Consider the following 144179-nt stretch of genomic DNA (forward strand, 5'->3'; position numbering starts at 1 on the left):
GTTTGGACCAGTGGAGGACATATAGGTGAATGTTGGTGGTTGCTTTAAATGGGTAGATATACTGTTGGGCTTGGGATAGTTTACATATTGTAGTGAGCAGTTCCCTCCTATCTCTGTCCTGAGAAAGCCCCAGTCTGGGCTGGGCAAAACACATAGACATTATTGGCCATGCCCTTTTGGACTTCTGCCTCCTGATCTGATTAGCATACCAGCCGGACCTGGTCATGTCCTCCCAAGTACATGTAAATAGTGCTATCGTTCAAGACTCCAGATACAGAGGCATAAGCACCTGAGAACAGGGGATAGTGGTCCAACTATCAAACGTATTATCTGTGGCATGCAGTCATAGCATCAGGACAACAGCAGCCAAGAATGAGTGGATGAGAGCCCCCCTTCTTTCACCTATACTGAACGCAGCAGTGATACTCCTCAGCATGGCACATTTTAATGGCTAGTTTCAGATGAGCTCCACTAACCCATGGTCATACCAGCTGTGCCACCAAGCATCTTGGCTGAACTCGGGGGGAATTCAGTTTTATTTGGAACCTTGCATGCCATGTCTACTGTGACTGGTGGGGGGGGGGGGGGGCGCGCGGACTCAATCCACATTCTATTTATGCCGCCTAGCGTCAGCATTTGTGATTTATTGTCTTTATTTGCATACACCCAGCTATGTCTGTACAGACTGTTTTCATTGTATGGACTGTCCTATATCAAGCCATATATCGCCATAAGCATAGGCTATGATCACTCCTTGCATGCATGCACACAGCTGGGCTCCATCAGATTGTCACTATCACGTGGTCCCTTACACATTGTGGGTAATCAGGTCACCTCTTCTGTATATGGGTAGAGGAGTGCAGCAGTCAACAGACCTGGTACTGCACGAAGACCCAGTGGTGTAATACATGGTCAGCCCATTGTGGTATACACTGTTATTAAAGATTCTTTTCTCCCTTCGTCTTTCAGGACCGCACCTGGAGAGAGAGTGCAGCTCCACCCACTTTTCCCAGGAAACACTGCAGATTAAAGACTGATCACTTCCACCATGGCTTCAGTTCTAGTGTTTCCTCCGGCCATGGTGGAAGTGCTGCAGGGAACCAGGGGGTGCTGCACTTTCTCCAGGTGGGGAGAGTTGGAGGCATAATGGTTGTTTCTCTTTTGTATCAGACCTGGCCCAGCTTCCTCCCTTTCTTGGGGGTTGCTCCAGTGTCCGCTCTCCTTCATACCCAGGGGGAGTTAGGCTGTTGGGAGTCTCTGTCCTTCATTAGATTGGCAGAATGAGGCTAAGGTACAGCTGTGGTTTGTATCTCGCATCGTTTACACAGCCTCATGCCTTCCGGGTTCTGATGGCAAGTGCGTCATTCTGGCCAGGGGCGGGACTTCCGACGACGCGGCTTCCTGTTCCGGCCGCTGGAACGCAGGGAGAGGGGGGCGGCCTTGGCTGACATCACTTCTGGAAACGGCGAAAGACTGCGGAAATCTTATTTTTAAAGCACTCAGTGCCATTGTCTCCTCACTGATGGAGGAGGATCAATCGGTGGTAGCAGGAGCCACTCTGGTCAGCCAGGCTCAGGTAAGCGGGGGCAGTGGTCTCTGTCATTAGTATTTGGGCCATGTTGTTATGTTTTTCCCTTGTATCTGAGAGGTCAGTTTGGGAGCCTGCAGCATTCTTTTCCTATCTGCACAGTTTCAGGAATAATGCTTTTTGTTGTCTGTTTAGTGAGTTTGTGGGGGGATTCACTGGCTGAAGGGCAAATAGAATTTGAAGTCTAAGCCCTTGTACACACGGTCGGAGATTCCGACGGAATGTGTCCTATCGGACCGTTTTGTCGGATAATCCGACTGTGTGTGGTCTCCATCGGACTGTTTCCGATGGACCAAGTTTTCCAACTTGTCCATAAAATTTTCCGACAAAATGCTCCGATCGGACATACTCCGATCATGTGTAGCCTACTCCGACGGACAAAGTGCCACGCATGCTCAGATCAAATTCCTAGACCAAAGCTATTGGCTATTAGCCTGAGCGTAGTCCCATCGTAACGAAATAACGTTATCTACAATCGGATTTTCCGACAACTTTGTCCGACCGTGTGTATTCAACAGTTTCGGACAAAATCCAATGGATTTGGTTGTCAGAATGTACGACCGTGTGTACAAGGGCTTAGTCTTTTTTTCTATTTGGCAGCATGTTATCTCTTCTGGTTGGTTTTCATAATTTAAACTGAGGAATGGTTTTTTTTTTGGTGTATTTCAGAAGGTGAAAGAAAAGACCGAACATTCCTCCCCTCCTAGCAAAAGGAAATGTCCGTCATGGTGCATAAGTTTCTATCCAAAACTATTAAAAGGGAATGGAAGGACCCAGAGAGGGCTCCTTTCTTTTCCAGATCCCTCAAACGCAGGTTTCCTTTTGAAGAGGATAGCTCTCAGGTATGGAACAAAAAACCTAAACTTGACGCGGCTTTTTCTCAGGTATCAAGGAATACAGATCTAGCGTTTGAGGACATGGGTATCCTAAAGGATGCCATGGACAAGATGGCTGACTCCCTCCTAAGGAAGGCTTGGGATTCAACCTTGGCAAACTTAAAGCCAGCTATGGCATCAACAGTGGTAGCCAGAAATCTGGAATACTGGCTGGAACAGTTAAAAGCCCATATCGAGGCAGGAACTCCTCGAAACGGATCTGCTGGATACTCTGCCTGTTCTTTTTAAAAGCGGTAGGCTATATGGCAGATGCCTCAGCTGAATCCATAAAAATGTCAGCCAGATCCTCAGCCTTGATAAACTCAGCCCGTAGGGCTTTATGGGTTAAGACATAGATCAGGGATACTGCCTCAAAAACCAAACTATGCGGTCTTCCGTTTGAAGGAGATTTGGTTTTTGGCCCCGATCTAGAAGCCATACTTGACAGAACGGCCAACAAGAAGAAGGCCTTTCCTTTAAAGAAAAAGGTGGTGAACCACCGGGGTACTAAAATTTTTTGTGCTTTTCAAAAAACATTGCAAACAAAAGAGATGGGATATAAAAGGCCCTGGAGGCCTCAGAGAGGGAGGGGGTGTTATTCCGCCCCCCTACCCCAAACCCAAAGAGCCAGTGACTGTCTTCCAACTGTGGGAGCAAGGCTACAGGCCTTCTTTCCACAGTGGAAGTCTATAACAACCAGTCTGTTTATCCTAAAAACAATAAGAAGTTTACAGGCTGGAATTTGATTTTTTGTGTAACTCAGACTCCTCGAGACCTAGAAAAATCAGTAGCCATTATCTCGATTTTACAGGAATTGATTCAACAAAGGGTGATCATATATGTTCTCTCCCCCCCTCCCCCGAAGAGGTAGGACTGGGGTGTTACTCACACATTTTTCTTGTAAAGAAACCATCAGGCAAATTCAGATTGATTCTGAATTTGAGGATTTTAAACAAATCAATCAACTACAAGAAATTCAGAATGGATACAATTTTCTCAGTAAAGAGTCTCCTGACGCCAAACTGTTTTATGGCATCCATAGACCTAAGGGGTGCCTATAGCCATATCATCGCAAAAATATCTAAGGTTTGCGGTCAGGATGGGAAGTTCAGTCCTACATCTTCAGTTCAGAGCTCTTCCGTTCGGGCTGTCCTCATCCCCGAGGATATTTACAAAGATCGTAGCAGAAGCCCTAGCCCCCCCCCCCCCTCAGAGTAGAGGGAATATCGATTGTCCCATACTTAGACGACCTTCTAATATTTGCCAGTACAAAGCATCTATTAGAGAGGGACCTGGAAAGGATGAGAAGACACTTGGAAGGTCTCAGTTGGTTAATAAACAGGGAGAAATCAAACCTGATTCCATCTCAGTCAATAAAATTCCTGGGATATACCATCGACTCCATACAGGAGAGAATTTTTCTCCCTGAAGAGAAAATAGAAATGGTCCAAAGCGCAGTGAAGAGGACCCAGACAAACCTGCCAATTTCTATCAGGGCAGCTATGTCGTGTTGGGTCTTCTCACTGCATCCATTCCGGCAGTACAATGGGCACGCCTCCATGCAAGGGATCTCAAACAGGCAATATTGAGATATTGGTCCTATGGAGAGTCCCTGGAGAAGCTATTCAGGATGCCCCCTCAAGTTCAGAGGAAGCTCTGGTGGTGGAGGAGTCACTCAAACCTAGACGGGTTTGCTTTGGTGTTTCCCGGTAGACAGGAGGTTGACAACTGATGCAAGCTCCTGGGGGGACAGATGGCTCAGGGGAACTGGACAGACAAGGAGGCCAGGAGATCCTCCAATTGGAGGGAACTAAGGGCTATCCTGTTGGGACTGTGGGCCTTCAAGAAGCTGGTTCAGGGTCACCGTATCCAGGTCTTATCAGACAACGCCACAGCAGTATCTTGTATAACAAGACAGGGTGGCACAAGAAGCAGGGTGCTGCTATCTTTGGCCAGTTAGATTCTATCCTGGGCAGAAAACAACCTGAGGTCCCCAACAGCGGTACACCTAAAAGGCGACCTGAATTTAATAGTGGACTTCCTGAGCAGGGAAAAGATTCTAGAATCAGAGTAGAGTCTGAACCCCGAGGTTTTCCAAGAACTAACAGAAAAATGGGGAATTCCTCAGATAGATCTGTTCGCATCCCAGAACAACACAAAGGTGAAGGCCTTCTTTTCTTTAAACAGACAAGACCAAGTGTTCCTCCTCTTCTCGGGCTCCTGCATCCTGTCAAGTGCCCCCATAGAAAGAAATTTTCTTCTATTGGCACAGACAATGGGGCTCAGCCCTGTCCCCCCCACTCCATCATAGGATTTGATTGACAGGAGCGGGAGCAAATCTGCCCAGTGAGGAGGGGGAGAGTCGCTGCTCTTGTGCAGGATAGAGATTGGGCTCAGGTAAGTATAAGGGGGCTGGGGATATCCTCTCCCACAGAAGTTTTTTTTTTTTTACCCTTATGCACAGAATGCATTAAGGTAAAAACCTTAAAGCTTTAAAACCACTTTAAGGGGTATAATCCCAGGGTCTTTAGTAGCAAACAGACCTCATTGGTCTTTTGGGGGATGGGGTACTATAGAGCAGTGTTTCTCAACCTTTTTATAGTGGAGGCACCCTTTCCAATTCTACGCCCCATCCTAAACATAAAAAACAAAATTAATACTGACTAGTATTCCAATGTTTCTCTCCCTCACGCAGCTGGTGGGGAGGGGCAAACAAGGGAAGGGTGCTGTGCAGGTGCCCAACATCCTCCTTATCAACCAATGATGTCATTGGCTGTTAGGACACTAGCAGCTAGAAAGTTGTAATGATGTACAGTGAAACCTGTGACCATACACAAATAGGCAGGCTTCATCCTCTTGCTGACTTTTTTTTTTAGCAGTTTCTAGGCATTTTCACAAAGTATAGGTATAGTGGGCTATCAATTTTATATCTCGTATTCAATAAAATAAATAAAATTTGCGGTAAGGTAAAGCTCCAGGACTTATGTCACAAGTTAAATACACAGGATATGGACCTCTAGGTTCAACAACAAACTGTACAGGTTTGTCCAGGTATTTATTTATTTTTTGATCAATGCCTTTCTGAAATGTTTTCCTTTATCTGCTTTATAGGCTAAAGATGGAGGGCATTCAGGTAATTCTTATTGCTCCAACCTGGTAAGACTTCTGGTGGGCCTATCCATGGGCTCTTCCAGATATTCTCTAGTCAAGAACTGGTTTACCACCATTTCATGTTCATGGGAATCGGTTTAAATAGCATGGGTGATAAAGCCCAGGTTCTGAGGGACAGGAACATCCCTGAATAGTACTAAAAGTACTAGAATAATACTAAAAGCTTGGAAGTGTACTTCTCAGAGACCATTGGCCTCTCATGACTTAATTTAGACTGTTTTACAGGAAGTCTGCCATGTAGCAAATCGTGGATCTGGTGGACAGATTACTGGGAGGGGGTGGGGAAGACCTGGCTGTCGTGGTGCACATTGGCACCAATGAATAAGTCAGAGGCAGATGGAGTGTCCTAAAGAACACACAATAAAAGGACAGTATGCGACCGGTCTAAACTACATGTCATGTTCACCAATGTCAGGAGCCTGGCGGACAAGATGGGTGAACTAGAGATACTGTTGAATGAGGAGGATTTAGATTTTGTGGGAATTTCAGAGACCTGGTACAACAGCTCTCATGATTGGTTGGCAACCATTCAAAGGTATTCCCTTTACTGCAGGGATAGAGAGGGTAAAAAAGGGAGAGGGGTATGCCTATATAGCAAGAATAATGTGCAAATAAATGTGAGAGATCTCATCAATAAGGGAGCTAGGGAGGAGATGGAATCCTTATAGGTAGAGCTCCAAAAGGGATGACGCTAAGGGGAAAATACTGGGAGTATGCTATAAGCCCCCCCTAACCTGAGGGAGGAGGGGGAGACAGACTTCCTATCACAATTTGGATTAGCAGCAAGGATGGGAAGTGTTATAAAGGGGAATTTTAATTATCCAGACAGACTGGGTGGAGGGAACCACACATTTGTCTCATCTCGCCAGTTTGTAAATGCCTCACAGGACAATTTCATGTATCAGATGGTAGATGCACCAACTAGAAACAAGGCGTTACTAGATCTACTGATTAACAACAATACAGACCATGGATAATCATGTATGGGGCAATTTAGGAAACACCGATCGCAGGTCATTTGGCTTCAGTATAAATCACAAAATAGGAAACACAAGGAGAACACAAAGACACTGAATTTCAAAAGAGCCAACTTCCCTAAACTACAAACCTTGCTAGAAGGTAGAAATTTAGATAAAATCTTAGAAACAAAGAACATGGAGGGGAGGTGGGTTTGCTTTAAGAGCGTATTAAATAAGGGCATGAGCCAGTGCATCCCATTGGGAAATAAATTTAAAAGCGCAAACAAGTCCTGGATGGCTTAAAAATTTAACAATTCATATAAAAGCAAAGAAGGCCTTAAAAAAAAAGACAAGGCTGAGGGATCATCAGCATTCAGACTTTACAAAGAATGCAACAAGATACATAAGGGTGCAATTAGGGCGGCTAAGATAGAACACGAAAGACACGTAGCGGAGGAGAGCAAAAAAAAATAAAAAATCCCACGAAATTCTTTAAGTATTTAAACGGTGAAAAAGGGAGGACGGACCATATTGGCCCCATAAAGAATGAGGAAGGACATCTGGTTACAAAGGATGGGGAGATGGCGAAGGTGTTGAATTTATTCTTCTCCTCAGTCTTCACGAGAGAATTCAGAGGTTTCAGTAACCAAAACTGCAGTGTTTGTTCTCATGACACATCACAGGAAGCACCTCCGTGGGGCATCATCCCTGGGAATTACAGACCAGTTAGCCTAACATCAATAGTATGCAAGCACTTGGAGGGGATGATAAGGGACTATATACAAGATTTTAGAAATGAAAAACGGTATCATTAATCAGCATGGGTTCATGATGAATCGTTCTTGCCAAACCAACTTTCTATGAGGAGGTGAGCTGCCATCTAGATAAAGGACGGCCCATAGATATGGTGTATCTGGACTTTGCAAAACCATTTGACAGTTCCCCATAAATGTTTACTGTACAAAGTAAAGTCCATTGGCATGGACCATAAGGTAAGTACATGGATTGAAAACTGGCTGTAAGGGTGAGTGCAGAGGGTGGTGATTAATGGGGAATACCCGGAATGGTCAGGGGTGGGAAGTGGGGTCCCTTGCTGGGACCAATCATGTGTATGAACAAATTAAATGACCTGGAGAATGGGGTAAACAGCTCAATCTCTGTAATTGTGGACAACACTAAACTAAGCAGGGCAATAACTTCTCCGCAGGATGTGGAAACCTTGCAAGAAGATCTGAACAGATTAATGGGGTGGGCAACTACATGGCAAATGAGGTTTAATGTAAAATAATGCAGTTGGGTGGCAAAAATATGAATGCAATCTACTCACGAGGGGGGGAACCTAGGAAGTAAAAAGGACCTAGTAGATGATAGGCTCAGCACTAGCATACAATGCCCAGCTGCTGCTAACAAAGCAAACAGATTGGCATGCATTAAAAAGGGTTTTAACGCCAGGGATAAAGCAATAATTCTCCCACTCAACAAGACTCTGGTCTGGCTGCACCTGGAGTATGCGGTGCAGTTCTATGCACCAGTCCTCAGGAAGAATGTACTGGAAATGGAGTGGCTACAAAGAAGGGCAATATAGGGTCTGGAGGATATTAGTTTTGAGGAAAGGTTGCGAGCACTGAACATTCTCGCTGGAGAAGAGACGCTTTAGTGGGGATATGATTTCAATTTACAAATGCCATACTGGGGACACTACAATAGGGATAAAACTTTATTTTTTATTTTTTTAGGGAAGGGCATTTAATAAGACACGTGGTCACTCACTAAAATTAGAAGAAAAGAGGTTTTACCTTAAAATGCGTAGAGGGTTCTTTACTGTAATGCCGTGTACACACGTTTGGATTTTCCGATAGAAATTGTTAGATGGGAGCGTGTTGTCGGAAATTCCGACGGTAGGTAAGCTCCATCGGACATTTTCCGTTGGGATTTCCGACAAACAAAATCTGAGATCTGGATCTCAAATTTTTCCCACAGCACAATCCATTGTTGGAAATTCCGATCGTACAAATTTCCACGCATGCTCAGAATCGCCACACTGGATACTGAACTTCAATTTTCTCATCTCGTCGTATGCCACCGTGTTCTTGACGTTCGGAATTTCCGACAAGATTTGTGTGACTGTGTGTGCATGCAAGACAAGTTTGAGCCAACATCAGTCAGAAAAAAAAAATGGATTTTGTTGTCGGAATGTGCGATCGTGTGTACCTGGCTTCCACAGGCAGTGGTTTCAGCAGGGAGCATCGATAGTTTAAAAAAAAAAAAAAAAAAACATTGGATAAGTAGCTGAACAACCGCAACTTACAGGGATATACAATGTAATACTGATATATAATCACACACATAGGATCGACTTGTGTCTTTTTTTCAACGTCACCTACTATGTAGCTCCCCGTTTGTTCCCTTGTGACTCCGTGGATTCTCAATCTGGCCTTCTCTGCATTTCAGAAACTACCATTTGAACACATTAGAAACATTCCTCTTTCTACGAACGAAACAGCAATACATGATGTCTATGACCCCATACTTATTAAGCCGCTTGTAAATCTTTGATTCCTCTACACTGGGGTAAAAGTTTAATACCTACTATTTCACAGTGGCAACAAACGGTTGATGAGCTCCATCTAATGGAAGAAATAACCTGTAGAAATAAAGGGCTGACCAGGAAATATATTAAGACATGGGCAAAATGGTTTGAATTTAAAGGAAACAAAACTATATTATGAAATAATATCAGACCCCCGATGGTAAATCAGAGTATGAATTATGAATTAACCTTATAGTTTTTGTACCTCCCCAATAGTTCTATATTTACATTTGTCATAGGTCCCCCCCCCCCCCCCCCACAACCTCCCCCTTCCTTTGGAATTTTTTTTTCCTTTCTCTTTTTTTATTCTTTTGCGTGGTTCCCTCCCCCCTCCCCTCTATTTCGCTATTGGAGGGGAGAGGATGGGAACTGATAAGATAAATTGCATTGTTTCAAGGTAATGTTTGGAATTTTCTGAAATGCTGAAAAAATTAAGGATTGAGATCTTGTAACTGGAGGCCATTGGAGTACAGTAAACTCATGGTCATATTCAAGAAACCAGTTTGAGATGATTTGAGCTTTGTGGCATTATCCTACTGGAAGTACAAATCAGAAGATGGGTACACTGTATTCATAAAGGGATGGACATGTCCAGCAACCAGGGGCGGATCCAGGGGGGGGGCAACGGGTCAATTGCCCCCTCCGAGAATACCGCCAGCTAATGACAGCACGGCCGGTTCCGCGGGTCCAATCGCGGCCGGTTCCGCGGGTACCCGCGGGCCGGTTCCGTGGGTCCAATCGCGGCCGGTTCCGCGGGTCCAATCGCGGCAGGTTCCGCGGGTACCCGCGGGCCGGTTCCGCGGGTCCAATCGCGGCCGGTTCCGCGGGTCCAATCGCGGCCGGTTCCGAGGGTACCCGCGGCCGGTTCCGCGGGTCCAATCGCGGCCGGTTCCGAGGGTACCCGCGGCCGGTTCCGCGGGTCCAATCGCGGTCGGTTCCGCGGGTACCCGCGCTGTGTGGACGGGTGAGGGGGGGGGGCAGCTGGGCGGCTTAGGAGGGCTGCTGGCCAATCAGGAAGCCAGCAGGCAGGGGAGCAGGGAGATGACATCAGCTCTCACTGCCCTGCATCCCTCCAGTTCCACCCTCACTGTGTAGGAAGCTGTGTGCAGCAGAGAGATTGCATCATCTCTCTGCTGCCTATCTTCACTCTGGGACCCAACAAAAGACCACCAGTAGGTGACAATCCGCAGTGTGTGGCAGGCTACGTGGCAAGTGGCAATCCGCAATGTGTGGCAGACTACGTGGCAAGTGGCAATCCGCAATGTGTGGCAGGTGACGTGGCAAGTGACAATCCGCAATGTGTGGCAGACTACGTGGCAAGTGGCAATCCGCAATGTGTGGCAGACTACGTGGCAAGTGGCAATCCGCAATGTGTGGCAGGTGACGTGGCAAGTGACAATCCGCAATGTGTGGCAGACTACGTGGCAAGTGGCAATCCGCAATGTGTGGCAGACTACGTGGCAAGTGGCAATCCGCAATGTGTGGCAGGTGACGTGGCAATCCACAATGTGTGGCAGACTACGTGGCAATCCGCAATGTGTGGCAGGTGACGTGGCAAGTGGCAATCCACAATGTGTGGCAGACTACGTGGCAAGTGGCAATCCGCAATGTGTGGCAGGTGACGTGGCAAGTGACAATGCGCAATGTGTGGCAGGTGACGTGGCAAGTGACAATCCGCAATGTGTGGCAGGTGACGTGGCAAGTGACAATCCGCAATGTGTGGCAGGTGACGTGGCAAGTGACAATCCGCAATGTGTGGCAGGTGACGTGGCAATCCGCAATGTGTGGCAGGTGACGTGGCAAGTGACAATCCGCAATGTGTGGCAGGCTACGTGGCAAGTGGCAATCCGCAATGTGTGGCAGGCAACGTGGCAAGTGACAATCCGCAATGTGTGGCAGGTGACGTGGCAAGTGGCAATCCGCAATGTGTGGCAGGCAACGTGGCAAGTGACAATCCGCAATGTGTGGCAGGTGACGTGGCAAGTGACAATCCCCAATGTGTGGCAGGTGACGTGGCAAGTGGCAATCCGCAATGTGGGTCAGGCAACGTGGCAAGTGACAATCCGCAATGTGTGGCAGGTGACGTGGCAAGTGGCAATCCGCAATGTGTGGCAGGCTACGTGGCAATCCGCATCTGGTGGCAGGCGACGTGGCAAGTGACAATCCGCAATGTGTGGCAGGTGACGTGGCAAGTCACAATCCGCAATGGGTGGCAGGCTACGTGGCAAGTGACAATCCGCAATGTGTGGCAGGCAACGTGGCAAGTGACAATCCGCAATGTGTGGCAGGCTACGTGGCAAGTGACAATCCGCAATGTGTGGCAGGTGACGTGGCAAGTAACAATCCGCATTTGGTGACAAGTGACAATCCACATTTGGTGGCAGGCGACATGGCAAGTGACATCCTCAGGGCTCCCACTGATTCTGCAATATGGTGAGTTGAACCATTTAATTTTATATTACAATGTATTAATAGAAATAATGCGCTTCAATCATCCTGACACCATAACAACCATGGTGCCGTAATGATTGAAGCGCCAATACCAGCCATTTCCCATATAAATTGCCCCCCAAAAAACATATTTTATAGCAGTGCCCCTCCCGAGATTAGACTCTGGATCCGCCCCTGCCAGCAACAATGCTCAAGTAGGCCTTGCTGTTTAAACAGCACCACCACCAGCCTGAACCGTTGATACAAGGCAGGATGGATCCATGCTTTCATGTTCTTTATGCCAAATTTTGACCCTATTATCTGAATGGTGCAGCTGAAATCAAGATCAGACCAGACAACACGTTTTCAATATTCTATTGTCCAATTTGGTGCACATATGTGAATTGTAGGCTCAGTTTTCAGAGTGGCACCCACTGTGGTCTTCTGCTGCTGTAGCCCATATGCATCAACGTTTGATGAGTCTGTTGTACATTCAGAGATGGTATTCTGTATAATTTGGTCATAACAAGTGGTTATTGAGTTACTGTTGCCCGTCTATCATCTTGAACCTCTGCCCAATCTCCTCTGACACCAATAAGGCATTTTCGTCCACAACTACCGCTCACTGGACATTTTTGCTTTTTCAAACTATTCTCTGTAAACCCTAGAGATGGTTGTGCATGAAAAATCCCAGTAGATCAGCAGTTATTGAAATACTCAGTCCAGCCCGTCCGACACCGACAACCATACCACGTTTATAGTCACGTAAGTACCCTTTCTTCCCCATTCTGATGTTCGGCTTGAACTTCAGCATCTTCACTGCATTGATTTGCTGCCATGTGATTGGCTAATTAGAAATTTGTTTTTCCAAGCAATTGAACAGGTGTACCTATAAAAAGTGTCCGGTGAGTGTATATTAGAATTGTGAGTGTTGCCTGAGCTTTTTGCCATCAGGCTACTTTTTTTTTTTACCAGATTTGCTAGGCTGTTACGTGGTCTTCTGTTCACATGTTTAAGTTCTATCAGGTAGATGTCCAGCTCTTATTTGATGCCAGCTTCAAGCATAATGTCCTTCAAGATGTTATTTGAGCTGCAGGCAGCCCTCAGTTCTGTTTTTATTGGGTCTGTTAGCATTTGTTTTCTGTGTTGCCCAACCTTCAGTTAGACTGCTTTTGGACATTCTGAAAGTGATTGGCTTCTCTGTATCCCTCAATGGACAAGAAAGAAAATAGGATTTTGCATGCACAATAAAATCCTGTTATTGGTGTTCATTGAGGGACACAGGTCGCCACCCTTCTGTGTTATCATGCTTTTGGTACAGCTTGCTACAAAACTGAGGCGAGCTGGTGGTAGGAGCAGGTTATTCTGGGCTGGACTAGTTTGTTCATTTAGTAATATCCAATCCTCCTGTAGGCAACAGTATACTCAAAGTTGAATGACTCCTTTGTCCCTTAATGGGCTGCAAATAAAAGGTTTCTATTTAAAAAAGATCGACAGGCATTGAGGACAAACTATAACATAAGCCAGAGCTGCTTTACAGCTGGAAGCCCATTATGAGCAGTGGATACAGTCTTCTAGGACCTGTCACTTGTCTCAAAAGACTTGCAGGGGAAGGGAGGGAGGGAGAACTTCTGCTACGATCGCTGTGGAAGTGGGAGCAGGTACCTATCAAAATCTGGTACCTCCTTTCTTTTGGGAACCCCCCTCAAGATAGCAAGCACTGTATGCCGTTTCAGCAGTCTGCAAAGCTGCAGCATCAATTACCGGCCAGCCCGACCTCTTAGTCCGTGCACCTATGGGGGAGGCCACATGGGGGAGACCGAATCCAGACAAGACCCCTGCTGTAGTGTAGCCCAGGTACCTAGAGGCTTTTTCAGTTACCACAGTAACCTGGCGCTTGTCGAGCTCTGCCATGGCGATTCCCAACCTTATAAGAGCCCACTAACAGGTCATGTCTTCCATGTTTCAAAGTGCATCAGAGGAGTGTTAATACCATTTATAAAACCAAGAAAGCCGCAACAGTTTGAGAAGCAATGAAATATTACATTATGCTACAGCACAAAAGAAATCAGCTCAGAGACCAAAAGTAACCACAGCTATAGTAGAAATAAAGCATTTAATACACTAATTTATATGATAATGCATGTTGTTCTGCTTCTCATCCCTCGCTCATACTAGAAAAAGGCAAAGATGTCATGGAGAATTAAGATCTGTGTAGAGCTATTACTTTTGCAGCCGATGACTTCTTATGGTGATTTTATTCACAATCCAAAACTGTAAACAGAAAAATGACAGCATTTAGTAAGGGATACTTCTTCTTAAACAGTGTGTAAGCAATATTCTATACCAACAGTTGTGAGCACACATGCAAGACAGCCTTATAAATAATTTGCTGGCTTTAACCAGTTATGGACACGAAAAAAAAAACTACATAGGACACAAGTAGTATTGCCCTGCCCTTCTTTAGCACCCTTACCCACCTTAGCATTTGCTAACAAATTCCAGCTGTCAAAATGACAGGTGGGAGTTGCTGTGTAAATACAGAAGCTATTACAGTGCCCTCAAAGGAAAAAAAAAAAACCCTCTGACACTATAAAAACAGTTCAGAGATTGACACAAAGTTATTTTAAAATTTAGACCATATCCATCTGCAGATCAAATGGATGCATTTCAATTTGTACGTACCTAAACTACAGTACCTAAAAATCTCCATAGACGATTTAAATAAAATTAACAGTTACCAGGTTAGAGTTACAGAAGAGGTATAGTGCTAGAATTATTGATCTCGCTCGGACGATCGCGACAATACCTCACATGTGTGATCTGAAAACCATTTACATGCGGGCGCAACTTAGATGTGTTTTCTTTGCTGCGCGAGCTCGCAGGGACAAGTTTATTTAAATATTTTTTTTTTACATTGTCTCTTAAAAAAAAAAAAACTTTTGTTGTAATGTAAACATCCCTTGTGACAGTAATAGGTTGTGACGGATACTAAAAGGCACAAATTCCTCCTTTGCACTTCAAAGTATTCAGATCGCCAAAAGGCAATTCTGAATACGGATTTTGTTTTTTTAAATCGATGTCATTAGCAGCTGAGTAAGCCGGAAGTGACATTGCTTCTGTATTTACACATAGGAGACTGGAAGGAAGCCTTTAACGGCTTCCTTCCAGCCTCACTCTAGCCAGCGGAAGTGCCGGATCGTGGCTCAGGTCTCCCAGCGGAAGGGGAGGCCCGGGAAAGCAAGGAGAGGGGGGGGATGTCCCCTCCCACTCCTCCGGGATAACAGCCAAGTGGCTTTTAGCCGGATCGGCTGCCACCCCTGAAGAGCCGACCAGCGGCTCTAAAAGCTGCTGGCATCACCCCGGTATAACCCCTTAAAACAGAGGCCACATGTGTGTACGGTCGGCGCTAAGGGGTTAAAGATGATCTCTGCTTCATTTAACTTTAAAAAAATTAATTTGTACGATTTACTTCACTAATAGTTGAAGCAGTTGTGTGCGCTATATAAAGTGTATGTAGCCTCAGCTACAGCGCTGTTTTGGTAGCGGGACAAAAACTTTCCATCCCACCACCTGAACAAAATAAGCAGGCTGAGCACAGCTCAGCCATTTAGCAGAGGCATTGTATTATTATGAATGAATACAAAGCTTCCACTGATTGGCTGAAGTGGGCTGATGATGTCACAAACTGCTCCTCACCCAATATTCATTCACAGAATACAAAGCTTCTGCTAATTGGCTGAGCAGTGCTCAGCTCGACCTAGTTTTGGATCTCGGACTGGAAGTTCTCATCCCAATGCTGAAAACACAAATCTGTACACTGTATGGAGCTGAGGATACAGTTTATACAGCACTCCCACTGTTAGTGAAATAATTGGTCCAAATTAACTATTTAAAGTTAAATAAAAAAAACATGGAGATCAGCTTTAAACACGACTATGAAAAATCAACCTGATGCTCAAGAAAAAAAAAAATCACCTCTGCTGTTTTTATTTTTTGTGCTATAAACAGAAAAAAAAAACTACAATTTTGAAAAAAAAAAAAAAACATTTTTTACTTTTTGCTATAATAAATATCCCCCCCCCCCCCCAAAAAAAAAAAAACAACACGTCTTCACCAGATTAGACCAATATGTATTCTTCTACATATTTTTGGTTAAAAAAAACAAAACAAAACAAAAACAAAAACGCAATAAAAACTTATTATTGACTGGTTTGCACAAAAGTTATAGCATCTACAAAATAGGGGATATTTTTATGCCATTTTTATTATAAATGTCTTTTTTTTATTATTATTATTAGTAATCAGCGATTTTTAGCGGGACTGCAACATTGTGGCAGACAGATCGAACACTTGACTTTTTTTGGGACCAGTGACATTATTACAGTGATCAGAGCTTAAAAATAGCCACTGATCACTGTATAAATGACATTGGCAGGGAAGGGGTTAAGGGTTCCTTAGAGAGGCGTTTCTAACTTTGAGAGGGGGGTGTACTGACTGGGACTGCAGAGAGATGGCTGTTCCTAATCACTAGGAACTAACAATCTCTCTCTACTCCTCTGACAGAATGGGGATCAGTTTGTTTATATTGACAGATCCCCATTCTGACTCTCTGTGGAACGATTGCGCGTGGCCCGGAGGACATCGTGGCTCCCGGCTACAATCATAATCGGCGCACGCCTGCTATTGCCATTAAAAGGGACCACTGTACCAGTACGGCGATTCATGCAGCCGAGTCAACCTACCACAGTATGACTTTGGCAGCTGGTCGGCAATCGGTTAAAGGCCAAGTTGATATATATATTTTTTTTCTTCTAAAATCCAGCTCCCCATGTACCAATAACGTTCCTCTGTTGCACAAAAATTCAAGTTTTCTTTGATTCTGAAAACAAGGCCTTACCTCAGCCATGGCTGTATTTCTCAAATCACTTCATAAACTCCCTGGTATACAGACAGACAAGCCAGTAAGACACAGGAAGGAGTTTACTAGGTGACCTCATTAGCACACCTTCACCCATTAACTACATTTTCACAGCACCCCCGACATTCCTCTGTGCATGCATTTGCCTGGCTTCCCCACCAGCCCTTCAGAGGGGCTCAGGGTGATTTCTAAATTCTCTGGGTCCACATGCAGCTCGCCAGACACCCCTGATGTAGTGCAAGAGCCTGCCTGATTGGATTGATGGTGTGCCCTCCTATTATACAGTTTTGTTAAATCTAAAAAAGAGATTATACTATCCGATTGCACAATCAGATTCTACAGCCGTGGCAAAAGTTTTAAGAATGACACCAATATAAATTTTCGCAAAAGTCTGCTGCTTCAGTGTTTTTAGATCTTTTTGTCAGATGTTACTATGGTACACTGAAGTATACTTTTCAAGCATTTCACAAGTGTCAAAAGCTTTTATTGACAATTACATTAAGTAGAGTTAATCGTTAAAAAAAAAAATTGCGATCTCGATTCAACCCCTCTGACATCTCTACTGCAGAGTTTTCCGATTCTTTCATATAACAAGTGGAGAGACTTATCTGCTCACTCAGCTGTGAAAAGAAAACATCCCGGTGTCTTGTCGAATAGTGTCCGCCCTATACTGCGCTCGCGCAGTATGGAGGACAAATGAGACGCCGAAAGTCTCCCAAGATGAACGGCGCCTGCGCACTTAATAGTACCTTCTGCCCTGAGTCCAGGTTCAAGCCTGACCATCCAAGTGTACATAGAGTTAGAATAAAAATATGCCGAGCGAAGGTCATGCCCGAAGCGCGGCGAGCAAAGCGAGTCCGCAAAGGGCCCTGTTACAAAGTGCCGTTTTACATCATCTATGTCCACTTGTATGGTGGAGCTGGAACCTGGACTCAGAGCAGAAGGTACTATTAAATGCGCAGGCGCCGTTCATCTTCGGAGACTTTGGGCGTCTCCTTGTCCTCCGTACTGAGCAAGCGTTGCACCTGCGCAGTAAAGGGCGGACACTATACGATGGGGGGGGGGGCACGTCTCATGGCAATCTGCCAAGTTTTTAATAAAGAAACATTGTAACTAACTCTTCCTTCTTAGATCAAAGGGATACACTTCTGTGTGAAGAAAAAAATCCAGGCAGTCTGCTGAGTTTTCAACAAAAATGCAGGAAGTTTAACCACTTAACGTCTAAATCTTTTTCTGACTCTTCTTTAAGTTTAAATCAATATTTTTTGCTAGAAAATGACTTAGAACCCCCAAACATTATATATATATTTTAGCAGAGACCCTAGGGAATAAAATGGCAATTGCTGCAATATTTTATGTCGCGCTGTATTTTGGCCAGCGGTCTTTCAAACGCAATATTTGGGGGGAAAAAAATACACTACAATTAATAATAAAAAAAAATGAAATAGTAAAGTTAACCCAATTTTTTTTTTGTTTTAATCTGAAAGGTGATGTTATGCCGCGAGAATCATGAGAGAATTTATCCTCTAAGCAAACAAATTGTGATTCTCAATTTAGACAGAATCGTGCAGCTCTAACATTAAGTTTATGCAGAATAAATATCTGCAGTGTTGACCGTTCTTGTTCAAGACCTCTGCAATTCACCCTGGCATGTTGTCAATCAACTTCTGGGCCACATCCTGACTGATGGCAGCCCATTCTTGCACATAATCAATGCTTGAAATTTGTGGGGTGTTTTTTTTGTTAACCCTCCTCTTATGAATTGACCACAAGTTCTCAGTGGGACCAAGGTCTGGGGAATTTCCTGGCCATGGACCCATGATTTGTTCCCCAAGCCACTTATCACTTTTGCCTTATAGCAAGTTGCTCCATTATGCTGGAAAAGGCATTGTTTGCCACCAAACAGTTTTTTGGGAGAAGTTGCTCTCGGAGGATGTTTTTGTACCATTCTTTATTCATGGCTGTGTTCTTAGGCAAAATTGGGAGTGAGCCCACTGCCTTGGCTGAGAAGCAACCCCGCAGATGAATGGTCTTAGGATGCTTTACTGTTGGCATGACACAGGACCGATGGTAGCGCTCATTTTTATTTTTTTTCTCCGGACAAGGGTTTTTCCAGATGCTCCAAACAATTGCAAAGGGGATTCATCACAGAAAAAGGACTTTAACCCAGTCCTCAACAGTCCAATCCCTATACCTTTAGCAGAATATCTGTTTGTGCCTGATGTTTTTCCTGGAGAGAAGTGGCTTCTTTGCTGCTCTTATCACCAGACCATCCTCCAAAAGTCTTCGCCTCACTGTGTGTGCCGATGCACTCACACCTGCTTGCTGCCATTCCTGAACAAGCTCTGCACTGATGGTGCCCCGATCCCACAGCTAATTCAACTGCAGGGGACAGTCCTGGCACTTGCCGGACTTTCTTGGGAGCCCTGAAGCCTTCTTCACAAATGCAGTGGAAATGTTTTTTATGGGATTAAGTTAATTTTAATGGCAAATAGGGAGGGAGTATATACAAATTGGCATCATAATATCTGAGGCAGCACACTTTGTGAAAATTAATATTTGTGTCATTCTCAGAACTTTTGGCCATGGCTGTATAGTGTATGGCCACATTTATACACCTAAAATTACCTAGTTGCACATTCAGTGTCATTAATTGTTAATTGCAAACCAAACACAGGAGCAAACACATTTTACCACATAAAAAAAAAAACACACTCAGGTGACGAATGCAGTAAAAAAATGTGCAAAAGTGTCCCACAAGCTACTTTGCCAGGTGTAGCACAGCCCATTGAAATCATAGCTGCTCCCAGTGCGTTATTGGAAGATGGAGCCAAAAAAAAAAAACATGCACTCCCACTACTCTAGTTGTGAATGGGGCATGAAAGTGAAATTAGTTTGTTTACACAAGAACAATGAGGCTCCATTCACATCTGTGTGTTTCCAACCACACAAAATGTGTTCTATGCTATGTGTTTCAGAAATGTTGCAAATTTGTAGACAGCCGAATTTTGCATCTTTTGGACGTATCCAAAAAAAAAAAAAAAACGAAAAATAAGAAAAAACAATTTCAACTAATACGAAAGAAATTATAGTGAAAATAACAAATTCATTTGACATGATTCATTAATGAAACAAAAGGTCAACTTGGAGTAAATATTACAGTCCAATCAGATGAGGATGGATTACTGGCAAAGTGCACACCTGAGAACTGAGTGAGAAGGGTGTTGTATTGTATTTGAGCCGAGGAGAAGAGATATTGCCATTGCGTGTGTTAATGGATTCAATAAACAAACGACTTTCTTAACTACAAATCGCTACCATGAAAATATATACACACACACACACACACACACACATATTGAATTATCCAAAAATGAATGAATTTGTTATAATGAATATCAATATGCTACAGAAAAACCAAATTATCCGAAAGTGAATTAACGTAACATGACGAACATAACAGAACGAAAACTAAAAAAAAAAAAAATTTTCCATTGTGCAAAAGTCTACAAATTTGCATTGTGTTTGTGTTGTCATTACATATTAAAGGCTCCCCAAGTGATGCGGGATGGGCCATGTGATACAGTGAGCGGCTATAGCCGCCGGCTGCATCACGGGAGCGCGCCCGCAGGTGCTTCTCACCATGCGAGGGAGCAGGGGTTAGTGTTAGATGCCCTAGCAGATTTAGAGGGACTTGACTGACAAAGCTGAACTCCTTTTAAGCAGTTACAGCTAACACCTTTTAAGCAGTTACACTTTTTTTTTTTTTTTTTTTTATGTAATACATTTTTTCTTTTGGATTTAAAATTAAAGAAGAAATAAAAAAAAAATAAAAAAAAATAAAAGGGCTAGCAAAGAAGAACTGGTTAGACTTTTCTCAGCAGAGCTCAAGAAAAGAAGTCCATCCTCCTAGGGATCTGCCAGGGCTAGCAAAAAACTTGGGTTAGAAAAGGGGGGTTATCCTTTCTAATACATATACGCCATTGTAAAGTATAGAACCCTCAAGAAGTCGCAAGCAAATAGAGCTACCAGTCTTCCACTAGAGGTCACCAGAGAACTATATCATCAGTATGCTGTTAAGCTGCGTTTCACACTAGAACCTATCCCCTACAGAAGAAAAAGGTCAAAGAAATATAAGAGAGCAAACATGGCTTTCTTCTTACCACTCTTCCATAAGACCCCTTTCACACTGAGGGCATTTTTCAGGCGCTATAGCGTTAGAAATAGCACCTGCAATCCACCCCCAAACTGCTGTACCATTGTCTCCAGTGTGAAAGCCCGAGAGCGGTGCACTGGCAGGACGTCAGGAAAAGTCGTGCCAGCAGCTTCTTTGGAGCTCCTCCACCACTGCTCCCCATTGAGCATTGCGGGCGGTTTTAACCCTTTCTCGGCCGCTAGCGGGGGGGGGGGGTAAAGGCACCCCGCTAGCGGCCGAAATGCACCACAAATCCGACGGTAAAACGCCAGTAAAAATATCGGTGTTTTACCGCTGACGCTATGGGCGGTACAGTGTGAAAGCCCTCTAAAGGGCAGATTTGTGGAGTGCACAACTAATAGTTGTCCTGTGGACAGATTCTCCCAACTGAGCTGTGGATCTCTGCAGCTCCTCCAGAGTTACCATGGGCCTCTTGGCTGCTTCACTCATTAATGCTGTCCTTGCCCAGCCTGTCAGTTTAGGTGGACGGCCATGTCTTGGTAGGTTTGCAGTTGTGCCATACTCTATTTTCGGATGATGAATTGAACAGTGCTCCATGAGATGTTCAAAGCATGGGATATATATTTTTTTTTTTATAACCTAACCCTGCTTTAAACTTCTCCACAAAATTATCCCTGACCTGTCTGGTGTGTTCCTTGGCCTTCATGATGTTTGTTCACTAAGGTTCTCTAACAAACCTCCTGAGGGCTTCACAGAACAGCTGTATTTATACTGAGATTAAATTACAAACAGGTGGGCTCTATTTACCAATTAGGTGACTTCTGTGGGCAATTGGTTCCACTAGAATTAAGTTAGGGGTATCAGAGAAAAAGGGGGCTAAATACAAATGCACACCACACTTTTCACATATTTATTTAAAAAAAAAAAAATGAAAACCATTTATCATTTTTCTTCCACTTCACAATTATGTGCCACTTTGTGTTGGTTTATCCAATAAAATACATTTACATTTTTGGTTGCAACATGACAAAATGTGGAAAATTTACTTTTTCAAGGCACTGTATAATTCAGACTTTGTGCATTTGATATGAACCCCCGTTGACATGAACCCTAAAGCATGCTCTGCATTTCCACAAAGCATTCCATTTACAGCCACAATGAAAAATGTAATTCTTGTGGAAAAGAGGTCAGTTCTAGAAGATCTCAGAAGCAGAAAATAATGCAAAATGATTGCAAACTTATTAAAATACCAAATCACCACTGTAATAGCAATACAAATCATAGTTATTTTTGATAATCCAGTAAAATCTTATTTAAAAAATCTCCTTTCAGGTTGTGAGTTCTGCCTGTCTGCTGACCTTCTCTTTCCACAACATCCTGGATTCCCTGCATGCTTTGCAGTTTCTCCTCTGTGGTTTACATTTTCCAAGGACTACATATACCATGGTAACTTTCTGCATGCTAGCAGTGATTCTTATCCGACTCCACATTCTAAGGCTCCTGCTACACTTCCATAAGCATTCCAAATAAAGCCACACTGAAAAATTAAAGTGGTTCTAAAAAGGCAAAAGGTTTTTTTTTTACCTTCATGCATTCTATGCATGAAAGTAAAAAACCTTCTGTGTGCAGCAGCCACCTCAACACCTCCTAATACTTACCTGAGCATCATCTCGAACCAGCACAAGAGCCTGGACTCTACGGAGACTCTTTCTCCTCATTGGCCATGGCTCCCGCTGCTGTCAATCACAGCCAGTGAGCCAAAGAAAGAAAGAAAGAAAGAAGGGGGCGGGGCTGAGCCTCGGCTGTGTGAATGGACACGCAGAGCTGTGGCTCGGGAACGAGCCTGCTTGGGTGCCCCCATGGCAAGCTGCTTGTTTTTGGGGGCACTTGGCAAGAGGGAGGGGCCAAGAGCACCGGCGAGGGACCCAAGAAGAAGAGGATCAGGGTTGCTCTGTGCAAAACCATTACAGAACAGGTAAGTATAATACGTTTGTTAATAAAAAAAAAAGAAAAAGCCTTTATGATCACTTTCATTTCTTGTATAAGAGAAATTGGTTCTAGAAGATGATATCAGAAGCAGCAAATATGAAATGACTATAAGCTTGTCTGGCCTTACCTTCCCAATGTGCCTCCAGCCTGTGTATAGTATTTGTTGTAGTCTAGTCGCAGAAGAAGCTGAGCTAGGTCAGGATTAATCTGATGGTTTCGGACGCTGGAGAGTATTTTGAAGAGTAGGGAAGACTGGCAACTAAATCCCTACAATACACAGGAAGGTCATGTCATACATAGCATTGTCCACTAAATCCTTAAAAAAAAACACAATGTTTTGTCACACACAGATTTACTAATTCACTAGAAAAATTTACTTACTTTTACAAGGACATCCAACTGGCCTGCCCCACGTTCATCTAAGGGACCCAGGTTCTGGCTGACCAGAGAGCAGAAGCTGTGACACAATTCTAAGATTTCATTCAGGCAATGGAAAACCTGAAAAATTAATGTCACTACTCTGAATACACTGAAGTATAAATGCAATGAATGACTCCACAGGGGTACTGACATTTTGCACTTACTGGTTTTAATAAAATAAAGGATTGGGCCAAGAGGTTGCTGAGAAAGTGGTCATGGGCCAGACGAATACTCTCAAAATCCCGTGTGGCGTTTATCTGTTGTAACAGTTGAGAGAACTGGGATTCTAGCACATCAACCTAAAGGAAAGCAAGGGAAAGGTCTTGTTATCGTTGGCAAAGTTAAAGCAGACCTTCACTTAAAAATTAAAGTACTGTTACTCCGCCTCTCTCCTCCCTCCTCTACCATATGTACATTTTTTTTTTTTTTTGTGATTGGGTACCTTTTTTTCTTTTTCTATCATCACAATGAAACAGAGATGGTGATGGGTCGCACACTGCTGGTATCATCCACAAGAAACTTTATTGGAGACTGCTCAGATAGAACATGGTTCTGTCATGGTGTTTTGTCGGAGAAGTCTCCAATAAAGTTTCTTGTGGATGATACTAGGGCTGCAACTAACGATTATTTTCATAATCGATCGATTATTTTTTCGATTAATCGGGTAAAATCATACAAAAAAAAAAAACATAAAATGCCATTTTTCCATTTATTTAAATGTAATAATGAAAAAACTGAGTGTAAGGGTCCTTTCACACAGGGCGGATCAGTGCTGATCCGCCCCGTGGATATCCGCTTGCTCAGCGGGGATAGCCGGAGCAATCTCCACTGAGCAGGAAGATGACAGGTCCGTCCCTGCACACTGGCGCAGAGACGGACCTGTCACAGCACCGCTCTTCCCTATGGGAGATCGGGTGACGACCGACCGTAGTGTCCGTCGTCACCCGATCTGATCCGATGACGGATGGAAAAATAGATTTTTCCTCCGTCACACTTTTTCAGATCGGATCGGCTCGGATGTCAGCGGACATGTCAAAAAGATATTACATAACACCCCAGAATTCAGCATTGCATCAATACCAATATTCCAATGTGGCTATACAGAATAACTAATAAGACCTGACAATTTAACAAAGCTAATTAGTAAGTAACAAGGTAACTGCCAGCCAATAACATTGTATATGACCCTGCTAGCTGTACTCTGTGTATAAAGCTTGCCACAGTAAGTCCCAGTCTGTCAGCAGTTTTATCCTTATAATCATTATAATCGATTCGGGGGCATGTTAGTGGGGTGGGCAGGGCTGCTGCTGATGTTCTAACCATCTGTCCAGCTCCGCCCGCTTGAGTCCATAATTTCTCTCCGCCGCTAAAGAAATATCCTGCGCATGCGCTGTTAATAGCATTGAAGTGGCGCATGCGCGGTAAAGGGCCGCGATCAGCTGTTTCAGTGACTGAGCCGCACCGGAAGTGACGGGGTTACAATTTACAACACCGCCGCCGGGTGTGCCAAGATGGCCGCCAGCTCCGGAGCTAGGCCGAAGCCGTGGCCTTTCCTAAGGCTACGGACCACTCCGCGGATCGCATGGTGCGGACCAACTAATCGATAATGAAAATCGTTGACAACGATTTTCATTATCGATTATTATCGATAACGTTGATTAATCGTTTCAGCCCTAGATGATACCAGCGGTGTGTGTCCCTCTTCTTCCACTGGCATAGAATTATATTATTCTCATAATAATAATAATAATAATAATAATAATAGGCAGATGTCCAAAGCACCTAACCCCCCTTTACATCCCTTACATCAGATATCGAGGTCCCCACCATCAGAAGTCAAGAGTTCCCTACCATCCCATTACATTACAGTGCACCCCTTACCTTGTGCTGCTGCTGCTTGGAAGAAGCTGGGGGCGGAGCTGCAGGAGTGCCACATGAAATGGCCCAGAGGGCCACATTTGGCCCGCGGGCCTTGTATTTGACACATGGGTTCTAAAGTAAGTGCTCATTTATTAATATGCAAAAGTAATATTTCTTTAACTCCACTCACTGTTAGTCATCAACAGCATAAGTTTAAACTAGCGATACAGTATTTCCCACCTGCAGGTAGTACTGAAGATTGTCAACCAGAAAGGCCATGTGATTCCTCAGCCGCCACTTGATGGCATCTGTTTCATTAGATTCTAAATGTTTTCTCTGCATCTGAAGAGCCCAGCAGTGCTGCAGTTCTGACTGTACCCGGCGGACACTCAGCAAGTATTTGAAAACCCTGTTGTACCTACATATGGATAACATGTACATTATAAATCACACAGATTTGTATCCAATTCCCTGCAAAGGTTAAGCGTACTTCAGAATGTTGCATTTACTTTTCAGTTTAGAAGCGAGAGAGCTAGAATAATCTAACAACAATTTAGCCGTCTGACATTTTACTGAGCTTCTGTAAATTCTAGGATTTATAGGTCACGTTGTGATTCTCTTCATTGTTTTAATATGCAGATATAAAACTGTTAGAGTAGTAAAGACACTTTAAAGCAAGACGGTTTTTTGGGGTCTTAAACCTGATCATTTTATGTAGGGAGTGCTGTCATGCATTGAATATTTTACAAAGAAATCACTGCATGATCCCAGGGAAAGTTGTGATTTTAATGCTGTATATTTAAACAGACAGCAAAACATTTAAATACAATATCAGAATGTATTTTTAGGCAACTGTAATCATAATTCTATAAACACAAATGTAGATATTTATAAAGTCAATTTTAAGCCTCTTCCACACGGGCACTGAGGCCCATACACTGCAAATGGGTGTTTATGGCACTGGGGAGCCGCTAGATGCTGCATGCAGCCACATCATACAGTGATGGAAAAAAGTATTTAATCCCCTGCTGATTTTGTACGTTTGCCCACTGACAAAGAAATGATCAGTCTATCACTTTAATGGTAGGTTTATTTTAACAGTAAGAGACAGAACAACAATAATAACCAGAAAAATGCAAAAAAAAAATAATATTTGCATTTTAATGAATGAAAAAAGTATTTGATCCCCTATCAGCAAGATTTCTGGCTACAAGGTGTCTTCTATTCAGGTAACAAGCTGAGATTAGGAGTGCTCTCTTAAAGGGAGTGCTCCTTATCTCAGCTTGTTACCTGTATAAAAGACACCTGTCCACAGAAGCAATCAGATGCCAATGTCTCCACCATGGCCAAGACCAAAAGCCAAGAGAGTGACAACAGTTGGTGCGATTATTTGCAAATGGAAGAAACACAAAATAACTGTCAATCTCCCTCGGTCTGAGGCTCCATGCATGATCTCACCACGTGCAGTTTCAATGATTATGAGAACGGTCAGCCCAGAACTACACGGGAGAATCTTGTCAATGTTTTTAGGGCAGCTGGGACCATAGTCACCAAGAAAACAATTGGTAACACACTACGCCGCAAAGGACTGAAATCCTGCAGTGCATACAAGGTCTCCCTGCTCAAGAAAGCACATGTACAGGCCCATCTGAAGTTTGCTTAAGAACATCTGAATGATTCAGCTGAGAACTGGGTGAAAGTGTTGTGGTCAAATGAGGCCATAATTGAGCTCTTTGGCATCAACTCAACTCACCGTCTTTGAAGGAGGAGGAATGCTGCCTATGACCCCAAAAACACCATCCCTACCAACAAACATGGAGGTGGAAACATTATGCTTTGGGGGTGTTTGGGGGACAGGACAACTTCATCACATCAAAAGGGACGATGGATGGGGCCACGTACCATCAAACCTTGGGTGGGAACCTCCTTCCTTCAGCCAGGGCATTAAAAATGGGTCGTGCATGGGTATTCCAGCATGACAATGACCCAAAACTCACGGCCAAGGCAACAAAGGAGAAGCACATTAAAAAGGTCCTGGAGTGGCCTAGTCAGTCTTCAGACCTTAAAGCGGACCTTCAGTCATTTTTTTCAACTCTCCATCTATTAAATCTTCTGCCCTTGTTGTTCTTATAGGCCAGCATTAGACATGATCTGCAAAGAGGAGTGGGACAAAATCCCTCCTGAGATGTGCGCGAACCTGGTGGCCAACTATAAGAAACATCTGACCTCTGATTGCCAGCAAGGGTTTTACCACCAAGTACTAAGTCATGTTTTGTGAAGGGGTCAAATACTTATTTCACTCAATAAAATGCAAATCAATTTATAACTTTTTTTGAAATTTATTTTTCTATATCTTTTTGTTGTTTTTCTGTCTCCGACTGTTAATATAAACCTACCATTAAAATTATAGACTGATCATTTATTTGTCAGTGGGCAAACATACAAAATCAGTAGGGGATCAAATACTTTTTCCCTCACTGTAATCATCTATGATGATGAAGCAGTTGCACAGACACAGTTACTCGTACAAATTTGGCAGGCGTGCAAATAAAATGTCCTGAACACACACGGTCTGTTTGGTGATGCTCATGTGCATGCCTGTCAAATTAGCATGAGCGGCTGCATTATTTAGGCACTGCATCACCATAGACTTACATGGGCTGGCTGCATGCAGCATCTGTGGCTCCAGCCGCAGCCTCAGTGCTCATATGAATGAAACCTAAAAAGTTAACATTGCGAGTGCCAATATCCACACCAATTGCCCCATACTGCTGCTAACAGATTGATGTTCTTTAAAGAGGGAGTCCATCTAAAAATACAAAAAACAAATACTGCAGCTGCTGACTTAATAAACTGACACTTACCTTTCCTGGAGTCCAGCTTTGTAGGCAGCTCGGTGAGATAATCGGGAGTTGAAGTGTTGCGGCTTCACTTCCTGGTTCCCTACGTCCCTATCTCCTGGGACCTGTGTGTTTCCCAGGAGACAACGGGGGGGGTCGGGAAGGGGTATGACTCTATTCACGGAAGTGGGTACAGATATCTGCATCCCCCTCCCCCCTGAAAGGTGCCAGTTGTGGCACCGAAGGGGGGGAGATGGTTCCGATGAGTGGAAGTTCCACTTTTGGGTGGAACTCCACTTTAAGGTCCTTTGTATAATTATGTTACCTATGCAAACAGCCTTTTTAACCACTTCAATACAGGGCACTTAAACACCTTCCTGCCCAGACCAATTTTGAGCTTTCTGCGCTGTCGCACTTTGAATGACAATTGCGCGGTCATGCTACACTGTACCCAAATGAAATTTTTATCATCTTTTCCCCACAAATAGAGCTTTATTTTGATGGTATTTGATCACCTCTACGGTTTTTATTTTTTGCGCTACAAATAAAAAAATTTGAAAAAAAAAATGTTTTTTTTTGGTTCAGTTTCAAAACTTTGTAAACATTTTCTCCTTCACTGATGGGCACTAATAAGGCGGCACTGATGAGGTGGCATTGATGGGCACTGTTAGGTGGCACAAATTGGCACTGATAGCTGGCACGGATTGGCATGGATGGGCGGTACAGGTGGGCACGGATGGGCGGCACAGGTGGGCACGGATGGGCGGCACAGGTGGGCACAGATGGGCGGCACAGGTGGGCACGGATGGGCGGCACAGGTGGGCACTCATAGGCGACACAGGTGGGCACTCATAGGTGGAATTGTATTATGTTATACTGTACTAATTAATGCCAATCAGTGCCAAACAATAATGCATGCCAATCAGTGATGCTCATTGTGCGCACTGATTGGCATCCATTATGGGCACTGATTGGCATCCATTGTGGGCACTGACTGGCATCCCTGGTGGTCTAGGGAGGATTACCTTTTGCTGGGCATCCCTGGTGGTCTGGTGGCGTCCCTGGCGGTCCAGTGTGGGCATCCTCGGGGGGGCTGTGCTGATAATCGATCAGCACAGACCCCCTCTGTCAGAGGAGCAGCTGATCGGCTCTCCTCTACTCGCGTCTGACAGACGCGAGTGAGGAAAAGCCGATCACTGGCTCTTCCTATTTACACTGTGATCAGCCGTGATTGGACACGGCTGATCACGTGGTAAAGAGTCTCTGTCGGAGACTCTTTAACGAGATCCTAGTTGCAGGGTGTCAGACTGACACCCCGCAACAACGATCGCCGCGATGCACGCCCCCGGGGGCGCGCAGCGGCTTGAAATCCTGATGACGTCATATGACGTCCGATCAGCTTTATGCAACCACTTTGCAGCCGTCAATTGCCTATAGGGCGGGCGGCAAGTGGTTAAAGCAGTATTAAAAACAAGAGCAATTACGGTAGATTGCAGCTTACCATTCTTATTCTTAGATGTGATGGCTGCATTCGTTTTCTTTTTAAGGCTTGCTTTCTTCTAGTTTAACCTGGGGGATCTGGCCAGTAAGCCTGTTTTTCACATGTTCAAGCTCTCCAGCAAATCATTATCAGCTTACATGGATGAGACAAACCACTTAACACTGGCAAGGGCGCTTACAATGATCAGATTTTATTTTCTTGTGCAAAAACTTTATCCGAAAAGGAAACAAACCGCTTGCTGTAACTGATTTTAAAGTGTGAGCTGGAATTTGGCTTCAATATGTTAGTGCTCCTCCCCAGACTGACAATGCTGCTGCCTGCTGTGTCTAATGTGCTCCTTCCTCCAGAGTTGTCTCACATTAATACAGGAGGTGTGTTACTGGCCAGATCATCAAGTGAAAACAGAGGGGAAAAGCCAAAGAATAAAAAAAATGATACAGTCACCACACCTAATGATTGGTAAGCTGAAATATATATTTACATTCATGGTTTTGGGTTTAATAACACTTTAACACATAATAGACTTTATCACAAATATGTCTAAAATACAATGTAGGTAGAAAATCATGAACCGGTCCAAGCTTTGAGTAAAGTATTTTTAAAGTAGTAATGTAAGAAGCTTTGGCTTCTGAACCCTTCAAAGTTGAAGCAGAAATAGAAAGTTACATATAAAAGAATAAACAGTTAATCTTAAAGCACTGGCATGAAAAAGTTATAACGTAAATCTGCCATGGTTCTGATTACTGATGAAATGCAAGTGGTTTTTATAGTACCAGCAATTTATAGCAATCAGTCAGCAGCAAAAGTGTATGGTATTACAGAACTCAATGATTACAAGCTACTAGATGATCATACCAAAAGATCACATCATGGGAAAGACTCACTTTTCTAATATAGCCGGTGTGAAGAGAATGTGAAGAGGCCACTGCACCTTATAGAACAGTCCAAGAGCAGCCCAGCCTGAGGTGGGGGCCTCCCTTGGAGAGGTGTCCCGTGATGCAGCATCTCGTGGCTGGGACATATCTACGGACACATACAGAAAATATTGACACAAATGCAATTAGAAAATAATAAGCAAAAATAATAATACATTTTGTACTCCGCACCAAAAATTCTTTGCTTGGAGTCCATACAGGGACACGGGAAGATATTAAAGGGGTTGTAAAGGTAAGTGTTTTTTCACTGGTTTTGTCACCAGCCCCCCCCCCCCGTTTTACTTACCTGAGCCCTAGAACTTGGCCCACGGGTCTCTCTGCCCGGGGTTCTCAGCTCTTGATTGGATTGATTGATAGCAGCAAAGCCATTGGCTCCCGCTGCACGAGTGCCAGGGCCGAGTCATGCATTTGGCCTCTATGACCACCGAATGCTGGACTCGGGAACGCACCCGCAAGGTAACCCCCCGGGAGAGCGTTTCTCCCAGGGGGTTATCTGATGTTGGGAGGAGCCGCAAGAGCCACCAAGGGACCCCAGAAGAGGATGATCGGGGCCACTCTGTGCAAAACGAGCTGCACAGTGGAGGTATGATTTTTTTTAATTTATTTGTAATAAAGACATAACAACCTTTATTGTCACTTTAACCTTTGGGTAATACTGCCCCCTACAGGAAGATTGGACACTGGCAAACCAAAAAAACCTGTAGGCTAGCCCAGGCCTGACTTTTGTAGCAAAGCAATATAGAGAGCACGATCATAAACAGAGAGGAGGGACCTAGGTTCCTACTAGACTTCAAGAAAAGGATTTTATGTCTATTGCATAACCATGGTAAAAATGTTATCCGAAAGGAACCAAAGAGATTTCCCAAGTCGGAGTAGACTTTAAATCCGAGGACATGCATGACTCCAGGCTGCAGATGGGGGCACCAGCATTAGGCAAGCAGCCCTGGAGCCCTTCATCCAGCAGTGGTATAGCGAAGAGTCTTGATTGGGGGAGGACTTCCTCAATTTACGAAAAGAAGAGGAGAGTGGTAAGAGGTTAGCTGTAGCTTTCTATTCACAGAATACTGTGACTAAGTGATGCGGCCGGGTGCGTGAAGCCCCACACAGCCAGATCTTTTTTGTATTGTGGCAGCAGACACGGGGAGAAGATCCCCAGTCTGCTGTCACAGCGGGGACTTCTGGGAGGGCCTGGTTTGTGTTGGGGCGCAGGTGCAGCACTAGCATGTTACCCCCTGAATATGGATACAACATGTCTGTAAAGGTGAACTTATCCTTTAACTCTCACCTACTCAATCTGAAATAAAAAAAGAAAAAAGGCTTGGATTTTAGATATTCTTTATGAATGCGGTTACCACAGCTCTAATTTTCATCCTACAGAAAGGTAAATATATATCACCTAATTGCCACTTTACTATAGACTGACATCTTCTGCTCTGACCCCTGCTTAAAGCGAAGGTTCACACAAAAATTGAACCTCCGCTTTTCGGAACCCTCCCCCCCTCCGGTGCCACATTTGACACCTTTCAGGAGGGAGGGGGGTGCAGATACCGGTCTCAGACAGGTATTTGCACCCACTTCCGGGCATAGACTCCCACGGGAGTCTATGCCTCTTCCTGTCCTGCCGCACTGTCTGCTGGGACACACACAGGTCCCCGAGACATAAGGGACCATTCGGATTGCGCTTCACAACCCGCGCATGCACAGCAGGGAGCCGGGAAGTGAAGCCGCAAGGCTTAATTTCCTGATTCTCTTACCGAAGATGGCTGCAGCAGCATCCGAGCACCAAGGGACGGTTCGGCCTCGGGTGCCGACATCGCTGGACCCTGGGACAGGTAAGTGTCCTTATTTTAAAAGTCAGCAGCTGCAGTATTGGTAGCTGCTGACTTTTAAAAAAATTTTTGCAGGACTTCCGCTTTAAATAATAAGCTCCGCCCCAACACTTAATATCACTGGAATTCAGTGAGTAATGGGAGTTGGAAATTTAACGAGTATCTAAAGCAATAGGGCAGGGAAGGTTTAAAACCCATGCAAGTTTTTTTTTTTTTGCCATTTGTATCCCATTGAATAGATTAACATTCACTTACTTTCCTGTAAGCACAACAGAAAATGAGAGGCATCTAGCCAAAGCCAGGAGATATTTTCTCTTAAGCTGGCCATAGAGTGATTAAATCTCGGCCGGTTCAGCAGGGGCAGGCTGGTTGTTCTGAAGTCAATCAACCGATTGACTCCAGTACAGCCAGCTTGTCAGATTTTTTGCATGCGATCACTGCAGGTGGTTATAGCCGCTTACAGTGATCATTGTGTTTTGCCAGATGAACACAATAGTGCTGTGGGTGTGATGTGTTGATGGAAATCAAGCGATTTTTTTTTCTGCAACCAGTGGCTGCAGAAAAAAAAAAATAAAGATAATAAAGATATTAATATATTCAATTTAAAAATATTTCCACTCAGTACTAAAATTTCAGTGTTAGCTCGAGTTTGAAATATGTCCCAGGAGGGCTCATTTCATGCAAACAGTTATTCAGCTACATTTTTAAATGCTACCTTGTGTTTATTATTTACGGAGTAGAGAAATTAGGAGCAGCGATGACATATTCTATGGGACAATAGGGACACATGTTCCAGTGTCAAGCCATAGCTGATGTATTTTTTTTTCCTGCAGCCACTGGATTGCAGAAAAATAAATTGCTCGATTTCCAGCAACACATCACACCCACAGCACTATTGTGTTCATCTGGCAAAACACAATGATCACATGCAAAAAATCTGACATACACACATGAGAGTAAATCGCCCCCCCCCCTCTTTGCAATACAAGTGTAGGTGTGGCTGGTTATCAGCTATGCCAGCACAGAAAGAAGCGTTTTACAGAGAAAAAGAAAAAAAGGCATCCCAAGACATTTCAAAGCTAAAATCAGTCACCAATTTTAACATGCAGAAGGTTATGATATGATAAAAAAGGTGTGCAATGTCAGGGCTTCAATAGCGGCTGAGACAACATCTGACTGATAAAAGTAAGAGACAGCATTAAGCCCCATACACACATCAGATATCAGATTTTCTGCTGATTTTTTTTCCTTCAGATTTACCAAAACCATATAATATGAGGTCAAACCTTAGGAGTTTCAATTTGTATGCAATCAGGCAGGCCCTTGCACTACATGGTTTTGGGAAAGATGAAGGAAATATAATCAGCAGAAAATCTGATAGTGTGTATGGGGATTAAGTCTATTATAGAATATAAATATATAGAGCCACATACCTTTATGTTCTTTTCCATGATAATCAATGGTTAAATGGAGCAGAGGCAGAAGGTTGTCATCATCTAGTAGCACTTTATGTGCTGATAACTGGAATGCCACGTTAATATCTGAGAGGAAAAAAGGCCAGTTGTTACATATAAAAATTTGCAGCCTATCTGCCGAAATAATGGCCTCATATAAAAAGGCACTCACCATGTTCTGTCACCGCAGTTGGTGGCGTTTTCAGCATGTTCTGGGCTAGGTCTATGAATGCCTGGAATAATTCCCCTCTTCCTAGCAGGTAGAAATCTTTAATAATCTGAAATGGACAAATACAGAAGGAAGATGGGCACACAGTGACTCTCCAGATGGGCTGCCAATATAAGTGCAAGCAATGACTAGCTGGGTAGGATATTATGCTGGGAGGGCCGACTAGTGATGTTTACTTCCGCCAGGTCCGATTAGACAAGGTGACATCCAACACCGGTATCGGGCACCTTATCATGTCTAGCAATATCTTATTTTAATTTCCTGAAACAGATTCTCGTCTCATAATGGATGAGAAATAGTAAGTGATATCTCAAAGCCCAATATCCTGGAATTGAGCATTAATATTACATACATATTTATAATTTGTTTTATCACTACTCGTTCATGAAAAACAGGTTATAACGCATTCTAGACCAAAACACATTTTGATGACAGCTTACATACATACTAAACTGTGCAATACAAACAACAGAAATAAATGATAGAGAATTTACAACTAGTAAGAAAACAGCATGATGATTAATGTGGTCCTACATGTCAAGAAATCCAGTAGGTTACCACTGAGAGTGCAAAGAATGGGAAGCCTTTGTCCATGGCAACCACGCAAACAGCTGGATTTTCTTGATTTAGAGCAAAAATAAAATAAAATAAAAAGTTCCACTAGCCTAGAGTTGGAAATTTTAATGTTTTGCAATTATTTGATTTTATATATATATATATATATATATATATATATATATATATATATATATATATATATATATATATATATATATATATATGAGGCCCAAAAGAAAAAAAAAATGTTGGGTTTTGCAATATTTTATGTTATGTTTCATGTGGTTTTTTTTGTAGGCGTAGGAGACTGATAGTTAAGCCTTCCACAAACGCATGTATGTATTTTTCATGCATTCCCATTGAAGTCTATCGGGCCAAAACTGCTGCACCAAAAGAAGAAACTGCCCCATGTTACACTAATGTCAACAGGCACCATAGAGAATATCTTGACTATCGTTGTACATTGTAGAGCAATGGCAGACGCAGAAGAAATTGCACTAGTATGAATGGGACCTTAAATGACATGTTATAGGCTATAGCCCATGGGTCTTCAAACTACGGCCCTCCAGTTGTTCAGGAACTACAATTCCCATCATGCCTAGCCTGTCTGTGAATGTCAGAGTTTTACAATGCCTCATGGGATGTGTAGTTCCGCAACAGCTGGAGGGCCATAGTTTGAGGATCCCTGCTATAGCCAGTTTTGTTAAAATGTGGAGTTTTCTTTAAGCAGATTTAGAGTAACCGGATCCCATAGTGCTTGTGTTAAAATAAAATAAAACTCACCTTTAACTGGCCTATTAAATCTGATTCTTCTACCATGAGTTTCCACAAGTGCTACAACCAATAAGATATTAATGTTAAAGTTCTTCCAGTGCAGATTTCAGAAAAGGTACATGAAGCAAATACCAAATTACATAAAGATTAGAAGTACATTAGGTTGTACAAAGAACCTGTAACTCAAGACACTGAATGTGGTGTCACATTTGCTTGTTGTCTCAATTCTGCCACACAAGTTACAATGTACAAAATGGTAATTATTGAATGATGCTTCAAATCTTCAAACAAAGTTTGCAATATATACACATAATTTAGAGCTGCAAAGACCTTAAAATGGTAGAAAAACCCCAATTATAACTATTCCCCCCACTCCTACCCATCATGCCTAGTCTGTATAAAAAAAGATGCGTGTACCTACCTATTTTCAATCTGCTCCAGTCTGGGCAAGTGATCCTGCAGCTCCTAACAACAGTTGTGAATTTCGGGAGCCACGACATCCCCCATAGGCACCCATGGCCCAGTCGTTGTCTGTACACCCTCTTCTCCCCTGCAGCAGTCACTTATTCACAAGGTAGCAGGAGTTGTAGGATCATGTGACCGGATTGTAGCAGATTAAAAAAAGGGAAGGACGGGGGGCATGTCCAGAATGGCACCGGGAGCAGATGAGTTTGTCTGAGCTCCCCAGGACTGGCGCAAAAATCCTAATTTTACCAGGTGCAGACCCTAGAAAAACCAACCCTCCTGTATCCCCCCAGCCTTGGGGGCCACTCCGAGTGCAAGTGAAGAGATGGCTGGCGGTGTTCCCGGGAAAAGGCCGCAAGGCTGGACATCGCGGAAAGGGCCGAAGCTGCGGACTCGCCTAAAACTCCTGCCGAGAGCTCCACAGGATCGGCGCAGTAACTATCATTATAATAGATATAGATACTCCAGCACGAATCTCCTGTACCCTCCGGCCTCAGTACCTTCTCCGAGGTATGCAAAGGAGAAAAAAAAACAGCCCCGATCCCAGAAAAAGGCCTTGCAGACAAGGCACCAGCCACGGCCTCGTCTAAAACTTCTGCCCGAATGGAGAACCTGGCCGAGGACCCCCGATCGGCTGCCTGCTACGGCAGCCGACTTTAAAGCTGTCCTGCAGGCCATAACTACCCTGACTGCCAAGGTGGACCATATCCAAGTCAATGTGGAGTTTATTAGAAAGGACTTTGATGTCTTTCGTGCCAGAATGACTGAGGTGGAGCAAAGGGTCTCCCAGACCGAAGACATGGTATGTGATCATGGGACCGACATTCATGCACTTAAAGCTAGGGTTAAGGTGCTTGAGTCCCACACAGAAAATGCAGAGAATCACAACAGACAAAATAATTTGTGTATTCTGGAACTCCCTGAGGGGGCTGAAGGCACAGACCCCACGGGTTTTGCTGAACGCTTACTGCAACAGCTACTTCCCTCAGCATGTTCTTTTCCATTCTTTACTGTGGAAAGGGCCCATCGCATACCCGCCACCAGGGGGCCCCAGGGAGCACCACCTCAAACTTATCTTTAAACTTCTTCACTTCAGAGATAAAGATATAGTAATGAAGGAAGCTAGGGCTAAAGGTGAACTCCGCTTCGAAAATGCCAAGCTTCTAATCTTCCCGGACTATTCACTGGAAACCCAGAAACAGCGAAAATCCTTTGATGCTGTAAGAGCAAGGCTTTGCTCCATCCATACCAAGTACAGCATGATGTTCCCGGCCAGACTGAGGGTAGAAAACGGTGAATCAGTCTGGTTCTTCACGTCCCCAGAGGATGCCTCCGGTTGGATTGATACACTCCTGCACAGATAAGCAATTCATCTGACTGCCTGCTAAAGTGGGCCGATTCCACCTGCTATCTTTTTCAACGTGCCTTCTTTCCACGCACTGGCCTGGGTCTTCCTTCCAAGTCCTGCTACTTCCCATGTCCTACTGTGTTCCCCCACTTCAGGACCCTGGAGACCAGGAGGCTAAGCATCAAACTATCCCCTGAGGCTCACTACTGGAGGTCTCCCTCCAGGACTGTATCCTGCTTCTTCCCTCCTTCTCCCCTCTCTCCATCCTGTGACCCAGGCCCTCTGAGTCTGACAGCACATGCTCTGTTGCTAGTATCCCTACTGTAGGGAAATTAGCTAATAAGTGCCATGGCCACTTGTGGCCTTAAAGACGTGCCTCTCTAACACACTGGCCTGAATATAGCTCCTTGACCCTGGGGATCCCTCATGTGCCACTGAATAGCCACCCTCAGAGATGACAGGGGTCCCAAGAAACATTGATCCTCAAGCTTCCCTTTGGCTAGTTGGGCACCTCGAAGGGAGATCTATGTGAAGGTTGATCCCTGCCATATCCTCCCCCCACCCTTCGCCCCCCATCTTCTCTCCATTGGCCATGGCCGGAAAAAGATGAATAACTCTGCTACGTTAACATTCAAGCTTGTACCCTGGCATTTGCTGAGAGACTGCACCCACATTTTCTGATCCGGTCTCCAGCAAGAGACTAGATGTAACATCTAAATTGCTGAACTCTTGATGCCGCTCCACACACGTGTCCCCATTACAGGCATGTTTGCCTTGGTTCTTGGAGGTCTATGGCTTGAAAATGTAACATTAGATGCATATGGCCGATTGTACTATTGTTTCATGGAACACTAGGGGTTTGAACTCCTCTGTGAAGAGGTCACTAGTGTTTCAGTTTCTCAAAACCTACCATCCCCAAATTTGTATACTACGGTAGACTCACTTGACAGGCAGTAAACTCTTATGCCTTAGACGGCCCTGGGTGAGACATCAGTATCACTCCACATACACCAATTACTCTAAAGGGGTCAGCATACTTGTTCACAAATCTCTACTGTTTAGACTGTTGGCGCTAGAACTAGACCCGGAGGGATGCTTTGTTATACTCCATGCCATAGTGGATAGACTGGAGCTGGTGGGAATGTACCTCCCCCGCCGGCCTCCACGAGACTACTTAATCAGCTTATCTCTAAAATTGCCGCCTATGCTACAGATAATGTGGTGATGCTGGGGGAGTTCAACCTGGCCCCGAACCCTGGGATGGACAGACTCTCACCCGAAGCGGGCGCATCTTCAGAGATGCTCCCCTGGGCAGAAGCCTCCAACCTGACTGATGTGTGGAGGTGGCATCACCCCTCTCAGCGGGCCTACACATGCCACTCATACACACAAAACCCTCTCACGTAAAGACCTTGCCTACACAGGGGGGGGGGGAGGTCTGTCCTGCCCAGGGTTAGTGACATCTCTATTCTCCCCCGTGGCATATCCGACCACGCTCTGCTTGCTTTAAAGCTGTGCGAGTCCAATGCGCCGGGGGGGTCTACGCCGAATTCGGGATGCCCGCCGAAATACTACCACAGTTCAAATTAGTGCTCCAAAAAGCCATGAAAGGGAACTCATTGCCCCCGACAATGGCTGAGGCAGTTATTGTGGTCATTCTTATACCTGGTAAGCCCCCTGAACAGTGTTCGTCATACTGCCCAATATCCCTCCTTAATGTAGACGCCAAGCTGTTGGCGAAGGTATTGGCCGGTCCATTGAACACTGTGATTATGGCACTGGCGCATGCGGACCAGTCTGGATTTATGCCAGGCAGGGGGACCGACAAACATTCGATGACTCCTTACACATCTCTCTAGGGCAAGCGGGGACAGTCCGGAGGTAGTTGCCTCCTTAGACGCCGAAAAGGCTATTGACCTCTGGGCCGTCCTACGCAAATTTCAGTTTGGCCCCCATTTTATCAGATGCTATACCATAAGTCTACGGCCCATATATGTACAAACAACTCCCTGTGCCCACAGTTTCCCCTGTCCAGGGATACTAGACAGGGTTGTCCACTCTCCTCTGGATTGTTTGCGCTCCCTCAGTAAAAGGAATCCAAGTCGGTGTAATATCAGATAAAATATCCTTGTATGCCAACGATACCCTCCTCTTCCTCAGGGACGTCTCCTCTCTCCCATCAGCACGTCAAATAATGGATAAATGCGGCTCTTTTTCGGGCATCAAGGTTAACTGGGGGAAATTACTCCTTTTCTCGCGTCGGGCCACAACCCACCAACAGGCACTCCCCTAAACTGGACACCTGAATTTAAATACTTGGAAGAGCTGAACCTCCAACCACTACTTAAAAACAGAAATGTATAACCTGGAGGACCCTCCCCCTGTCGCCGGTGGGTAGGATAATTTAGTTAAGATGGTATATCTCCTCAAATTCCTCTACCTTTTTCTAAACACCCCTAGACCCCTAAACATCCCATTACCCAGGGAGACCTGTCCCTACCAGACTTTCAGCTCTACTTCTGGGTGGCTGTCCTGGTGACGGTCAGATGGTGGCTCTCCCAACCATAGGACAACCCAGCAGTGATCCTAGAAGCAGTTATAATGGGCTCGTACTCCTCCCTTAGCAACGTGGTATTTAGAGGGACGAAATCTCACCCTGGCATCACGGTATGGAATAGAACTAGGTCCTGCTTTAGCGCCCCCAAGACATTTTCTCCCCACATCCCTCTCTGGGGCAATCCCAACCTACCACATATGAATACTGTTCCAGATTCCCAGATCTGGGCAAGAAATGGAATAGTAACATTGAAGTATATCGTTGCGGGAGAAAAACTGAGAACCTTCTCTGATCTCAAAAGTGCCTACTCACTACCAGGGTGCATGCTGTTTTGGTATTACCAGCTCCGACTCGCTTACAGGAAACAGTTCCCAGTGCACCTCACACTGAAATCAACCTCTGTGGAGGGACTACTTACTGCCAAGATTGTGGATAAACCCCTATCCTCCCTATACTTCCATTTGTCCATAGCTCCTTTGAAGAAACTTGAAAAAACCCTGGACAAATGGAAATCCGACATCCCAGATATGTCAGAGGAGGATTGAGAGACATGTGTACCCTCCTTTGTCACTAATATGATCTCGGCCAGAGACCAATTTATGCAGGTCAAGTTCGTTCATAGAGCCTGCTAAACTCCGAAGCGGTTAATCATGAATCCTAGCACCCCAGTGGCCTGTTCTAAATGTGATCTGAGATCCGCCTCCTCCTTTCATATGGTCTGGTCCTGCCCCGCCTCAGGGACTATTGGTCGGAGATAGCCGACACCCTTGACCAGATTACCTCCCTGGAGCTGGGAACTGACCCCAAAATGATGCTGCTAAATGTTTTCAACCCTAGGGTAAAGGGCAATATACTAAACTGTTCCTGAATTACGCTACATTTTATGCCCATAGAGAGATATTCCTCCAAGGACGCTATACCCCCCAGGGTGTCTTCATGGCATCTAACACTGAACTCGGTGCTGCCACTGTGTAAGCTCACCTATGCCAACTGAAAATGCCCTGACAAATTTGACAGGGTATGGTCGGAATGGATAGATGCTTGGGGCACAGAAGTGGCGGATGATAGCTGAAATATTACTGCTGTACCTGCCCTACAATAATGCACTATTGCTATGATCTCCTGAATGTGTATTTACTGTTTAGGCTTTGTGAACTTAAAGTAGACGAGGTCCCTCCTTCGCACCCCCCCCCCTCTTTTCGCCTCCCCTCCCCCCCCCTTATCATCCACGTATCCTGCCTCTCCTCCCCCAGGACCTCCTCAAGTAATATTGCTGAAACTTACTACCTCCCATATCCTAAGGAGATGTAATATAACAGTTTTAAATATTTTTCTCCTGTTTAACCACTTGCTTACTGGGCACTTAAACCCCCCTCCTGCCCAGACCAATTTTTAGCTTTCAGCGCTGATGCACTTTGAATGACAATTGCGCGGTCATACAACACTGTACCCAAATTAAATTTTTATCATTTTTTTCCCACAAATAGAGCTTTCTTTTGGTGGTATTTAATTACAGTTGGGAGTTTTATTTTTTGCTCAAACAAAAAAATGCAAAATAAAACAAAAATAAAAAAAATCATGTTTAATAGTTTGTTATAAAATTTTGCAAACAGGTCATTTTTCTCCTTCATTGAAATGCGCTGATGAGGCGGCACTGGTGGGCACCGATAGGCACGGTTAAGGTGGCACCGATAGGCACAGATAAGGCGGTAACTGATAGGCACAGATAATGCAGCACTGATGGGCACAGATAAGGCGGCACTGATGGGCAAAGATGGGCACAGATAAGATGGCACAGATGGGTGGCATGGATAGGTACCACTGATAGATGGGACTGATGGGCACTGATAGGTAGCACTGCTGGGCACTGATGGGCGGCACTGCTAGGCACTGGTAGATGACGCTGATGGGCACGGATATGTGGCATATGAGGTGCAGCACTGTTGTTGAGGCAGATTGTGGGCACTGATGGGTGGCACTGTGGGCACTGATGGGTGGCACTGTGGGCACTGATGGGTGGCACTGTGGGCACTGATGGGTGGCACTGTGGGCACTGATGGGTGGCACTATGGGCACTGATGGGTGGCACTATGGGCACTGATGGGTGGCACTATGGGCACTGATGGGTGGCACATTTACTATATGTTGCACTGGCAGGGGGCAGGTGGGCACTGATGGCTTGGCCGTGATCGGGAAGTCCCTCTCACGGCCGCCGGTGATCAGCTTTTTTTTTCTCCTCACGCTGTCAGCGCGAGGAGGAAAATAGCCGATTACCAGCTCTGTTGTGATCACACGATCAGCTGTCATTGGCTGACAGCTGATCACGTGGTAAGGGGTCGGGATCGACCCCTAGCTTCCATCCGTGATCAGGCGTGTCTCATAGACTCGGTGATCACAGAGCGCGCCGCGTGCGCCCCTCCGGGGGCTCGCAGGCCACTCGTGCACGAGACGACGTCAATAGACGTTGTCCCGGCAAAGGAGGTCCGCGCTGTAGCCGTCATTCGGCTATAGCGCGGATCCCTAGTGGTTAAATGTGCAAACCAACCGTCTTGTGAACAAATGTGTATATGCATTGTATATACTGTAAAAATCAAATAAACCTTTTTCTTGTGAAAAAAAAATAGGCAAGTACACACATTATTTGTTTCGCAAAGATAGGTAAGAAGCGGGGGGAGGAAACATTTTTAAAAACAGTTATAGTTGTTTAATGTAGAATTTAAAGTATTTTATAGACAGATGTGAATCATACAAAATGGTTGAAGGCCTACTACACACAATATACATAATTCTCTTTATTATGATCCCATTTTGCTAACGGATATTAACTTCTTAAGCCCCTTTCACACTTGTGCGACTTGGGACTGCAAAGTCGCACAACACGTCGTACCCCATAATTTACAATGAGTACCATTCATATCTGTGTGACTTCAAGTCGCAGCGACTTCAAGGTAGTCCCTGCACTACTTTGTTCTGACAGGCGACTTGAGGTCCATAGAACTCAATAATACAAGTCGCATCAAAAAATTGCGGCAAAAGCGAATGACTTTCAAGTCGCACAAGTGTGAAAGCCTTACAATGAAACCAAATTCTTCTGTGTAACCAAATATTGTCATACAAGCAAATGACATTTTTTTACAATACCTCTGCAACTGTGCTTCTGATCCTGTCGAGAACAGACTCAAAATCCACCAAGTTAAACAAAGGTTGTTGTTTTAACCTGTGTAACTCTGCAGCAAATATATCTTCCTGGTTTTTCAGTATGGAGCCTAGAAGAAGGAAAGAGAAAGAAAGAAAGAAAGAAAGAAAGAAAAATAAAGATTGTTTGGCAATGTTTGGCTTTACGTTATTATATAAAGTACCACAAGTGATGATCAACCAGAAATTCACTAACCATTATTGTCCCATTTTTTTGTTCATACACCGCAATGGGGAAACCAAAGTCCATACAAGTCCATACACCTGCAGTTGGTTTTGCACATTACTTTCAGCCCTCACAATTACTAATAAATGATAACATCACTTTTAAACAAAAGAAAAAAATATATATCCAGAGCACTGGCATCTTTTAGCCATGGATTCCATTTATTAGTGATAAAAATACATTAAATCTACTTACAAAAATCTTGTAAAAACATGCATTATATTCACTCTCTCAACAGCAACATTAGCCTTAAGGCCAGTTCACACCACAATTTCTGTTTTCTCATGAATTCCGGGGCTTTTGCGTCTTCAGAACACATCATCTCAATTCAGAACATGCGAGTTCCACTGCATTTTGCTGCATTCCAAATGCGTTCCATACAGAAAAAAATAGCATGTTCTACTTTTGTTGACTGCACTGAAACGGACAGCACCGGTGTAAGCTAGGGCCATTGGAATACATGGAAAACGCTGTGCATTCCTTTTTCATGCAAATTAAACACACACTGGACTGCATCTGGTGTGAACCAGCACTCAGGATGTACCCTCACAACAGCCTTTGAAGCTAAAAGTAATCCAAAATACACGAGTAAGCAGGTACTCAGCATTAATCTTCAGTATCAGCCTCTTACATGTTTCAAAAGGGACGTGCCCTCTTTATCAGAACCTATGGCACTTAGAACTTTTGTGTACAAACCTTAAGAATGACAAACTAACCTGTAGGATACCTGCGTGCCATCATAGAAAATCAAACAACATATTGGGTAACTGTGGAAAAGTGTTGGCTTCTAAAACTGCTGTGAGAGTACTTTGAGTCTAATGTTGCTGTTAAAGTGTATGCAAACTAATAATGAACGTCTCTTATTCCTTTTGATGTGTTAAAGGGGACCCTTCCTGGTCTCTAGAGGTCATAAGAGCAAGACTACGCATGCTCAGAGACAAAATACATACAAAACTATTCAACACATTACGTCACTTCTGACATTGTATTCTATCGTACGAAAAGTTTCGTACTTTGAGCAACGTCTTCACTTTCGACATCAGACTAGGATGCCACAAAAAACGGACGAACGGTCGTCCGAAAATATAAGTGTGTGTACGAGTGTTTACTATGTTATGTCAAAGAGGCAGTTTTAGCCCTCCTAGTTCTTATCTTGGACAAAAGAAAGATTAGACTTTATGCTGTAGATCAGTGGTTCCCAACCCTGTCCTCAAGTACTCCCAACAGGCCACGTTTGTAGGTTTTTCTTTATTTTGCACAGGTGCTTTCAATCAGAGTCAATGGCTTGTTATTTTGGACAGAGAAATGCCCAAAACTTGGCCTGTAGAGGGTACTTGAGGACAGGGTTGAGAACCACCGCTGTAGAGAACTAAGAGTGGAAAAGGATGGGTGTTTAGCAAAAGAAAACTGGAAAGGGCTGAAAACACAGTCCACAAAAATGCTGCGTTTTTATTAGATCAACTGCTATTGTTCTGTACTGCATACGATTATTTCCTTGACATACATGTTAAAAGACTGGACATAATGGGGGTTTACAAGATTTTCGTGACTAGTTTTCATGAACATTTATCTGTAATAAATGTAATCCACAACCACACTCTACCAATATTTATCCATGCACAAAAGGTGTTAAAAGATTTTAACTTCACTGGTTTTTACCTGTTGGTTGTGTTGTTATAGGCCAATCACAAAAATCTGTTTCCAAATACATGTTGCTAATGGAAGTGTACTTAAACGCAATACAACTCTAGGCACACCAGAGTGATGGTGTCCTTTCATACAAGCTCAGCCTCTTGCATTACGCAAATATTTTAGGAGATACTAATGTTAGAATGTGTTATGGAAAGAAACCTGATGTACACTTTATATTAAATCAATTATTAAGGACGACCAAAACAAGTGAAAGAGATGGTTTTCATATTTACTGAACTAAATGGATTCTTTTGACTACCATTAAGGTTCCCGACTCCCCCTTTTCCCTATATCTAGGAGGTAGCCAGAAGAGAGAAACAAAAGGACAAAATGATCACATTTTGTTTTGTGTCTTTACCCTGATCTCCTGGGTCCTAGCCCATAAAACAATTATGGTAAATAAAACTCTGGTGCTAGCAACTTTGGTTCAAATTGAAGGGGAGGTTTCATTTTTAGGCAAAATATCACAGCTAGATTTATCTCACTGCTGTTCCTGTACCAGACACTGTTCTGGTTCATTATACTCCAAAAATGTATTTCTATACCCATAGATGATAAAGATGCTACAGTAGAAGTATCTAAATATCATAGTAATCAAATGTAATATGCAGCATATAGCATAAAATGTCAGTCTGAATAAATGGGCTATAGATTGGAGCATACCTGTTCTAGTCATAGTTACATTCCGGTTTTCAAACATCTGAACTGATTCTCCCACAAACAGTATTTTCTCAGCAACCCTCACAGGGATGTAAGATGGCAGCATTTCAACCCTCAGTGAAAACTGCTTAAGAGTAGGTGCCAACATGTTCTCCTCTTCAATCAGACGCTGTTAGAAGACAAACAGGCAAATCCTCATAATCAAGGCCTAATAGATGCATTGTTGCGCATAAAGCTCATTCATATCTAACCAGGGTATATTTGTGTGTGTGTGTGTGTGTTATTATATATATATATATATATATATATATATATATATATATATATACATACATACATACACACACACACACACAGGTGCATCCCAAACAAATTAGAATATCATCAAAAAGTGGTTGTAAAGGCAGAAGGTTTTTTTTATCTGAATGCATTTTATGCATTAAAATCAAAAGCCTTCTGTGTGTAGCAGCCCCCCTCAGCCCTCCTAATACTTACCCGAGCCCCATCTCTGGCCAGCGATGTCCACGAGTGCCTTGGCCATCCAGGATTGGCTGAGACACAGCAGAAGCACAACTGGCTCCCACTGCTGTCACTCAAACTCAGTTAGTCAATGAGGAGAGAAAGAGGGTGGGGCCGCACTACAGCTCAATGCCTGAATGCATACTTCAAGCAGCTTGCTGTGGGGGCACTCAACAGGAGGGAGGGATCAAGAGCTCCAGCCAGGGACCCGAGAAGAGGAGAATTGGAAAAGAGGGGGCGCACCAGCCTTGCGCATTATCCTTTGGATAGGTATTAAAAGTAATAAAAGAAAACTACCGTATATACTAGAGTATAGGTCGATCTGAATATAAGGCGAGGCACCTAATTTACCACAAAAAAACTGGGAAAACTTATTGACTCGTGTATAAGCCGAAGATGAGACATGCAGCAGCTACTGTTACAGCTTAAAAGAGTGGAAAAGAGGGTCAACAATGCCCATCTGCAGCTGCGTACCTCCCTGTGCAGCCTACCTGTGTCCTTCTGCAGCCTACCTGTGTCCTTCTGCAGCCTACCTGTGTCCTTCTGCAGCCTACCTGTGTCCTTCTGCAGCCTACCTGTGTCCTCCTGCAGCCTCTGTGTCCTTCTGCAGCCTCTGTGTCCTTCTGCAGTTCCGTGTGCCATTTTGCACCGATCAGCATGTATCAGCATGTCATAAAAACATGCCAGGATTCAAAAGCCGCAATTCTCCTCCTCGTCTGTGACAGACGGCGGCCATTCCACTGTTCAAAGCCACGCCTCCCTGTCTGTGATAGGCGGAACACTCAATTTCCCAGCAGTCAGTGTTCCGCCTATCACGACATCCTCTCATCCTTGTCCGTAGTATGAGGATGAGCGGATGTCCGTGATAGGCGGAACACTGACTGCTGGGAAATTGAGTGTTCCGCCTATCACAGACAGGGAGGCGCGGCTTTTGAACAGTGGAATGGCCGCCGTCTGTCTGCATGACACGCTGATCAGGTAGGCAGATGGCGGTGACGAGTATAAGCCAAGGGGGGCACTTTCAGCCTAAAAAAAGGGGCTGAAAATCTCAGCTTATACTCGAGTATATAAGGGTACTCACAAACAATTGTAAAATTCTTGCAAAACGAATAGGGCTGTTACTGATTAAAATTTTCCTGTTCGATTAATCGTTTTTTTTTAATCGATTAATCGACTAATTTCGATTAATTATAATGCACATACAGTTTTTACAATTTTTTTTATTAGACTTTAAGAAAAAGGTAGAAAGTTAGTTTAACTTTAACTGTAATGTCCACATTTCCCCCATACTCCCCCCATGCTGTATTGTCCACATCTCCCCCCCATGCTGTATTGTCCACATCTCCCCCCCATAAAGTACTGCCCACTTCTCCCCCCATAAAGTACTGCCCACATCTCCCCCCATAAAGTACTGCCCACTTTGTACTGCCCACTTCTCCCCCCATAAAGTACTGCCCACATCTCCTCACATCTCCCCCAAACCTTAATATTCATGATTGTCTGCTCTGTCTGGAATAGACAGCAGGCAGACCCGTCCATCCTCAGAGTAGACACAAGCAGGCAGGCGATGATGACGTCAGCGCGCGCGTCTAGGCCGCCGTCGGGTGGACCAAGATGGCTGCGGCTCCGGAGCTAGGCCGAAGCCGCGACCTTTCCTATGGGCGAGACCGCGGAGCTGACTCCGTGGATCGTCCTCGATCAAAATTATTTTGATCGATCAAAGAAATTAACGATTAATCTAACAATTAATCGTTAATTTCCGCAGCCCTAAAAATGAATAGTCATCAAATAGCAGCATTCGGTCAGAGATGAACAAATACTCTCCAAAGGTCACAGAGGAAATCACAGGGATCACTGCCAGCTGACGTGTTTCGAAGGGAAAGTACCTTCTTCCTCAGAGCTCAGCAGTCTGAGCTTCCTCTGATGAAGAAGGGACTTTCCCTTCGAAACACGTCAGCTGGCAGTGATTTCCTCTGTGACCTTTGAAGAGTTTTTGTTCATCTCTGACTAAATGCTGTTATTTGATGACTATTCATTTTGCAAGAATTCTACAACTGTGAGTAGTTTTCTTTCATTACTTTTAATAAACACATATCCAAAGGATAATGCACAAGGCTGGTGCGCCCCCTCGTTTCTTTTTATATCTTTGACTATTAGGATTCCCCCATCCTTGAGGACAGCAAGGCTTGTGGCATTATATAGTTTGTCTGGTAATCCACTTGTGCGCAGAAGCGTTTCTTCTCTGCTATCAAGAGGAAAATTGGGGCTGCCCTGTGCAAACCACTACACAGAGCAGGTAAGTATAACATGTTTGTTATATTTATAGGAAAAAAAAAATGACTTTACAAATCACTAACTTAGTTCATCAATTCAATTAAAAAAGTGAAACTCATATAGAGTCATTACACACAGAGTGATATATTTCAAGCATTTTTTTTTATTTATGTATTTTTTTAAATTTTGATGATTATTGCTTACAGCCAATGAAAACCCAAAATTCTGTATCTCAGGAAATTAGAATATTGTAATAAAGGTCAATATTATGGACTCATGGTGTCACACTCTGATCAGCTAATTCAGAACACCTGTAAAAGGTTTCCAGAGCCTTTAATCAGGGGTCTCAAACTGGTGGCCCTCCAGCTGTTGTGAAACTACAAGTCCCATCATGCCTCTGCCTGTGGGAGTCATGCTTGTAACTGTCAGCCTTGCAATGCCTCACGGGACTTGTAGTTTTGCAACAGCCGAAGGGCTGTCAGTTTGAGACGCCTGCATGGTCTCTCAGTCTGGTTCAGTAGGGTACACAATCATGGGGAAGACTGCTGACTTGACGGTTGTCCAGAAGATAGTCATCGACACCCTCCACAAGGAGAGCAAGTCAAAAAAGGTCATTGCTAAAGAAGCTGGCTGTTCACAGAGTGCTGTACCCAAGCATATTAATGGAAAGTTGAACGGAAGAAAAAAAGTGGTAGAAAAAGGTGCACAAGCAACAGGGATAACCACAGCCTTGAGAGGGATTGTGAAGCAAAGGCCAGTCAAGAATTTGGGGGAGATTCACTAGGAGAGGACTACGGCTGGTGTCAGTGCTTCAAGAGCCACCACAGAGACGTATCCAGGACATGGGCTGGAGTGGAGAGGCACGCTAGTAAATAAACCCCACAGAGTGATATCTGAAGGCAAATAGACTGTGCACTCTGCAAGTGCAGAGCTTAGTAAATGAGGTAAAGTTTCAAGTTCCAAAAAAAAAAAACCCAGGCACGTGCAAGGAAAATAAAAAGAAATATGGAATTTTTGCTTGCACGTGATTGAATGATGGAAGTCAGCAAAACGTCTTATTTACTAAGCTCTGAAGCAACTGCTCTTACAGAGGGCAGCTGCCTATTTCTAGTTTATCTATTTGTCTGTAGTAAATCAACCACTGTGTGTAATGAATCTATATAATATATGAGTTTCACTTTTTAAATTGAATTACTGAAATAAACGTAACTTTTAACCACTTTCAGACCGGACCAATTTGCTGGTCAAAGACCAGACCACTTTTTGCGATTCGGCACTGCGCGGTCGTGCGACGTGGCTCCCAAACAAAATTGACGTCCTTTTTTTCCCACAAATAGAGCTTTTTTTTGGTGGTATTTGATCACCCCTGTGGTTTTTATTTTTTGCGCTATAAACAAAAATAGAGCGACAATTTTGAAAAAAAACGCATTATTTTTTACTTTTTGTTATAATAAATATCCCCCAAAAATATATAAAAAAAAATTTTTTTCCCTCAGTTTAGGCCGATACGTATTCTTCTACATATTTTTGGTAAAAAAGATCGCAATAAGCGATTATTGATTGGTTTGCGCAAAAGTTATAGCGTTTACAAAATAGGGATAGTTTTATAGCATTTTTATTAATAATTTTTTATTATTATTTTTTTTTACTAGTAATGGCGGCGATCGGCGATTTTTATTGTGACTGCGACATTGTGGGGGACCCATCTGACATTTTTGACACATTTTTGGGACCATTGTCATTTATACAGTAATTTAGTAATTTAGTAATTTATACAGTAATCACTGCTATATAAATGCAGTGATTCCTGTGTAAATGACACTGGCAGTGAAAGGGTTAACCAGTGGGTGGCAGTGTAGGGGTTAAGTGTTCCTAGGGGAGTGTTACTAACTGTGGGGGGGTTGGGCTTTCATTTAGTGTACACTGATCTCTGCTCCAATCACATGGAGCAGAGATCAGCGTCACTAGTTGCTAGGCAGAATAGACAAATGTTGTTTACACAGCATTTGCTCTATTCGGCCGCTCCGTGAGACGATCGCGGGGATGCCCGCGGCGATCGAGTCCGCGGGTCCCGCGACCGAACTCACGGGGGTCCCGACCAGCGCGGGAGCGCGCCGCCGGCGGCGCGCTCCCGATGGCAGGGCTGCATCGAATATTGGACGTACCTGTACGCCAATATGCCTGCCCGTGCCATTCTGTCGACGTACATCGTCGTGCGCTGGTCGGGAAGTGGTTAATGATGATATTTTTTGAGATGCACCTGTATACACTTTTTTTGAAAATTATTTATAAAACCATGTAATACAAAAAGCAAACCATATACAAAAACAGCACACACACACACATAATACACTCACATATTCACACACAGGATGTAGAATTTAAAAACATGAGGATTTTTGGGGGGGCAAATGAAGCAAATCACATTAAAAAATAAAAAAAAAATAAATAAAAAACTTGGGAGTCCAGCAGGGCTGTGGACATTCAAGTTTTTACAAATTCTTAACAAGCAGTAAATGAGCTTTAAAGCGTACGTTCAGCTTTTCAGAAAAAACACAAAAAAGGTCAACCAACATCCTATAACCCCCCCCCCCCCCCACCCTCTTCTGACCCTTGTTTCTTGAAAGTTTCCAGGACAGATCATAGTGATTCTGATTGGTCAGCGCAAGCACAGAGCGTCGGGAGCGGGGACCGCTACACCAACTGCATGGGCACTGACAGCTCATTACCCACATAGGTAAAGTACAGTGGGGATGGTGTACGGTGTTTTTTTTCTGAAAAGGTAAACAAACCGTTTAAAGAAACCCTCACTGACTTCTGTAACTGTAGGCACTGTGCAACAATCTATTGTGCCATTCTCTCTGAGGTTGAGCTTGCACATCCAAAACTCCTGCTATATTTTAATTAGACATTAGAAAACTGGTGGTCTGCTGGGAAGAGCAATCAGATGAAACTGCACTACTAAGAGAACAATCTGGATGACTTCAGTGCTACTGTAACTGTGGAAAAACAAATTGCTCCACGGTGCCCGATTTACTCCTTGTTAGGAATACGTACAGTTGTGCTCAAAAGTTTTCTTCTCCTTGGTGACTTGGTAATATATAGTATGTACCATTTTTAAAGAAAACATGAGTGAGCAGCCAAAACGCATTTTTTTTTTTATTTCTTATGGGATTCATCTTCAACTGTAGGTCATAACAGAATGGCACAATCATTAAACAAAACCTGGCAAGAAGTAGACCAATGAAATGACCCGTTAAAATGTTTGCAAACCCCAAGTTCTTAATCCTGTTTATTGCCCCCTTTAGAATCCATGACAGAGTGCAGTCTTTCGTAATATTTGTCTATGAGGCCCCGAGTTCTTGCAGGTGGTATAGCTGCCCATTCGTCTTGGCAAAATCCAGGTCATGCAGTCTGTTCGTCTTGCATGAACCGCACATTTGAGATCTTCCCAGAGTGGCTTGATGATATTAGGGTCAGGAGACCGATTGCCACTCCAGAACCTTCAACTTTTTCTGCTTTAACCACAGGAGGGTCAATATGGCCTTGTGCTTAGGGTCATGTTCAGGCTGGAATGTCCAAGCGCATCAAATTGTCTGCCAGTATCTTCTGATAACATGTTGCATTCATCCTGCCATGAATTTTCACAAGATTCCCCATACCGTTAGAGCTCACACACCTCCAAAGCATCAGTGAGCCACCACCATGCTTCAAAGTGGGGATTGGTGTTCTTGTGGCTATGGGCCTTGTTCACACCTCTCTAAACATAGCGCTTATGGTTGTCACCATGAAGCTATATTTTGGGCTCCTCACTCCAGATGACAGTGTGCCAGCAGCTGTGAGGAGTGTCAAGGTGTTGTCTGGCTTTTTTGTGGCATTGGCACAGTAAAGGCTTCTTTTCTGGCAACTTGACAATGCAGCTCATTTTTGTTCAAGTATCATCGTATTGTGCTGCTTGAAACAACCACACTTTTTCCAGAGCAGCCTGTATATCTCCTGAGGTTACATGTGGGTTTTTCTTTGTATCCCAAACAATTCCTCTTGCAGTTTTGGCTGCTATCTTTCTTGGTCTACCTGATCTTGGTTTGGTATCAAGAGGTCTCTGAATTTTCCACATCTTAATAAGTTATTGAACAGTACCGACTGACATATTCAAGGCTTTGGATATCTTTTATATCCTTTTCTATCACCTTGTTTCGCATGTCTTGACAGTTTTCTGCTCCCTGCTCAGTGAATCCACATGAGAATTAACAAACTCATTGACTCATACATAGACACAATTTTTAATTTAAAAAGCCACAGATGTAGGAAATTAACCTTTGATTGCCATTTTAATCTGTGTGTGTCCCCTTGTGTGTCTGTACCAAGGGCAACCATTCCAAGGTATGGAAGCTTTTGATCCATTTGGTTGATTTCTGTTATCATTATGATTTGAAAAAGCCAAACAACTGTGATAATAAATGGCTTCAAATGATAACCATCCTTAAAGCGGACCTTCAGTCATTTTTTTAAATCTTTCCATCCATTAAACCTTCTGCCCTTGTTGTTTTAACTTTGGATAGTAAAAAAAATTTTTTCTGACAGTAAATACCTTATACAGCCCACTTCCTGTTTCTTGTCTGGTAAAAAGCCTAGGCTTATGACATCATGCACAGATCTCTGTAACTCTGGAGAGAGTTTGCCAGGAAGGGAGGGGGGATGAGTCATAAGAGGGCCAATGAGAGCTGCAGAGTTGGGCGGTGCGGGTCTGTAAATCCAGGAACAGGCAGCTGCCCATAGTTAAAATGGCTGCAGCCAGACTCAGTGGAGGGAGATTTCTGCAGAAAATTTGGCAATATTTTATATATCACAGGATATATAAAATATGCAAAGCAGTTAGAGGGAAACCTCAAAATGACAAAAAAAATTATTACAAATTACGTGAGCAGACTGCAGTTCCTCTTTAAATAAAAAAAGACAGTTTTTTGGAATGATCAGTCATATTTTCAATAACAATGCCAACATTTCTCGATTTCTGCCAGAGTATGCAAACTTTTGAGCCCAACTGTAAATATGTACCCTGGCCACAGGTTTACTTTAAAGTCTATTAGGAGGTGTCAATACAAAATAAAATTTACCATTTATAAGATGCCATTTACATTCAAAAGAACGTGTACAAAATATACGTTTAGAATGAAATATCTCACCAAGTCTTGCAGCTCTCGCAGCTGTTTCCCAGTAAGGCCCCCGATACCCAAGTCGTCATCTTCTTCATCAGGCTGGGTAGAAGCATTGCCAGAAGCGGACCCTTGTCTCACAAAAAACTCTTCATACTGGTCTAATAAAAGCCCATGAAGCATCCAGGCAGACAACTGTTTGTACATAACCCCATGACACACTGCCAGGATCCTAGGTAGATATAAGATACATAAACAACATCTACATACAAAAAAACTAATGGAACCAAAATATCTTATCACTATTTAAGGCTCATTATACTCTGGTAATTGCAGTTCTGTGTGCTTTCCTGTGCTTATTGTTTTCAGCTTTATAGAACGCTGTGGGGACCCCAGGTCCTGCAATGTGCTGTACGCTCTGAAAACCTAATGTTCTCAAATGCAAAAAGTTGTGTATGCAATCTTGTAGATCTTAATCACAAAAACTCAGTGCATGCTAGAATTCGTTTTCCCCAAGACTATCAGTAAAGCCTTCTCTACTCCAGAAACATGCGCTTTGAAGTGATATAGCTGCACGTGGTTTTGCAGTAACCATTTATTGAAAAAAAATCACTTTGGCTGTATCCCATTTATGGCTAATTTTACCAAAGTACACAAATAGGGATGGGCTCAGGCATGTTGGGATCGTAGTCCCATCTCACCTGAGCAATCCCACCTGGAAGCCCTCACAGCACACCATCAATCATAGACAGTGAGGCATTTCCTGGCCCGCAGCTGAACATAAACACGCTGCCTATGATTGGCAGTGTGCAGTGAGGGCTTCCTGGCGGGATTGCTCAAGTGGGTTGGGACTACGATCCGAACACACCCGAGACCATCCCTATACAAAGACAGACTTTTATTTACATGAACCCATACACAGGAATGTTAGGCTGCTCAGAAGTATCACATTTGCGTGGTTTACGCGGTTTGAGAAGGTTTTGGCACCAATCGTTGAGCAATCATCCAGCTCAGGTGTGGGCGCCTTCTCCCCCTGCCGCGGACTCAAGCACGTGACGTTGGCGGCATATATCTACCTCCCAGTTTGAGCGGGCAGTTTATACGGCCAGTCTCCTCTGCTGACCCTGCATACTAGCGGTTTGCCAGCCGGTAATTCATGGCTTACAGCAATCGGGTAAGTGTTCATGGTATTAGGTGTACCTTGGTAGTTATTTTTTCATTTTGTTTCACTGCACAATCTCTGTTGAATTTTTATTTATTTTTTCATCATTAGTTCAATGCTTGCACATATCTAGGCTACTGTCATCCACTATTTATATACAGGTCGGTCCACTATAAACATCCACGAAACGCGGCAAGCTATTTTTGATGCTACAGCCATATCACTTACACCTCAATGATGTCACCAACATTACTTTAGTACCATTATACGTATATATACCATGTGATTACAGATTCAGGCATGTCTCCCTTGGCACCATTACTGTTCTATGTATATTAACACTCTGACTATTATTTATTACGATAGTGTCTTCATTTGTATATATGTCTCTATCCATTATGCCTATACTTTGTGCTAAATATATGTATGTATATAATATATATATATATATATATATATATATATATATATATATATGAAATAATTTTTCTACTATACTCGCTACGAATAAAAGTATTTTTTACTCTTATCTCCACATTTCAACTGTTTCATCAAAAGTCCCAATTTCCTTTCAAATGTAGAGGTATTGGGGAATGGTTGGATGTAAATGTACAAAATGGCCACCCTCAACCTAAAGACTGCAGACTATTCCATAAGCTTTTATTTTAATATGAGCAAGGAGGAAGCAAGTTGTTACATCTCTGGTCATGAGGGGGACGACGACAATCAGCAATCAGAAAAAGTCTTTGACAAAAAAAAAAAAAAAAAAAACAGATCAGACCACTTGCGTCTCATTCATATTCTGACTGCATCATGTATCAGTGCACTGTTAGCTTTAGGTACAGTTTTGAAGTTAGGTTTGTGGATTGTAAAAATAGTTTTCCCAGTCTTATATTATATGGGTAAATCTGTTAAAGATCAAAGTGGATGGGATGGTCACAAGTACATGAACTTAATCTCCAACCCCTTTATGCTTGTACAAGAATAAAGTTGCATCGTTGCCACACTGTACAACACAAGAAAAACACAAGGCTGTCCACAGAAGCTGGACTAAGCTTCCTTCTGCAGTTTGGAATATCAAAGCACACTTCAAGCGGCTCATGCAGGGTCAAGTACTCAGTAACGGGCACATTTGGCTGTCAAAAGCATTTATTGCTATTAGGCATGTACAGATACCATTTTTTTTTTAACACCGAGTATGAGTACAGATTTTTTATTTTTTTTAAGTACTCGCTGATACCAATTTCCGATACCTATCGTCAATATACACTTATTGGGATTTTTTGTACCAAAGACATGTAGCAGAAAACATTTTTGCCTAAAAACCCAGTGGTGATCAAATACCACCAAAAGAAAGCTCTATTTGTGCAAAAAAAAAAAAAAAAAAAAATGGCCATGGATGTGAGCAAACTTCAGCAGGCACTGCTTCAATGAAGCTCTGCAGATGACAGCCCCTATCTGTCAGGGATAATCAAAGGCTGGCATCAGGTCTGATCTGCTGCTTCAGAAAGCCCCTAGAAGAAGTGTGTTGTGATTACACAACCTGTGATTGTTCCATGCCTCTTGCCCCTGTGCACCCAGCTCAGCACTTATCTATGGGAAAGTTTATGTGCGCAGAGCCTGCAGGACTCGCACAGCTGCAAGGAAAGACAGCAATGGAAGTTTCTCCTGAAGAGTGTGGGGCAGAGAGGAGTGCATGGTCTCCTGTCCTAATCCCTGGTAATACAGTGTCGGCTCAGGGCACTGCAGGCAGTTGGGCAAGAAGGACATGCACGAAGAACAATGACCCCCACCGCCGGGCACCAACCCACATATGTAGCCAGCTCCCTCTGCAGCAGGGCTGTGCAACACCCGCATATACTTTCCATTCACCACACCAGACTGTAACCCCCGGAGCCTATGGGACTCAGGTTCTGAAATCTCTTGGGCACCTCCCACAGGGTCTTATTCAGTTCCTAACAGTAGAATTCTGGGGGCATGTTGGAGGACATTGCTGCAGCAAACCCTGGCTCTCACGAACACTCGGACAGCTGAAAGGTCATTAGTTAAGGACGCAACGGTCACGCTCCTTAACAACCAACAACTGCCGGCATTATTTTCTTTACATTTCAGTTGTTTGCAGGGAAATCCAGCTGGCAGCTGAAAGTACCGAGTCAAAAGGTATCGGTTTCGGGCATTGGAGCATTTGCACGAGTACCGATAACCGTGAAAATGCTTGGTATTGGTGCAACCCTAATTGCTATACACGGAGGCCATCCAACATTTCTGAAATCCTCTAAGTGAGAAAAACTGACTATTTCATTTATTTAATGAAACTAAGTGCTCCATTCTTGCTCAGCACATGCACTTGTCGACCAGGGAGAAAACCATAGCAGTTTACAGAGGCACTGCAATACAGGAGAGAGGTCTCTCCACAGATTCTCAGTCAAACATCTGCCTGAGAATCCTAAGGCTTCATGAAGGTATCTAATACAAACAAAGGAAGGATTTCTTACTTTTCCAGTGCACTCCGAACAGGCGGCAGACCCCCACAACTGTGCTTGTAGACGGTTTCCAACAACTGACATCCATGAATCTGCAACAAAGAATGGAATACAAATTCTGCTATGAAGCGTACCAGATATGCAGTTGTATAGCTAATGTTAATTCACCTTATGGAACATGTTACACATTCCACTTGTATTTAGGGTGGAACATGTAACATGTTTCCACAGCTGCAGCATTTCCCCCATCTCCGCCCGTCCGGCCATGTCATTCATTCACAGTCCTCTAGAAATGGGGAGCTACAAGTCTTGATAGCCTTGTAATTTCAATGAACTACCATGGTGCTGTTGAACACTCTGGTAGTTCATTCCTTCTGTCAGTGTCTGTCTGCCCGTATGCGGTATGAGCAGACAGATACACTGAGAAGTCTGCAGGAGTCCTGCATGGCACCCGCAATCTGCTGATCATGGATGCACTGCAATCCGGGCTCAAAGTAAAAAAAAAAAAAAAACTGCACATTTTTTCACCAGCAAAAAGATGTCCAATCATTTTATTTTATTTTTTTTAAAAGGTGAACTTATCCTTTAACCTTCATTCTATAATAATTTCCCTTGGTTTATCTCATATAACCTTCACTAGACTACATGACTTGTTTACTAACACTGTGAAATGTCGTTCTTACTCCTGTCCATACAGGAATACACACTTCAGATAGTTGTTATTAAAGGTCAACATGACATGACATTTCATTTAGTGGTCCATTTCCAAAATGACTTGACATAAAATGATTTAATACAATGGAAACATATCAAAGGGTAGAGATGGCATTCCAAGGAAGAGACGTCTATAAAGTCATAAAAATGGATTCAATGCTGTAAACAGTAATATAATACACCGTCCTTGTAGGAAACCACCAGTGGTCCCTGGAATGCAAATAGAGAATGTTGCATCGTCACCCCTAGCTCTGGAGTGTCAGGGTCTATTATTGGATCACTCTGGCTTGGGAAATATGATGTCAGATGAAGGCCCCATGAACACTGGGTGTTTGCCCGTCTCTCCTAAACGCCTTTCTCCTAGCAGGAGAAAAGCATTGTCAAAAATGCACTGCGTTTTTGTAAACACAAATGGGTGTGTTGAGTACTTGGGAATATATTCATTTCATTGGGCAGAATAATAATTTATTGCACTAAATGCAAAAACCTTATGGAATAAGTGAACAAATATTAACAGCGCTAGTGGAGTGATCAAACATATACAATCACAATGTAAAGAGCACAAGTGCAATAGTGATAAAATAATTAACAAAAGTTTTTCGATAACGGTAAAAGTTTGACAACCAAATGGCAAGGAAACCTCAGATATCAATCATCAGAGATACGCTTCCCTCCTGTGACCCCACTCATCAGATATCATCAACCCTCAGCTTTGCAGTCCGGGGGTCAAAAAAGTCAGGATGTCCTTGATGATGCCCTGGAGGAGGGGCAAAACGCATCAATGCATTTTCGGTTCACGTACCAGTGACGCAACTTCCGCCGTTCGTGGAACACACGCCGCCAATGCGAACCCGGAAATACACTAAATACACTGATGCCTGTTTCATCTGTCCCGTGAGTGGCGTTTGTCAATGCGCAGTGTTTTATGCCGGCAGCACTTCGCCATGCTATTTTTTCTTTTTCTACACATGTGATCCTCTGTGGTCCGTATGGGAATTGTCTGTGGTAGTCTTACCATTCTTCTATTCCAATCATCTGAAAAGCCTCTCCAAGTTCTGGTATAATCCATCATAACCCGATCAAGCTTTTTTGACCCCCGGACTGCAAAGAGGAGGGTCCATGATTTCTGGCAAATGGGGTCTCAGGAGGGGAGCGTATCTCTGATGATTGATATCTGAGTTTTCCTTAAACTTTTACAGTTATCGACAAACTTTTGTTAATTATTTTATCACTATTGCACTTGTGCACTTTACATTGTGATTGTATATATTTAATCACTCCACTAGCGCTGTTAATATGTGTTCACTTAGTCCTTGAGAACAGGTTTTCTTTAAATGATAAGTTTACCTTTTCCAGAAAATAGCCTAAATTAAGGGGTCCCTGTAGATTTTAGAAATTAGGAGTTTTCAGCCAGGCAGAAAAGGGGGGCAAATGGCATACAGGTATGACAATACAAATAATTTACATTTTACAGAGCTAGACAGTTTTTTAATACCCACTTGACTGCATAGACTATTTTCTGATAAAAGCTGAACTTAGCCATAAGAAGGTTAGCTCACCCTTACCAAAACACTGCCTATGCAGATAAGGGGCACATGTAGATAAAAACAAACTATGCAGCTCTGACTAAAGTTGAATAAATGCCCTTGCTATAGGTGTAGGCCATTTTTGTACCTCCTGAAGCCTGACTAGAATACTCCCAGGACATTGCAAAGTAAAGCCTAGTCATAACTGCTCACTTCCTCCATCACAGGAGTGAGCTCTCAAATGCTGAGCTCAGAGCTACTGCATCAGGGAAGAGAAAGAAAATTCAAGAAAGTTTGAATCAAAGAAAAAGCTCACTCCTGGGACAGTGAAGGTGAGCAGTAATGACTAGGCCTCACTTAGCAAAATCCTGGAAGTACTCCAGTCAGGCTTTGGGAGGCATGTAAATGGCCCACACCAATATAGCAAGGGCATTTTAGTTAGAGCTGCACGGTTTGTAATGTTTTTATATACAAAAACACCCCTTACCTGCAGAGGAAGTTTTTTTTTATTGTTTTTTTTTAAGTGAAATAACCCTTTAAGGATATATTGTAGACATTGCAAAGAATTAAGATTAAGAATTATTTTGCTGCAATGACAGAGATGAGGTAAGGAACGCATGCAGGGTAATTTAATCACATAAGCCCACAAAGCAAGAAAACCTAGTGGGTGGTTCAACCCATTAACATTTATCCACAATCAATATTGACAGTGGGCCAGACTTTTAACTGTCAAATTCATACGAGCCATCACGCTAAAAACACTGCATGCTTATCTCAACTTTACTCCCTCTTGCTCAATATCTCCTCTCCTGACCTCCCACCGTTTACGGTGGCCTGGGAGACAGAATTACAACACTATCTCCCTTATTGACTGGCAAAAATGTTTTATCCTGACACACAAATTATCCCTAGCCACTAAGACCTAGGAAAAGGGATTTAAACTGGTAACAAGATGGTACAGATGCCCATCGACTATAAACCATTTCAACTCGGCAGTATCAGATACCTGCTGGCGGTGTCTTAGCTCCCGAGGAACCATGCTCCACATCTGGTGGGAATGCCCTCCAGTGCAGGGGTATTGGCAACAGATCTTCTAACTATACTGCAAACTGATGGCGACCTCTATTCACCCTTCACCTGAGGTGGATTTCTTATCTATACTCCCTGGTACGTTCAAATCCATCAAAAAAGATGTATTACGTCACTTTCTGGCGGTGGCCAGCGTAGTGATTCCCCGTCATTGGAGATCGGCAACCATGCCTTCCCTGGGGGATTGGGCTACTGAAGTGGACCGCATAAGGGACATGGAACATCTGTTGGCAGAGGAATATGGTAAAGACTAACAGTTTTCCCTCACCTAGAATTCATGGTCCATGTTCCGATACTCCTCTGAGTTTATCTCCTGGGCTGAACATGGCCTGGATGACGTCGCTCTGGGAACATGATGGAGTGATCCTTGCCCCCTATCTTTCTGCCCCTGCTCCCTTTTCTTCTCTCTATATTTAAATACACCCTTGGGAATCCTTCAAGCCAAGGTACCATGGCTTTGACTTATCTATTGTTACTGATTCGATGTATGACCCCCTACGTCATATTTTTCATTCAGATTTTTATATAATCTCTTCTGATGCACTACGTAAGGGGCATCTATGATCCCTTTAACTGAAATGAGGATGAAGGTTACTTTAACTTATATTTTTTGCTACAAGGATTGCTATCACAAAAGGTCTCCTGGTGGGCTTTATATAGATGCTTTCAATCCTTTTATTTGTAACCTAGGTATGTTTTGTTCTGACGCACACGTGGCCTATTGTTGGTGTATCTTATCACTGTTTGTAATGTTTAAGATAATATCTGTTTTTCTTTATTTCTCTATTGAATAAAATAAGCTTGAATTAAAACACTGCATGCTTCTAGACCAGTGGTTCTCAACCTGTCTAGTGCCGTGACCCCTTGATAAAATTTCCCAAGTTGTGGGGACCCCTAACAGTAACATTTTCATAGCGTGGGTTGTCAGCACCCAAGCCAAGACAAGTAATTTGTGCCCCTAATGGACATTTAGCGCTCCCTGAGTCCCTTATACTCGTACAGTATTAAAACACCTTATGGTACATTTTAGGATGTACCACTTTCTTTGTTATCCTTTCTTCCCCTTTTATCTCTCTCTATCCTATTTTTTGTTTTGTTTCCCCCCCCCCTCCCCTCTCTCTCTCTAGCCATCCTTCTTGTTCTCTATCTTATTCTTTCTCTCCCCTTTTTATTTGTTCCTCCCTCTCTTTTCCTCTCCCTTCCATGTATTCTCAATTTTTTTTACTTTTCTTACTCCTTGGTGGGGGGGGAGGTGGGGGGAAATGGGATGAGTGGCAGTGCTGGCGGGTAGTTGGGATGAGTGGCAGTGCTGGGGGGGGGGGGGGGGGGGAGTCAGTAGCAGTGCTGGGGGGAGTTCTGATCCAGGTTGAGAACCAATGTTCTAGATAGAGGTTTGTCTGAAATGGATGTGTTTGTAACTCAGTATATGCAAATTCAACCAGGTACTGCATGTCTATCTGTTATAGTCAGGCTAGTTTTGATGTATTAGAAGGAATACTGTAACAAAACAGAATTCACGTCAGATTTAATTGACCTTTATAAATGTGCTCTGCCTGTGGGCTCACCTACTTAGTCCCTAAATTCTTCAGTGAAATTGAATATCCTTATCCTGTATGGTTACAAGATGCACTAATAGGAAGTACAATTGTACAAACCTTCTGACTCTTAATTTGCTCCACAACAATCATTACTGATGGGAAGAGGAGGTGAAACTGAAAAATAAAATGAGCATATCAATTTATAGTTTTGCAATGTAGAATTAAAAGCAAACATTTTTTGGAGGATTATAATCCCTGCCATGTGTCCCATTGGGGACTTTTCCCTTCACTCCCTGCCCCACAGCCAAAACAGTGAAGTGAGAAGAAATGCCTTTAAAGTGAGGGAATCTGCGGTTGTCACCAGAACTTGTGTCCTCACTGGAAGATTTCCCCTCTATTCCTGTTTTGGTGAAAACTAAAAATTGGTGTATTCTCACTTTCAGTGAGAATGATGAACAGGACAAACAGAGAAAGTAAACCTCCTTCTACACTGTATCCAAAAAAAATAAAAAATAAAAGCCTTCAAACAAAACCTGTATAGAGATAAATATGTAGGATGCCATTATTGAAAATGCTAGATGGCATCATTATCCAATGTTTTCTGCCATGGAAAAGAGAGCAAGCTAATTGATCCAAACCAGTGATTAAGAAAGTAGTGAAATCATACCAAGCATAACAACCAGAATTTTCTTGAGGTCAACAATGGCAGTCTTCAGATTTCTCTCTAGAAGTTTCCTTTAACAATACAACAGGGTTTAAAGTGACCTGTCATAGCCTAAAACGTTTCGGTATGGTTGACCTGCAGGCACCAAGTAACTGTTTTAGTCTTAAAATTTATCTTTGTGGAAACCTCACAATTTCAGGTTCAGATTGTATATGGGGCTTCAACCTTTGTTCAGGTCTGCATGAAGCCCCACCCCCTCCAAAACTTAGCTCCGCCAGCTACATTATTGTACACAAATAAAACAAAAGAAATAATGATACCAGTTACTACTAATCACCCACCTGATCCAGGGAGTAGTTAATATGAGAAATGGAAAGGTGTGGGTCAGCCAAGAACTGCATTTAAATGAAACAAAATAAAAACAATTAGATATAAAAAAATAAATAAAAAAAAGGTTCACTTTTCTGACTCTCGGACTGTATACTAGTTCCAGAGCAGTGACATCACTTGGCATAAAGCAAAATTTTTCTTGGAGTTCACTGAGGCATACATGAATTTGCTTACTGTAGGGTATACTGTTGCCTACAGTGGCAGTTTTGGCAAAGAATATCCTGGGAAAGTAGTTATTCCACCTCCTGACAATCCAGGGAAGCACAGGGGCATCAGGCAAAGACCTCCACCTGCCACACAGGATCTAAGGCACTCCTACATGCATAAACCTCTCCTCCATGTCTAGAGTCTACCAGTTAAAAGTACGGGTGCAACAGATCAAAAAACTCAAGGATCGGATCGTTCCTCAGATCATAGTCACGGATCGGATAATTTTTCAGATCAGCAAATAATAATTGAATTTGCAAAAACGGGTGGAAATTCCACCACCATATAGTCCCCACAGTAATATCCACAATCTCCCCCACTGTAATATACATCTCCCCCACTGCAATATTCACGTCATCTCACGTCATCTCCCCCACTGTAATATTGGGTAATATACTGAGCATGGCTGGGTATCGCCGAGTATGGCTGGGTATTACCGAGTATTGCTGGGTATTGGCTGGGTATGGCAGAATATTTGCTGGGTATGGAAGAGTATTGGTGCGGTATGGCAGAGTATTGGCACGGTATTGGCAGAGTATTGGCACGGTATTGGCAGAGTATTGGCACGGTATTGGCAGAGTATTGGAGGGATGGCTGTGACTGCAATTGTCACAGAGCAGCGCTGTGGGCACTATAGATCCAGCCCACGGCGCTGCTGCCATCCGTTCTCTCCCCACCACTGTACAGATCTGTACACAGAGGGGAGAGAGGAACTGGTGCCATCATGACGCCGGTTTGTTTACAAGTGATCGCTCTGTCATTTGACGGAGCGATCACATTGTAAACGGCTGACGGGTGCACCAAGATAGCCGCCACTTTGGAGCTAGGCTGAAGCCTTTCCTAAGGCCGAGACTGTGGAGCGCTCCGCCGATCGTGGCGTGTGCCTATCCGAGCGGGGTGACCCGTTCGGATCACGGATCGGTGACGATCCGTTGCACCCCTAATTAAAAGGAATTGATTGTCAAGGTATTGTCCTCGACACAGCATTCACACCTAAGAAGAGCGTCTTTGGTTGCTTTTATTCGTCACTTGCGCGTTTTTGGGTTTTGCTGTTTTTTGTATTAGCCAATAGAGAAAACTATTATCTGTTCCATCATTTGTTGCTAGATATTTTAGCTTTTTCATTAGCTTTTATTTCTCCTATTATTATGTTTCTTTGTTAGAGTAAGGGGTTTTAGTTCAGTTTATTTATTATTCTACTACTACTACATGAATAAAAATAAATTCAATAAATTAATACTAAGTATCAAAAAAATAATTAACCCCTACCCTTTAAAAAAAAAAAACAACAACTAAACACTCCAACACTAAATAAATATTATTAATAATGTAATAGTAATAATTGTACTTTTTTGTTCGAGTTTGGGTGCTTATTTTATTAGTAGTAGTATTTTTAATAACAATAAAATATTTTTTTAAGGTGAGGGGTTAATTATTCATTACAACATATTCATTTATTTTATGATTTTTAGCTATTTCTGTATTTCTTTTTACATTTACAGTATTTATTCATATATTATTACTATTTTATTTTTAACTTTTTTTCTTTCGAGTAGAAACATGCATAAAAAAGCTGGACAAAACACTTGAATGCGCACAAAACCACTCGAATGGCGCGTTCATTCGTTTCTATGAAAATAAAAATGCGCCAAAAAGCGTGCAAATCTGCCTGATTCAAGCTACAAAACTTTTTTGAGCTTCAGGCGACTTGGAGTGCCGATGTGAACCATCTCCATAGAGAATAGATTTTTTTCCCCTCCAGCGTTTTGGAGCTTCAACGTACAAAACGCAGAGGTGTGAATGGGGCCTAAGGGTATTTGTGCAAGTGAGGCTGAGGCTCACAAAATCATATGGCTCAGGAACCAATTCTACCTGCCCTGTCGCAGGAAGGACTGCTCTCTTTTTCATTGGTGAAGGCACAGGAGGACCAGCGGAGGATTGTATCTAATGGAGTCTGAACCAGGAGACCTTCCTAAGGCAGGATCTCATGATATGAAAGGAACCACCTGTTCTGGAAGGCCAGAAGGTGGCCCCAACAATAATAGTTCTCCAATAAGCGAATCCCCTCAAATACAGGATTAGGAATCAATCTCTACCATTTAGAGCGGCTAAAAGGATTACACCAGGTGCTACCTAGTCCATAGAGACAGACACAGTAGACTGCTCAAGAACTACAACCATAACAATAAAGAGGACTGAAACAGAGAAAAAATAAATTGGATAGAGATAGACAACCTTGAGAAGAGGGCCCCCAACACTCCCAAAGGGGAGCAAAAAAGTTAACTCCATGTCTGATGGGGGACTTGAAGGTACGCAGACTCTGAACACCTACGCAGTGAGGAGCTAAGCTAGGTAACTTCGCCCAGAGATAGACTGTTTCCAACACTGAAACCTGGTGAAGCCAGATGCTGACTACAAGGATCCACAAAGCTGCTGACTATCTTCAAGAGAAGTTGTTTGAGAATCACAAAATTAGGCTGCCAGAAAAAAAACACTAGGCCAAACACAGGCTTCCCATACATCATTAAGTGCTCAACATGTCCCAAAGAAAAGGGATTTCCCTGAGGGAAAGAATGGTAGGCTGGATGAGGTACAGCTCCAGACTGAATACATAGGCTGAAACAAGGAAATCCAAGATGACCGAGTAGGATGCATTATTCATTGCAGCTGCTCAGGGAAGATAAGAGAAAGAAGCTGAAGGGAGCACCAGAGGCAAAATGAATGTGTGAAAGACGAGCTACCCTGTGACCCGCCAGCCCCCACTTGGAGTGCACCTTCATGCAAAAAGCTTTTCAGAGCGCTTACCCGGCCTCTGACTTCAAACATTTTGGATTATCCAAGAATCCTGGCCTGGGGCCACCTACTGCAGAAGTAGGTCAAGGACAAGGACCAAGTCAACCACTCCCGTGACCTCAAATTGTGAAGCAGTATGCTCTGTCCTATGGAATCCTTTATGATTGCAGCAAGTGTAGGCCCAAATAGACCTCCACGTCAGAATAAGATTCTCTTTGGATATGAAAACAGCATTCCAGCACCTTAAGAGAGCAAGAGTTTAGATGCTCGTAACAAGCCATCACAACTAAAGTGTAATGCTCCAGACATCTGTCAGTCACTCAGAGTTTTTCATTCCCCCAGTAAAAATCGACAATAGTGGGAAATCGGAAAGGCCACCAGTGGTGTAAATAGTGAGTTAAGCTCCCAATGCTCAACCCAATTGGCAATGGCACCACTCTGGATCTGGAAATTATGGCTAGTTTTTATCAGAACACGATTGTCTGAAAAACATCACAAGCAGAACCCAATGCCCGAAGGTCACAATCCAGGCTAGAACCACAACATTCAGCTCAGAAGGGTCCATGTACAGTGGGGAAAATTATTATTTGATCCCCTGCAGATTTTGTAAGTTTGCCCCCTTACAAAGAAATGAAGAGTCTATTTTTTATTTTATCAAAGGTGTCATTTAAATGATAGAGACAGAATATCAACCAAAAATCCAGAAAAAACACGATACAAAATGTTATAAATTGTGTTGTAGTTCAGCGAGTAAAATAAGTATTTGATCCCCAAGCAAAACATAATTTAGTGCTTGGTGGAGAAACCTTTGTCGGCAAGCACAGAGGTAAGGTGTTTTTATTGTAGCTTGCTACCAGATTTGCACACATCTCAGGAGGGGTTTTGGCCCACTCTTATTTACAGAGCTTCTCTAAATCCTTAAGGTTTCTTGGCTGTCACTTTACAAGTTGAAGTTACATTTTCTATAGGATTAAGGTCTGGAGACTGGCTAGGCCATTCCCTGACCTTAATGTGCTTCTTCTTCAGCCACTCCTTTGCTACATTGGAAGTATGTATTGGGTCATTTTCATGCTGGAAGACGCATCTACGACCCATCTTCATTGTTCTGGCTGAGGGAAGAAGGTTCTCATCCAAGATTTTATAATACATGGCCCTGTCATTTGGACCCTCAATGCAGTAAAGTTGACCTGTACCTTTACCAGAGGAACCGCACCAAATAATAAATGTTTCTACCTCTGTGCTTGACTGTAGGGATGGTGTTTTTAGGGTCATAGTCAGCATTTTATTTTCTCCAAACACGGAGAATCGAGTTAATGCCAAAGAGCTCAACTTTGGTCTCATCTGACCACAACACTTTCTCTCAGTCCTTCTCTGAATCATTTAGATGTTCATTGGCAAACTTCAGATGGGCCTGTACATGTGCCTTCTTGAGGAGGGGGACCTTGCGGGTGCTGCAGGATTTCAATCCGTGGTGGCGTATTGCGTTACCAATGGTTTGTTTGGTGACTGTGGTCCCAACTGCCTTCACATCATTAACAAACTCCTCCTGTGTAGTTCTGGGCTGAGCCCTCACTTTTCTCATGATCAGCTTTACCGCTTGAGGCGAAATCTTGCATGGAGCTCCAGACCGAGGGCGACTGATGGTTATTTTTTATTTCTTCAGTTGTCTCCTTCTCATCAAGCTTCTTGCTGATGATCTTATAGACCATTCCAGCCTTGTGCAGGTCTATAATCTTGTCCCTGACATCCTTTGACAGCTCTTTGGTCTTGTCCATGATGGTGAGCTTTGAATGGAAGAAAGACACATAACGAGTTGTCGTTAGGAGCAACTTCTTACATTGACAGGACTAATCTGTGTACCACACATGAGCACATACTGTAGCCAGTCTGTGGGAGTCAGAATTATTGTTGATTGGTAGGGGATCAAATACTTATTTTATCACTGAACTGAAACTCAATTTATAACATTTGTATCGTGTTTTTCCTGTATTTTTGGTTGATATTCTGTGTCTATCATTTAAAACAGTGGTCATCAACCCTGTCCTCAAGGCTCACTAACAGGCCATGTTTTATGTATTACCTTGGGAAGATGCAGACTAGATTACTGCAATCACTGATCAGCAATTGATATCAGCTGTGATGTATTTCAATTATCTTGCAAACCTGGCCTGTTAGTGGGCCCTGAGGACAGGGTTGATGAACACTGATTTAAAATACACCTATGATACAAATTATAGACCCTTAATTTGTTAGTGGGCAAACTTACAAAATCTGCAGGGGATGAAATAATTAATTTTCCCCACTGTATAAAGCCAAGCGGAGGAAAGGCTGATCTGGATAGTGGCTACGTAGAGACCAGCTCAAGCAGCAATGTAGTGAGGAATACTTAGGTCAATGGAAGAAAACCACAAACAAAATCGTAGAAAAAAAAAAGATGATCAAAAATTGGTTACACAGTTATGTTTACCAGTGTCCAATCGTCCTGTAGGCAACAGTATAACCTGACAGTATCTGAATTGCTGTGTCCCTCAATGGATAAGAAAGAAGTTTCACAATTCTCTATTTTTATATACCTCTTGCTCCAAGTCTAACAAAGCTTGTCTGTATGGCTGCAGGATTGAGTCCAGACCCCTACAGAAGGCCCGTAAGTAAATTCCATGCAGACCAATCTGCCCCTGCTGAGAAGGGTGGTGATCCTGAAATATAAAAATAAAATAAAACATTAAAAGTAGATAACTGAAAGACGTTTAGTTTGTTAAAATACTGTGCATTAAAAACAAGGGAGAGGGTGTGACAAAGCAGGGAAACAATCAGGCCAGAGGGACAGAGCATTGTCAACCTATAAAAGGAAATACCTGAACAAGCATTTTCATGGCAGGATTACCAGGTATTTTTTTTTTTATATGTAAACTGCAGATTTAAAAATGTTAAATATGACTTACATGTTATTAACATGTTAAATTGCAATAACATGTTAAAAAATCTGATTATAAATTAGGACACAAACTTATTTTAAAAGGGACTAAGCTTCAGAAATTTTTTAGAACAGGAGGTCAAATCTGAAGCACAGAGTGATATTTTCCTACATATGAACTCCTACCCACTAATACTATAGAATTAAACTACTGAGTGGTAGAGCTGTACGATTCTGGTAAAAATGAGAATCACGATTCTTTTGCTTAGAATGAAGATCACAATTCTCTCACGATTCTCAAAAAACAGTTTTATTTGAAAACTTTACAGGCAGGGTATCGCTGAGTATTGGCAGGCGGGGTGTGGCTAGAGTATTGGCAGGCGGGGTGTGGCTAGAGTATTGGCAGGCGGGGTGTGGCTAGAGTATTGGCAGGCGGGGTGTGGCTAGAGTATTGGCAGGCGGGGTGTGGCTAGAGTATTGGCAGGCGGGGTGTGGCTAGAGTATTGGCAGGCGGGGTGTGGCTAGAGTATTGGCAGGCGGGGTGTGGCTAGAGTATTGGCAGGCGGGGTGTGGCTAGAGTATTGGCAGGCGGGGTGTGGCTAGAGTATTGGCAGGCGGGGTGTGGCTAGAGTATTGGCAGGCGGGGTGTGGCTAGAGTATTGGCAGGCGGGGTGTGGCTAGAGTGTGGCTAGAGTGTGGCTAGAGTGTGGCTAGAGTATTGCTGGTTACTGCAGGGTATGGAGGGATGGCTGCTTCCATCTCTGGATCTCTCCCCTCCACTGTATACATTAGTACAGAGGGGGAGAGAGGAACCAGCGTGTGGCTAGGGTATTGGCAGGGTATTGCTGGTTACTGCAGGGTATGGAGGGATGGCTGCTTCCATCTCTGGATCTCTCCCCTCCACTGTACACATTAGTACAGAGGGGGAGAGAGGAACCTGCATCATGACATGATGCCGGTTTGTTTACAAGTGATCGCTCTGTCGGAGCAATCACAGTGTAAACAGCCTGGGTGTAGAAAGATGGCCGCCGCTTCGGAGCTAGGCCGAAGCCGCTGCCTTTCCTAAGGCCGAGACCGCGGAGCGCTCCGCGGATCGCGGCATGTGCCGATCCGAGCGGGGTGACCCGTTTGGATCACGGATCGGTGACAATCCGTTGCACCCCTACTACTGTGTATAGCAGCGCGCACTCACACTGCTGTTTCCCGCCCACTGTAGCCGCCCACAACCAGGCAGCGGCATGCCACATCGCACTCTCCAATGACTGAAGTCAGTTCTGGTGGCTGACGTCAGTTCCAATATCCGCCATTTGCGTTCCACGCTGGTTATGCGGAACCGGCGGCACTAAAAGAAAATCGCGGGTCACCCAGAACTTAGATCGCGTGGGGGGTGAATCGCGATCATTTTTGCGATTAATTGCGCACCTCTACTGAGTGTCACTTTGATTTCTAACTTATTAGCACTTTAGAGAAAAGCTAACAAATAAAGTTGTGGACATTCTTGAATATATCTGTGAATATTATTAGGAGCTCGAACACAATCATTTTCATTAACCCTTTAAAATCAGATTTAAAAGGAGAAGCAGGGTCAAAGCTCTTTTGACCCTACCACACCTGTATTTCACAGAAATGCACTTGGTTCTGCACTCCTGTGACCCGTATTCAGCCGACACTGGGCTAAAGTCTTCTGATGTCATGAGTTCAGACTGTGGAGAGATCCTGACTTTAATGTCGGGACCAACCCAGTTGCCTAACCAGCAGCTGACTCAGCCGCTCAGCAAGCCGTGCAAAGTCTGAGCCAGTCATTGCCATCCCCTCCACAGCCCAGCGAAGACGGACAAACGAGCAATCAGAGGTCTTTGAGGCAGTGTGGGACTAGTGCTGCATCCACCTAAGTGAGTATGTCTGTTTATTTTAAAACCCCATACTTCTCTTAAAGAGGAAGTAAACCCTTACAAACCACTTTGACCTACAGGTAAGCCTAGATTAAGGCTTACCTGTAGGTCCAAGAAATATCTCCTAAACCTATATGGTTTAGGAGATATTTGCCCGAAAACGGGCACCGCTGTCTACGGCGCATGCGCACTAAACGCGGCTGGAGAATGGAGCTGCCGCATTTGTCGAACGGAGAATGGAGCTGCCGCATTTGTCGACTCCCGTGCGCATGCGCAGGAGTGACGTCATCGCGGCTTTGCCGAATGACAGCGGCGGAGCTGCGAGACGCCACTCCCGTGCGCATGCGCGGGAGTGACGTCATCGCGGCTTCGCCGCTGTCATTCGGCGGAGCTGCGAGACGCCACAAGCAAGATGGATGCGGCGGACTACAGGGGACAGCGGCGACTTCGCTGGCTCCCGTGTCAGGTAAGTGACACATAATGGGCTACTATGCGATGCATAGTAGTCCATTATGCTTTACCTTTGCAGGGAAAAAAAGAGGAAGTAAACTCATCAGGGTTTACTTCCTCTTTAAAACAACTCCAGTAAAACTCCTTTTCTAGTTCTGGATAGAATGGGAAAGGGACAGAACCTCTGTCAGTATTTTCATTGGACAGACATGTTTAGAGCGCCATCCTACATATGTCCATAAATGGCTGAAAACATATGGGAGTGCATGGCAAACTGTAGTGCCATTCAAGGGCGCAAAGGCACATAAGCCGGCACTGAAAATACAATATAGTTATGGCTCATAACAAACCAACATTTGGACACACAGGACATTATTGTCTTGATAAAGACAACCTGTATATCCTCAAAACATCAGTTTGCTATGTGCTGGAAGTAAAAAAAAAAAAAAAAACTGCATTTAGAATGCTGCCCTCCTTACTCCTCTTCATTGGGAAGACTTCCCATTGCTTACGGTTTAGGTCTATATAGTTTAGGTCTAGAATACCATGCAGGAAACCTGTACTACAAGAACATGCAGAGTGTGCTGACTTCTTTTAAGAATGTCAGTTGCCCGGATCACCTGCTGATTCTAAAAACAACCAGATAACTCATTTTCAAAAGCCCAGCAATGGCAGCCCACATCTTTTTCACTGTACAAGTCTACTTCAAAGCTGTTTTAAATCTGCCTATTTGCCTTCCCTAGTTCCTCTTTTACCAACATGCTAAAAAAAAAAAAATACTAAATAAAACCTTCCTTTTTACCTTATTTTAGACCCCGTAACACAACCACTGGGTCTCTTTACTTCCCTATTCAATTCAGGCAGATTATGGCAAGTGGGAGGTGGTGACAGGGTCCTGTATATAGCTTCCTGAAAACAGGAAGGTATGGTAATGCCCACATGCGATGCTGAGCCTCAGTAACCGAAATAACTGAACTCCAATGAATGAAAGGGGCGGGACAGGGACAGTGAGGCTGGGGAGGAAAGAGCTAGATGGCTATCCTTTTTAGCCAGGAAATGTGGCTAGCTCTATCCTACTTTCTGCAGCTTCCAATGCACACTGTGAGAAGAAATTTCAGTACAGAGAGGATCCTGTACAACTGTGCAAGAGGGAAGGTAAGGCTGGAGTCAGCTTACTTCAGATGTCCTTCCTGAGGGTACCTAGTTTTGTCAGGTACCTGCTCCCACTTCAACTGGAATTACATAGGTGATTCCACCAAAGTTTCAACCCCCCCCGCCTGCAACCTCCCGGGACACATCACAGGGGACTGTAGGACCATTCACACATCGCAGCTCCCATATGCACAGTGGGGTGACTCTGCATAGAGTCACAGCTGGCCTCCCACTGTAAACATGCTGGTGCCGGGGACCCGAAGACCGGTAAAGAAATAGCCAGATGAGGGCGGTGCTGGATCCCTGGATAGGCGAGTGTTACTAAACCCAGGAGCCTGCATCCACTAAATCTGTTCTCCCACAGTACACAGAACATGGAAATGCAATTAGTTTAATAAATATAAACTGCCAAATAACTTTTCTCATCGGCAGTATATAGCAGTCTTATGACTTAACCAAACACTATCAGTTAGAGCTGCACGATTATTCGTTAAAAAAACACGATCTCGATTCACCCCCTCTGATGATCTCTCCCTCTGAGAGTAGATTCTTTCATATAAACAAGTGGAGAGATTATCTGCTCACTCAGCTGTCAAAAGAAAGCATCCTGGGCAATCTGCCAAGTGTAGAACATGAAACATTGTAACTAAGCTTACTTCTTTGATCAAAGGGAAAGAATTTCTTGTGTAAACAAATAATCTGGGCAGTCTGCCAAGCTTTCAACCAGTGTAAATGCAGGAAGTTTATCCACTTAAAGTCTAAATCTTTTTCTGGCACTTCTTTCTTAAAGTGGTTGTAAACCCTTACAACCAACTTTGACCTACAGGTAAGCCTAGATTAAAGCTTACCTGTAGGTCCAAGAAATATTTCCTAAACCTACATGGTTTAGGAGATATTTGCCGAAAGACAGGCATCGCTGTCTACGGCGCATGCGCCGTAGACAGCGGCGCGCAGGCACACTGAGTGCGCCGCTGTCAACGGCGATATGCCGCGAGTGGCGGCTCCCATGCGCATGCGCTGGAGTGACGTCATCGCCGAATGACAGCGGCGGAGCAGCGAGACCCACCGAGAAGATGGATGCGCCGGACTACAGGGGACAGCGGTGACTTCGCTGGCTCCTGTGTCAGGTAAGTGACACATAATGGGCTACTATGCGATGCATAGTAGTCCATTATGCTTTACCTTTGCAGGGAATGAAAGAGGAAGTAAACCCATCAGGGTTTACTTCCTCTTTAAGTTAAAATCAATATTTTTTGCTAGAAAATTACTTGGAACCCCCAAACATTAATATATATATATATATATATATATATATATATATATATATATATATATATATATATATATATATATATATATATATATATATATATATATATATATAAATAAATAATCAGAGACCCTAGGGAATAAAATGGCAATTGCTGCAATATTTTATGTCACACTGTATTTGCCCAGCAGTCTTTCAAATGCAATTTTTGGGGAAAACATACACTTCAATAACATAAAATAAAATAAAAAAAACTAAAAAGTAAAGTTAGCACAATGTGAAATTTGTTTTAATGTGAAACATGTTACGCCGTGAGAATCATCATGAGTGAATCGTGATCGATCTTCTAAGCAAAAAAAAAAATTGCGATTCTCATTTTAGCCAGAATCGTGCAGCTCTACTATCAGTGTCTGGTTAAAGCTTGTAGGAGGAGATTTCATTCTACTCTGACTGTCCTATAATGCTGCACAGTGTCTGGACAGTGGCGATCACATGCGCACCACCCCAAAAAAAAAAACTCTCTTGCAATACACACCAAACTGAGCATGTGCAGAGTGACTCCAAAGGCTCAGTCTTATCAAGAGACGGATTTGTGACATTGGAAGAACAGGGGGATCAAACAGCCTTTTTACACAATGCGGAGGATTAACCCCTTAGGTTCCACAGTGAGTATAACAAGCATGTTTTATTGCATATACAGACCGATTTTACTGTTGTGCGTTTAGTAACACTTTAAGTCAGCAGTTACAGGATTTGTAGTTGATGACAATTTTCGCAAAAATAACTTAAGAACCACTTTAAAGATAAACAATGTCTCATTCAATAAGGCAGTACAAAGAGCAATGGTTACAGAAAACAGATCAGTTAAAAAAGGATTTATCAATGATCACTATAGGCAATTCCACTTTGTACAACTTCACTAAACAAGCTTGCCAGTATACCTTACACAATACTTTATCATAATAATTTTCCTTTGGGATTAATAAAGTATTCGCAATCTAACTACCTCTACTTTAGTTTTCTAAAAGTATGCAGTTCATGATCTTATTACCGGGTGCTGAACATGCCCTGTGTACTGTTCAATGAACTCCGTGAAACGGATGTAATCGGTTCCCAGCTTGCACAGACGGTTCAATACACTGGTTTCACTGGGATGGAGAAAGGGAAGATCTTGTGATACCTAAAAAAAAAAACAAAAAAAACCCCACAATACTGTAAATAACGTGTGACACCCAAGCTAAATGCACTAAAGAACTCAATGTGAATAATGCAGCTACTTTCTGTAGCCTCCCTGGTGGTATTCCCGAGTCTGGCTCGGGGTAAGATTTAAATACCATAAGCGGTATTCCCGAGCCAGACTCGGGACCGCAACACTGGATCCATGGATGGGGTTACTTACCTTGTCCCCTGGATCCAGCGATGTCTCCCCGCACTGTGACCTGCGAGCCGTCCTCCGCTCGATCTGTCACATCACCAAGCTCTGTTCCCTGCGAGCGTCGCAACGCATGGGGACGGAGTTCGGCGCCAAATTCAAAAAGTAAAAAACACAGTATAGATACAGTATACTGTAATCTTACAGATTACAGTACTGTATCAAATAATTACACATCCCCTTTGTCCCTAGTGGTCCGACCAGTGTCCTGCATACAGTTTTATATTATAAATACTGTTCTTTATGCCTGGAAACTGGAGATTGTCCATAGCAACCAAAAAAATGTCAGTTTACATCAAAAGTGCTTATAGACCAGCTAGAAAACAGCGATAATAAATTAGAACCACTCGCAGAATTGAGCGATAGTGATTTGTGGGGAAATTCATCAAACACTAAAAGTAATGACAATGACAATTCTGCGACTCAGCATATTTCAGTGTTTTGATTTGATTACATTATTGAATAATTATTATTTGTTATAATTATTTATAGTTATTTATTTTAATATATATTACAATGTGGGAGTGCAGTGCTTCCCCCTGCAGGAGCGATGTGGGGAATTCTGAAATTGGAACGCTTTAGTGTCTCACCGACACTTCCCTGCACTGCTCTGGGGAGGGAGTCGAGCGCCGGCAAAGGAGGCTTTGTGTGCCGCATGCGGCACCAGTGCTTCCTCTTCCCTAAGCCTAGCTTCATAAGCATGTGCACTGAAATGCTTGGCTCTTTGGCAAGTGCTGAGGGCGCCATCAATTCCTTATGGCATCCCCACGCAAATCCGCATGGTGTTGCAGCACCATGTGGTTCTGTGGGGCTCCTTTTAAAAAAGGGTTGGGGACTTTTTCCCGTTTTGTTTCTCACAGGTACAGCAGCCTATTCAAAGGAAACGTGCATCCATATACAGTATATTAACAAAAGTATTGGGACGCCTGCCTTTACACGCACATGAACTTTAATGGTATCCCAGTCTTAGTCCGTAGGGTTCAATATTGAGTTGGCCCACCCTTTGCAGCTTTAACAGCTTCAACTCTTCTGGGAAGGCTGTCCACAAGGTTTAGGAGTGTGTCTATGGGAATGTTTGACTATTCTTTCAGAAAAACACTTGTGAGGTCAGGCACTGATGTTGGACGAGAAGGCCTGGCTCACAGTCTCCGTTCTAATCCATCCCAAAGGTGTTCTATTGAGTTGAGGTCAGAACTTTGTGTAGGCCAGTCAAGTTCCTCCACCCCAAACTCGCTCATCCATGTCTTTATGGACCTTGGTTTGTGCACTGGTCCAAATCATTTGGTGGAGGGAGGATTATGGTATGGGCTTGGCCCCTTAGTTCCAGTGAAGGGAAGTGTCAGCATAACAAGACATTTTGTACAATTTCCTGCTCCCAACTTTGTGGGAACAGTTTGGGGATGACCTCTTCCTGTTTCAACATGACTGCTCACCAGTGCACAAAGCAAGGTCCATAAAGACATGGATGAGCGAGTTTGGGGCGGAGGAACTTGACTGGTCTGCACCTGGCCTCAACCTAATAGAACACCTTGCCCTGATAATTGATACAAAAAGGGTACGCCACTTGCCCCATCTATAGCTGGCTATCACGGTAAGAAGCATTGGAAGGCTAACAACAGTTATAAACCAGGCCAAGGATAAATCCAAGCTTAAGTTACCAACCAGCCCGCAGACAACCAAGTAAACCTGTCTAACAGTATGCGTTAAAAGCAGGGGTTTTGCAAATGTGTGCAGAATAAACAACTGCTTTTAACGCATACTGTTAGACTCCTTTCACACCACGCCGCCAATAGCGTCAGCGGTAAAACTGCCGCCATTTTTAGCGGCATTTTACCGTCAGATTTGCTGCGCATTTCGGCCGCTAGCGGGGCACTTTTACCCCCCGCTAGCGGCCAAGAAAGGGTTAAAACCGCCGGCAATACGCCGCAATAGTGGCATTTTGCCAGCGGTATTACAGAGCTTCCCAATTGATTTCAATGGGGAGCAGCAGTGGAGGAGCGGTAAACACACTGCTCCTTCACCGCTCCAGAGAAGCTGCTGGCAGGACTTTTCCTGACGTCCCGCCAGCGCACCGCTGCAGTGTCTACAGACAATGGTGCAGCTGTTTTAGCGTGGATTGCAGACGCTATTTCTAACGCTATTGCGCCTGCAAAACGCCCTTGGTGTTAGACAGGTTTACTTGGTTGTCTGCGGGCTGGTTGGTAAGTTAAGCTTGGATTTATCCTTGGCCTTGTTTATAACAGCCCAGCTAATTGCCCTGGAAGAGCTGCTCTCTCAGTATAATCAGTGGAGCTCCGCCCCACTCAGAAGAGCTGACAGCGGCCGACTGTCATAGCATAATGTGTGCTGTAACCCGGCCCATGGATAGGAGGGGGAACAGGGAGTACTCCCATACCAGATCCAGCCTCCTTTGGGTCAGTAGGTGCCTATGGATTGTGTCAGTGCAGCGTCATTCTGGAGAAGTATGACAGGCCATACATTACACATTTTTTCGTTTAGTAGGTTGAAAAAAAAAAAAGTGCAGATTCCCCCATCCATAAGCTTAAAGTGGATGGGGCAAACCACTCTCGTTGTGCAATTGTGTTCTCACAGCAGAGGGCCTCCCTGGCATGAGAACACAATGATCAGTGCTGCCAGCTATAGCCGGAAGCACAGATCATTCAAGAAAAACCTGACTGCTTGTTCAGAAGTTGATCAGCCCTGTCAGGTAGGCTATATGGGGCCCCCTTATAGCCTACCTGACTATATGGTGACTCTGGCTGTATCAAGCCACTCTCCTTGTTACCCACTTATTGTTTTTCCTGGTTGATCAATGCCACAAAGAAAATGTTCAGCAGTGGAAAGGTATAGATCCAGGAAAAAATGATAACAGATAATAAATGTAAAACTAGGTTCATACCCACAGATGCGAGCGAGCGAGCATGTGCGTTTTGTGTAGAGCAGCCTATTCATTTCAATGGGCTGCCCTACTCGCAAGAAATGTGGAAAAGAGGTCCCTGACCCTTTTCCAAAAATACACAACGCTGCAGCACCATGTGGTTTGGCATGCACATTAGCGGATATATGGGGGTGCCATTAAAGTAGAACAGGCAAAAAAATTTTCCCCATTTTGGATAGAGTAAGGGGGGGTGGGGGTGATAATCCCTGTCATTTTTGTGTCCCATTGCAGAGATTTACCTTCACTTCCTGTCCCATAGCCAAAACAGGAAGTGAGAGGAAATTCCTGCAAATTAAGGGAATCTCTTGGGCATCTCAGGTCACCAGAACTAGTATCCCCGTTGAAAGATTTTCTCTCTATTACTTTTCAGGGGACAACCCAACATTTGGGATTTTCTTTTACTTTCAATAATAATGGTAAACAAGATAAATAGACAGGGTGAATCTCCCGAACGGGGGTGGAGGTAGCAATAAAACCCTGACAAGGCTTCTAATTCCTCCCCTCTCCATCCAGTTATACTTTAACTATTAGCCTAGGCTCACACTTGTGTGTTCCCGACTCGCAGGCAAAATGTGCATCTCTCTAGCAGATGTGGGGGGCGTGCCAGTTACAGGAGCAGGGCTCTCTGTGCCAATGGACGCAGCAGTGGGACTCGGGGGGGGGGGGGGAAACACCTGCACGGGCGCCCCCAGGGAAAGCGGCTTTTCCTTGTGGGCACCTCCTCATATTCACATGTGCGGAATAGCAAGGCCATTTTTATAAAATGGTTCCAGGACTTCTTTATTCACATCTCTCTATTTTCAGACTGGGGCGTTGGCGGTAAAGCGCCCCTATATTTAGTGGCGCTTTACCGTAGTTTTAGCAGCGCTAATCAGCCACTAGCGCACAGAAATGGGTTAAAAGCGCCCGCAGATCAGCGATTTGCCGGCGGGTTTGCAGCGCTGCCCGGTTGTTTTCAATGGGAAGGGGCGCTTTAGGAGCTGTGAATACACCCCACTCCTATAGCGCTGCAAAGATGCGCCTTGCAGGACTTTTTTGACCGTCCTGCAAGCGCACCGCTCCCTCTGGCTTTCACACTGGAGACACAGGAGAGGAGCTTTACAGGCGCTATTTTTAGCAATGTAGCGCCTGTAAAGCGACTCAGTGTGAAAGGAGCCTCACAGGTCCAGCAGCCAACTCAAAGTGCTGAATCCCTGATGAACGCAAACGCAGCGCACATATGTGAACCTGGCTTCCATGACACCGCTGCCTCTCTGATAAAATGCAGTGCGTTTGTGTTTATATTGGGGAAGCCATAGTGGGAACCATTGATAATAGTAGTGGGGCACCATTGATTATAGTAGTGGGAACCATTGATTATAATAATGGGGCACCATTGATTATAGTAATGGGGCACCATTGATTATAGTAGTGGGGCACCACTGATTATAGTAGTGGGGCACCATTGTTTATAGTAGTGGGGCACCATTGATTATAGTAGTGGGGCACCATTGATTATAGTAGTGGGGGGCCATTGATTATAGTAGTTGGGAACCATTGATTATAGTAATGGGGAACCATTGATTATAGTAGTGGGGCACCATTGATTATAGTAGTGGGGAACCATTGATGATAGTAGTGGGGAACCATTGATGATAGTAGTGGGGGACCATTGATGATAGTAGTGGGGGACCATTGATGATAGTAGTGGGGAACCATTGATGATAGTAGTGGGGAACCATTGATGATAGTAGTGGGGAACCATTGATGATAGTAGTGGGGAACCATTGATGATAGTAGTGGGGAACCATTGATGATAGTAGTGGGGAACCATTGATGATAGTAGTGGGAAACCATTGATGATAGTAGTGGGAACCATTGATTATAGTAAAGGGAACCATTGCTTATAGTAGTTGGGAACTATTGATTATATTAAAGGGAACCATTGATTATAGTAGTGGGAACCAATGATTATAGTAGTGGGAACCAATGATTATAGTAGTGGGAACCAATGATTATAGTAGTGGGAACCAATGATTATAGTAGTGGGAACCAATGATTATAGTAGTGGGAACCAATGATTATAGTAGTGGGAACCAATGATTATAGTAGTGGGAACCAATGATTATAGTAGTGGGAACCAATGATTATAGTAGTGGGAACCATTGATTATAGTAGTGGGAACCATTGATTATAGTAGTGGGAACCATTGATTATAGTAAAGGGAACCATTGCTTATAGTAGCTGGGAACTATTGATTATATTAAAGGGAACCATTGATTATAGTAGTAGGAACCATTGATTATAGTAGTGGGAACCAATGATTATAGTAGTGGGAACCATTGATTATAGTAGTGGGAACCATTGATTATAGTAAAGGGAACCATTGCTTATAGTAGTTGGGAACTATTGATTATATTAAAGGGAACCATTGATTATAGTAGAGGAGCCCAGCTGATTATAGTAGAGGAGCGCAGCTGACTATCAGGGGACACATGCTCAGGAAGGGCCCCATAGTATAGTGAGGAGATGGGTGACAACCTGCAGGCCGCTCCTCTTGTTCCAGGTGAAGATACTCCCCGGGTATCCGCTCAGGGCCAGCAGCAGCTCGTGTATCATGGTCAGGCCCCGGCCGGCTCCCCGGTCTCACCGTACTGTTTACATCCGACTAGACCGCCACTGCTACCCGCCACACAGAATGAACGGGGAGCGGACTACACCTCCCGAAATGCACCGCGCCGCCGCCCCCATTGGTATGACTGTGCCTGGACTGGACTCCATCTCCCGGCATGCTTTGGGTGTGGGGACAGCGGGCTGTGTATACATTGTGTAGAGAGGCTGGGCTTCTGTCAAAGTGCATTGCTGTGCAGAGACAGGGCGCTTTCTAAATGTGTTATTATCCAGTCCTGTCCCCTGCTCTGTGTAGCTCTAACCACTTACCTACCTGACACTCTTGCTCAGGCCAGTTTTCAGCGCTATCACATTTTAGAATGACTATTGCACGGACATTTTTTCACACAAATAGTTTTCTTTTGGTGGTATTAATTCAATGCTGCGTTTTTTGTTTTTTGCTAAAGGACAAAAGACCGAAAAATTTGAAAAAATAAAAAAAACGTTTTGATAGTTTGTTATAACATTTTGAAAACAGGTTATTTTTCTCCTTCGCTGAGTGGCACAGATGAGGCTGCACTGATGGACACTGGCACTGATGAGGCTGCACTGATGGACACTGATAAGGTGGCACTGATAAGGTGATATTGATGGGCACTGATGAGGCTGCACTGATGGACACTGATAAGGCGGCACTGACTGGCACTGATAAGGTGGAATTGATGGGCACCGATGAGGCTGCACTGATGAGGCGGCAGTGATTGGCACCGATAAGGTGGTATTGATGGGCCCTGATGAGGTTGCGCTGATGGACCCTGATGAGGTGGCGCTGATGGACACTGATAAGATGGCATTGATGGGCACTGATGAGGCTGCACTGATGGACACTGATAAGGCGGCACTGATGAGGCTGCACTGATTGGCCACACTGATAGGTGACACTGATGAGGCACTGATTTGCAACACTGGTGGGCACTGATTGACAGCACTGGTGGGCATGCACTGATAATCAGGACACTGATAAATGGGCAGAATTTTAAACGTTTATCTAGCTAAATAGGCCCTCCAGGAAGAAGAGCAGATAAAGATTTGTTTTGCAGATTTGTTTGGCCTAAAAATTCCACCCCCATCTTTGCAACACTGGCCATCATTGATAACATCCACGCCCTTCATGTTAAATTCCACCCCTCACCTACATGAACACAATCTGACTGAAAAATGTCTTCAGCCGGCTATTGTGTGCAGGCACCGTCTCGCCGACACAACAGCTGATCGTAATATCAGCTGTTGTGCTATTACGTATGGCGCGTGCTCAGTTCATCCAGGCACTATTCGATAGTGAGCACTTCTTAACAGAACACCGGCCCCGGATCGAGGGTGTGAAAATTTGTCCTGTGGCCCTCAGGTAATTTGAGTTTGAGACCCCTGATCTAGACAAACCAGACTGAATACCTGCTCTAAGCTTGCCTGATATGCAACCCAGACTGGATGATCTAGGCATTGCAGCCATCTTAAGATTGGGGAGTCTTGTAACTGTACAAACAATAAAAAACAAAGGGTGCAAATTCCTAGTACATTGTCAGCGCTTTATTGAAAGGTGAAAGGTATAAAATATACTCATAAAACCATTGTAAATAACTGTGTTGTACATCCCAGGAACCAAAAGCAACGCCATCTATGGAACACTAGGGATGAGCTTGATGTTCGAGTCGAACGTATGTTTGACTCAAACATCGGCTGTTCGCACTTTCGGCAAATACTGAACGTTATGGGCCGTTCGCGCCAAATTCGTGTGGCACTCACGGCCCACAATGCACTGCACCATCGCAGTGCATTGCTGGCTCATGATTGACCAAGCATGCACTGTGACCCATCACAGCGCTGGCAGCGAAGAGAGCCATAATTGGCCACAGGCAGGATGCCTGTGGCCAATTATAGCTCAGGGGGTTTAGTACACGCCCCACACTATATAAGGCCGCCATTGCGGCGCCCTTGTGTAGTGTGTTCCAGCGTGCAGGGAAAGAGGGATAGTCAGGGACAGTTTTTTCTTTTTTCAGGCATCTGCAGGAGTTAGTGGGTGTTGTGTGCCTCCAGCGCAGTATACACCTGTATCTACCCTTTATTGCTGTTGTTCTCAAATACAGCCATCTGCAGGAGTTAGTGGGTGTTGTGTGCCTCCAGCGCAGTATACACCTGTATCTACCCTTTATTGCTGTTGCTCTCAAATACAGCCATCTACAGGAGTTAGTGGCCGTTGTGTGTCTCCAGCGCAGTATACACCTGTATCTACCCTTTATTGCTGTAGGTTTCTAATACTGCCATCTGCAGGAGTTAGTGGGTGTTGTGTGCCTCCAGCGCAGTATACACCTGTATCTACCCTTTATTGCTGTTGTTCTCTAATACAGGCATCTGCAGGAGTTAGTGGGTGTTGTGTGCCTCCAGCACAGCACAGTATACACTTGTATCTACCCTTTATTGCTGGTGTTCTATAATAAAGGCATCTGCAGGAGTTAGTGGGTGTTGTGCGCCTCCAGCACAGCACAGTATACACCTGTATCTGCCCTTTATTGTTGGTGTTCTATAATAAAGGCATCTGCAGGAGTTAGTGGGTGTTGTGTGCCTCCAGCACAGCAGAGTATAACCTGTATCTACCCTTTATTGCTGTTGTTCTCTAATACAGCCATCTGCAGGAGTTAGTGGGTGTTGTGTGCCTCCAGCACAGTATATACCTGTACAGAGATGGCCTTGCGGTTGGTGGCGAACTTTGCTCGTTCGCGATTCGCCAAATCGGCGGACTTATGGCGCTGTTCGCGGCGGACATATTCGTTTACATTTTGAAGAATTTTGAACCATGACACATTCATCATGGGCTACAGGACAGCCAATTGAGACATTTCAGCACATGGACATACCCCCTACCTTATAAATAGACTTGATGGTGGCCATTTTACATTCTGTCTTTTGTCAGTGTAGGGAAAGGACGCTGTTTGGAGCAGGGACAGTCAGTGTATAATCACTAGCTATTACTATTAGGTCCACAAAAGTCCTTTTAAGGACTGGTATAGATGTACAGTATATAGGGTTGTAATACACTTATAATATACTTTCTTTCAAATATAGAAAGCATATTATAGTGCACTGCAGTGCTGACCGATTCTGCAGCTGTCTTTTCTCAGTGTAGGGATAGAGTTTCCTGTTTGGAGCAGTGACAGTCTGTAATTCCCTAGCTAGCTACTATTAGGTCCACAAACGTCCTTTTAAGGACTGGTATAGGTGTACAGTATATAGGGTTGTAATACACTTATAATATACTTTCTTTCAAATATAGAAAGCATATTATAGTGCACTGCAGTGCTGACTGATTCTGCAGCTGTCTTTTCTCAGTGTAGGGATAGAGTTTCCTGTTTGGAGCAGGGACAGTCTGTAATTCACTAGCTAGCTACTATTAGGTCCACAAACGTCCTTTTAAAGACTGGTATAGGTGTACTATTTGGTGTGCAGTCTATAGGGGTGTAATACACATATAAAATACTTTCAAATATAGAAAGCATAGTATAGTGCATTTCTACTGTGCAGCATTGTGACTGCTGAGCGGTTCTGCAGCGATACTACAAAAAGTGACAAACGCAATTAGAAAAAAGTATTATAGCTGGTGTGATAGACCAGTGGCCCCCCTAAACGACAGATTGAAACAGGGTGTTATATACCTTCTTCCACAAATACTGCACTTCTCTAGAGACTTTTGTCACAGCGTCATTTAAAAAATGACAGGCAGAGGAAGAGGCAGGCCCTTCCGCAGGGGTGGTAGGGGTAGGGCAGGAGCAACAGGCTTGAGTCAAAGTGGGAAATTGCAGAAGGTGCGTTCAATTACGTCAAAGGATGCACCAGACTTGGTTGAGTGGCTCACTCAGCCTTACTCTTCTACATCCTCCTCATCCTCTCGATCTGCACCCTCTTCACTCTCTGCTGTGTGCACCCACAAAGACACTACCACCAAACCCTCCTGTTTAAAGAGGTTGAGCGGTGTCATATTTTTGGGTCCCGCAGCGAGTTGCTGGTGTCAGTGCTGGTGTCAGTGCTCTCTATCTCGGTGCTGGTGTCAGTGCTCTCTATCTCGGTGCTGGTGTCAGTGCTCTCTATCACGGTGCTGGTGTCAGTGCTCTCTATCTCGGTGCTGGTGTCAGTGCTCTCTATCTCGGTGCTAGTGTCAGTGCTCTCTATCACGGTGCTGGTGTCAGTGCTCTCTATTTTGGTGCTGGTGTCAGTGCTCTCTATCTCGGTGCTGGTGTCAGTGCTCTCTATCACGGTGCTGGTGTCAGTGCTCTCTATTTTGGTGCTGGTGTCAGTGCTCTCTATCTCGGTGCTGGTGTCAGTGCTCTCTATCACGGTGCTGGTGTCAGTGCTCTCTATCTCGGTGCTGGTGTCAGTGCTCTCTATCTCGGTGCTGGTGCCAGTGCTCTCTATCACGGTGCTGGTGTCAGTGCTCTCTATGTCGGTGCTGGTGTCAGTGTTCTATCTCAGTGCTGGTGTCAGTGAGGGAGATAGCAGCCGTGTTCCACCAGCTGCAGCATACTGCCAGGTTTGCTCCAGTGATGAAGAGGGAGGGGATGATGAGGTCACTGACTCCACGTGGGTGCCTGATAGGAGAGGGGAGGAGGAGGCACATCTCCAGTGAAGCAGGATGCCCTCCGGGGGCCAGCTTAGGGGCAGCACACCAACTGAATCACACCGCAGAGCTCCGCCTGTGCAGGGCGCTGCCTCTGCGCATTATTCCAAAAGTTCTTCAGGGTGGGCCTTTTTTGAGACTAGTGCATCAGATCGCACCGCTGCTATTTGCAACATATGTCTCAAGCTTATCTCGCGTGGCCAAAACATCAGCCGCTTGGGCACCACATGCTTGACCAGACATATGTTGACCTGCCATGGCAGCTCGTTGGCAAGCGTACCTTAAAGACCCACACCAAAGAACAAAGCGGACCCCTCCTTGGTCCTCATCAGCTGGGATCTCCAACCCCACTAGACCTTCAGTCCTCTCTGAAACCTGCACTGAGAGGAATGAAGGTGTAGAATTAGGTGTGTCACAGACAAGTACTTGCGGGCACTCTGCTAGCAGTACACCCACGTCCAATTGTAGCAGGCAAATTTCCCTGCCCCAGCTGCTGGACCATCAAAAGAAGTTCACTCCCAGCCATCCACATGCCCCGCGGTTGAATGCTAGCTTGGCTAAATTGCTAGCACTTCAACTGCTGCCTTTTCAGACTCGGCCCCCTTCTGTGAGTTTGTGCAATGTGCGGTTCCTCAGTGGCAGATCCCCAAACGCTCTCTACCGGCATGTGGAAGGCAAGGTTCTTGCCTTGCTGGACAGGGCAGTCAGCGGTAAGGTGCATATTACCGCTGACTCATGGTCCAGCAGGCATGGACAGGGACGTTACCTATCTTTCACGGCCCATTGGGTCACTCTTCTGGCAGCTGGGAAGGATGCAGGACAAGGTGCAGTAGTGTTGGAGGTTGTTCTGCCACCACGCCTCCAAAATGCTACTACTGGTTGTGACACACCCCCTCCTCTTCTTCTTCCTCCATGGCCTCTTCCACTGCTCTGTCCTCGGAACCAGCGGTGCTCCGTAGGTGTTCAAGGGGCTACACAAGTATGCAGGCAAGAAGAAGCCATGCCGTGCTTGCGCTGGTTTGTTTGGGGGACGGGAGCCACACTGGGGCAGATATTTTGTCAGCAGGGGCAGGCCGAGAGGTGGTTGACGCCACGCCAGCTTAAGCCAAGAATGGTGGTTTGCGACAATGGCACCAACCTCCTCTCTGCCCTCCGACTGGGACAACTGACCCATGTGCCCTGTATGGCTCACGTCCTTAACTTGGTGGTGCAACGGTTCTTGGGCAGGTACCTGGGCTTACAGGATGTCCTGAAGCAGGCCAGGAAAGTCTGTGTGCATTTCCGCCGATCATTTAATGCCAGTGCTTAGCTGGCTGAGCTCCAAAAGGAGTTGAACCTGCCCAAGCACCGCCTTATATGTGACATGCCCACCAGGTGGAACTCAACGTTGGCCATGCTGCAGCGGCTACACACGCAGCAGAGGGCCATCAATGAGTACCTGTACGACTACGGCACCAGGACAGGGTCAGGGGAGCTCGGTTTTTTCTCACCACGCCAGTGGGGCATGATCAGGGATGCATGCACTGTCCTGTCACCGTTTGAGGAGGCCACAAGGAGGGTGAGCAGTGACAGTGCATGCATCAGTGACACTATACCTCTTGTCCACCTGTTGGAGTATACGCTGCATGGAATAATGGACAGGGCACTTGAGGCAGAACAGAGGCAGGAAGAGGAGGACTTCCTTGCCTCTCAAGGCCCCCTTTATTCAGACAGTGCTCCTGCTGTCCCACCCATCACACAGGAAGAGGACGAGGAGGAGGATTGTGTCAGCATGGAGGTGGAGCCTGGCACTCAGCATCAGCAGCAGCAGTCTTTTAGGGATGATTTACAGTCCCAAGAAACCCGTGAACTTCTACGTGGCTGGGAGGAGGTGGCTGCGGATCATGTTGTCCTTAGTGACCCAGAGGACTCCGGACCAAATGCCTCAGCTAACCTACACTGCATGGCCTCCATGATCCTGCAAAGCCTGTGGAAGGATCCTCGTATTCTTTGGATCAAGGAGAGGGACCATTACTGTCTGGCCACTATCCTTGATCCACAGTACAAGGGTAAGGTTGCGGACCTTATCTTGCCATCGCAGAAGGAGCAGAGGATGAGACATCTCCGGGAGGCCTTCCAGAAACGCAACGCGTTCCCAGAGACTAGGAGGTTACAAACTCCTGGTCCTGAACAACGTGTTGCTGAGGCTTCAGTCAGTCACAGAAGGAGCGGTGGAGCAGGTGGCCATCTGACCAATGCCTTCAGACAATTTTTTAGTCTGCAGCCCCAAGGTATGATCGGTTCCAGCAACCATCACCAGCGTCTGATTTACATGGTGCAGGAATACCTAGGGGCAAGATCAGACTTGGACACCTTTCCCACCGAAAATCCTCTGGCTTACTGGGTCTTGAGGATGGATCACTGGCCAGAGATTGCACAGTATGCAATTGAGCTACTGGCCTGTCCTGCATCCAGCATTCTTTCGGAACGAACCTTCAGTGCTGCTGGTGGCTTTGTAAGCGATCACAGAGTGTGCCTGTACACCAACTCGGTTGATTGACTGACCTTCATAAAGATGAATCAGTCTTGGATCACAACCAGCTACCAAGCCTTCCTTCAAGACTGCCTATGCTGATGCTGAGTGACTGTCCTGTTATGTTGACTGACTATCCTCTTCCTCCTCAATGATCCCTCTGATATCTTGGAAGAACGTTTTTGGTTCTGGGTGATGCCACCAGCCCAATTTTTCAGCCCCTGTTTAATAGGGGCATGTAATTACAATTTTTGATGCATTGCTTTGCAGCAGGGCTCATTCCTGCACTCTAAATACAGTATATGGGAGAGGTTGCAGTGTCATGGCACCAGCACCAGTGCCTAAGGCACAATTTTTCAGCCCCTGTTTAACAGGGGCGTGTAATTACAATTTTTGATGCAATGCTTTGCAGCAGTGATCATTCCTGCACTCAAACTAGAGTATATGGGAGAGGTTGCAGTGTTGTGGCACCAGTGCCTAAGGCCCAATTTTTCAGCCTCTGTTTAACAGGGGCATGTAATACAATGTTTGATGCAATGCTTTGCAGCAGGGCTCATTCCTGCACTCCAACTAGAGTATATGGTAGAGGTTGCAGTGTATAGGCCCAATTTTTCAGCCCCTGTTTAACAGGGGCATGTAATACAATTTTTGATGCAATGCTTTGCAGCAGGGCTCATTCCTGCACTCCAATTAGAGTATATGGGAGAGGTTGCAGTGTCGTGGCACCAGTGCCTAAGGCACAATTTTTCAGCCCCTGTTTAACAGGGGCATGTAATACAATTTTTGATGCAATGCTTTGCAGCAGGACTCATTACTGCACTCCAATTAGAGTATCTGGGAGAGGTTGCAGTGTCGTGGCACCAGCAAGTAGTGCCTAATAGAGATGGCCTTGCGGTTCGCGGCTGACTTTGCTCGTTCGCGATTCGCCAAACCGGCGGACTTCTGGCGCTGTTCGCGGCAGACATATTAGTTTACATTGTGAAGAACTTTGTACCATGACACATCCATCATGGGCTACAGGACGGCCAATTGAGACATTTCAGCACATGGACATACCCCCTACCTTTTAAATAGACCTGATCTGGTGGCCATTTTACATTCTGTCTTTTGTCAGGGAAAGGACGCTGTGTGGAGCAGGGACAGTCAGTCTGTAATCACTAGCTATTACTATTAGGTCCACAAAAGTCCTTTTAAGGACTGGTATAGGTGTACAGTATATAGGGTTGTAATACACTTATAATATACTTTCTTTCAAATATAGAAAGCATATTATAGTGCACTGCAGTGCTGGTGACCGATTCTGCAGCTGTCGTTTCTCAGTGTAGGGACAGTTTGGTGTTTGGAGCAGGGACAGTCTGCAATTCACTAGCTACTAGCTAGCTACTATTAGGTCCACAAAGGTCCTTTTAAGGACTGGTATAGGTGTACAGTATATAGGGTTATAATACACGTATAAAATACTTTCTTTCAAATATAGAAAGCATATTATAGTGCACTGCAGTGCTGCTGACCGATTCTGCAGCTGTCGTTTCTCAGTGTAGGGACAGTTTGGTGTTTGGAGCAGGGACAGTCTGCAATTCACTAGGTACTAGCTAGCTACTATTAGGTCCACAAAGGTCCTTTAAAGGACTGGTATAGGTGTACAGTATATAGGGTTGTAATACACATATAATATACTTTCTTTCAAATATAGAAAGCATATTATAGTGCACTGCAGTGCTGCTGACCGATTCTGCAGCTGTCGTTTCTCAGTGTAGGGACAGTTTGGTGTTTGGAGCAGGGACAGTCTGCAATACACTAGCTACTGGCTAGCTACCATTAGGTCCACAAAGGTCCTTTTAAGAACTGGTATAGGTGTACAGTATATAGGGTTGTAATACACGTATAATATACTTTCTTTCAAATATAGAAAGCATATTATAGTGCACTGCAGTGCTGCTGACCGATTCTGCTGCTGACCGGGATGCTGGTATCAGTGCTCTCTATCTCGGTGCTGGTGTCAGTGCTCTCTATCACGGTGCTGGTGTCAGTGTACTCTATCACTGTGCTGGTGTCAGTGCTCTCTATCATGGTGCTGGTGTCAGTGCTTTCTATCTCAGTGCTGGTGTCAGTGCTCAGTCTCTATCACGGTGCTGGTGTCAGTGTTCTATCTCAGTGCTGGTGTCAGTGAGGGAGATAGCAGCAGAGAAGCCAATCAGCAGGCAGTGCCAGCACCATGGCTGAGGATCAGCACTGGACTGGCATCTCCGGACCACCGCAGTGGAGCCCTGCATAGGTGGGGGTAAGGGCCGGGCAGAGGGAGGGGTCAGGGTCTCAAGCACAGGTTGGCACACTGGGACACTGGCAAAGGACTGTGTTGCCCTGACTGTGGCACTGATCATCTCCTGCACCCCCTTCATAGCCTGGCCTGACCTTGCCTCTCCTCCATGGCCTTCATGTGCTCCTGAATTGGCAAAATTTCACAGATAAAAAAAGAATGCTTGTCGTTGTCGATCCCAGATTCACTTAATACTTCTGGTATGTCAGTGTCCATGTTGTGGGACTATGTGTGCACAGTTAGTAAGTATTTTGTGGCTGAAAATATGACCTGGAGGTTTTTAAGGTTCGCCTGCCATTCAAGTGAATGGGGTCTGCCGCGAACATTTGGGCACGTTCGCAGATCGCGCTTGCGAAACATTCCGTCGTAAGTTCGCCCATCACTACTGCCTAAGGCCCAATTTTTCAACCCCTGTTTAACAGGGGCATGCAATTACAATTCTTGATATAATATTTCACAGCAGGGCCCATTCCTGCGCCCACTCAGAGTAACTGTCTGATTTATAGTGTTGTGGCACCACAACCACCAAAGGCCCATTTTTTTCTATCACTGTTCAACAATGGCATGTAATTACAATTCTTGATATAATCATTCACAGCAGGGCGCTCCAGCGCCCACCAAGAGTCACTTTGAGGGCTTACAGTGTTGTGGCAACACCAACACCTTAGGCCCCCATTTCTGCAGAGCATATAGGGCAGGCCCCTACTTTCAAACATCCAACTTACAAATGTCTCCTACTTGCAAACGGAAGGAGACAACAGGAAGTGAGATGAAAAAAGACGGACGCCAAAAACAAAATTATACAGGGGTGATAACCCTTCCCTATGTTTTCCAAAAAGCTTAAAAATAGATTTTTTGACTGGAGCTACACTTTCAAAATGTACCAAATTACAAACAGATTCTACGTAACACAACAAACCTACACAGTCCCTGTCTTGTTTGCACCGCCTGTATACTGCTGTTCTGAGTATACAGGGCATGGGGGCCCCATGCCTTTCCTTTTTTTAATTTGGGTACGGGGTTCCCCTTAATATCTGTACAAGACCCAAAGGGGCTGGTAATGGGCAGGGGGGCTACCCATGCCATTTTTCTCAATGATTTTCATCCATATTGTTGGAATCAGATATTACATTAAAACCGCAAGCAGTTTTAAATTATTTTTTTCCGTTAAATGTCATTTTGTGCAGGGACTGTTCTAAACACGGGAAACACGTGGCACTTCACAGGCATACTATAGCCACTTAAGGACCGCCTCATGTAAATATACGTCGTTTTGTTGGAGAGGGATATCTCGGTAATGGCAGCAGCTGCTGCCACAACCAAGGTATCCCTCTTTACGGGAGGCGGTCCTGTGTACGATAACGGTGGTCTCCGCGGCGCGAGATCACCGTTATCGGCGGCGGGAGAGTGGCTGGAGGGGGGGTGGCAACTCTCCCGCCGCCGATAACGCCGATAAAGCACCTTCCGCCGCTTACCGGAGCTATCGGTAGCGGCGGAGGCGATCGGGTCCTTTCTTCTGCTGGGTATGGAGACGAGTGAGGCTAAGATGGCCCCCACTCGTCTTTATACCATAGGAGGGCGGATGCGACGTCAAAACGTCACTTCCGCCCATATCTCTTAAAGAGGAAGTAAAGGCACTTAAAAAAAAAATGCAACCTGCAAGGCAAAGGCATAATGAGCTAGTATGCATAGCATACTTACTAGCAATACTACTACATACATAGCAATAACTTTCTTACCTGAGAACGAAGCCCTAGAAGCGGTCCTCCGTTTGCCATGTATCCCGGAGTGACTTCCGGGTCTCGCTGCTCTGGCGCTGTGATTCGCCGGAGCTGCAATGACGTCACTCCTGCGCATGCGCATGGGAGCCGACATGAGCGGCATATCGCCGCGATCTGCGGCCTGCCCAGTGCACCTGCGCGCCGCTGTCTACGGCGCATGCGGCTGTCTTTTTGTAAATATCTCCTAAACTGTATAGGTTTAGGAGATATTTCTTGGACCTAGATTAAGGCTTACCTGTAGGTCAAAGTGGTTTGTAAGGGTTTACAACCACTTTAAAGGTATATTTTTTTCAATGTGATTTTTTAAAATGACATTTTTTTTTTTAATTTTTTATTGCATTTAAGTCCAAATATGAGATCTTTTTGACCCCAGATCTCATATTTAAGAGGACCTGTCATGCTTTTTTCTATTACAAGGGATGTTTACATTCCTTGTAATAGGAATAAAAGTGATCCTTTTTTTTTTTTTTTAAAGTGTAAAAATAAAAAAGTAAAATAAATAAGAAAAAAAAATAATTTTTAACTCCCTCCCCGTCCGACGAGCTCATGCACAGAAGCAAATGCATACGTAAGTACCGCCCGCATATGAAAACGGCGGTCAAACCACGCATGTGAGGTATCACCACGATCGGTATCACCACGATCGGTAGAGCGAGAGCAATAATTGTAGCCCTAGACCTCCTCTGTACTGCAAAACATGCAACCTGTAGAATTTTTTTTTTCTTTCTTTTCCCTTATGGAGATTTTTGAGGGTAAAAGTTTGACGCCATTCCACGAGCGGGCGCAATTTTGAAGCACGACATGTTGGGTATCAATTTACTCTAATTTTACTGTTGTCTTATTTTTTTATTCAAAAAAGTAAATTTTTTCCAAAAAAAGTGCGCTTGTAAGACCGCTGCGCAAATACGGTGTGAAAAAAAGTATTGCAATGACCGCCATTTTATTCTCTAGGGTGTTCGAAAAAAAGCAAAATATAATGTTTGGGAGTTCTAAGTAATTTTCTAGCAAAAAAAAATGTTTTAAACATGTAAACGCCAAATCTGAAAAAGAGGCCTGGTCCTTAAGTGGATAGACACCCCCCGACACGATATTTAAATGAATATTTCACTTTTTTTTTTTCACGTTAATCGTCATTAAAATCAGTGCTCCCGAAAAAACGGTAGTTTTTAAAAACAAATTTGGCATTGACCCATGTGCCCTGTGGCAGGAGCCAGGTCCCCAAACTCTTTTTAGGACAATATCTTGCATATTAGCCATTAAAATTAGCACTTTTTATTTCGAACGTTTGAGTCCCATAGACATCAATGGGGTTCTAAAGTTCACACAAATTTTCGGTCTGCTCGAAAGTTCTGGTGCGAACCGAACCGGGGGGTGTTCGGCTCATCCCTATTGTACAATAGGAGACTGTAGAAGAAATTAGTTCAAAAAAGAGTTAGAAAAGAGTTCATTGCAACCTTCGTTAGAAACTGTTACAAAATTGTTGCCACAGGAGACAGCATTCCTACTCATACAGACGTGGTGTCTAACTGGATACCTTTCCCTGCATGGCTGTCTGCCTATAGAAGTCTCTGAGTCTGCCAATTAACATTGCATCTACTTAAGGGTGTCCTGGCCCCAACCCTCTCTCCCACAGTTCTGTTTAACCACATGCCGCCCAGCTGCACCAGTTATACTGTGCTAACATTGCTCGGCTGTGCGAATCACCGTCATGGTATATCAGTACCATAGACCGGCACTAGGGGGCGCTTGTGCGCCACCGGAGGCACGCGCCCCCCCCTGCTCACCCACGGAGCCGATGCGAGTACCCGGCGGTCGCGATCGCTGATGGGCTCCCGCGATCACTTGGGGCACACGGAGAACCAGGATCTGTGTGTGTAAACACACAGTTTTTGGTTCTCTGAGGGGAGAACAGACAGATCGTCTGTGCATACAGAGTATGAACAGCGATCTGTCATGTCTCCTGCACAGTCCCATCTCCTTTTAGGTAGAACACACAATAGGACACACTTAACCCCTTCACTGCTCCCTAGTGGTTAACCCCTTTACTGCCAGTGACATTTTTACAGTAATCAATGCAATTTTATAGCACTGATCGCTTTAAAAATGACAGTTTTCCCAAAAATGGGTCAAAATTGTCCGTGCTGCCATAATGGTGCAGTCCCGATAAAAATCACAGATCACCGCCATTACTAGTAATAAAAAAAAAAAATTATAATAAAAAAGCCATAAAACTATCCCCTATTTTGTAGATGCTATAACTTTTGTGCAAACCAATCAATATACACTTATTGCAATTTTTTTTAACAAAAATATGTAGAATACATATCGGCCTAAACTGAGGAAAAATATATTTTTTTATATATTTTTGGGGGATATTTATTATAGCAAAAAGTAAAAAAAATATTGTTTTTTTTTTCAAAATTGTTGCTTTTTGGTTTATAGCACAAAAGATAAAAACTGCAGAGGTGATCAAATACCACCAAAAGAAAGCTCTATTTGTGGGGAAAAAAATACGTCATTTTTGTTTGGGAGCCACATCGCATGACTACGTAATTGTCAGTTAAAGCAACGCAGTGCTGAATTGCAAAAAGTGCTCTGGTCTTTGGGCAGCCAAATGGTTCGGGGCTGAAGTGGTTAAGAGACAATAAATCTCTTGTGTCTGGCGCTCATCAATCCACCTTGCATTACACCAACCATGCCTTGTAACCCACTCTACTAGACATGTGCAAATAGTTTAGTTTCAAATTAGTTTTTTAATGAATTCTGACAAATTCGTTAATTCCAAAATCTCAGAATTTCCAAATTTTTAAAATTTTGAAATTTTGAATTTCCAAATTTCCGAATCTCCAAAAATTCGAAATTTCCAAAATTTTAAATTCCGAAAATGGGAAATTGGAACATTGGGAAATTCGGAAATTCGGAAATTCGAAATTCGAAAATTCTAAATTAGGAAATTCGAAATTTCGGAAATTTAAAATTCTAAAATTTAGAAATGTGAAAATCTGAAAATAAGTATGAAAATCTGAAATTTCAAAAGAATGAAAATCCAGAGATTCGGAAACCCGAAAATCTAAAATTATAACTAACTAATAATAACTATTAAATTATAGGTATTGGAATTTCCTTTCAAACTTGGCTGTTAGTGAACATAACGAGTACAAATTTATCAGAAGTTCCGAAGTCACGAATGCTGTATCTAAACGAATGGAACATAACAATCGAATAATAATAAATAACAAAAAAAAAACTTTTTATTATTATTATTTATTATTAATTAGTTCCATTTCATTTGTTTAGATTCGGCATTCGTTATTTTGGATAGTTTGTAACTTCAGATAAATGTATTTGTTCCGTTCACAAACAGACAAATTTGAAAGGAAATTCCAATACCTATAATTTAATAATTAGTTATTATTAGTTAGTTATTATTTCGAATTTTAAAAATTTTCTTTCTTTTTTCAAATTTCCAAAAAAAGCAAAAAAAAAAACAAATGAAAGGAAAATGAACACATTTTTTGTCAGTGAATATGTCTGCATTCTACACAGAAGGATATCAGCTGTCCCTAAGGCTGGGTTCACACTGCTGCGGGTGGGAGATCCGGATGTGATTCGCACCGCACTGCAGTGCAAATCACATCCGATCTCTGTAGCGATGCGAGTTCAGCCATACAGATAGTATGGCTGAATTCGCATCACACCCGCCGCAAACTCGCACAGGACCCTTTTTTTGGTCCGCAGCAGAATCGGATCGCATGGGTGTTCACACCATGCGATCTGATTCCTGTCCGAGTTTGCAGATCGCACTGCGATATGCGGACTGGTCTGGGGGTGTCATTAAGATTTCATTGACACTCCCAGCAGTCCGCATAGGGCAGTGTGAACTGCCGGCGGGAGGCATGCGATGCGGGAAAACGCCGCGGATTCGCGGCGTTCCCGCATCGCTATGGTGTGAACCTAGCCTAAGTCTGGAGGTCACTCGAGGCTCGGAACTTTGCTACACTTGCATGGTAATGCGAAACCCATTTAGAGCACACATAAGCCCAACAACACAGGTCCTAACAGTGAAAGTTAAAGAAACAATAGGCACAGATCAGAATTATAGGTTCCACGTTACCAGGAACAGAGAGCATGGGCACACAGGCAAAATGCTGAGGTACTGAGAGAGTCTTAAGAAAGACCTAAATATCCTTCCAACAGACAGTATCGTGGGGGGTAAACGATTTTTCACAAGCAACTTGTTAGGGCAATGGCTGGTGTTAACGCTTCAATCACCACGGCACCATGCTTGATATGGTGTCAGGGTGATTGAAGAGCATTATTTTTATTATTACATTGTAGTAATAAATGAAATAGTTCAACTACATATAATGCAGAATCAGTGGGAGTCCTGAGCATGTCACTTGCCACAACACTTGCCAAGATGCAGCTTGTGACTTGCCACGTAGCCTGCCACCAGATGCGGAATGTGACTTGCCACGCTGCCTGCCACCAAATATGGATTGTCACTTGCCACCAGATGTGGATTGTTACTTGCCACATTGCCTGCCACAAGATGTGGATTGTCTCTTGCCACGTTGTCTGATACCAGATGTGGCTTGTCCCTTGCCACATCACCTGCCACATTGCCTGCCACCAGATGTGGAATGTCACTTGCCTTGCTGCCTGCCACCAGATGTGGATTTCACTTGCCACGCTGCCTGCCACAAGATGTGGATTGTCTCTTGCCACACTGCCTGATACCAGATGTGGATTGCTACTTTCCACGTTGCCTGTCACCAGATGTGGAATGTCACTTGCCACGTCTCCTGCCACATTGCCTATCACCAGATGCGGAATGCCACAAATAACAAATTGTAAAGAAATAATTTTTAAAAATTGTGAAAAAAAATCATTATAAAAAATTGTAATAATTAATAATAATAAAAAAAAAAAAAAGGCTCATTCACACGGGGGTTTCTGATCCATACAGTGTGAATGAGAAATCTGTGTTACTGCAGCTGTCTGTTTCTCTATGAGAATGCAGCAGCTTTATGAACACAGCAACAGGTCCCAATTTCATAACTGTGTAGGTGTGTGAGAGTAGCCCTGTATATACACGTGCCTGGGAAATTAAGACCTGGGGCTGTGTCGTACAGCTGCTGCATTCCCATAGTGTAACATAGCCTGCCTGCACACAGCTCCAGCTACAGCTACATACCACTTTTACCTACAGATAAGCTTATGATAAGGCTTACCTGTAGGTTCTGGAAATATCTCCTAAACCTGCATGGTTTAGGAGATATTTGCCATATATGCTTGCGCCAACGTCATCGCGCATTCGCACTGAAGAAAGGGCATGATTGTGCCGTTTCTACAGGGCCCATGCTGTGACCGTCAGCTCCTGCGCACATGCACAGGAGTGACATCCCGCTACTCTGGCCAGCCACAGAGCCAGAGCCCATGGCTCCAGAAGAAAAAGGGGGTGAACATGGACATTGCGGGCTTCGTTTGCAGGTAAGTGGCACATTATGGGCTAGTATGCGATGCATACTAGCCCATTATGCTTTTACTTTGCAGGGAACAAAAGAGAAAGTAAAACCCATCTCTGATCGCTGTGTAAATGTCAATGGTTCCAAATTAGTGTCAAAAGTGTCCAATCTGTCCGCCGCAATGTCGCTGTCCTGATAAAAATCGCAGATAGCCACCATTACTACTACAAAAAAAAATAACAATAAAAATGTCATAAAACTATCCCCTATTTTGTAGACGCTATAACTTTTGCGCAAACCAATCAATACCAAATACCAAAAATATGTAGAAGTACATATCCGCCTAAACTGAGGGAAAAAAAAGTTTTTTTTGGGGGGGGGGATATTTATTATAGCAAAAACGACAAAATATTGTGTTTTTTTCAAAATAAAAAACTTTTTTTGTTTATAGCGCAAAAAATAAGAACCGCAGAGATGATCAAATACCACCAAAAGAAAGCTCTATTTGTGGGGAAAATGGATGGAGGAGAAGACACGCTTCTGCTGCTGCCCGCCACCCGCCACCCGCTACTGCCTAGATTGGGTAAGTGCCACACCGTCTGACAAACAGCACGCGGGGGGGGGGGTGCTGCTTGCTGTTCGAGGGGGTGCTTGTTTTCCGCCCCACCACCCCCCCAAAAAACCACCAGCCTGCCAGTAAGTCTGTTGTTTTTCTAAAGCATGTGCTCTTTTGCAATTGCAAGGATGAGACAAACCATTTAACTGGCATAGGTGCTTGAAATAATCAGCTTTTATTTATTTAGGTAAAACCTTTATTCCAAAAGGAAACAAAAAACTGTTTGATATAACTGTTTATAAATTATTAGCTGGATTTTAGCTACAATTTGTTATTGTATTTAAATCTACTAGTACTTCTAAAGCTCCCCTCCACCCAGACTGACAATGCTGTTGTCCAAAGGTGCCCTCTGTGCTCCTTCATCCAGAGGGGTGTCTCACTAATACCGGAGGTGTGTTACTGGCCAGATCCCCAGGTAAAAACAGAGGGCGGAAAAGCCTAAAAAAAGAAAAGTAATGCAGCCACCACATCTAATGATCAGTAAGCTGCAATATGTTACAATTTTGGTTTTGGGTTTAATATCACTTTAAGATTATTATACTTTTCTCATCAAATAAATTAGGATAAATTTAACAGACTCATTGCTGCACTAAGGATGAATGTTGTCAACTTTACAAGGATATTTTGTAGCTGAAAACAATTTCTGGTGATGTTTTAGGGCTTATGTATGAAACGTGTGTTAATAGGAATATTTATTTTTCCTTTATTTCTGTTGCCCTCAACAAACAACTGGCTTCCAAGGACAATTATTGCAGTAAAGGGTGGAAAGGAAAGCATGATTATTATCAGTTACTCTGGGACACAGTATTTTTCTTGCTAGCACACTTACATAATCTTCTGGTGACCTTATCAACAAGCTTAGATTCTGCAAACGCTGGTTGCTGATGTAATGAGTCCGTGGCTAGAACGAAGTCGCTCGCGTATTTGAATGTGGGCTCACGCTAAAGCTGTAAATTGCATATTGCACATTGTATAAAACATGATTCATAGCTGAGTAGACGGTTAGGTATAGGCTTGTATCTGTGAGTGGGTGGTATGTTGTTTTCTGTGCGTTTATAAACAAAAGAACATCCTTTGATCAATAGACGTCTACGTATAACGCCAACTGTGAACGTACACTTCGCCATAAACCCGAGGGAATAAGAACTTCATATTTTGTATGAGAATTAATAGCTAAGAATGGTGATGGAATAAATATATCAAACCATCTCATGCCACACGCAGAAGAGGTTGCACAATGTGAACTTGTTTAAAATAACCTGTTATCAGCAGTGAGATGCTGGCCTGCAGAGTCACCCAGTTATTCTGATACCTGGGGTGCTCTATTATGCTAACACTGGCTTTAGTTGTGTAGCATGTAGCATGTGGTAGCACTGGGCCAATTGTCAAGCGCCAACGATGGGCTGAAGTGGAGGAAATAACATGCTACTGCATACCTGAAAGTGTCAGGCCTTTTCTTTGGGCTTTTCCATTGACTCAATGGGGGTTATTTACTAAAGGAAAATCCACTTTGCACTGCAAGTGCACTTGATAGTAAAGTCGCTGTAGATCCGAGGGGGACATGCAAGGAAAATAAAAAAAACAGCAGTTTAGCTTACACATGATTGGATGATAAAATCAGCAGAGCTTCCACTCATTTCAGATCTACCCCTTAGATTTAGAGCGACTGCACTTCCAAGTGCACTTGCAGTGCAAAGTGGATTTGCCTTTTCGTAAATAATCCCCATTGTGCTCCTGGTGGAGGAGCCATTAACCACTTGCTTACTGGGCACTTAAACCCCCCTCATGCCCAGACCAATTTTCAGCTTTCAGCGCTGATGCACTTTGAATGACAATTGCGCGGGCATACAACACTGTACCCAAATGAAATTTTTATCATTTTTTTTCCACAAATAGAGTTTTCTTTTGGTGGTATTTAATTACAGCTCGGAGTTTTATTTTTTGCTAAACAAACAAAAAAAGATGCAAAAAAAAAAAAAATCATGTTTAATAGTTTGTTATAAAATTTTGCAAACGGGTCATTTTTCTCCTTCATTGAAGTGCGCTGATGAGGCGGCACTGGTAGGCTGCACTGGTGGGCACTGATAGGTTGCATTGGTGGGCACTGATAGGCTGCATTGGTGGGCACTGATAGGCTGCACTGGTGGGCACTGATAGGCATAGTTAAGGCGGCACTAATAGGCACAGATAAGGCGGCACCGATGGGCACAGATAAGGCGGCACTGATGGGCAAAGATGGGCACAGATAAGATGGCACGGATGGGTGGCACAGATGGGTGGCACGGATGGGTGGCACTAAGGGGCACTGATAGGTACCACTGATAGATGGGACTGATGGGCTCTGATAGGTGGCACTGCTGGGCACTGATGGGTGGCACTGCTGGGCACTGATGGGCACTGGTAGATGACACTGATGGGCACAGATATGTGGCACTGGGGTGCAGCACCTTTGTTGAGGCAGATTGTGGGCACTGCTGGGTGGCACTGTGGGCACTGCTGGGTGGCACTGCTGGGTGGCACTGTGGGCACTGCTGGGTGGCAATATGGGCACTGCTGGGTGGCACTGACAGGGGAGGACACATTTTTTATTCATGTGGCACTGGCAGGGGGCAGGTGGGCACTGGCAGGGCTGGTCATGATCGGAACTGATTGGGTCGAAGGTTATCTATTCAAAAAATCAAAAAACCAAAAAATTACATATAAACTACAAAATGTAAATGAAAGAAAGAAGTAAAATAAAATATTTTTGGACATATTCGAAATAATAAATATACATAAGTACCAGGCATTTTATCCTTCCAAAATATATATATATTCCTTTACATTTATTTCTGTATACACCAATATTTTATATATTTTTATATATAATTCTACATTTTTATATATAATTTTAGAGATCATTTTTATATCAAGAAGTTCTAATCACACAAATTGAACTCCCATTTCCTAACCTTTGTTTTATTTTATTCCATTTTATTTTATTCCATTTTTGATTCCATTTTACATGTTAAACTGTTTTTCTTGCCAAAATAGGTTCCTCCTTGTTAAAACTATGAATCACAATACAGATTTTATGATTTTTTTTTCCCCTAAATAATAAATTAAAAAATTTAAAACCAAAGACTAATAAGTATTCCAATCTATCGTTTATTGTAGGTATAGCTTAATGGTCAAAATTCATTTAACCATCAACATTTTTCCTAGATTCAAATTGCCTCAACATACGTTTTTATATTTTATTTTTTATTATATTTATTTCATTATTAATTTCTCATAGTTATTTGTATCTGTATTTATATTTGCACATATGGTTCTCTGTAAAACCTCCAGTGGGTTAAAGTATAGTCCCAGCAGCAAGAACATAATAACCGTCGCGCAGAATTAAATTATGAGGGCATTCCCTCACAAAAAATGGCGGCGATTGACCACGCATGCGCGATAGGTGCATTATGCTCTATATAGAGCGAAGGGTGTATGAAGATGGCCGCTCCAGATGACGTCTGAATGACGAAACGCGTAGGGCGTGGCCAAGCGACGTACACCTTTAGCATAGACGGCGAGGAAGCCGAACGGGACGCTCGCAAGCTGCTTTAAAGCTACAGCAATAATTTAACAAACCGCTACCATTCTTACCTATATTTGTAAGTAGTTTTAATCTTTTTTAAATAAATCTGTTTCTCATACGTTATCACACTATGGATGGTCCTCTTTTTTAAACATACACATCGTGGCACACTTCACCCATGGGAAAACGAGGGATCCCCAGCATTACACCAGAAGCAAGCCAGAGAGCGACACAATAGCTAATATTGTAAAGGCTGATCCACCCCGGACGGGGTCTTTTTTCCGGTGAGAGTACAACTTAGAAGTGACCACAGTGCATGGAGAACAAAATTTGAATTCATCACTCCCTCTCCCCCACTCACGGGACAATCTTGTTACCCATCAGAGACTATCTATATATATATTTTTTTTATTTTTTTCTATTTTTTATCTATTTTTTCATTTTTTCATTTTTCACGTTTTCACTTGATGTAGCAGCATTGTGTTATTTATCACCTATTTAATGTGTTATCATACTTTTTGCATGAAATTTGTACAAACTTCACAGTCACCTTAATTCACTGGCTGTTTGAAGATAGCACAGCCTGCCTCATTTCATGTTTACACCTAACTGTTACTAAATACTAGCACATGTAGTTGCACCAGCACTTTATTTATAAGAGTAATTGTCACAATCTTTTTGGATTAACAGTTTTCACTATCTTTCACTTGATAGCCAGCACGCTGGAAATTATTTATTGTTTTAATATATGTAATTTTTATCTCACTAGTTTCCATACTAATTGCCAGTATGTTGTACATTTTATATAATTGAGCTGGATTAACACTTTTTCACCTTAGGGTTTTTATTAATTATTATTATTTATAATTTTTTTCTATTTAATAGCCAGCACGCTGGAAATTATATATAATAAGTTTATATTGGTTTCATTGGTACAGCTAACCTCATTTTCACCAACTAATTGCCAGTATGTTGAACATTTCATACAAATGAGCCCCTAGCGACACATTCTTTGGCAGAAAAAGGTATAGCGCCAGATCTATTCATTGTACCCCCCCCTTTTAGGAGTATAATACATCTAGGGCTGCAACTAACGATTATTTTTATAATTGATTACTTGGCCGATTATTGTTTCCATTAATCGGTTCATAACCTTAATAAAAAAAAAGTGGGTCAAATTGATGTTCAACCACATCGACAGGAAAATTTGGAAATAATAGAAAACTTCTTAATCAAAGTAATTTTCAGTGTTTTTGGTTTTCGTTCAGAAATTACATTAATTTTAAAAACAGAATGTTTATAACAAGTGAAAATTTCAAACAAAATTCTTTCATTCAGCGAACGTACAAAGATTTTTCATCTGAATATTCTCATCTGAAAACTGATCTGTGTGGTCAGCATGAGGCTCGGTACACATCTATGCAGTTTGTTTTTGATGTGTTTCTGCAGTGCTTTTTGCTGTGCGTTTTGATTTTTGCGCACGCGATTTTACTGCAATTTGCATTTTTGCATTCTCTTTGGGCAGATTAAAAAACACAAATTGCTGCAAAAACACATGCTTTTCTGCAGCTTCTCCATTGAAGTATATTGAACCAATATAGCACCATTTTGTGTTAAAAGTCCCTGACCCTTTCAGATATGAACGTGTCCCATAGGAAACCATGTAAATGAACTGTACTGCATTTCTGCAAAAAGCACCAATAAACATATAGATGTCAACCAGGTCTAAGATGTTTAGTAACATAATGGGGTTAAAAAAACAAAAATTAGCCCTTTATAGTAGAAAAAAAGCAGATAATCACTACTGTAAGGGGTTAATTTTTTTACTGTAGAACTGTGAAAGTAATATTTACAGTAGCGATTATTTGCTTTCTTTGTACTATAAAGGGCTATTTTTTTTTAACCCCATTATGTTACTGGCCAATTAATCGATTATGAAAATGGTAATCGATTAATTTCATAATCGATTAGTTGTCGATTAATCGATTAGTTGTCGATTAATCGATTAGTTGTTTCAGCCCTAAATACATCCTTAAAGTGTATATATAATATCATACCTTACATTACATAGTGCCCAATAGCCAAAAAGGAGTTGGTACCCTTTTGCCCCTGTGCCCACTTGGGAGTGACATATGGCTTGCTCTAGGTGCAGCATGCACAACGACAGCATATAATATCTAACTAATAGGACATAGTTTCATCCTGAGGGAGTGGACAAAGTCTGTGAAACACATTGAGAGATGGCAAGCCATTCCCCCATCAACCATTCTATTGGGCAATATGTACTCTGATGCTGTATTTACAATTTAAGGATGTGTTATACTCCTAGTTGTGTATAATAGTGTCGGGCATTCCGAGTGGAACATGAATGTATTTATATGCCTATAAATATTTGCTATTGATTTGTAATTCTTTTTTCTTAGGACTGATGATACAGCACTTTTATATGTTGATATTATTAAAAATGATGTGTAGCAAGGTCCCAGGCCTTCTTCGGTCTAATGAGAACCTCCAGGGCCAAAGATAGCTGACATCCTTCCGTATATGGTGGGTTGCATGGCATAGTGGGTGTAATGCAAGATAGATTGATTCGGCACCAGACAATTCTTGAATGCAAATGTGATTTTATTTCTCTTAACAGAACTTTGGGAGAGAGGGTTAGGGCCAGGACACCCTTAGGTAGTTGCAAGATTAATTGGCAGACTCTGAGACTTCAACAGGAGGACAGCCATGCAGGGAAAGACATCCAGCGAGACGCCACATCTGCATGTGCAGGAATACTGTCTCCTATGGCAACAGTCTTTAACAGTTTCTAACGAAAGTTGTAACAGATCCTTCATTTCCACTACAATCACTTCTTGTAGTTCTTCAGCCCGCTGAGCTCCCAGTCTCTCACTAGACTAGATGATTCACCGCCACTAAATCCCTTGAGCGCCTCCAATCTTCACTGTAGCATCTTCCTCAAGCGTCACCCCAGCTTCTCTGCTGGGTCCCTAGCTTGGCACTCAAGATAATTATCAAGCTTCACCCCACTGGTCCGCTCGGTCCCTGGCTTGACACAAAAGGCTGCTCTGGTCACCTCTACTGGCTGGGTCCCTGGCTTGATACCCGCTGAAATTTCCTGATTCTTTATTGTCCCCGGTTGGTGAAAATACTGCTCCTGTACTTGCTTCAGTTACTCACTGTGGTCCCTGGTAATAAGGTAGGTTGTCCCTTAGTGGCAACAGCTTCCCCTCTACCTCTGACCACATCAGGTTCTCCGGCCGGCAGATCCATCACTTCTGGTTGGACTGCAAGCCGCAGTCCCAACCTGCACTGCTCTCCTGCTTCTGGATAGGCACTCAGACAACCTAGCAGCCAGATGTCACCGGGATAGGCCCAAACTCCAGCCTATCAGCCCGGACAATACAACACACGTCCACCCAGACAGCCGTCCAGATGGCACACAACACTGATCACCTGGCTCCATCCAAATAAATAGGTTCTTCCAGCAGGCCAAGGGATTTAATATAACCTCTGCCCATTGGCTGGGATACCCCATATACCCATAATCTGACCTTGCATTGCCCTTCTCATATCTAATGCCACCAGGTACCCGGCCACCTAGCGGCAAACGAGAGAAGTGCAGCAATTACAGACTTAAGCCTTGTACACATGATCGGAACAAAACCGTGGAATTTTGTCCGAAGTGTGTTGGCTCAAATTTGTCTTGCATGCACACGGTCACACAAATGTTGGCCAACAATTACGAACGTAGTGATGTACTAGAAGTACAGCGTGGTTTTTCAGCTCTTTAGAGCCACCCTGCGCCAACCTTTGTTCTTAAAAACTATGGGATAATGATGTTGTGGTAACTTGCACAAATAAAAAAAAAAAATAACAAAAAAAACATTATAATATTATTGTTTATCACTAGAAAAAAAACTACTACTGTATATGCAAAACCTTTTTTTCCCATTTTGGATTTGGAGTAAGGGAGGGTTATAACCCCCTCCGTGTTTTTTTTGTCAACTGTGTCCTATTTGGGAAATTTACCTTCACTTCCTGTCCCATAGCCAAAAAATTAAGTGAGAGGAAATCCCTGCAAATTAGGCAAATTCATTGTGGACCCCCAAGTCACCAGAACTACTGTTCCCATTGAAAGATTCCCCCTCTATTTCTGTTATGGTGTCCACCCAAAATTTAGGATTATGTTTTACTTTCTCTTTTGATGATAATGGTAAACAGGATAAATAGACAGGGTGAATCTCCCTAATGGGGATACAGACAGCAAAATAAAATGGTATTGTAATCACTCTCCACTCTGTCCAAAACTTAAAAAACAAGTTTTGCCTTTAGCTATACTTTAAATTCATGTCTCCATATGGTACCTGTAAACCGGGGGCACTGAATTTAAATTCACTGAGGTCTGGTCATTAAAATATTCATCCAGCAGAGGCATGAGTCTCATGTTTGTACTATGACTCGGATTCTCCACAGGGCTGGTGCAAGGATTTTTGACACCCCAGGTGAAACCTCATTTTGGCCGCCCCCTCCCATTGGCCCCGCCCCTGACTCCACCCACTTTCCCTGCCCATGTATACAGTGGTGGTGGGGTGGAGATTTTTGCCTGCAGGCCCACACCTGCACCTCTGGACCTGGCCTGAGACAAATGGTGGCGAGACCAGCTCGCTTCCTCACACCAGCCGTGGTCCACAGGTGTATAGACAGGCTAGGGTAGTATATGGACAGGCTAGGGTAGTATATAGACTGTTCTTTCTGCCTAGAAACTTGAGATTGTCTATGGCAACCAAAAAGTGTCAAAAGTAGTGTTAGACCAGCTAAAAAACAGCGATAGTAAATTAGAACACTTGCAGAATTGAGCGATAGTCATTTGAGAAATTAATTTTATTATTATTATATGAATTTTTTCTATATTTATTTATTATATTATTATTATTATTATTATTATTATTATTATTATTATTATGATTTTGTGTTTCAAACGTTATCATACCCGGGATGTCGACTAGACTTTTGTTTGGACAGATTTAAGTGTGTTTTTACTAAGAATTACAGTATAGGCCTACAATATAAAATGGCAAATTTCTATGCAAAACAATGTACCACTTTGAGATTCAAAAATCTGACATAATCATACTGCCAGGGAGGCTACAGTGGTTGTAACCCTAAAAAAACAAAACAAAAAAACATTGATCCTGATCTTTTAGAGCTGGATACACAGTATAGTGTTTATGCCGTGTAATTTGTTCCTTTGTTCTAAAAAAAATCTGGTTGATCCGGCCTGTTCCTGTGTCCCCTCTTGGTCTTCTGACCATGATAAGCATGGCTGCTGATCCTTATATACCATGGTCAGGTTACGTGCCTCTGTCATCCTGCTTCTCCTCCTCTCTTCTCCTCCCTCCCTGCCTGTAAGCTCAGGAGCCTGTGTGTGATCCATTTCCTCTCCAACCATCCTGCCACTATAGCTGTAACATTGCTACTGAGAAATCCTGTAATCCCCTCTCTTACAGGTGGATATAATGTGCAGTATCTGTGTTTTTAAAAAATTATTCAGCAAAATATCTTATTTACTGTGCCGCTCTAACATGACCTCCCGCTTCTCTCCTCTGCCCCTCCCGCTGTAGTGCTTGGATTGGGGAAGGAGAGTGCCGGCAGGTCACGTGAGCACCCAGCGGCACTGTAAATAAGATATTTTGGGCCGTAATAAAAAAAAAACACATAGATACGGCACATTATATCATCCTGTAAGAGAGGGGATTACAGAATTTCTCAATACTGACTTTACAACCACTTTAAAGAGGAAGTAAACCCTGATGGGTTTACTTCCTCTTTCATTCCCTGCAAAGGCAAAGCATAATGGACTACTATGCATCGCATAGTAGCCCATTATGTGTCACTTACCTGACACAGGAGCCAGCGAAGTCACCGCTGTCCCCTGTAGTCCGGCGCATCCATCTTCTCAGTGGGGTCTCGCAGCTCTGCCGCTGTCATTCGGCGAAGCCACGATGACGTCACTCCCGCGCATGCACACGGGAGCCAACACGCGCGGCATCTTCGTCGTTGACGATGCCGCGCTCAGTGCGTCTGCGCACCGCTGTCTACGGCGCATGCGCCGTAGACAGCGGTGCCTGTCCTCGGGCAAATATCTCCTAAACCGTGTAGGTTTAGGAGATATTTCTTGGACCTACAGGCAAGCCTTAATCTAGGCTTACCTGTAGGTCAAAGTGTGTTGTAAGGGTTTACAACCACTTTAAGTAAAACAATTACTGTATATTTCATGGAGAACACTGATAAGACACAATTCACTAGTATGCCGGAGGTCAGTGTATGTTATAACTAAAACAAGATGCTTTTGTTTTTGTTGGACTGTCTAAAAAAAAAAAAAGGAAATGGCTGTCAGACGAGTTACATGATGTCTGAGACCATTTTAATAAATGTGTTTCTGATATTCATCAATACCTTCTGCACTCAATTTTGATATTGCCATGCAGCCAAACAGTAGTGACTCATTTGTACTCATACAAGAGATGGAAACAATAAACGCAAGCTTGCTTGCATGCCAGGGTGTGATTTATGAGAGGACTCACATAGTGTACATGTTTTTAATCTCACACATGCAATTAGCTAAATGGGAACTTAAAGAGGAACTGCCGTCTGCTCACAGAATTTGTAATAAAAGCCTCTTTGCCATTCTGAAGCTTCTGCCTGTTCACTTCCTGGATTTACACAGAGACACACCTCCAGCTCTGCAGCTCTCATTGGCCCTCTTATGACTCATCCCCCCTCCCTTCTTGGTAAACACTCCCAAGAGTGAGAGAGAGAGCTGTGCATGATGTCACAAGCCTAGGCCTTTTACCAAGAAACAGGAAGTGGGCTGTATAAGGTATTTACTGGCAGAAAAAATGTTTTACTATCCAAAGCTAAAACAAGGGCAGAGGATTTAATAGATGGAAAGTTGAAAAAATGACTGAAGGTCCACTTTAAAGTGGTCGTAAAGGCTCATGCATGAAGGTAAAAAAACATTCTTTGTGCACCAGCACCCTCCAGCCCCCCTAATACTTACCTGAGCCTTCGCTCTCCGGGGACTCTCCCTCTTCATTGGCTAAGGCAGCAGCGGGAGCCATTGTTTGGATACTCTCCCTGTCACAATTTACAATGAGTGCTTTCTCCACCCACACAGCTGCATCATTCATTCACAGAGTTCTTCGGATGAACGAACTACGACTACCACCTTCCCCTGTGGCAGATGGCTTGTAGTTCTCAATGAACTGCAAGGGTGCTGGTGAGCGCTGTGGTAGTTCATTGATCTTCTTGCTCTCCAGTAACTGTCTGCCCATATGGGAGGTATGGGCAGTCAGCTATACTGAGGTTCTGCAGGAGCCTGGCATTGTGCCTGTAATCTGCTGATCACGGGTGTAATGCCCTACAGGCTGCATAAAAAATAAAAATAAATGCAGGCTTTTTAACCTGAAAAATGTGTGCTTTTATTATTTTGAATTAAAAGATGAACTTAGCCATTAAAATAAACATCTGAAATTTCTCTTTCTCCGGCTTGGAAACGCAAATTCAGTTGACCAATAAAAAAACAATTTCTTTAACACAACATCCTCTCATTAAAGGTCTCATTTTTTAGCAGTCTAGCTACACATGTAGATAATGTAATTCATTTTATCACTATGTGTTGAAGTAAAATCTTGTCTTAAGTTATAATTACAAATACTACACACATGAAATACCGCCACCTAGTGTGTCAACACTGCGCCAGCACCCAACCTCCCCCCCAGCTGCCACTTAAATAAATATCAATCAAATAATTGGAAGGTGAATATAACCTCACACCTACACCGTGTTCAATCACTATCACCTTGTGGCGCTAAAGTGGGTAAGATCACTCTCTCCGTAGTACCTACAAAACTATATAATGGAGGTGTACAGAGTAGGCTATCCCACCCTTATTAACTACACCTCAAAATAGAGGGTGTAAGAAAAAAATCAACAAATCAGGTGTATATATGCAGTATCAAGTGACCTGATTTGACTTTTTGAGGTGTAGTTAATAAGGGTGGGATAGCCTACTCTGTACACCTCCATTATATAGTTTTGTAGGTACTACGGAGAGAGTGATCTTACCCACTTTAGCGCCACAAGGTGATAGTGATTGAACACGGTGTAGGTGTGAGGTTATATTCACCTTCCAATTATTTAAGTTATAATTAATTATGTATATGTTGACAGCATGTTTGTTACATGTGCAGGCTTTCCTTCTCCTCTGAAACACAATGAGTTTTTTTGTTGTTCCTCTTCACATTGCAAGTCTATGTGGTTAATCTACTAAAGGCAAATAGGCTGTTCACTTTCCAAGCAAATTTTTCCTTAGACAGGTCAAACACTGTACAAATCTGAACCGGCCGAAATTCAAACCATTAATGGGCAGGCTAAATGAACCAAGTTGATTGATCGATCAACTTGGATACAACCAGTTTGCTGGATTCTCTCACAATTATCGCTAGCAGCTGCTATAGCCATTAGCAACAATCACTGTCTTCTTCCATCTGGAGTAGTCACTATAGCCGCTAGCAATAATCACTATTTTCTCTCAGACAGGAGCAGCTGCTATAGCCACTAGCAATAATCAGTCTTCTCCCAGTGGGAGCGGCTGATATAGCCCCTAGCAATAATCATTGTTTCTCCCCGGTGGGAGCGACTGCTATAGCCACTAGCAATAATCACTGTTTCCTTCCGGCGGAAGCAGCTGCTATTGCCTCTAGCAATAATCACTATCTTCTCTCGGCAAGAGCAGCTGCTATAGCCACTAGCAATAATCACTGTCTTCTCCCAGACAGGAGCAGCTGCTATAGCCACTAGCAATAATCACTGTCTTCTCCCAGACAGGAGCAGCTGCTATAGCCACTAGCAATAATCACTGTCTTCTCCCAGACAGGAGCAGCTGCTATAGTCACTAGCAATAATCACTGTCTTCTCCTGGTGGGAGCTGCTGCTATAGCCCCTAGCAATAATCACAGTCTTCTCCTGGCGAGAGCAGCTGCTATCGCCCTGTCAGGAACCATGAATCAGACTGAGACAGAAGTACAGTTAAATCACACTTGTTTATTAATAATAATAATAATAATAATAAAAAAAAGTAAACAGAGTAAACATAGTCAAAACATAGCCAGAGTTCAGGAACCCGAATTGATAGTCAGACAAGCCAAAACATCAGGGAGCCAGTGATGAGCGTAGTAGAACAGCAAGCAGGATCTGGAGCCAGAACGAATGTCAGCCAAGCAAGTCTTTAACAAGAACACAGGAGAGCGTCTCTAGAGATTTGACCAAGGTGAAGGCAGAGATCATCTGAATTGGACGGCTTAAGTAGACAGTACTGATGATCAGGATATCATCAACAGCTGAGTCACTGTTGAGAGATAGGGGCTGGCAATTAGCCGACAGCTGAGCAGCCAGCTTTGAGAAGGAAGGGCTGAGCCCAGCACTGACAAGCCCCTAGCAATAATCAGTCTTCTCCTGGCAGGAGCGGCTGCTATAGCTGCTAGCAATAATCACTGTCTTCTCCTGCAACATGTATGGCCAGCCTTAGTTTAGTGAATGAGATGAAGCTCTGATGACTCCCATGAATTTATCATGTGCAAGCAAAAAATATTTTTTTTCATATATATCTTCTGGGCAGAGGAATAGAAGATTTCAAGGAATATAGCAAAGCAGATTTTAAAAAATCTGTAAAACTTTTACCTTTTAATCATTCAATCATGTACAAGGAAAAGTCCTTTTTTTTCTTCTTTTTTTTTTTTTTTAAGCTGAATCTAAATACAACAGGCATGTGTATTCTTCCTGAAGTCTAAAGGCCCGTACACACGATCAGACTTTTTGACAACAAATATGCAAATTAGCTGTTTTGGAGCAACATCTGACTGTGTGTATGCTCCATCGGACAAACTTTTTCGTTTTTCATAAGACTTTTGTTGGCTAGGCGAACGGACAAACTTTCTGGCAACAAAAGTCTGATGGAGCAAAGTCTGATCGTGTGTACAGAAAACCATAGGACTTTTTTACAAAGTACAAACACGCATGCTGAGAACCAATGCAAAAGATCAGACAACAATACAGAAGTTGACCAAAGGTGGCGTAAAAGAGCAGAAAAACCACATGATTTGGTGAAAGTTGGTTGAAAAAGTCCTGCCGTGTGTATGCAATACGACGCCCTTTGTACAAAAATCCACAGGAAACTTTGTACAAAGTCCGATCGTGTGTATGAGGCTTTAGTGTGTTTTGTGTATTTACTCTAGATCTGTACAGTTTTCCAGTGTGAAACTTCCCCTCTGTACAGGAACTTCCTGTAATAAAGACCACCCACTGCCGCTCTCTCTCCTTGTGCAGGGTGACTGGTCTTGTCTCCGCCCTCTCCTGTAGTTTTCTGCAGGAGAATGTAATGGATGGGGCTTGCTTGATCCCTCCCACAGCTCTGATCCTCACACAGGCTATGCACAGGAGTTCAACTTTCAAAGGAGTTCAAACTTTTCCATAGACCATTCCCTTTAGAGAAGAAGAAAAGGCATTTATTAAATAGGTGCACAAATAATAATAATTATGTTGAATGATACATAAATGGGAAAAAAAGATCTTGCAATCAAATTCTTAGAAAATGTGATTAAAATAAGAAATTGTTATATATGAGCAGAGTGAATTTGATTTAAATCAAGTCGATCGAAATCATGATTTAAATCACTAGTAAAAAGGCTTGATTTAAATCAACTCGATTAAAATCATAATTTTTAAAGAGCAGCTGTCATCCCGCAGCGGCTCCTTCTCTGACCCGCTGTTGACTCACCGACAGTTCCATTCACATTAATGGGACGGCTGGTGATACGTCAGGGATACAACAAGGTGAGGGACGTGGCGGCAGCGGGTGATTGGAATGCCCGCTAACAGGCGCTGCCATGATGGATCTGAGATGACAGGTGCTCTTTACATGTAAGGACTCATTCATGCTGGTAGTTAGAATCTTTAATAATTGCAAACAAAATGAAGGTTTCCTATTAGGCCGCGTACACACGGGCGGATTGTCTGCCCAACTAAGTTCGTCAGACAATCCGACAGACAGTCCGTTCAACTTTTGAATGAACGGACTTGACCACACACGATGAACAGACAGTCCGCTGAAAGCTTGCGTGATGACGTGTACAGCACGTACGACGGGACTAGAAATACGACGTCCAATACACTGCAATGCAACCTTCGGCGTGTAAATCCTTTCTGAGCATGCACCATACTTAGTCCGTCCAACCGCTGAAGCCCACACACGAGCGGATTGTCCGCTGAAACACGGTTCAGCGGACTAAGTTGGGCAGACAATCCGCCCGTGTGTACGCGGCCTTAGAATAATAAGTTGCCAGGCTAATAAAATAGCGATATCAGAACCGATATTTAAATTGAAAAAAATTATATTTTTTTAATAAAATGTTCTCTGTTATCATTAAGATGATAACCAGGCCTAGCCTAATGACCAGGCTATTTTTTGTGATATTGCACTGCATTACTTTAACTGACAATTGCACAATTGTGCAATGCTGTACCCAAATAAAATGTATGTCCTTTTTTTCCTCACAAATAGAGCTTTCTTTTTGGTGGTCTTTGATCATCGCTGCAGTTTTTATTTTTTGCGCTATAAACAAAACAAGAGCGACATTTTTGAAAATATATATATATATATATATATATATATATTTTTTTTTTTTTTACTTTCTGTTATAAAACACATGGAATAAAAAAATGTAAAAAATCTAATTTCTTCATCAATTTAAGCCAGTATGTATTCTGCTACTTATTTTTGGTAAAAAAATCCCAATAAGTTTATATTCATTGTTTTGCGCGAAAGTTATTGCGTCTACAAACTTTGAGATATTTTTATGGCATATTTATTTATTTATTTTTTACTAGTAATGACATCGATCAGCCATTTTTAGAGGGACTGCGACATTGCGGCGGATGAATCAGTCACCTAACTGACACTTTTGACACTTTTTTGGGAACCAATGACATTATTACAGTGATCAGTGCTAAAACTATGCACCCTTTCTGTACTAATGATGCTGGCAGGGAAGGAATTCAGGGGTGATCAAAGGGTTAAGTGTGTCCCTATGAGGTGCTTGCTAACTGTATGGGGGATTGTCTGACTGGATAAAGACAGAGATCGGTGTTCCTGCTTAGCAGGAACACAAGAGCTCCATCTTCTTCCCTGTCAGAACGTCGTTCTGCCTCTCTGGGGAGCGATCGTAGATGGTTGGCCGGACTCGCTGAATGGCTCCTCCTCTGTTCATTCAGCGTGTGCAGTATCTATTGCATGAAATTATGTACAGGTACGTAGTTTCACGCAAATAGAGCCGACCTGCTGCAGTACATCTGTGGTAGGCGGTTGGCAAGTGGTTAAGGTAAAAAAACGTTTTACGTTTAGAACCACTTTAAATATGTTTTTAATCCTTATGCTGCTAACATTAGTAAATACATGGGACGGTATATTATATTAACTTTTTTCAAACTCTTTTTTTTTTTTTTTTTATTTCTTCAGTTTCCAAAATGATGTCGTACATTCCAGAAGTCTTCATGGGCATTTTATTTCATTCTTTTATCTGGAGGAGGGGAGCAGAGGCTTTATCAGTTAAGCACACCCTCCTGTCTGTATGGCTGGCCTAAAGGCAGATGGATTCCAGGAAGTTAATGCTACATAAATCATCTGCCCTTACTCAAGATGGCCATGGTTAGAAATGCAAGTGGGTGTTTTTCATATTGATTTCACATCAAAATAAAGCATGGAGACATCGATGCATGGGCATGGGCGTCCGCAGAACTTTTTACGGGGTGGGGGGGCATAATTTTATGAAAACCCATGCCTATGGCTCTAATCAGGTGCTTAAAAAACACCCCCCGCTGCTGTAATTCAAGAGATGTATTACAATACAAAAAGATGTACATTGCATTCTCTAGGCTATATAAATTATACGGGCATGGACTGGTCTGGTTCGCCTGGCCTGCGTAGTAACTTCAAATACAAAGTGAAGAAGACATGAATTATCTCATTCACATAATACACTAAAGTAAAGAGACATATCTTTCCAGCAAATTAGCAATAAATAAATCAAAATGCTCTTCCTCCTGGGAGTCCTGGCTGCTCCTAACTGCTGTTACCTGTGGTTCCTCGTGGTTCTTATGTTGCCTAGGCCCAGGGGGGCAGCATATCACTGGGCGGCTCACACTTGAGTGGGTGGTGGCAGTGTCGGCCCGGACCTACATAGTGGAAAACTGCCAGCATATCACTTGGCGGCTCACACTTGAGTGGTCGGATCCATCTACACAACATGAGACACACTACACAGGCAGCCAATCAATGAGGAAGAGTGCGGAAAGGCTGAGCTGCGGAGCGGAGGACCCTGGACCATGTCAGTGTCAGGACAGAGCAGAGAAAGCAGCCAACAAAGTAGCAGACTTAGGAAAAAAAGTCAGCAGCGGCCGTGATTGCGGCCACGGCAGACATCTCAACACAACACACAGACACAGTGCAACTGCACTGATGATTCCAGGGGGGGTTAATTGCCCCCCCTTGCCCCTATTTGTGGACGCCCATGTTGATGGGTGAGCTTGCTGTGAATATTAATTAAAAAGTAATTAAATTGTGTTTTCAGTTTGTAGTACTCAGATTACAGTTCTGCTTTCAAGGGGTTGTAAACCCTCAAGGTTTTTCACCTTAATGCATTTTAATACATCAAGGTGAAAAACCTTCTATCACTCAGAAGCCCCCCCGACCACCCGTTATACTTACCTAGGCCCTGTGTTTCCCACTACAGTGCAATGAGAAAGTCAGCTTTGGCCGGTGTCTTGTGTCCTGATTGGATAGATTGATCGCATCACAGCCATTGGCTCCCACTGCTGTCAATCAAATTCAAGGATCCGGGGGCGGGGCCGAGTCCTACTTTCTGTGTCAATAGATGCAGAAGCAGGACTCGGGATCGCACCCACACAGGTGTCCCGAAGGAGAGTGCTTCTCCGATGGGGCACTCGAGAAGAACAGGAGCCAGGAGCACCGCTGAGGGAACCCAGAAGAGGAGGATCGGGGCCACTTACCTCCGCAAAACCAACTGTACAGCGGAGGTAAGTATGATATGTTTGTTTTGTTTTTTTAAACTCTGTACCTTTACAACCCCTTTGAAATTGTGGCTTTACCATGCAATCATGTACACACACCAGCTTGCAAATCATTGCATGATATAATAGGACCAGAAAATCTAAGACATCTTTTAGAGCTTATTTCCATTTATGTGCATGCAGTAACACAGGTGTTATGGATTTTATCCTACACTACCATTCATCCCTGTGAAGCCTCTATAATGTAGAGAAATATATTGCAGGTGCAAATGCAGTGATTTAGAACAGATCCAGACTGAGAGTGCTCTAGAACGTTCAAACAATCATACTGTTTGAGGTGTTCTTACATTTCCTGCAGTTATGCAATAATGCATGTGAATCGGTACTTATAGTATATTATTACACAAGTCACTTTTGTATTGAAAGCTGAAGTTTAGCTACATTTTATTTCTCTACAGCTTTAGTCAGTGGCGTCACTAGGGTTGGTGTCACCTGGTGCGGTAAAACATGGTGTCACCCCCCTTATTTTCGGGTGTGCAGCCCAGCGTTGGAGCACGTTGGTGTGCGTTGCGGTGGTCATAAAGGTCTGCAGGCAGTAATAGGGCAGATTAGGCACTTCCTAATGGTCCTTCCGGCTGGACATTCACTCACTCTGGGTTGCCCAGGGGGGTGACTCTGGTCAGCAGTCTAGCACGTCTCTGTACCCTGGCAGTGGCTCGGTCTATCTCTTTCTGGTGGTACGGAACAGCATTGTGGGTCTCTCTCTGGTGGCACTGGGTAGCATGGCTCTATTTCTGGTGGCTCTGGGCACTGTGTCTCTCTCTCTGGTGGTGTTGGGCAGTGTGGATCTCTGGTGGCACTGGGAAGCGTGGCTCTCTTTGGTGGCACTGAGCAGAAGCGTTGCTCTTTCTCTGGTGCCACTGGGCAGCATGGCTCTTTCTGGTGATGCTGAACAGCAGTGTGGCTCTATATCTGGTGGTGCTGGGCAGCGTGGCTCTCTGGTGGCCCTGGGCAGCAGTCTGGCTCTCAATCTGGTTGCCCTGGGCAGTATGGCTCTTTCTGGTGATGCTGGGCAGCAGCATGGCTCTCTCTGGTGGTGCTGGGCAGTGTGTCTGTCTCTGGGGGCCCTGGGAAGCAGCGTGGCTCTCTCTTGTGGCCCTGGGCAGTTTGGTTCTCTATCTGGTGGTGCTTGACAGCAGTGTGGCTCTCTTTCTGGTGGCACTGGACAGGGTTGCTCTCTCTGGTAGTGCTGGGCAGCAGCATTGCTCTCTCTCTGGTGGTGCTTAGCAGTGTGACTCTCTGTTGATTGGCAGTTGGTCTCTCTCTCTGGCGGCACTGGGTAGTGGGTCTCTCTCTCTTTCTGGCAGCGCATGGCAGCGTGGCTCTCTGGGGGCATTGGGCAGCAGCATGTCTCTCTCTCTCTCTAGTGGGACTAGGCAGCATGGCTCTTTCTGGTGGTGCTGAACAGCAGTGTGGCTCTCTCTCTGTGGCCCTGGGCAACAGCGGGGCTCTCAATCTGGTGGTGATGGTCAGTGTGGCTCTCTCTCTGGTGGCACTGGGCAGCGGGTCTCTCTCTCTCTTGTGGCGCTGTGCAGAGTGGCTCTCTGGTGGTGATGGGCAGCATGGCTTTTTCTGGTGATGCTGAACAGCAGTGAGGCTCTCTCTCTAGTGGCATTGGGCAGCGTGGCTCTCTCTGGGGGCACTGGGCAGCAGTGTGGCTCTCTCTCCAGTGGGACTAGACTTGTAGCTCTTTCTGGTGGCACTGAACAGTAGTGTGGCTCTCTCTCTCTGTGGCCCTGGGAAGCAGCGTGGCTCTCAATCTAGTGGCCCTGGGTAGTTTGGCTCTCGCTGGTAGCGCTGGACAGCAGCGTGGCACTCTTTCTGGTGGCGCTGGGCAGTGTGGCTCTTTTTGGTGGCCCTAGGCAGCAGTGTGGCTATCTCTCTGGTGGCACTTGACAGAAGCGTGGCTCTCTCTCTGGTGTCACTGGGCAGCATTGCTCTTTCTGGTGGCATTGGGCAGTGGGGTGCTCTCTCTCTGGTGGCGCTGTGCAGTGTGGCTTTTGGGTGGCCCTGGACAGCAGCGTGGCTCTCTCTCTGGTGGCGCTTGACAGCGGCGTGGCTCTCTGGTGGCACTGGGCAGCATTGCTTTCTTTCTGGTGGCATTTGGCAGTGTGGCTCTCTCTCTGGTGGCATTGGGCAGTGTGTCTCTCTCTCTAGTGGCTCTTTACAGCGTGGCTCTCTGGTGGCCCTTGGCAGCAGTGTGGCTCTCTCTCTGGTGGCACTTGACAGCAGCATGGCTCTCTCTCTGGTGGGACTGGGCAGCATTGCTCTCTTTATGCTGGCTTTGGGCAGTGTGGGTCTCTCTCTCTCTCTCTGGTGGCATTGGGCAGTGTGGCTCTCTTTCTGGTGGTGATGGGCAGCGTGGCTCTCTCTCTGGTGGCACTGGGCAGCGGGTCTCTCTTTCTGGTGGTGATGGGGCAGCATGGCTCTCTAGTGGTGATGGGCAGCACGGCTTTCTTTCTGGTGGTGATGGGCAGTGTGGCTCTCTGGTGGACCTGGGAAGCAGCGTGGCTCTCAATCTGGTGGCCCTGGGCACTGTGGCTCTTTATGGTGGCGCTGGGCAGCAGCGTGGCTTTTTGGTGGTACTGGGCAGTGTGGCACTCTCTGGTGGCCCTGGGCAGTGTGGCTCTCTCTCTGGTGGCGCTTGACAGCAGTGTGGCTCTCTCCCTGGTGGCACTGGATAGCGTGGCTCTCTCTGGTGGTGCTGGGCAGCAGTGTAGCTGTCTGGTGGCGCTGGACAAAAGCATAGCTCTCTCTAGTGGCACTGGGCAGCAGCATGGCATTCTCTCTCTGGTGCTGGGCAGTGTGGCTTTCTTTCTGGTGGTGATGGGCAGCATGGCTCTCTCTCTGGTGGCACTGGGCAGCGGGTCTCTCTCTCTCTGGTGGCGCTGGGCAGCGTTGCTCTCTGGTGGTGATGGACAGCATGGCTTTTTCTGGTGGCTCTGAACAGCAGTGAGGATCTAGCTCTGGTGGTGCTGGGCAGTGTGGCTCTCTCTCTGTGGTCCTGGGCAGCAGCAGGCCTCTCAATCTGGTGGCCCTGGGCAGTGTGGCTCCCTCTGGTAGCACTGGACAGCAGCATTGCATTCTCTCTGGTGGAGCTGGGCAGTGTGGGTCTCTCTGGTTGCCCTGGGTAGCAGTGTGGCTTTCTGGTGGTGCTGTACAGCGTGGCTCTCTCTGGTGGCCATGGGCAGCAGTGTGGCTCTCTCTCTGGTGGCACTAGGCAGCATTGCTCTCTTTCTGGTGGCACTGGGCAGTATGTCTCTCTCTCTCTGATGCTCGGCAGTGTGGCTCTTTCTGGTGGTGATGGGCAGCGTGGCTCTCTCTCTGGTGGCACTGGGCAGCGGGTCTTTCTCTGGTGGTGCTGGGCAGTGTGGCACTCTGGTGGTGATGGGCAGCATGGCTCTCTGGTGGTGATGGGCAGTGTGGCTCTCTCTCTGGTGGCGCTGGGCAGTGTGGCTCTCTCTCTGGTGGCGCTGGGCAGTGTGGCTCTCTCTCTGGTGGTGATGGGCAGTGTGGCTCTCTTTATGGTGGTGATGGGCAGTGTGGCTCTCTTTATGGTGGTGATGGGCAGCGTGGCTATCTTTCAGGTGGTGATGGGCAGCGTGGCTATCTTTCAGGTGGTGGTGGGCAGCGTAGCTCTCTCTCTGGCTTCCACCCAACACAGTCCTCTCAAAGCACTCACTCCCTCCCTCAGCTTTTTCCTGGGTTTCAGTCAGTCTCTCTCTCTCCCTCCATGCTGGGAGCTGTAGCCTGCTCCCTGTGGACAATACTAGGGCCGCCAATCTTCTGGGATTACATGTTCCATGATACTCCCCTAGTTTCTTTTGATTGCCCATCCGCTGTGGCCAATGGGGAGGAAAAAGGGTGGGGGGAGGAACCTAATGAGAGCTGTTCTCTCTTCTCCTGCACTGTTGACAGGAGAAAGGGCAGGGGGTGAGCGAGGGAAACAATCTGACAGCACGCAGCTTGCCTCTCCCTTGTGAAAGCACCGCTGAGTTCTCTTTTCCCCCCGAGTGACTGAGCAGGGGAAAAGAGCCCGCAGTCACCCTTCATTGATGGGGGGCTCGACAGCACCTTGATGGTGTCAGCCCACGGGCAGGTGGCACCCAGGTGTGGAATGCAACCCCCACACCCCCATAGCGACGCCAGTGGCTTTAGTTAATTGACTTACCTGTAATGAAGAATGTCCCACAATGATTAGGCTGCTGGATTTACCATGAATTTCAGCCTCTGTAAGCCCTTGTACACACGGTCGGATAAGCCGACAACAAAATCCGTCAGATTTTGTCCAACGGATTTTGTCCGAAACTGGTGTTGCATACACACGGTCGGACAAAGTTGTCGGAAAATCCGATTGTTCGTAACATGATGACGTTATTTTGTTACGACAGGACTACGTTCAGACTAGTAGCCAAAAGCTTTGGTCTAGGAATTTGACCTGAGCATGCGTGGCACTTTGTCCGAACGGAATTCTCTACAAACGATCGGACAAAGTCCGATCGGATCATGTTGTCGGAAAATTTTATAGCCCAGCTCTAAAACTTTGTCGGTCAGATATTCTGACGGAAACAGTCCGATGTAGCCCACACATGGTCGGATTATCCGACAACACATGGTCTGATCGGATATTTTCTGACGGAATGTCCGACCATGTGTAAAAGGGCTATCAGGACCCACAGAACTGGTGCATGGAAGCAGATATCAGAAAAATCTGATTTTTTTTTATTGAACTCAGATTATTTATTTTAGTTTTATTTAAAAAAAAATGCTTTTGGAGTAAAAATCTATCTAAAGATAGTTTTCTATTTAAGATACATAAACCTATTATTTTTTTCAGCATGAAATGGAGCTTAGTTATGTGGCATTAGGCTGTATATTCTGCAATATTTAAATTTTTTGTAAAATCATTCAATGAATCCAAGTTCTGCAAATGGAGATAACATGCACTGCATTGACGCATTCCCATAATTTCACAGAAACCATGAGATAAAGTAAAGTTTAGGAATATTCATTTATCCCATTGTTTTGCAAATCAATGTACACCACAAACTGTATGATTGAATCGGTTCTGGTATCGCTGTTTTACTAACCTTACAGCTTATTATTCTAAATAGGAAACCTTCATTTTGTTTGCAAATATTAAAGATTCTAACAACCAGCAAGAATAAGTCCTTACTTTTAAAGAGTACCTGTCATTTCAGATCCATCATGGCAGCACCTGTTAGCGGGCACCCAATCACCTGCTGCCCCCACACCCCTCACCTTGTTGTGTCACTGCCGCATCACCAGCCGTCCCATTAAAGTGAATGGGACTGTCGGTGAGTCAGAGGAGGACAGTTGCTCTTTAAAAATTATGATTTAAATTGAGTTGATTTAAATCAAGCCTTTTTACTAGTGATTTAAATCATGATTTAGATTGACTTGATTTAAATCAAATTCACCCTGCTCACATATAACAATTTCTTATTTTAATCACATTTTCTTAGAATTTGATTTAAATTGAGTTGATTTAAATCAAGCCATTTTGCTAGTGATTTAAATCAAATCCACCCTGATTCTCCTCATCAGAATACACTGATCACCATTTGCACCCATTGACTGCAAGCACTGCTTGAATTCTGGTTTTCCAGCTACACTGTTCAGCAGACTTCAGTCATTAGACAGGCTTCTGATGAACAGAGAGCGGTACCCATGTACCATGTGATCTGGACTTTATGTAGATTGTTGCAAGGCTATAATTATTTGATCCACAAAAATGAAAGAGACAATTAAAGGGTATCTAAACTCAAGAGCAAAAATTGAATGTATTGCCTTTAACCTTTCCTTATATATCGTGTCTGGTTTTGTTTAATTTCACCTGGTGATCAACACATCTGTTATATTGTATCTAGAAGCAGTCACCCTAGTAAGGAAAAGTGTTAGGACCATAGGCGTGCACACATGATGTGCCATGGTGCACCCTAATCACCCCGTGTGGCAAAGTTTCAAAGTTTACCTCTGTTTAGACCCCTGATATTTCACCAAAGCCCCCCCCCCCCCCCAACAGAACTCCTAAAAAAATAGTAAAAAAAAAATAAAAAAATGTAAAAAACTAAAATTGTAAAAAATAATAAAAAATAAAATAGTAATAAAAGAACTACTGACACCATCCACTGTTCTACTGACACCAATCTCTGCCCTTCTGACACCATCCACTGCTCTACTGACACCATCGGTATATATACTGACACCGTCCACAGCTCTGCTGACACCATCGGTATATATACTGACATCGTCCACTGTTCTACTGACACCAATCTCTGCCCTTCTGACACCGTCCACTGCTCTACTGACACCATCAATATATATACACACAAATGTGTTTGAGCTTTGGGGTGCACAGCCTAATGCAATAGGCTGTGCACACCTATGGCTAGGACTATATAACACCTCCCCCTCTCTATAACATTCTTTCCTTGCTTTCACTTGTTTAAAATCAATAAATCAAATATTAGACTTTGGAGAAGAATAAAGTTGTCTCATATGATAATTCAGAGTGCATTTGCTCATAACACCTAGGGCAGTAGCAGTTCTGAATGACGTCGGGTATAAACACTCTGTATCTAATCCATTTCTGACGCACAATCTGACTTTCAGCAGTTGTCGTTTCATGAAATTTTTCATGCACAGTGGTTCTTGAAGACGGTTTATGAAAAAACACTTTACAAAAGAGAGCATGTCTTTATTTGCACACAGAAAGGCTAGCAGAACATTACATTATACATAACAGATGCTGTACATCATTTTACCAGTGTAAAAATCATTGTCACCAAGTCCTTTTTCCCAGATCTTGTGCTGGTGCTCAGCCCTGTCGCTTCTGCAGTTCATCTTTGGGTTTTTAGATTTGCCTTATAAACACTTTAGTAGGAAGAAGTTGCAGACAGCACCTCTAGGACAGTTACATAGTTTTCCGATCCTGGATGCCTTCCTTACTGCACACTGCTCCCCTACATCACACTGGAAAATAAAGTCACTCAAGATATAACTACAGATGCATACATTCATTGTTACTGTGCAGATTAAATATTATGCTTATTTGTCATCTAACACATCTGTCACAGCGTTACTTGTAACATCTCTTGTCATGTATGTTTGTATACAGTATGAATATATACAGAAACGTCTAGTGGTGACTACCTGTTAAGTCACCAGCATGGTGGATAATGCAGAGGAATAAAAAATCCTAGCTGGCTATCGTCGTGCATACAAATAGCAATTAGACACATTGCTAAATCTATTAAATATGTTTGGAGATCCAGCTGACTAAATAAATATATACAAAAAACACAGCAAAAAATGACTTCTGCTTGGGGTGGCATATTTAAAAAATATATAGAGTTCTGGGTCATTTTTATTGCAAAATAAGTGTATCTGAAATGTTATACAGCAGTGTGGTCTTTGCAGCCATGCTGATGATCTGAACTGGAGTTCTGTCCAGATAGGGACACTCTCTATTCTTTGATGATATAATTCCAGAGATTGTTGATTCAGGGAATATCTGATAGACTTGGGGGATCAGGAAGGAATCCCCCCACCACTCCCCTAAATTGGGCCATGCTTTCTAGGATTTTTTTTAAATTGCTTGAACTAAATGAAATTTTTATTTTATTTTAGCCTAACTATGTAACTATATGTAAATACAAGTAAATGGAGAAATGGGAAACATAAAGTGCCTAACCTGTAATATATCACTACATCCTAATTTTCATTAAAACAATATTAAACTTTCTATTGTATGCACCAAGTATAGCATATTCCCTTGCTTGCGATCTATCAAGTGACAATCTATGGGGGGATTTACTAAAACTGGACACTCAGAATTTGGTGTAGCTGTGCATAGTAGCCAGTCAACCTCTAACTTCAGCTTGTTCAATTAATCCTTGACAATAAAACCTGCAAGCTGATTGGTTTCCATGCAGAGCTGCACCAGATTCTGAGTGTTCCAGTTTTAGTAAATCCCCTCCTATGTAACAAGTAGTGAAGGTCTTTTTGCTGTTTACAGAGCTATGCAGTACAGGCATTGCATAAGCTTTGGTAATAAAACCTGGAAGCTCATTGGTTTCTATGCAGAAGTGAGCCTGCACTTTCCAGCTTTAGTAAATAAACCCCATTGTGTACTTAAAAGTGGGGTATGCCTTTATATGGAAGTCAGCATACAAAGATAGCATGTCTATCAATAGTTTAATTGACAACAGGCAATACATTTCTGTACATATCAGTGGCTAATATATTACTTTAAAGCAGCAGACAAACACAAAGGTTATATTTTAGCTTACTTACCACTGGTACTTGTCCGAATTTCTTTTCCCAGGCAGGCACTCGTTTACTTTGTAACTTCTCCAGGACTTCCTGCAGAGCCCCCAGCTACAAAATATATACATTAACTTACATTGTTTCCTTGTCTAAACCACACAAGAACTAAGCACTATATAAAGAGAGATACAGGTGGCTGCCTGGTTATACTGGAACTACAAGTCCCAGAAAAGTGGAGCCACAGATTGCAAACTGTTGCAGTAAACAAAACAAAAACAAAAAACAACAAAAAAATGCAAGCTTTGGCAAACCAGCTGTTGTATAAGTCCTGCCTTGACCTTGTCTGGTTGTTCTGGAACTACAAGTCCCAGAAAAGTGGAACCACAAATTGCAAATCATCACAGTAAAAAAAAAAAACAAACAAAAAAAAAAAGAAAACACAACAATAATTTGCAAGCAGTAAATTTGCCACCTAGCTCCAGCTATTGTAAAAATCCTTTGCAAATTGTGCCCTTGTTTTTTTTTTTAACTGGAACTACAAATCCCATATAAATGGAGCCACAGATTGCAAACCATTGCAGTTAAAAAAATCCTTTGCAAATTGTATCCACCCAGCTATTGAAAATGTCCCTCCTTGACCTCATCTGCTCATGTGGTTGCTTTGGAGCTACAAGTCACAGAAAAGTGGAGCAACAGATTGCAAACCATTGCAGTAAAATAAATAATAATAATAAAAATAAATCATTTGTGAGCTGTGTCCACCCAGCTGTTGAAAAAGTCCCTTCTAGACCTTGTCTGGTTGTTCTGGAACTACAAGTCTCAGAAAGAGGAGCCACTGATTGCAAACTGCTGCAGTAAAGAAAAACATAATCATTTGCAGCTGTGTCCACCCAGCTGTTGTAAAAGTTCCTCCTTGACCCTGTCTGGTTCTTCTGGAACAACAAGTCCCAGAAAAGTGGAGCCACAGATTGCAAACCATCACAATAAAAAAATAATTTGCAAGCTGTGGCTACCCAGCTGATGTAGAAGTTTCAACCTGCCCAGGTCTGGTTGTTCTGAAACTATAAATCCCAGAAAAGTGGACCCACAGATTGCAAACCATTGCAGTAAACAAAATGTAAAAATAAAACATTGAAAGCTGTGTCCACAAGAACAATAGAACAATGTTGTTCTCGTACTACAACACCCAGAAAAGTGGAGCCACAGATAGCTTCCATTTTTTTTTTTTTTACTGTAATGGTTTGCAGTGTCCACCCAGCTGTTGTAAAAGTCCCTCATTGACCTTGTCTGGTTGTTCTGTTACTACAAATCCCAGAAAAGTGGAGCCACATATTGCAAACTATTACAGAGTAAACAAAAGATGGAAGCTGTGTCCACCCAGCTGTTGTAAAATTCCATCCTTGACCTTTTCTGGTTATTCTGGTACTACAACTCCCAGAAAAGTGGAGCCACAGATTGCAAACCATTACAGTTAAAAAAAAATGGAAGCTGTGTCCACCCAGCTGTTGTAAAAGTCCCTCCTTGATCTTGTCTGGTTGTTCTGGAACTACAAGTCCCAGAAAAGTGGAACCACAAATTGCAAATCATCACAGTAAAAAAAAAAATGGAAGCTGTGTCCACCCAGCTGTTGTAAAAGTCCCCCCTTGACCTTGTCTGGTTGTTCTGGAACTACAAGTCCCAGAAAAGTGGAACCACAAATTGCAAATCATCACAGTAAAAAAAAAACAAAAAAAAAGAAAACACAACAATAATTTGCAAGCTGTGGCCACCTAGCTCCAGCTATTGTGAAAATTTTAACCTGCCCTTGTTTTTTTTTTAACTGGAACTACAACTCCCATAAAAGTGGAGCCGCAGATTACAAACCATTGCAGTAAAATAATCATTTTCACTCTTTGCCCACTCACCTCAGCTGTTGAAAAAGTCCCAACTTGATCTAATCTGGATGTTCTGATACTACAAGCCCCAGAAAAGCGGAGTCACATCCCCCCCCCCCCCCCAAACTTTTGTAGAAGTCCCACCTTGTTAGACCCCCATAACTAAAGAGCACAAGTTGCGATAGAACCATGCTCTCCATGGATTGAAATTACTCACCAGCTCTTTCTCACTGGAAGGAATGGCGTCTTTTGGGTAGAAGTCTCGGAGTGCCCTGGTCTCCAGGTCTGAGCTGTCATCTTGGGCACAGACATTGCTAATGATAAGGAGCAGCAGGCAGCTCCCTAGAGTGAGTGCGCGCAGCCTGGAGCTGTCCATGGTGCTGAGCCCCGACAATAGCCCGACAATAGCAAACGAGCGCAAACACAGGAAAGCAGCGGTCGTGGGGGACAGCTATGTTGTAGAACAGTTAAAGCTCTCTATCTCTTCCACTGGGATGTATGTTATTTTATTTGATGAGATCCTCCCATCATGACGCCAGTAAGAAGCGTGGGGGATGAAGCAGAAATCAGACAGATCCTTGTACTGGTGATGGTGAAGGCTTTTGTTCAAGCAATCAATCAACATCCCCAGGCAATGCTGCCATGGCACAGAGGGCATGGAAGACTTATGTTTCCTCTCTGCAACTTCAAAGCAATTTAATTTTACTGTGAGAACTTTGTCAGACCGCATTTCCATCAGTTCTGCTCAGACTCTTAGGAAGCCTGCATCTTCTAAATCCACATTTAAATAGAGTTCCCAAGGCAAGTGGAAGCGTGAATACACATAGATCATGATTATTACATGCATCTAGAAGTCATTGCTTTGCCATATTAAATATCACGATGCAAACAACATAAATAACAAATGATTGCCCTTCAGCTGCAGGAGTTTGTGTAGCAGAAAAAAATAACCTTATCCTATCAGAAGATTTATTTATTACCAGTGTCATGTCATATGTCTTTTATTATCTTCAGGCTGTCTGCTGTGGAATTACAGGTTACAGCATGCCCTGTCACTACTTATTTCACATCCATAATAGATCTGGTAGTTCTATCATGACTGGTAAGGTGCATTTGGGTTGCTTTATTTCTTCATTTAGAACAAAAAAAAAAAAAGGCAGCGCTAAAAGTGAAAAAATCACCTACTTGTGAAAACGGTGAAAAAAAATTTGCACAGTGGCATAGCATAAGCCAAGCATAATAAAAATAACACAAATGCAATATGTATAGATAAACAATACAGAAATCCACATGAACAATGTGTAAAGATCCCCACAATATATGTGGCTGAATAATAAAGAGATCCACGTGAACCGTACTACATAGATCAAACAAATAATGTGAAAAACAAAAAACAAAAAATTATCCTATGACACGTAAGAAAATAATCGTCCCCTTAAGCAACAAATAGTTCCTCTTCAGTAAGGAGTGATCCAAATTGACAGGAATGCCCAACTTCCAGTAAATGTAAAATGGAACACTGAAGGTACCATCATAGCGACACCCTTCCAAAGCTCCTCATGCAGGTAATACAGCGTACTGGATAAACAGAGATAAATAATGGATACTCTTACCCGAACGTGTGGACCCACACACCTTATTGGTGAGTCAGTCAGGCGACAGCAATCCTCTCAAAGGGATGGTGTGAACCTCCACTCCGTCAAGCCGTCTTCCGTACTCTGTATAAACGGGGTGTCCAATGTAGGATATCCTCAGCTTAAGCTCCAACGTAGGAAGTACTCACATCATAGTAGGAGTATCAAAAATAAGAAAGGGGAAAAGAAACAAGCAAAAGGCCTTCTCATAGAGTAGATAAAATCCAGTAAAAAAATGTGTTTATTAAAAAGTATATAAAATTAAAAACACAAATAAGTGAAGAGGGGTACAAAAAAGAAAAACAACAACATCGTCTGGATGCGTGGAAAATCTCGACAGCAGGCTAAGTACCCGACATGTTTCGCAATAACTTGCTTCAACTGGAATGACTTTCCGAACGAGCGGACCTGCCCACACATGACCGCACATTTCGGGTGGGCTAGGTCTAGGCTAGGAAATGAACAGACTTGCCCACACACAGAGTAAAGTCCGTTCATTTTGAACGTGGCTCCAGGTAGACGGGACTAGCGAATAATTTATTAGACAGCTCTGGTGGTCTTCTTCCGTCTTGGGGGGTCTTGTCGTCGGACTCCTTCACTATCTTCTGCTCTTTTGCTAGCTCTTTTACTAGCGGAGGAGCCCGGTTTTGTTCTTCGTCATCACCGCCGTCCGGGGGTCTTCTTCCGACTTCGGGGTCTTGTCCTGCTCTTTGGGGGTCTTGTCCCGCTCTTTGGTTCTTCTTGCCGGGCCTCCGCTATCTTCTTATAGCTCTTTTACTAGTGTCGGCCTGGTCTTCTGTCGCCACCGCCTTCTTCTCTTTTTCTCTTCTTCCTTGCGATGTTGACACAACGCTCTCTCTGGCTGCAATGGCAGGGACGCGTTGTGCGGTGACTGATATAGGGACAAGGGGTGGGGTCACCGGGTGATGTCACATGGTGACCCCGCCCCTTAGGATATCACAGTCCCAGCATCCTCCGGGATGCTGGGACTCCGTGGTTAAAGAAAATTGACTGTTCACTTTGCAGGGAAATTTTCCCATAGCTTACTGACTGTGGTGAAAATGTAATTTGTAAAGAATACCCAATCATGTGCCAGGAAATAGAATGAAAGCAGCATTTTTGCTTACACATGATTGGATGATGGAAGTTAGCAGAGATTTACTTCATTAATCAAACTAATGCCGCGTACACAAGATCAGACTATCCGGCTAACCACCGGAAAGTCCGCCAGACTTTCCGAACGAGCGGACCTGCCCACACACAACCGGACTTTTCCAGGTAGCCGGGACTAGCAAAGAAAGTCAATGTCGCTGCCTTCAGCGGCGAGATTGACACGTCGCTGGCCCCATCACCTGGTATGGACTTAAAGGGGAAGCCCTACGCTGAAAAAACGGCATGGGGGTCCCCCCCAAGGTCCATATAAGACCCTTATCCGAGCACTCAATCCGGCCGGTCAGGAAAGGGAGTGGAGATGAGCGAGCGCCCCCCCCCGAGCCATACCAGGCAGCGTGCCCTCAACATGGGGGGTTCTTTGGGGAAGGGGGGCCCTGCGGCCCCCCCACCCCAAAGCACCTTGTCCCCATGTTGATGAGGACAAGGGCCTCTTCCTGACAACCCTGGCCGTTGGGTCTGCGGGCGGGGGGCTTATCGGAATCCGGGAGCCCCCTTTAATAAGGGGACCCCCAGATACCGGCCCCCCCACCCTATGTGAATGAGTATGGGGTACAATGTACCCCTACCCATTCACTTGGTGAAAAAAAATGTAAATAAAACACAGCACAAGGTTTTAAAATTATTTATTGCACAGCTCAGGGGGTCTTCTTCCGTCTTGGGGGGTCTTCTCGACAGAATCCTCCACTATCTTCTGCTAGTTCTTTTACTAGCAGAGGAGCCCGTCTTTCTTCTTTGTCGCTGCCACCGTCTGGCGGTTCTTCTTCCGACTTTGGGGGTCTTGTCCCCCTCTTTGGTTCTTCTTGCCGGGCCTTCCAGCTCTTTTACTAGCGGTGGCCCGGTCTTCTGTTGCCGTCACCGCCGCCTTCTCTTTTCTTCTTCTCTTCTTCTTCCTCTTCTTCCACATTGCTGGCCCGTCACATGCTATAGACTTAAAGGGGAAGCCCTACGCCAAAAAAACGGCGTGGGGGTCCCCCCCAAGGTCCATATAAGTCCCTTATCCGAGCATGCAACCCGGCCGGTCAGGAAAGGGGGTGGGGACGAGCGAGCGCCCCCCCCCCACCGGAGTCGTACCAGACCACATGCCCTCAACATGGGGGGGTACTTTGGGGAATGATGTAAATGTAAAAATGTAAATAAAACACAACACAAGGTTTTAAAATAATTTATTGCACAGCTCCGGGGGTCTTCTTCCGACTTCGGGGGTCTTGTCCCCCTCTTCGGCTCTTCTTGTCCCCCTCTTCGGTTCTTCCCTTGCAAAGTGCAACATTTCTTAAAAAGTAAACAGCCTTTGCTTTGAGTAAATTAACCCATCTATTGTATCCACTAGAGCAGGGCTCAAAATTTCAAGTCTTGAGCTACTAGCCAGGTCTTAAGAGTTGCTCGCCACCAGTTTCCCCACCCAACCCCTACCCCACCCCGCCCCTAGTTCCGCTCCTAAACATGGCCTTGTAAATGATCTCATGAAATGACAATATTAAATGTTTTATGCAGAATTGTTACAAAAATAAATATTAACAACAACAACTTTAACAATATTAACATAAAGCATATCAGTGCCCATCAGTGCAGCCTACCAGTGCCCATCGTTGCCTCATCAGTGGCCATCAGTGCAGACTCATCAGTGGCCATCCGTGCAGCATATCAGTTTCCATCAGTGCAGCATCTCAGTTCTGCCTTATCGGTGCAGCCCCATTAGTGCAGCTTATCAGTGCCACCTCATCAGTGGCCATCAGTGTAGCCTCATCAGTGCCCATCAGTGCAGCCTACTAGTGCTCATCAGTGCAGCATATCAGTTCTGCCTAATCAGTGCAGCCTCATCAGTGCAGCTTATCAGTGCCCATCATTGCTGCCCCATCAGTGGCCATCAGTGCAGCCATTCAGTGCAGCATATCAGCGCAGCCCCATCAGTGCAGCTTATCAGTGCCCCCTCATCAGTGGCCATCAGTGCCACCTCATCAGTGCCCATCAGTGCAGCCCCATCAGTGGCCATCAGTGCCTCCTCATCAGTAGCCATCAGGGCCAACTCATCAGTGTAGCCTATCAGTGCCCATCAGTGCAGCATATCAGTGCCCATCATTGCAGCAAATCAGTTCTGCCTTATCAGTGCAACTCACCAGTGCCACATCATCACTGGCCATCAGAGCAGCCTCATCATTGGCCATCAGTGAAGCCTATCAGTGCCCATCAGTGCAGCCTATTAGTGCCCATTAGTACTGCCTCATTGGTGGCCATCAGTGCTGCCTCATCAGTGGCCCATCTGTGCAGCATATCGGTGCTGCCTTATCAGTGCAGCCTCGCCAGTGCTCATCATTGTTGCCTCATCAGTCTCCATCAGTGCTGCCTCATCAATGGCCAGGACTGCCGCCTCATCAGTGGCCATCAGTGCAGCATATCAGTGCAGCATATAAGTGCCCATCAGTGCAGCATATGTCCAAGCTGTGTGGCCAGCTCTCCTCCTGACAGCTTCCTGGATGATCGCTTCTGGCAGAAGCAGTGCAACCTTTTATTTTTTATTTTTTTATTTTACAGTGCATCAGATGTCCAGTCTGCCCCTGCTCCACACTCGCCCTCAACTAAATTCAACTTGCCAAATGTGAGCAGGCAATTGAAAATTTTGAGGGCTGCACTAGAGTATGATATAAGCAAGTAATTGGTTGGCATTTTGCAGAGTAAAACACTGACTGGCTAGAGAGGAATCAATGTGAGGAAGTTGGCCAGCTTAAAAATATATTTTGATGTATGTGAACCAAAAATCCCTTTTTTTTAAATGTTTGCATAAACGTTTATGTAGCAGTGCGCAAAAAGTTCATTTAGAATTTTCTGATTAAAGGCATAGTATTTTTACAGGGACAGTTATAATTGTAAAGTTTGTTCCTTAGTAAATTTATCCCAGGAAATGTCTTTGGTTTCCAAAACTAAATGTAGCAAAGTCCCGGGCCTCTTTAGGTCTAATAGTTACCTCCAGAGTTAGGGACAGCTGACATCTTTCAGTGTAGAGTGGGTTACAAGGCAAGGTGGGTGTAATGCAAGATAATTAGGTTGGCGCCAGACACTTTTAGAATGCAAAAAGAGATTTATTATCTGTTAAACAGAACTGTGGGAGGGTTAGGGCCAGGAAACCCTTAAGTAGATACAAAGATAATTAGCAGACTCCGACATTTATATAGAAAGACAGCTATACAGGTGAAGGCCTCCAGCTGGACACCACTTCTGTATAGGTAGGATCGCTGTCTATGGCAACAATCTTGTAGCTGTTACTAACGGTAAAGGTGTTCAACTATCTGCAACACAAACAGTTCTCTTTACCCCACTCACTCACTGTGGGTCTTCACATAACGAGCTCCCATTCTCTCTCACTAGACTTTACTAGCCACTGGATCCCCTGAGCTCTTTCACTGTAGCACTCAGTATCTTCCTCAAGCGTCACCCCCACTTCAGTACTGCGTCCCTGGCTTGGCACTCACAGATACTCTTTAAGCTTCACCCCTGCTGACACGTTAGGTCTCTGGCTTGGCACTCCACAAGCATCACCTCTACTGTCCTGCTGGGTCCCTAACTTGGCACCTGCTGAAGTTTTCCTACTTCTTCACCGTCCCAGGCTGGTGATAAGTCTGCTCTGGTACTGGCCTCAGCTTACTCACAGTGATCTCCTGTAGTAAGGTGGATGGTCCCTTAATGGCGACAACTTCCCTTCTACCTCCAACCACAACTGGCTGGCGGAACTGTTACTGTTGGTTGAACTACAAGCCTGCAGTCCCAACTCTATGTTGCTTCTCCTGCATCTGTATAGGCCGCCATACAGACTAGCAACCAGATGTCTCAGAGACAGGCCTTAGCTTTCTAGCCTAGGAGCCCGGGGCAATACAACACACATACACCCAGACAGCCGCCCAGGTGGCACAGAACCCCTAACACCTGACTCCACCCAAATAAATAGGTTCTCCCAGCAGGCCAGGGGACCACCAGGCGGCTAGCATATTTAGGAGAAATCAGTCATAGCAGTCACTATATTTCTCTTAATAAAGCTTCCTTAACACCCCTGGCGGTATTCCCGAGTCTGGCTCGGGGTGGAGATTTTATACCAAAAGCGGTAACCCCGAGCCAGACTCGGGACCGCATCGCTGAATGCAGGGAGAGTTTACTTACCTTCTCCCCTGGATCCAGCGATGTCCCCCCGCTGTACGAGCGAGCCGTGCTCTGCTCAATCTATCATGGAGCCGATCTCCGTTCCCTGTGAGCGTTGCGACGCACGGAGACAGAGAGCGGCGCCAAATTCAAAAAGTAAAACACACAGTATACATACAGCATAATGTAATCTTACAGATTACATTGCTGTATGTAATTATTTCACATCCCCTTTGTCCCTAGTGTTCTGTCCAGTGTCCTGCATGCAGTTTTATAATATAAAAACTGTTCTTTATGCCTGGAAACTGGAGATTGTCCATAACAACCAAAACTGTCCCTTTACATCAAAAATGGGGTTAGACCAGCTAGAAAACAGCAATAATTAATTGGAATCACTCGCAGAATTGAGGGATAATGATTTGTGGGGAGATCCGTCATCAAATACTGAAAAGTAATGACAGTGACAATTCTGCAACTGAGCATATTTCAGTGTTTTTGATTTGATTACATTATTGAATAATTTTTATTATTGTTATATTATTATTTGGTATAATTATTTATAGTTATTTATTATATTATAATTTATGATTTTATTTTTCAAACTTTATCATACCCGGGATGTCTGCTAGACTCTGGTTTGGACAGATTTAAGTGACTTATTCCTAAGAATTACAGGACTACAATATAAAACACCAAATTTCCATGCAAAATAATTGTACCGCTTTCAGCACCTAAAATCTGAAATAATCATACCGCCAGGGAGGTTAAAGTCTTATTCTTTTTTTCTTTTCTTTTTGTACTTTACAGCAGCACTTAAAAAAACAGATCACCAACAGGATCTCTCTAGATTTGTTGTTCCAAACTAAAGAACAAGCTGTTTTAAAAACTATTTCACTTTTTTTGTTCTTTAACATATGGAATATTGCAAAAAAATAAAAATAAAAATCATATGGATTTATAGCCAGTATATAGAACATTGTAGCCAGTATTTATAGTATTTTCATATGTTTACCTGTCTATTCTAAGCTGCTTTGTTTAGACAGCATGTTATTTACAGAGTTGGATATCTCAAGGATAAATTTGCTTTTTGAATTTACACAAATAAGTAAATGAGTCAGCAAACTGACTCCCCTTCTTTTCTGTTTAGAGGGGCAACCAAAGATTCAATCAGAGAGTGATGGAAGGCAAACATGTTCTGCTTTGTTCTGTCTTTATCTTTAGAAAACCTATATAATGCTCTGCAGATCCTGTTTAATTGTTTTGTAATATAAACATTTTGTATAAATAGTAAGATAAATATATATAATATCAATTCACATTTTAAGTCCTCTATATTTTAAAGTCCCCCATACAAGAATAACAGAGCACTATAGATAAGTACTGATTCCAACATTTTTAAATGGTTGCCTTGACTTAAAATCAAATCTGTTATAAATGTGGACACAGGTAAAGTTACATTTTGAACAACATTAGGTTTAAGATCAATGTACAATGTAAAATCACAAAAAAAACAATAGCCAATTCGATTTCAGTACTTTGTAGTCACATTAGTTATAAATCATTGCTGAATGTTTATCATTACTCTGCAAATTGTACCCTATTAAAATGCCTGTTAGTGTATTTTGCTTGTTTGCTTCATAAATATATTTTATATTATCTGATTAAGGACTTTTTTTTTTATAACACTTACATAACAGAGAGAGGGGTAGCAGAACACATTTTTTACTCATAATTAAAATATAAAATGCAAACTGAAAATTCCCTTACAAACTGAACAGCCTATTTGCCAGTCATGTGCAAATTAGATTTATTTTCCACTCCACATAATTGGGTATTTTTTGCAAAGTGAATTTTACCCAATTCACTAAGCTCTGGGGCATATTCACTTGCAAAGTACAACATTCCCTGCAAAGTCAACAGTCTATTTACCCTTAGTGAATAAACATCATCAAATACATGCCAGGTCCATCCAGTGCTGTGTGTTTGTATGTATGTATATCCATGTATAGTATATATGTATGTATGTATTCCCATGAATTTCCATACCCATTCCCATATTATCACTGTGGAAGCCATTTTAAATGTTTTTGAACCTATCAACACTCTCAGCTGACACCATTACTTGGGGAAGGGAGTTCCATATTTTTACCATTCTAACAGTAAAAAATCCCCTATGCTATATATAAGGGGTCTCCAAACTTTCAAAAGAAAGGACCAGTTTAATTTGGGGGGACCAGACTGTGTCCAGTGGGAGTAAACTTTGGTATTAGGGGGAGAAATAGTTGGTGGCAGTTGGAGGAATAGTGCCCCATTTCTGTTGTCAGTGGAAGGAATTACGCCACGTTGGTGTCAATGGCAGGAACAATGCAACATTGTTCATGTCAGTGGCATTAATGATGCCGTAAGTGCCGGAAAAGGGCAAGCAAAGGGCCGCAGTTTGGGGACCACTGCAATATATGATTTAAACTTCCATTTGTCCAATCTCAAATTGTAGCTGTGTTTCTTCAGAGATCCTAAGGTCACCATACATTACATTCTGGCTGTGCAATCTTTGTATAATTGATATTAGATGTACCAGAACTATGTAATATATGTAAAATATGGTGCCCCAGGAGGATGTCAGATTGTGACAAAACATGTCGGTGGAGCAACGTGCTGACGTAACCGCAAACGCAATTCCCGGAAAGGACGGGCTGCTATTCGGAGTTGGCCGGCTTTTACTATATGCATGTTAGAAAGTTCATGATGTAAGTGCATTCTTTTTATTTGGAATAAACGTGTAAAGGATTTTATGCTATGGCAAGTGTTATCTTTTCTTGGGGCTCTCCTATGAACAAGTCCTTTAAAAGTGACGGATTTCCTATTTCCATCTTTAAGTCTTCCTGGATGGATAAAGGCCCTGGCTGGGTTTATGTGCCACAAGTGAGATTGACCTTCCATAATAGGAGGTCAATATGAGTTGGTAAGCAAGCATTTTGTAAGGCGGAGGCTTATGCTGAAGATCACGCATTTTCTAGTGTCGGATGGTGCACTCATTGTTTGATAGACTTTTTTGTTACTTTTTGTCACAATTTCATCTTTTTTTTTCGTCTTGTTTTATTTATTCATTCAATTTTATGATAAGCACAACATTATTAGGGAATAATATAAGGACATACTTAAACTATCAATTAATCTGTATCCAATCAGGTATGCCCCTGTACAACATAGTTAACATAGTTATTTAAAGATCTAAAGGAACTTGTACAGAAAAATTGTACCATGTGTGGTGAACTTTAGAGTAAACAGTTTATTACGGTTATTATAGTCATTCTTTGGTTATCAAATCCCCTGTTAAGTGCCTCTTCCACAGAGTTAATAGGTTTAGTATTTGAAATAGTTCCTCTCAACTGAGTTCCTCCAACCCAAATATCAATTTTGTTGCCCTTCGTAAACTCTTTCCAGTCAAGGCCATCCTTCGTGTTCATTGGTGACCAAAACTGTCCTGCAAATTTAAAATGAGGTCAAACCAATTTTTTGTAAACAGGTAGAATTGTTGACGTATCTCTTAAATATATAACCTTTTTAATGCATGACAGTACTTTTCTAGCTTTGTTAGCTGCTGCTTGGCATTGCATGTTTTCTTGTCTGTGATCTACAAGTTCAACTAAACCTTTTTCCACTAAATCACTGATTCCTCCAGGTGTGCCCCTCCTAATGAGCATATTGCATGCTTATTTTAGGAACCAATTTACACATCTTTTAATTTTTTAATATTGAACTTCTTCTGCCATGTAGCTGCCCTGCACTCATTTTATCTTCCTGTAATGATGCTAATTCCTATGCCAAATTCATTTCCTAGCATAATTTGGTACCATCAGCAAACATCAAAATTGACCTCCCAATTCCAACTTCAGTATAATTTCTAAACAAGATGAACAGCATTGGCCTTAAGACAGAACCCTAAGAACCCCACTTACAACCTTGGACCAATTAGAGAATTTGGGGGCCAATTCACTAAGAGTTAAATATTGGCAAATAAAATATGGTAAAATTACTCTTGCGTTAAAACAGTTTTGAAAGTGCAATTAACTAAGAATTGTGCGGTAAATAACTTTTTAAAATTTTGATAATGCGTTAATTACTGCATTACTTAATTTATCGCATTGAGTTGGTTTCTAAAGAGCGGGCCAGGAAGCAGGCCGCCGTGTCCTTAACAAGAGATGACTCATCAGCTGTCAGCAGGATCCCTGGTGACAGCTGAATGTAAAGAGAACATGCCAATTAAACATTATAAAAAAAAAACTAAAAAACAGCATGTTTCAACAGAGTCCCCCCCAAAATCCATACCAGACCTTTATCCAAGCATGCAGCCCAGCAGGTCAGGAAAGGGAGGGGAGGAGCGAGCGCCCCCCCCAACCATACCAGGCCACATGCCCTCAACATGGAGGGGGCAAGGGACTCTTCCCGACAACCCTGGGCTGTGGTTGTGGGGGTCTGCAGGCGAGGGACTCATTGAAATCTGGAAGCCCACTTTAACAAGGGGGCCCACAGATCCTGCCCCCCTATGTAAATGAGTATATGGCACATTGTATCCCTACTTACTCACCAAAAAAGTAGAAAAATAAATAAAAACACACACACAGTTTTTGACAATTCCTTTATTAAAAATAAAAATGTCCCCCGAAGCAGATCCAACATCAATCACGACGCCCGCCACACCTCCGGACCCCAAAAAATAATGACTGCCTTGTCCTCCGTTAAATAGCTAAGGAGAAGAGTCACCCGATACCATCACCGGGTGAGCCCAGCCCCATACAGCGCCACCGCACCAGCATGCTCCTGGCCAGTAACGTCACAAGAGGACAGGGAACCTTCTGACAGCTAACGAGTCATCCGTTATAAACGATGCGGCGGCCGGCTTCCCAGCCCACTTCTTTCTCTCACTTCTCCAGCTATTCGGGGGGTGACCACCACACTGTTTCTGACAAATAATGCATACTATACTACCAGCAAAACCCTGGTGATAAATATTGAATTTTTTTTACTCTCTGTTCTGTTTGTGAATTGGACTTAAGAGCTTATTGCATGGTATTTTGGGGATATTTAGCGACACACTTTCCATTTTGCAGCAAATGCCGCATAATTGTTATTTTTTTAGCAGGTAGTGAGAGCTGATGTAATCTATCTGCTCCCCGCCACACCTGCAACACTGAGGCTGACAGGACACTGACTGTGAGGGCAGAAGAGTGCTGATGCGGGGGGTGGAGAGAGATGATGTCATCTCTGCTCGCCCTCTCGCTTCTTCCATCCACCGCTCCCATATGCCAGCCGCTCAGCTGTCTCATGCTGCCCGCCTGGCTCTTTCATGCCCCCCTGCCCAGGTGTCTCATGCTGGCCGTCCACACCCAAGGCCTGGCTGCAGAAAGGGATTGACGACCCCTGCTATACACCATCTGTGTACAGAACGCCTTTATTTTACAGAGAATTACAGCGCTGCAGGTTGAAAAGGAAAGGTAATTTTTAATAACATTCAATTACAATATGACTTGTGTGTGTTTTAATGTGCTATTATTTTCCCCACGAAATTGGAGTTACTCGTTAACAAATAATAATGGTTAACAGGTGAGACTTTTTCCATAAACCCATTGTGGACATTTTGATATCCAATCTCTCTTTTCCAGATTGTGTCAGAGATTAGGGTGCTTCTCTCATGAGATATTCAGCATCCTCTGTACATTACATGTCTGCCTACCTTTTTTTAATGATGATTTGTTTTGTATAATAAATGTACATTTTTTAATCTAAACTGTGTAAGTCCATACTGCACCATGAAAGTCCAAATTGCCTCTCAATTTGCCAATTTTTCTAACAGGTGAGATGGGATGAACATCCTTTCCTATCAGCGGATAGAAAAAAAAGCAGGACAGAACTCAAGAACAAAAACAAGCAAGCAATAAACGGTGAATTCAATTGGAACAAGCTTCACTGGAGACACCAATTTGCAGCATACCTTAACTTAGGACTGTCTGATCCACTTCTATTAGGTCTCACCCTTTGATGGTCTACATGGCCCAAATTCTATGTACACAACAGGGAGATATACTTTCGGATTGGCCTCCCTCTCGAATGACCCCGGTCATTGGCCACCCAAATTTCTTGCCAGGAAATTTAGATGGATCATTTCAGCCTCTCATCCAGGAAAAGAAGACTCGCCTAGATGGCTTCCTTAAATCTTCAGGATATAAGTCACTGGTGGATCTCCGAAATATGGCAGACCCTCCTTTGCCATATTATGGCGCATTTCAATTAGGACATTTTCTGTTGAGCCTAGAAAAAATGTTGTCCTCACTTCCACTTCTGATAAGTTTTGAAAAATGGTGTTATCTCTGCCTCCCCAATTAGACATGGCCTATCCCTTTTTTAGAAATTGCTGGCTTATTCACCAGAAGGATGAGATCCTGCTTATATTACAAAATGGGAGGCTGACCTGGGCATCAGCTTTATTAGGGGAACAGAAGGATGAGATTTTCTGATTTACGCATACTGCTTCACTCTCTAGCGCCATCCAGGAAACTGATTTTTAAAATTCTTACAAGCTGGTACAGAGTTTCCTCATCCAGTTCTGCAACTTTTTTTGGTCAAAAGTGTATGACTTGGTGTTTAAATTAAATGATGTCAAGTTGGGGGACAACCCTTAGGCATATCTTCTCCACTTGGTCCCCCTTTCATCCAAAGGCTACAAAACTCCTTAAACTCATGCCCAATGCAACCAAGGACTGCATCCCTCTCCACTGGAGGCAATCAATTCCTCCACCAAAAAGTGTTGTGGCCGTGCAATATTAGGGCTATTTACAGGATGGAGGATTTCATTACCTCCTAGCAGCACAAAGAGGAGCAGTCTAGTAAAATGTGGTTCTACTGCCTTGACAATACTTACTCTTCCAGTTACCTAGTGGACCTTGCCTCTTTATAGGAGATTTAATATTTCTGATGTGAGCTTGGCGTGAATGTATTTCTTCTTTTAAATCTGGTGGAGGACCTTAAGGGGTCTTTCTTTTCCCTCATTCCCTTTTGTCCCAGTCCACTCTTCCTCCCACCATCCCTGTGGTGGAATTGAAGGGGTGAGAGGTAACTTATAACTTTTTTTTCCTCCCCTCCCAATACCTCTGCAGTATCTCATTCTGTCTCTCAGGGTTGAGATCGGCTACATATCATGTTATCCATGTCAACTCTCTCTCTCTGACTATAATGAACACACTCCCTTCTATGCTTTGCTTTATTCCCAAGAGGTTTCTTTTGGTTTTTCTTGCTGTTTTCTCCTTTTATTCTTGACAGGCCTGGTCAACTGCCAATCACCAGGCTCTGCCTGGTGATGTTCCTTTGTGATCTTTTGTATATTACGAAACCATTAAAGTATAACTAAAGGCAAAACTTTTTTTGTTTTGAAAAGAGTGGAGAGTGGTTAGAACACCCGTCAGTTTTTATTGCTGTCTGTGCCGCCATTAGGGAGATTCACCCTCTCTATTTGCCATTAACCTCTTTATCGCTTATTTACCATTATCATTTTTTTTATCAAAACATTTTTTTATTGTTAGCTTGCTCTGTTAGTACAAACATTGACTGCTCCTGTGGTAGTAACTCATCGAGAATCATAGGTGACGAGAGAGAGAAGAGGGAGGTGGAGAGGAGAAGGAGATAGAGGGGGAAAAAGAAGAGAAACACGTTAACCTTAAGGTTTATGTTGTAGAGCACTAGATTCCACACTATCCGCTGGCTGACAGAGTGTTTACTACTGATGTTCCACATCCGGTTCTGAGTGCTAATTGTTGGTTAAGAATGACATTGTAATATCTGTAATGTCACCTGTAATTGCTCACTTCTTATGTATTACTGGTTTCATTTGTCATTTGTGTTGCCTTTACTTATTTGATACACTGTCCATCACTAACTGCAGTGGGGCAAGACTGTGGTCATTCAGCCAAGGCTGCCAGATAATGCCAAACTTTTGCACAGCATTCCTGTGATGATAGGCCAGTTGTTCCCTAAGGAGAAGGGAGTTGACATACGTGATCCATTGTTTCCCATTGGGGATCGTAGATGCCATCCAGTATTGGGTTATGAGCTTTCTAGCCAGATATAACAGTCTGGTGATCATGAATACATTCCTTTTAGGTACATCTCTACATCAATTGCCCCTAGTAGGCACACTAAGGTAGTCAAAGTTACAGGTATTTGGACTAGATTAGAGATATAGTGAGATACCTCAGCCCAGTACCGGTGGAGTTTTGGGCATCTCCAAATCATATGTATGAAATCGCCCTGATGCACTTTTCATTATTTACCATTATCATTGAAAGTTAAAGAAAAAGAAAATCACAAATTTTGCATTGTCCCCAGAAAAGTAATAGAGGGGAAATCTTCCAATATGGACACGAGTTCTTCTGTTGACATGGGGTCCCCAAGAAATTCCCTTAATTTTCCAGGATTTTCTCTCACTTCCCTTTTGACTATGGGAGAGGAAGTGAAGGGAAATATCCTCAATGCGACACAGATAGCGAAAAAAAAAAAACCTGAGACAGGTTATAACTATAGGTCGACTGATATATTGGCTGAAATTTGGCATTTTTTTATTAATCGGCATCAGCCGATTGTGCTGATAAAAAAGGCAGATTAGCGTGACTTGCAAAAGACTTCTGTAATAGAAGTCAATGCAAGTTGCCTGAAGTCAGTCTGCTAAGAAAAGATCAAAGAGATACAATGTTTCTTCTTCTTCAATGAACTGAGCCCTATGTAGAGCTCTCAGTTTAACAATTTAAAGACTAAATCATTTCTGACACTTGTTGCTTACAAGTAAAAATCCTATATTTTCTGCTAGAAAACCACTTAGAACCCCAAAAATTATTATATATTTTTTAGCAGAGACCCTAGAGAATAAAATAGTGGTTGTTGCAATATTTTATGTCACACAGTATTTGCGCAGCGGTCTTTCAAATGCAATTTTTTTGGAAAAAATACACTAATGATTTAAAAAAAAAAAAAAAAAACAGTAAAGTTAGCCCATTTTTTTTGTTCAAAAGTTTTGAGTACCTGTTTTTGTGTATTTAATATTTAATATATAGTTTTTTAAAAAATTATACATACAAGTGAACTGATTGGAGGTTTGTTTTGTTTAATAAATGTTTAAATGTAAGACATTTTCTGTATCACTTGTTACTTAAGGCTGCTTTCACACTGGAGCGGGCAGGCGTTGATGGTAGTTTTAGCGGCGCTTTACCAAAATTTTTACCATAATTTTTACCATAATTTTAGCGGCGCTATTTGGCTGCTAGCGGGGCACTTATAACCCAGCTAGTGGCCGAGGAAGGGGTTAAATGTGCACGTGAAGTGCCACTGCCAAATCGCATTGCAGGCTCTTCGGCAGCGGTGCCCATTCATTTCAGAGGGCATGAGTGGTGGAGGAGCGGTGTACACTGCTCCAAAGATGCTGCTTGCAGGACTTTTTTTTAATATCCTGCCAGCGCATCGCCTCAGTGTGAAAGCACTCGGGCTTCCACACAGACTGCAGGGGAGCCGTTTTGCAGGCACTTTACAGGCACTATTTTTAGCCCAAAAATGCCCCAGTGTGAAAGGTGTCTAACTGTTAGATTTTATGAGATGAAGCAAAAGAAAAAAAGAAGAAAAAAAAAAAGTGTGAAAGGTGTCTAACTGCTAGATTTTATGAGATGAAGGGGGGAAAAAAAAGAAGAAAAGAAGAAAAAAAAAGAAGAAAAAAAAAAAAGAAGAAGAAAAAAAAAATCGGCCTAACATATCGGCCCAAAAAAATCGGCATCATATATCAGCCATCGGCCGCCACGATTTCTAAATATCGGCATCGGCCAGAGAAAAACCCATATCGGTCGACCTCTAGTTATAACCCTCCCTTACTCTATCCAAAATGAATAAAAGCTTTGCCTATAGTTCTACTTTCAATGAAGAATTTAAAAAAAAACTGCCAAGGTTACTAATACCTTGCCATGTTTATTAACGTAAAAACACTGATTTATGACAACTATAACAACAATAAATCTACAGTTAAAGAGGAAGTAAACCCTGATGAGTTAACTTCCTCTTTCATTCCCTGCAAAGGTAAAGCATAATGGACTACTATGCATCGCATAGTAGTCCATTATGTGTCACTTACCTGACACAGGAGCCAGCGATGTCACCGCTGTCCCCTGTAGTCCGGCGCATCCATCCTTTCGGTGGGTCTCGCTGCTCCGCTGCTGTCATTCGGCGAAGCCGCGATGACGTCACTCCTGCGCATGCGCACGGGAGCCGCCACGCGCGGCATATCGCCGTTGATGGGTGCCACGCTCCGTGCGCCTGCACGCCGCTGTCTACGGCGCATGCGTCGTAGACAGGGGTGCCTGTCTTTCGGAAAATATCTCCTAAACCGTGTAGGTTTAGGAGATATTTCTTGGACCTACATGTAAGCCTTAATCTAGGCTTACCTGTAGGTCAAAGTGTGTTGTAAGGGTTTACAACCACTTTAATCTTACCTGTAGGTCAAAGTGGTTTGTAAGGGTTTACAGACACTTTAAATCCTATAGCAACAAAGACGACTTCATTTTTTTCAGTGGAAGTTTGTGAAGAATTAAACTTGAATAATTGCTGTGGGCCGTACATCATTACTTCCGGTTCTGCAACAGTGTTTTAATTCACGTCAGCGTCTTCGATTTCAACATTTAATTTTCTGAGCTGAGTGGAAATTTTTACTTGTGTTAAATTTGTTACTAATATTACACATTCAGCTTCAGTTCTTACGTAAGCTGTAACATTACTAATCCAGTCATAGCACAATAAGGTGCCAGAATTCATGGAAAAGAAGAAATCGAGATGAAAATAGCCCTATAATGGAAAGATCCCAAACCTTCTTCTCATTAGGGAGATATGTTTGTTTTCTAACAATCACATGTAGCAGAATCCCGCAATCACCTATTGCCCTTGTCACACTTAATCATTTTTCTTAAAGGTTAGGCTTCAATCTATATTATAGCAGTGCCTGGGGAATATTCTGCACAGAACCAGACATTTATTTTCTAACCAATAAATGGTACGAAGGTCCTCAGCCTGTTTGATATGCAGTAACTGAATTCTAATCATTGCATCCCAGGAAGGGACACGGGAATAAACCCAGACTGCTTCCTCCAGGATCTTCTCATTGTTTACTGGGAGATTATCATTAACATGATACATGGTCCTCCCGACTGCTCGGGGAGTCTGACACACTACATGCCTCTACAGGACATGTAATTATAATTTGTCTTTCAATATAATTAGCTGATTATGAAACTCCCTAGTGGTTGTATGAAATGTATAACACTATTTCTCTTGTCATCAGTTTAGGCAATGAAGAAGTGTAACCTATTATAATTTGGAGCTTGAAGTACATTTCTCATCACATTTACTAACAAGCCGATTTCCAATGTTGCATCTCATTATAGTGTTATATTAAAAAATGTATATAAAGTAAAGAATAGTATTACAGGTATATGCGTGTGCCGTGAATATTAATGAATCGGATGACTGGATACAATTTAAAGCTCATTT

The 144179-nt window shown here is 43.6% G+C and overlaps 2 protein-coding genes across 2 annotated transcripts; both read right to left on the reverse strand.

Moving 5' to 3' along the window:
* Positions 1–13712: 13712 nt before the first annotated feature.
* Positions 13713–80494, reverse strand: TUBGCP4 (tubulin gamma complex component 4). The gene is made up of 18 exons (XM_077472757.1): positions 80306–80494; positions 74467–74595; positions 68311–68433; positions 62689–62742; positions 61801–61857; positions 56829–56908; positions 53202–53403; positions 45226–45391; positions 42591–42715; positions 35089–35139; positions 33691–33796; positions 33498–33605; positions 30185–30323; positions 25200–25377; positions 23264–23398; positions 23061–23177; positions 22807–22946; positions 13713–13887 (listed from the first exon to the last, which is right to left on the reverse strand). The coding sequence occupies exons 1-18, from the start codon at positions 80381–80383 to the stop codon at positions 13875–13877; spliced, it is 2001 nt and encodes a 666-aa protein (XP_077328883.1). The 5' UTR covers positions 80384–80494; the 3' UTR covers positions 13713–13874.
* Positions 80495–122210: 41716 nt separating this feature from the next.
* LOC143964270 (cocaine- and amphetamine-regulated transcript protein-like) lies at positions 122211–126205 on the reverse strand. The gene is made up of 3 exons (XM_077473974.1): positions 125894–126205; positions 123830–123913; positions 122211–122506 (listed from the first exon to the last, which is right to left on the reverse strand). The coding sequence occupies exons 1-3, from the start codon at positions 126050–126052 to the stop codon at positions 122399–122401; spliced, it is 351 nt and encodes a 116-aa protein (XP_077330100.1). The 5' UTR covers positions 126053–126205; the 3' UTR covers positions 122211–122398.
* Positions 126206–144179: the final 17974 nt, after the last annotated feature.

Source organism: Lithobates pipiens, unplaced genomic scaffold, assembly GCF_037356315.1.
Source record: "Lithobates pipiens isolate NorthernLeopardFrog02 unplaced genomic scaffold, aLitPip1_a1.2 Scaffold_8, whole genome shotgun sequence".
NCBI lineage: Eukaryota > Metazoa > Chordata > Amphibia > Anura > Ranidae > Lithobates > Lithobates pipiens.

What these genes read in the sequence shown, in the direction of transcription:
- TUBGCP4 (XM_077472757.1), bottom strand. Translation starts at nt 80,383, where the DNA reads ATGATACACGAGCTGCTGCTGGCCCTGAGCGGATACCCGGGGAGTATC. An exon ending in ACAAGAGGAGCGGCCTGCAG is followed by an intron (nt 74,596 to 80,305) that starts GTTGTCACCCAT and finishes TTTTTTTTTTAG; the next exon opens with GTATCACAAGATCTTCCCTT. An exon ending in TGTAACTATGACTAGAACAG is followed by an intron (nt 42,716 to 45,225) that starts GTATGCTCCAAT and finishes TCCTTCTTCTAG; the next exon opens with GCTCCATACTGAAAAACCAG.
- LOC143964270 (XM_077473974.1), bottom strand. Translation starts at nt 126,052, where the DNA reads ATGGACAGCTCCAGGCTGCGCGCACTCACTCTAGGGAGCTGCCTGCTG. An exon ending in CTTCCAGTGAGAAAGAGCTG is followed by an intron (nt 123,914 to 125,893) that starts GTGAGTAATTTC and finishes TATATTTTGTAG; the next exon opens with CTGGGGGCTCTGCAGGAAGT. An exon ending in AATTCGGACAAGTACCAGTG is followed by an intron (nt 122,507 to 123,829) that starts GTAAGTAAGCTA and finishes TTTATTTTCCAG; the next exon opens with TGTGATGTAGGGGAGCAGTG.